We start from the raw sequence: 144,179 nt of genomic DNA, 5'->3' as shown, positions 1-144,179 counted from the left end.
GCTTTGTTGTCATATTTGTGACGTCATGATTGTGACCCTATAAACAGGCAAGGGTTTCAGCATACACATTCCATCTTGTAGCACAGTTAGCTTATTTTCTTTGCTGTCTCTAATGTTAGGATTGTTTTCTTGTTAATAGGCTTCATTTTGTCCCAAATTTTGTTTATCATCTTAATTCCTGATTGCTTGGCTATGTCATGCATTGGGTTGCAGTTATGTGTATTTTACATTTTATTGTTGTTCTTGTAGTACTAGGGTGTTGTACCGTGTTAGCCATTATGGATGTAGTGAGAAGTCAAGCAAAATGACAGCTTTTATTGGCTAACTAAAAAGATTACAATATGCAAGTTTCTGAGGCAACCTGTGACTTCTTCAGGCAAGATGTAATTGCCCCGAAAGCTTGCATATTGCAGTCTTTTTTAGTTAGTTAGCCAATAAAATGTGTTATTTTGCTTGACTTCTTATTGTTGTTGTTTTTTTAATTTAAAAATGTTATTTACGTGCCTATATGTTAATTTTTTTGTTGATTTATCATGTGATATGAAAATAGTGTATCATCCTTTTAAATGTTCATATGTTCCATGGTCTTTATGGGTGGAGCCTCAAAAGGTGGGACCGCCCTGACATCACCATTCCTAGGCCCTACCATTGGCTACGCATGTGAACTAAGAAGGCTCAGGAGCTGGGAGTCATTTGGTACTGTCTGAGTTTCTGTGAGTATTGCTGGATTTTTGGGTATTTTGTGTATTTTTCTCACTTCTTTTCAAGGATTCTGATTATGTGACCGATTATGTGGACTTTGTTGCAGATTGCCTTTTACACAACCCCTTTTTAGGTTCATTTGCACTTTTTAGCTTTGTGCTTTCTTTCCTTTTTTGTAATAAATCTTTAATTTATTAAGATTCTTTGCTGGCCATGTTAATACAAGCTGGGGTTGATGGTTACCCTTCCTCTTATGGGGCTTTCACTGTATTTTGTAATATTTACAGTTATTTTGCCTGCTCCCCATTTTTGGGCCTGTTCCATGTGAAGCCAGATAATAGTAATGTACTAGTGCGACTACATCTGGAGTACTGTGTGCAGTTCTGGTCACCGCATTTGAAGCTATACAGAGGAGAGTAACCAAGTGCATCCCAGGACTTAAGGATATTGCCTACTATGAGAGACTTACAATAACAACATTTATTTATATAGCACATTTTCATACAAAAGATGTAGCTCAAAGTGCTTTACAGGATGAAGAAAGAAAAAAAAGACAAAATATATATTTTTATATTTATATCAATATAAAAATAAAATTAGGTAATAATAATTAACATAGAATAAAAGTAAGGTCCACAAAGAAAACAAAGAAAAAAAAAACTCCAGGGGCCTCATGTATAACGCTGTGTGTAGAATTCACACTATAACATGGCGTACGGACAAAAGAGGAAATGTTCTTACGCACAAAAAAATGCAGATGCATAAATCTGTTCGTATGCCAACTTCCACGTTCTATCACTACATAAATCCCGGTCAGCGTGAAAAGTAACGCACATGCACGCGCCTGCTGTCCCGCCCCAACTCCTCCCAGAATTACGCCTCTTTAAATACGCAAATCAATATAAATAGCCCTTAAGCTCCATCTTCTGTGAAAGGCAATGGCAAAAGCAAGAGGAAAACTAGAAGAATTTCAGTGAATACCAAGTGGAGGCAAAGAAAAGGTACTATTTATTGGTTTAAACCGTGGTATAAACAACAAAAGGAAGTTGATCGAGTGACATAGCGTGTCGGAGAAACTCGAAAGCTCACGTGTACAAAGTTGCACAGTGCCCGAAATAAAAAAGAAGTTGTCAGATATCAAAGTCGCCATGAAAAGGCGAGTCGTAGCCCACCATCTGAGTGTCATATGAAAGCTTATTAGGGTACAGAGAAAAAAAAAAGGGACACAGTGGGGAAAAATCATGAAATGTCAACTTTAATCTCTAAATTTCCACTTTAATTACGTAGTTTATTTTGTCATTAAAGTAGAACATCCATCCATTATCCAACCCGCTACATCCTAACTACAGGGTCACAGGAGCCAATCCCAGCCAACACAGGGCAGGAAACAAACCCCAGACCGGGTGCCAGCCCACCGCTGGGTGTGCACAAACACACACAGCAAGCACACACTGGGGACAATTTAGGATCGCCAATGCACCTAACTTGCATGTCTTTGGACTGCGGGAGGAAACCCACACAGGCATGGGGAGAACATACAAACTCCACGCAGGGAGGACCCGGGAAGTGAACCCGGGTCTCCTAACTGTGAGGCAGCAGAGCTACCCACTGCACTACCGTGCCACCCTAAAGTAGAACTTCGTAAACGTAATCTTAAAATCATTTAATTTACTAGCTTCTCAATCCCATCGTAACTAAAGCACATTAAATGCTTTGTTTTGTATTTGATCTTCTATGTGCTCTATGTGTGTGAATCACTACGTGCTTCTGGGCTTTCTCTTCCTCTGACAGGACACAGAATCCATTACATTCGTGATATTACAGCTCTCTGAATAATTTAAATACTGAGATGTGTACATGATATCATTTTCATGATGATAGGAGTTAAAGCATATTATTAAACATGGGAACATGGTGGCGTTGTGATTGTTCATGTCTCACACAAGATGCTTGCTGTGCTGTGTGCGACCTTCAATGAAATAATTTATTGCAGCAGTACTGTCTCTTTCAAACAAACTAACCTCCAATTCCTGTCCTTACTTTTCCTTCTCCAAATACCCAATCCTCACACAATCAGCTCTGTAATAGACGTTAAGCCATCTGTAAGCTTAGAACACCGATTCTTCAAAACTTTTAAGGAACATCGAAATATCTTCGTAGTACATGTTTAATTATTCTATCCATCTATCCTTCCAGTGTCGTGTCAGCACCAGCAAGAATACAGCGTGAGGCAGGAACAATCCGTGAACGGAACGCCAGCAGCACGCTAGCGCTGCAGCACCGTGTAGTTAAAGTTTTATCTGTATAATATAATAAACATATTTTGCTGCATTTCATCTTAAAAATTATATTGTCATCATATGTAAATACAAGCTTTATAAAGTGGCTCAGGTTGTGCAATATTATAACTGTATCGCAAGTTTACAGTGAGGTAATTGTACTTATAAGTACAAACAGTTCTACAAGGAGCACTTGATGGACTGATTGAGTGCGTTTATAGTTCTTGGAATGAAACTGTTTCTGAACTACGAGATCAGTATAGGAAAGGTTTTGAAGCATTTGTCATATGAGAACAGTTCAATAGACAGCATGGCTGAGGCAGCTTCTGTTTGATACTGTATACTGATAATTCTCTTTCCGATCAGCTGCTGTACAGCTGTGATTCACACTCAGATACAGTGATATAAATACCCCGAGTGGTGCAGTGAGAGTAATATGGAATAAGATGATCCAATGTGGGATCCGAGGTGCAGTGAGAGTAACAAGGCTAAAGCAGTTATGATATTTGGAATAGTTTGACCATTCTGTGGACCATTATATTGTTGCAGGTTAATTACAATCAGATGCATTAAACTAATAAACAATATGCGGTTAATTTCAGTGTATTTATAAAGCCGCATCAGGGATGTGGATCTAAAAAAGAAAGGATAACCACACAGGAACAGTAGCACTGCTTTGACGCTGGGTGCCACCAATCTGCAAAACAGACGCAGAGAACTTGCGTACGGCAGGGTATGAGCTACCGTGGAAATATGCCTTGCTTTACGCCAAGTTTAGGTTTTATACATTGTGATTTGAATGTTGAAACGTTCTTATGCAACATTTTTGTGTGTTCGCACCATTTATACATGAGGCCCCAGATGACTGGAGAGAAAAAAACAAAGTCTGCAGGGGTTCCAAGGCCACGAGACCACTTAGCCCCCCACTAGGCATTCTTTGTAACATCAGTAATCTCAATCAGACCTCATGGTTTTCAGGCTTCACATGGAAGAATTTGATGATGATGGTCATGTGGACCTGTGGGCTTCAATCCATCAATGTAGGGACAGCACGGTGCTTTGATTAGGTGGTGGTGGCACAGATTTCCACCAAAGAAAACCAGAAAAAGAACAGCAGGGAAAGTAGGGGTTAGTACGGATTTCGGAGCCACCAAGATTAATAATGATAATTAACTTAGATAATTAAATCTGTTTAGTCTCAAGCAGAGGGGACCTATTTCAGGTATTTAAAATCCTGAAAGGCATTAATAAAATTGATCAAGCAGAATTCTTTCAATGTAACAGTGAATCGCATACTTGAGGACAGCAGTGGAAATTAAGTGGAAGTGCAGTTAAAACTGAAGCCAGGAAGTTCTTTTTTATGCAAAGACTTGTGGGACTCAGGAACAAACTACCAAGACATGGAGTTGAAACAGAAACTTTTAAGAAGAATCTGGATGAGATACTCCGACAGCTTAGCTATTAGCTAAATAAATGACCCTGAAGGACTGAATGGTCTCCTCTTGTTTGTTTAATTTCTTATGTTCTATGTTCTTATGTTCTGTGTTCTCCTTAGGGGCCTGGCTGAAGTCAGATGAGCCTCTGCTGGGCAGACCACTGAAGACCCTGGCCTGCTTGAGGGGTATCTTTTGGAGGCCTTAGATGGAACTGCCTGTTGTTCCTCATCTGGCTGGGGTTCAAAGTCTTGTGTTGTGTCCTTTTTGTTCTTTGTTGAGTCATATGTTTATGTTACTTTTGTTAATTATCTGCTGCCTGTGTTATGTTTCATGTGTTTTGTGGGTGGTTCCACTAAGAGGTGGGGTCACTTGCCAATCACCGACAGGGACCGACCTCCACCCTATAAATCTGGAAGGTCTCCCATAGTTCCTGGCGGTTCATTTCAATACACTTAGGAGTGGAGAGTTCTTGTGAGTTTTTGTAAATTCAATATGCTTTGTGATTTTCTGGATTTTGTTGACCTTCTGCTCTGTGTTTTGACCTTGCTATTGAAATCTGTTTCAGGATTTGTTTGATTTAAGGTGCCTTTTTGAGGCAGGCAATTCCATTTTGCCTTTGTGCTCCACTGAGTTTCATTGTTAATAGAAAACATTGTGAATAATAAATCTTTTATTTTATATAGATTCTACGAGGCATGTTTTTGCGTCTAGAGTGGGTTTTTGAAGGGATTTCCCTTTGGATTGGGCATTTCTGAAAATGCTTTTGTAACTTGCATACTTTTAACTCTAAGTTCACGACAGTCCTTTTGATCTCCCTCATATTCATTCCTGACTATGATTTTGCCAAAGAAACCATCTGATTACTCACAATAAACCTTAGATACTTTATGTGTCTCATAGATTGCAACGTTCACAGGTTGGATCTTGCCCTGGAAACATTTTGGACAATTTTAAATGAGACAGATGTGCTTGATATATAATTTAGAGTTGAATAATTGTATGCTTTGTACATATGGAGCTCGAGTGAATTCTCTGCATTGCTACCTTCCACTCCTTTTCTGAGATATTGAGTGAGAGATGGATCTTTGAAATGTAGGGACTGTAAAATGGTTTTACATATTGCAGAAATGCTGTCTAGGTCCTCGAGACTGAGCAATATTTTTTCTGGTATAGAGGGAGGTGGGAGGTGAGGAAAATTGGGTAGGTTATGTTTAAGAACGTTTCTAATTTGAAGGTAGTGAAAGAAATGTGTTCCTGGAAAGTTAAATTTGGAATGTAATTGTCTGTAGGATGCAAAGACGTTGTCTATGTACAGATCTCTAAATGATTTAATCCCAAATGTTTTCCAGATATTAAAAACTGCATATGTTTGCAAGGGTGGCTAATGGATTATTTTTATCTCGACCACACCTTTCCAGGTTGATGGATAGGTTGTGATGGACCATTGCCATGGCCGCCACACTCCCTTTATTTGACACCCTGTGATTGCTGGTTATGGGGTAAGGTGAAGGAGCGCATGTATAGCAGGAAAGTTCATGATTTCAATGACCTGAAGGACAGAATACAGACTGTGGTATTATCAATTTCCCGCAAATTGTGTGTCCGGGCTTTAAATGGTACTGTTGATCAGTGGTTTTTGTGTGTTGAACATGATGGTGAACAGGTTGAGACATTCCTGTAAATCATCTTGCACAAATGAAATATGTTTTGTGAATAAATCCTTTCCGCCATTCAAATGTTAACATAATTTTGACTCAGCCTGTATTGTGACGGGTGGCCATGGGTCGCCAGCTGGATGGAAGGACTTGGGGGAGACAGCATCCACAAGGCATTAGCTTCCCCACGACACTAGAGGGAAGTTCCTCTGGGTGGCTGTGGCACAACGGATTCCCATAGGGCACACTGGGAGTTGGAGTCTGGGACAGCCATGTTGAGTTCCATGGGAGCCGCCAGGGGGAGCTGTAGAGCCTTACTTTGGGTTTCCATCACACCTGGAAGTAGTTCCAGTTAATCCTGATGAGCTACCTGGAGCACTCTTAGGTGTAACATAAAAGAAGCCTACTCACTCCATTTGGGGAGCCAGAGTCAGGAGGAAGAGGGACAAAGCTTTCTGTAGGAGGAGTGGAGGCGGAAAGGAGAGAAAGATTGTGCTGTAAACTGTGTTGCTGCATTGTGCTGTGCTTCTGTGGGGAGTAAGGGAAAAGCGCTTCCCCACTTGTAAATAAACATGTGCTGTGCTGGAACTCGTGTTTCCAGCCTGTCTGTGTTGGGGCTGTGTAGTGGTTTCCATGTATATGTATATATATATTGTGGTCCATGGCCGGTCATTTATCCCTGCCAATACCCCCAGGCCACCAGAGGGAGCCCTCCCTGCAACGTGGAGATGCCCCGGGTTCCAGCAGAGGATCATGGACCTTGTAGTTTTTATAAACAGTCCTGCTGGATACCATGGAGACCACCAGGAGTCACTGTAGGGAGGCTTGGGGAGTGCTACGTACCCTATAACCCGGAAGTATGTCCTGGTCACATGAGCAGTAGGAATGACGCGCTTCTGGGATGCTGAAAAGGACTTTGTATCTGACCCGGAAGTGATAGGGAATCTCATGGACTGTATGGTGGATTCACTTCTGGGTCAGGAGATATAAAAGGACGATGGGAAACCCAGACGAGTGAGCTGAGCTGGGAGGCTAAGTGTCTGGGAGAGGAGGATTGTGGATTAATTAATTAAAGTAATGTAGGAGTAGTGTGGATTGGTGGATGCTTGGTAAACATAATTATTATAATAAAAATAATAATTATTGGACTTTTACCTGGTGTTTGGCGTGGTACTTGAGGGTTCAAGGGAGCAATAGCGCCCCCTAATACTACAAAATATATATATACACAAGATATTTTATTTTCATTTCACTTCAGCAATTTGGATTATATTGTTAAATCCATTTCATAAGATCCAAATGAAAATCCATTTTAATTCCAGATTATAATACAACAAAACAAGACAGACACAGAGGGGGATGAATACTTGTAAATGGTGCAAAACTGTGTTTTAGAAATTCAGCATGGTTAAACACAGCCCATGAGATAAAATGACATACTATTGGACAAAGCTGTGATGTAGCAAGCCAATGAAATTGTTACCCAACTCAGTTGAGAAGAAAACATTTTGCCTGGTACAAAACTTCCTGTGTGGTGATAATAGTGTCTTCTCATCAGCCCCAGTGTTCTCCTTTTGCCTGATGGGAATTATAGCCCCCACATAGGTGCTGGTTTTTTGGTTGCCCAAATCCATTACAACCCCACTCCCTGATATACCATACAGCTGGGGTGGATTTAATGAGGAGTGGAGCTCTGGGCTTGAGCTTTTATTTGGATCCCACCTAGCTGTTTTGAAGGGAACCACAGAAAATGAACATGTAATATTAATGCTTAGGAACTGAGTATGCAATGGCAAAGCTTTAAATTCTACTTGATAGCGATCAAAGCACAGGACACCATGCAAAATATTTAAAACAAAAACAATCTCATCGCCTGTCTATTTTTGAGAGAAAGAGAGGGAAAGCAAATATTTAAAAACAATTTCCTAGAAATATATTATTTTCACAAAAAAAAAAAAAAAATGTAAAAAATCAAAAACAGATCAGCAGGTTTGTTCACCCTTGTGTAGACCCCAGTCGCTTTTGTCAAGTTACCAATAAACTTGCCCATTAGAGACACTGCCAGCTCAGGAAATCATAGGAGGTACTTACAGTAACACTGTGTTACCAAATGGCCTTTCCAAACCATAAGTGATTTGTCAAAAACATTCTGCTCAGGTATATAAGGCATAGATCAGCGTTTTTCAACCAGTGTTCCATGGCCCAGTGGTGCTCCTTGAGAGCTACCCAGGTGTGCCATGAAAATACTATTGTAACGCACATGGCTCTGAACCTAAGATGGATAAGCTCTGCTGGTGGTTGAGACCTGTCTGGGGAGGACAGGACTACCTGGAACAGCTGGCATAAAAGCAGCTCTTTAATCGTTATGTTACAGACATGTCTCCAGGCGGCCAGGGTGTGTGATCACCAGAGAGTCAATCAGGACCAGTGGATAGTGGACATATGAGTTGCTCTAATCTCTGAGCTGCTTTTTTACCAGCAGTTGAGTAAGTGTATGAGATATTCAGATGTTCTCATAAGTTTACATACTCTGGCAGAATTTATTGAAATATTGGCTCATACAGAAAGCTTTCCTTTTAATTAGGGAGTGTGCTCAGGCGAAGCAAATTATTACCACATAATTGTGTGTGCCCTTTTTAAATCATAATGAAAAGTGAAATCACCCAAATGGGCCTGATCAAAAGTTCACATGCCCTTGAATGTTGGGGCTGATAATATACAGAAAAGTTCAAATTAAGGATAATTAACTGAGAGCATCCACACCTGTAACCTTTTTTATTGTAATCAGTGTCTATGTGTAAATTGTCACTTTAAATTCATGAAGAGCTGTGCTGACTTTGCTGGATACCAAGCCTTGGAGAAAGCAAAAGAACTGTCAAAGGACCTGCGAGAAAAGGTTGTTATTTGTATAAATCAGTAAAAGGATATAAAAAGATATCCAGAGATCTGAAAATGTCTGTCAGTAGTGTTCAAACTCTGATAAAAAAAGTGGAAAGTTAGGGACTCTATTGTTACCATGTCACGGTCAAGTAGACCAATCAAGATTTCAGCAACAACTGTCAGGATCATTTGTTGAGATGGCAATAAAAATCCACAAGTTACTTCAGCTGAGATATAGGCTTCTCTACAAACTAGTGGTGTAGTTGTTTCAAAAAGCACAATAAGAGGTACTTGAACAAAAATGGGCTGCACAGTCAAGTTGCAAGACCAAAGCCTTTACTGTACCAATGCCACAAAAGAGCCCACTTATAATATGCCAATCAGCATCTAGACAAGCCTGAAAACTTCTGGAACAAAGTCCTTTGGAGTGATGAGACCAAAATTGAACTTTCTAGTCACAACCATAAATGCAAGGCCCATGACAAAAAGTTCACCATCCTTACTATGAAGCATGGAGGTGGATCTCTGATGCTCTGGGGGTGTGTGAGCTACAGCGGCACAGGTGACTTGGTGAAAATGGATGTCAAGATGAATGCAGCACGTTAACAGAAGATATTGGAGGCCAACTTGCATTCATCAGTCTGGAATCTGTGCATGGGACAACATGACAATGATTCAAAACACAAGGCCAAGTTGCCCCTTCATTGGCTACAGGATAAAAAAGCGAAGGTGCTGGAGTGGCCATCACAGTCTCCTCATCTCTGTTTCATTGAGCCACTTTGGGGAGATCTCAAATGTGAAGACAGTCCAAGAATTTATGGGACCTGGAGGCTTTTTGCAAAGACGAATGGGCCTCATCCACAGCTATCACAAAAGACTACATGCCATCATTGATGTTAAAGGGGGTAATAATCAGTATTAAGAACTAAGGGTATGCAAACCTTTGAACAGGGACATCTCATTAATTTCCTTATAACTATGTTTTGTTTAATGGTTGTGCTGTTCTGTGATCTCTTATAGTTTCATTTGGATTCCATTAAAAGTAAGTGAAATGTGTTTTGCCTGCTCAGTCAATCTTTTCTTTTCATCTTAGAAATTCTGCCAGGGTATGTAAACTGTATGTGTGTTTGTGGTTAGTATGATAGTGGTGTGCATTGGGATGATTTTGATTACACAAAGAGTCCCAGTAACATAAAAAAAGCTTTGGAATCACTGATGTAGTCAATCTCTGTCTATCCGTGCCTCAAGAAATGATTTTATTTTCAAACAGAATTTCTCACTACTTTATAAAGTGCCAGGTAACTAAAGTTAGAAACTTAATAAAAAATCTGACACATTTTGCACTCTTGACCTGCTATCCATCAGGCGTTTCCAATAAATGTTTTGTGGATCGGTACATTATCAACTCTGGACTTTTGAATTCTATGCAGTAAGTGCAAAGAAAGCCAGCAACTTGTCACACCTGAAATCAGGCCACATGGACACCTATAAGTTTTGTTTCAGTGTGCGTTGCTGGATCTGTTTTTTTGCACATATGTTGTACTCCATCGAAAACTAAGTGCTGTCACTTACAAACAGATTGAAATTCTGAAATGGATAATGTGTACCTCATAAATCAGTCTTGTGCTTCAGAGATCAGTGAACAGCAGCTTTGAAGCACTCATTCACATTCAGAAGGGCTGTCAAAGTTTAACTTTTGTGCAAAAGCATCACTAGGACTAGATGCTATCATGCAGTCAGTGGCCTCTTTTGAAGAACTGTCACTATCACAACACAACTAATTGCTTTCTTCTTCACGCACATTACACTCTGAGAGCCTGTATTCAGCTCTTCTTTGCTGCCACAAACACGACTCCAACAGCTGCCCTTCTCGGGGACAATGGTGTGCATGCGACTACCAGTAGATGGGTTATATCAGTGATAGTGGTAAAGGGATTAATGAGAACTCATTCAGGAAGCGAAACGGCAGGAATATTTATTTGAAAGACAAAAAACAAATATTTGTATACACCTTAAATTAATTTTGAGGACCCTGTAGCCTGCAGAGCTCTGGGCTACACCCAAGGTAGCCTGTTCAGAAATCCAGCCATGTAAAATTGCAAAAAAGATGCAAAGTTTTATGGAAATCAGTTCAGTCATTTTCCCTGAAACAAACAGATTATGATTTTATTTAAATAAGTGATTTTTTTCTTTATGCTCCTTTATAGTTTTAATACCTAAAACTAGGAAACATGTGAACCGTCAGTTCTCCCAACATTGAGGTTCCAGCTCCAGTATCTCACGTGTACCAACAGGTTGCTGCCCAACATGTGCTTGACAAGCAGCGGACACCAGAACCATCATTCTTCCTCTTCTTATCATGTGATTGGTTTCTGCTGTTTGCCTCACACTCAGCATATGTCTCTGCACCTCTATTTTTTTCTTTCATGTTACCTTCTCGATCAGTTTGCTAATGCAGTTTGCCGTAAAAAAAAGACATGAACTCCCAATAACTTTGTAGGGGTTGCCACTAGCCACATTTTTTTTTTGTTTCACCAATGCTTATCATGTCATAAGCGCTCAATTAAGGCCAAGACCAGCTTCTCAATATTACGTAATTGGCTTCTGCAATGTGTTTCATTGGTCGGCAGATGTCACTGCCCCTCTTTTTCTCTCTGCCATGTCACGCTTTCAGTCAGTTCACCTATACAGTTTCCCAAACCAAAGATGCAAACCCTGATGGCTGCCAGTAGCCACATTTTTTGCTTTTGATTAAAATGAACTTCTCCCTATTACATAATCAGCTCCTGTAATGTGCTTCATGCTCAGCAGATATCGCTGCTCTTCTTTTTCTCTCTGCCATGTCATCTTTGTGTTCAGTTCGCCTATGCAGTTTGCAATGAGGAAGATGCAAACCCTAATAACTTTGCGGAGATTGCCACTAGACACTTTATTTGTTTTTCTAGTAATGTCACGTCATAAGCTTTCGATTAAAACTAGGATCACCTTTGCTCTATTCCATGATCGACTTCCACAATGTTCTTCTTCCCTAGCAGATATCATTGCTCTTTTTTTGCTCTCTGCCTCATCACCTTCTTGATCAGTTCAAAGACACATCACCACACAGTGGTTGCCACTGGCCACATATTTTGCTTCACCAGTGCATATCACGTCATACATCATAAGCTTTTGATTACAACTAAGATCAATTTTTCCTATAACTCAATCAGCTTCTGCAATTTGCTTCCTGCTCAGCAGATATTGCTGCTCTTCTTCTTCTTCAGTCTGTCACATCTCCTTCACAATCAGTTCACCTGTACAATTTGTCATAAAAAAGACGTAAACCCTGGTTATTTTGCAGATGTTGCCACTAGCCACAATTTTTGCTTCACCAGTGTGTATCATGTCAGAAGCTTTCAATTAAGACCCAGAGCAAGGTTTTAGCCCCAGTGGTTTGCAAGAAATCAAGTGACAGATGGACACAACCCTTAGCATTGTATAGTATACTAGCTGTGTAAGCCCATGCTGTAAAAAGCCTGGGGTCGTAGAAACTATTGAAATTGTCAGAAAAAAAATTGAAATGTAGAGATGTCAGGTAATTGAAAGGAACTACTCTGGGTGTCTCTCTCCTAGGAGGATTTGTTTTGCCAACATGCTTGCATCGCTTGTGTATTAGTGACTAAGCGACGGTTTTTCTACTGAGAGTTGGTTTTGCCAATGTGCTCGCCTTGCTTGTGTATCCTCAGAGGTGGAGACCTTACCCCGACTCCACCTCTCACTTCCGGACGGACAGACACACACACACACACACACATTTCCATGCATAGACGTTTGTACATAAGATATATATATGTTACCTTCATATTTTTGTAACATCTGAGGTTTGGCTTTTTTAATTGGTTTATCAGGTATTGGAAACTGAACCCAATTTTAGAAGACTGTCCTAGACTAAATGCCGGCCCACGCTCACTTACATTGATCAAATTTAAAGCTATTAGCAAACAAAAAGCTTGTGTGTCTATGGGATATGCCAGAAAGTGTAAGTCCCCTTATGCCACTTCAGAATCAGCTCAACCCATGTGTCCAAGTCATTCCAGATCTATAAACTAGGGAATGTGAAGCAACTGAGAGTGTATGTGGTTGCAACAGCTGCCCAGGGGTGAAGTCAGCAGCAATGAAAGCTTGGAAAAGACTGAGCCCACTGAGGGTTGGCATGTTGACAATTGGGGCTCTTGAGTATTCTAAAACATATAATAATAATAATAATAATAATAATAATAATAATAATACATTTTATTTATTTGTAGGTGCCTTTCTAAACACTCAAGGACACCAAACAATAGACAAAACACAGATTAGAAACAAAAGTAAAACATTAAAGTTAAAATCAGACAGAGCAATTGTAATCAAAGAGAAAAAGCAGTCTTAAACAAATGAGTTTTAAGTTTAGATTTGAAAAGTTAAAATGATTCAATATTTCTAAGCTCAGATGGTAGTGAGTTCCAAAGCTAAGGAGCAGAACAACTGAATGCTCTGCTCCCCATAGTGGTAAGACGGACGAAGGGTACAGTCAAGTGGATGGAGGAAGAGGATCTAAGGGTACGGAAGGGAATGGCAACATGGAGGAGGTCAGACAGATATGGAGGGCAAGGTTGTGGATAGTCTTAAAAGTTAGCAGGAGAATTTTGAATTGAATTCAGAACTGAACTGGAAGCCAATGAAGCTGCTGCAAAACGGGAGTGATATGGTGAATAGAGGGGGTTCTAGTGATGATGCGGGCAGCTGAATTCTTGACCAGTAGAAGCTTATAAAGAGATTTGCGAGAAAGACCAAAGAAAAGGGAATTGCAATAATCCAGACGAGAAGTGACAAGTTTATGAACTAGGATAGCAGTGGTGTGGGGAGTGAGGGAGTGGCGAATACGATTAATGTTACGCAAGTGGAAATATGCAGACCGGGAGATGTTATTGATGTGGGACTGAAAGGATAAAGTCCTGTCAAGGATGACACCCAGACTCTTAACCTGTGGGGAAGGGGAGACAGAGGAATTATTAATAACAAATGAAAAATGATCAGTTTTGGATAATGTTGATTTTGTACCAATGAGGAGAACCTCAGTTTTGTCACTATTTAATTTAAAAAAATTTGAAGAAAACCAGGATTTGATTTCTGCTATGCAGTCAATAAGTGAGGAGGGTGGAAAGGAAGCAGTAGGTTTGCTAGTGAGATAGAGGTGGGTTTCATCAGCATAACAGTGGAAGCTAATGTTATATTTATGAAAAATATTGCCAAGGGGAAGGAGGAAAATAATGAAAAGTAGGGGCCTCAGGACAGAGCCCTGGGGTACACCTGAAGTAACAACAGTGGGTTGGGATGTGAAAGTTTTAAGCTGAACAAACTGTGTGTGGCCTGAGAGGTAGGATCTGAACCAATCGAGTGGAGTGTGGGTAATGCCAATCGAAGATAATCTATTGAGAAGAGAAGTGTGACAAATAGTGTCAAAGGCTGCACTCAGATCAAGGAGGATGAGAACAGTAATTAAACCAGAATCAGCTGCCATAAGGAGGTCATTTTTATAAGTGCCGTTTCTGTACTGTGGAGGGGACGAAAACCAGACTGGAACTGTTCATACAGGTTATTTTGAGATAAATGAGAATGAAGTTGAATAGCCACTATTTTTTCAAGAATTTTGGAAATGAAGGGTAGATTAGAAATAGGACGAAAATTACTGAAATTAGCCGGATCGGCACCAGGTTATCATGGCCACGTAAAAGATCGAGGCCCTTTAGGATGAGTAGAAGGGCCATCCACCATCAGTAAATGCGGTAATGTGATTGTTATAAGATTTGGATGTGTAATAATAGGCGAAATATCACTGAAACCTTCAGCAGCTCTAAGGTTTAAAATTTTCCAGCTTGCAGACGTCTAATTTAAAAATTAAAAACACTACTCCTGGCCATCATCTGTCCTGACTTCTTAAGTTATATATGCTCTCCAATACAGCTGCATGCCTGTCTGGTGTGCCCAAGTCTGCTCCAACTTAATTGGTCAGGCTCGGCTGATTGTGTCACTTACTGTCAAATGGCTCTGCAACTCTGCACGAGTAGCTCACTCAGCCTGTCAGGTGCTCATCTGCATATCCAGTCAGCTCAGAGCCGTGTCTCCCAAACATGATTTACAGGGCTGCACCAGCTTTAGAGTGATCTCTCTTTAATGCAGGGAAAATTTAATTTTCGTTTTGGATTTAAACACCTTTAAGCCGGATTGAAATTTAATGAAAAAGTTGAGGAAGAGAGCTGAGACGCATGGACAATAGGTGCCAGGAAGGTCCATGACTGCCTCATAAAGCTGGCAAAATGAAGAAGCACCAGCCCAGCTTAACAAGTAGTGAGCAGGCCTCTGTGCATGACCCTACCTGACCGATAACTGAAACTCGTCTTTCACCCACTTCCCAGCTTCCTTTATCTGCCTTTGTCCTTTATTTTTATGTTAATGCCATCCTATGAATTCCCTTAACATGTATTGTTCTTGGTGTTGATGCCAACTGTAAAATCACAAGGCAATGGCAGCTGCCTGTGAACCACAAGACTGCAAATTCTCCCACCCAACCCCTAAATCAGCGAGTCATTTCACGTTCAAATAAAATTTGTATGTTTAGACAAAATGAAGTTTGATTGATTGCTAAAAGATGTGTGTAGGCTCTAAACAGACAATTCAAGTGTAGAGTTGCTGGAAAAATCAATGCTTATTTTAAACAGCATTGTTCTTCATAAATCAAAGCATCAAAAACAATATTATAAAAATAAATAAAATATGTGCACCACCAAAATGGTTCAATGAGCTCAGAATATAGCAACATGAAGCTTTAATTAATCTCTTATTGAGGAACAACGGAGAGTTTGTCAAAATGAAAAATACATCAAATGACAATGCATAACCCTCTATCGTCCCTAAATAATACTATTGGATGTGCTCTGACAACAAGCCCCCAATGAAATTTGCCCCCAAGCTCCAGGTTCAGTAAGGATGACCCATCTTGGGTCTAGATATATTTGAAAAAGTCCTGGGTTAATACAAACAGATGTAGCCACTCCATAAAATGCTGTCTGCCATCCTTAATTGTCCCCTGCCCCGTTGAGTGCTGGACCCACACTGTTCTTGAATGTTTCTCTCTTCCATCTTATCAAGTAGAGTCTCCTTACTGGAATGTCCTTATGTGAACAGGAGGACCACAACTGGAAATGTGCGATTGTGGCACAGCATATCTATTAATCTTGTACCCTAATAAGAGTCCAACCACCTTAGGACACCACCTAGCTGGCTAGCACATTTCTGAAATGTGGTAGCAAACTGCTGTCAAAGTAGAAATTTGGAAAGTCCACAGAGACAATGGCCGAATAAGAAATAGAATTCATGTTGTTGAAGTATGAAGCAGATCAGAAAAGAAAGTTGTGCTGTTTTCAATGTCTCCTCAGTGTTGTAGGTGCAGTTCATTGGAGGTTTGTACCCTGAGAAATCCAAAGTAGTTGACAGTGCCTGCTGTTGCTCAACTCATGCTGTGAAGGAACACCCAAATGGCAGGAGCCCCCACTTCATAGTGGTTTTGGATCAAAAGATTTAGAATATTCCATTGCCTTCTGGTTTCGAAATGAATTTAGGAAGTTTTTAGTATTTACCATAATGCCAGGATGCCATTTTTGTTTCACTATAGATGCCTCCTAAGCAGATTTCCCATGGAATGTACAACTACTTGTTAATGTCATCGGCAGAACAGGTTGAAAAGTTGCACCACTACCCCTTCCCCATCCGAAACTGACAGATCACCTTGGCTAGTTTGAAAATTATAATTCTAATTGTTGTCTGCTGGGTTTAAGAAAATGAGCTTCTGCTTTAGATTCTCGAGTTCTGGTTAGTGGGTCTATTTACAACGACAAGATCGATGTGGTGTTTGGTTTTGACTTTGGTTTGTTTCTGACTCATTCACCTCCAGGTTTTTAACATTAAAATCCTTTATCTCACTGTGAGATAATATAGAGTTCTTGTTTTATCCTTGTAGTCTAAGAGGCATATAGTCTCTGTCGAAAGCCTTACCTTAGGGCCTCATGATGTCTATTCAGTACTTGGCGAAACGTTGTCTGCTGGGTACCCTATTATACTATAATAAGATAAGAAAGGTGTTTGGGCAATAGAAGTTAAAGACTGAAGCATCAACATAGTACAAAGTATGGTCCTACCTCATATTCCAGATCACCACTTCACCTAGGTCAGGCTCCACAGAATAGACCACCTAGACCCAAACTCTAATGGCAGACTTGCAGTATGTCTAGGCTTAAAACTGGGGCAAAGGCTTTTTAAAATTTTAAAATGCTAAATGTCTACAAAAATAAAGGGAGAAAATCCTGTGAAACACCTCTGGTGAAAGGACAAAGAAAATTTTATTTAATATTTAAAGAATTTATTAAAGAATTCAAAAAGAGTAGGGCTTTATGTAAAAGGCAAATCCAAAATTAGCAAACTAATAACAGAACCTTATAATCAAAGCAGGAGTCAAAACCAGTACATCTCCTCAGAATCCCAGCAAGCACCAAGAGCAAGGCAGGAGCAATCCCTGGAGAGGGCACCAGTCCATTGCAGGTTGAACACATATGCACATACACACGCAAACACACACACACACACACACACACACACACACACACACACACACACACACACACACTAGGTCCAGTTTGTCAGTGTTAATCCAACGAACCTGCATGTGTTTGCACTGTGGGAGGAAACTGATGGACACCCATGCAGACACAGAGAGAACATTCAAACTACAAAAAGGGAGAAACTAGGACTGGTGCCCTAGTCTCCTTGTTGCAAGGCAGCAGTGCTACCACTATGCCCCATACACTATCAAGAATTGTAATAAAATCATAAATCACCAACCAAACAATGCCAAAGTTGAAATAAGAACTTCAACTTTTCTTTAAATGCATGCTAGGGCTAGTATTTAATTAGGAGGCCCTGCCTCCTTAGGTCCTACATACAAGACACAAGGAACATAACTAGAAGGACAAGGCAATATAAGTATCATATTATGAATCAGGGGTACTCAATTCCAGTCCTGGAGGTCCATAGTGGCTGCAGGTTTTCATCCCAACAGGTTTCACAATTAGGAGTCAGGCCTAGCAGATAATGATATTTGATATGTAATTATATGGCTTGTTTATGCAAGCATTTTTCCAATACATATCTTAATCACATTGTAGATTTTTGTTTTTTTGTGAACATTACCCATATGTTTTGTGGTCCAGAACAGAGTTGTACCTTCTTGTCTTTTCCTTTTCTCTCATTTATTTCAAAACATTGTATTAACACAGATACTTCATGATCCACACACAAAGGTTTAAATAGAAGAACATTAGCTAGAGGCGGCATGGTGGCACAGTGGTAGTGCTGCTGCCTCGCAGTTAGGAGACCTGGATTCACTTCCCGGTTCCTCCTTGCATGGAGTTTGCATGTTCTCCCCGTGTCTGCGTGGGTTTCCTCCGGGTACTCCGGTTTCCTCCCACAGTCCAAAGACATGCAGGTTAGGTGCATTGGCGATCCTAAATTGTCCCTAGTGTGTGATTGGTGTGTGTGTCCCCCCTGCCTGGGGATTTGTTCCTGCCTTCCATGGGGGATTGGCTCCAGCAGACCCCTGTGACCCTGTATTAGGATATAGATAGGGTTGGATAATGACTGACTGACATTAGCTAGAGAACTGGTGGCTCCTTTGTCATTTGTACCTCAGTATTAACTGATGACTCACACTTAAAACCTAATATAGGCAATTAAAGGATCTGAATGACAATAAATGAGTTAACTAAAACTAAGTCAGAAAAAACACATTGCTTTAGGGTTCTAATAAAAAACTTAAATAAAAAATGTGAAGTCATTGCAAACCTCCAGAAAAGGAGCTGAGTACCCCTGTTATAAATGTTAAAAGTCTTAAGTCATCATTGCAAATGATTTCCAAAATGGAAAATGGTCTTTTATTACTCCTGGCCAGTGGAGGTGCGCCATGTGAACATTGCAGCTCTCTATACTGTAGCATGACTGGTTAGTCTTAAGAGGACAGCTCCTGGTATCATTTATTTTCATTTATATAGCATTTAAATGCATTTAATTTACCCCAATCAGCACACAGATAAATAGTATAGCCTAGTAACATCCTTTACCCCTTTGAGTATTATGTAGAGTCCCAAATAAGTTAGACAAATGAAAGGTTGTGAGTAGATATCTAGTTCAAAGAACTGACTTCTTATATATTGTCATCAGAGAACAAAATCTAAAGTTAAATGTTACATACAATGTCCTTTTCAAACTGAAAAGTGTTGTTACAAATGAAGTAAACGTGTCCTAGTTAAAGAGGCAGGCGAATTCAAGTACATTTTCCCTTACAAAGACAACAAAATATGTGAAAAACAAGAAAACACACATGAGCCAAGAATGAAACTCTTCCTGAGATATAACACTCCTTCACTTTCTCTGTTTGGGCTGCGTTTGTTTAATGTGGCTGAAGAAACTGTTTTGACTCCAAAGAAAGACAGAAAATATTTTTAATGAGGAAGAATCAGGAGAAAACATGCTGAATCCATACTGGGAAATCACACTTTTGATTAACAGAGCCGAAAATTAGATCATAAAGCAGACATCATAAATTTGAACAAAATAAAGTTTTGCTCCCAATCATTCACAGTATCTTAATTTCAGATAAATTGAGAATGTATTCTCGGCATTATATGTACTGAAGGTCACATTGATAATGTCAACTGCACATTCCCAAGGAATTCTGGGTGCAATTCTCATGACAACAAATGGTGCTAACTTTAAAAATGGTGGTGCCCTATTAATGGCATTATGATAAAATTCTGGCTTAACATTGTTAAGTGGATCGTTACATGCCACCCTAATTCTGACAGGCTTAACCGTATTTGCATAGAATTCCAAGTCTGAGTCATATTTGTTGTTAATACTACGAAAGTTAAGTCATACCAGAATTAAGGCCTTATTCTCATTTTCAGCAACACCCAGTGCTGCCACCTTGTGGCTTTCAAGCTGCAATTAAATCCTCCCAGAAAGGTCAAACAGTATTCCTTCAACTGCTGAGCATTTCACATTACTAATTGGTGATTTCTCTTCTTTTTTTGCGTCCTCCACATTCTCACTGATTCCTGTGACTCTCCTCTTTCAGCATGTTCCCCTCATATTCACTTAGAAGAAACCATTTTCTGTGTTCTTACAGTACAAACTACATCTCTCATACTGCTACCTTTTTATTAACATATGGCAGAAACTTCTTTTCCATGCTCAAGGACACCCACAATTGTTGTACCCATGGACCCATTAAATTGTCAGACCTCCTTCAGCCTTTATTAGCCTATCTAGGTCATTATTTCATTTCTTCAATGCTAAGTCAATGCTTTAATGAAACTCACTGCAAACTCACACGAGATAATTACTTTTCTATGGTTAGCTTTTTATTCCTTTTTTCACACTGACATCTTTCGTTCGATTTTATATCCACATTTATTATGTAAAATGTCATGTTCAGTTGTTTGCCATCAATTGCACTCTGTGGAATAAATAAAAATAAATGTACTGTCACTGAGCCGCCATCTCCCGGCGACAGATACTCACATGAGGCATGATCAGGGTGCATCAGAGCTGTCCTCATATTTTAGGAGAAAATTGGCATGAAATATGTGAGTCTGGCTTCTATCTATCTAAGATAGTTACACATGGAACAGGAAAATGTGTCTGTCTTTGTTTAAATAGGGCCTTTTTTGTAGCTTTGCTACCCTTTGAGTCCACTATGTGGTCCTGCAGCTTCTAAGACCTTTAATGTGGAAGTGCCACAGATTCCTTCACGTTGCAAAGATATTTATGATTTTTTTAATGACGACTTAAAATTGGTATCAGTGATTTTGGGAGTGTGCATATCTAGGCCCTATGATGGATTGGAGTTCCAGCCTCGGTCTTGATTCTGCATGTCCTGGCATCTTAAAACCGGTATTTAGAAAATAGATAAATAAGTGAGATAAAAGGCCTTGCAGAGTTATTTTGGAAGTTCTGACATAAGATGCTGTTGCACAATGGCCTTGTTCCCTGAGCCTGCAAAAATGGAAGACTTTGGCTAGTCAGAATATACAGGCTGACAAAGTAAATTCTGAAAGCAAGCTTAGGTATCTTTAGCTTAGTGCAAAACAGAAATACAGCAAAGTATCACAACAGTCTTCACAGTGTCAAAGTTTGTGGGCACCGTGACTCCAAGCCAGTGGTCTCACCAAGGAATATTACACGTGATTGTTTAAAAATCATCCAACATTTTGTAAAACTGCAAAATCACATAGCACGTGCCTGATTCCAATCAGCTTTCAGGATAAATGAGTTGTTACGTGTGAGAAGACCCCCAACTTCAAAATATTGCAGCACATGAGAAAATCACATAGTGTATGCTCTCCCTTAATCCATATATTAGCTAATATCAACCAATCAAATAACAGTTAATTATAGAGGCAGAACAAACTAATGCCACAGCTAGCACCTCTACAATCAAGGGGTTTTTTATGTCCCTCAGGTAATGGCAGCCCTAATAGCTGCAACATCTGAGGACCGTGCCTCCATATTAAGCCCAGTCTGAATTGACTCCACTGCTAATTGAAAATAATTATTAATGAATAGATTAAAAGATGAATTAAACACAAAAAAGCAGATAAAGTAGATCCAGGAGTGAGGCATGGGTGAGATCCTGACACCATTCCTTTTTCTCGTCCTGCTTATTTCTATACTACCTCATGAGTGGCTAATACTGTCAGGAATCATGGGCCCTATATTATTATTATTATTTAGTTGACACCTTTGCTTAAAGAGACTTTTAAAGAAATACAAACAAAATACAATAATTTGACAGTGCAATGGAAATTTCTCCATCCATTGCTGCATCCTACCTTGAGTCCGTGACCTTGAATTGCAGTACAAGGTTTTGACTGACTGACTGATGATATAATTCCCTACACCCTATCCTCACAAAGGTTCACCCACTTCCACACAATTTTCTTAAAATGTGGTCCTGTACAGGATTACAAGGCTACTCTGCCATCTGGTAGGGCCAAATGTGATTCTTGAATGAGACTACACATCTGCGGACATCTCCACCACTGAAAAGGCTCTATCCACAGGGTTTCTTTCTATAAACGTGTGCCCAATTTCCTCCAGTCTGTGTACTTTAATCATTCAGGTTTGTAGTGTCCCATTTGTACTTAGGCATGTAAACTAACTATGGAAGGATGAAAAGAACATAAATCTAAACAAAGGACTTAACACTGAGAAAAAACAGAAAGGTAAAATTGTTGATATCGATTCAAGAGCTCACTAGCATAAGGTAACTGACGCTTAATTACAGACAAATATACAAACACACACATAGACCACTGGAGCTATTTGGCCCCAATCATTTGGGAAGTGCTTTTCTCGGCTAGACAATTACATCAATATATGGCATAACAACAGTAAATACAGTTTAGTTAAGCATCATGGTCTGTGTAAATACTATATGTGAAAACACTCTGGCTATATTCTGGCATGGCATATTTGCATTTCCAACTAGACAGTGTGGTTGATTGCAGGAATGGCAGCTCCAATACTCATAGAAATTTTGGGGCACCACCTCAGTCATTGCTGCTGAGGTAATGTATTCTACTTACTTTGGCAGCAACATTCATGTCGGTGGTGACTCTTTCTATAGAGACAGTAGATGGATTGGGAAAGCATGGGGGAGATCCGATGTGTGCTCCTACTCTGTTCAATGCTTGTATGGACTGGGTGTTGGGCCAGGTCGTGGGGTCCAGCAGCTGTGGGGCAACTGTTGGTGAAGAAAGGTTCACGGATCTTGACTTTGCCGATGATTCTGTAATCTTCGCGAAGTCAGTGAAGGCTCTGATCGGGGTGCTCGAGAGAATGAGCGAGGAGTGTCTGTGCTTGCGAGTGCCCTGGATAAAAACCAAGATCCAGGCCTTTAATGACCTCTTGGGCACAACCATCAGCAGTGTGTCTGTTTGCGGAGAGTGTGTCGACCTTGTAAAGAGGTTTATTTACCTTAGCAGTGACATTCATGTCTCTGGTGACTCTTCCTATGAAGTCAGTAGATGGATTGGGAGAGCATGGGGGGTCATGATGTCGTTGGAAAGGAGTGTGTGGCGCTCCCGATATCTTTGCAAAAAGACAAAGGTCCAAGTCTTTAGAGTCCTGTTGCTTCCTGTTTTGCTATATGGTTGCGAGACATGGACGCTATCCAGTGATCTGGACTCCTTTGGTACTGTGTCTCCTCGGAGCATCCTTGGGTACTGCTGGTTTGACTTGTTGTCGAACGAGCAGTTGCTCACGGAGTTCTGAATGAGGCATCTTCCATACAATGTGAGGGAGCGTCAGTTATGGCACTATGGCCATGTGGCTCGATTCCCCAAGGGTGATCCGGCTTGCAGGATCCTCATTGTTGGGGACACGAGTGGCTGGACCAGGCCAAAGCAATGCCCACATAACACAGATAGCAGATAAATGGTCATTTCTGGAGGGTGGGACTGGACTGCAAGTCTGCCTGAAGGGTTACCAACCAGGATCCCAAGCTGTTTCGACATGTGGTCGGAGCTCCCTAACCTGACCTGACTTGGGTTTGTCCTGTTATTTTGTCCAGAGACAAAGCAAATCAAAGCTAAAACAAAACACCCTTTGGCATATGTCCTATTCTGTGAGATAAATCAGGCAAATGATAAAGTTATGGAGATGGATAGCCAAGTCATATTTGCTAACAGAGCTCTGGCCAGCAGGTCACTCGAGCCATCAATGACGCCTCCTGCCTGGATGCCTGGGATTTTATTGCAGCTGAACTGGAAGGGGCCGGGTCAGTTGCCCTCACTGGGAGGCTTCTCAGCACTGTGGAGAAAGAAAGGGATGACAGTGTTAGCAGCAGCACCCCCCTCAGCAGGTTATTACATACCTCGACTAAGCCTGTGAGGAGATCCTCTGACACACAACATAAGTGACAACAGTAATGTTAACTTACTTTAGTTATTTTTTCAGACATGCAGTCAAAAGGTGGATGCTATGCAGCCTTATCCGTGGTTCTGCAAGACTGGTTTGACTGTCGTTAGGCAGATTTGTTGATTCGGGTGTTTTAAGTAAATGAAATCTGAATGTTGTGTGGTTCTTCATTATCAACTCTCTTAATGGCAGTCCTTTACACCTCCATTTGATGGGGTGTGACAAGCCCTTCACTTCAAATGCGTAATTTGCAATTCATATTTTCACAAAGCAACTACCAATTCTTTCAGCTTTACATCGACTCTTACACAACCCTTATAACTGTAAACAACAGAGAACATGCTCGGCACCTGAAACAATGTAACATTCACTTTGACCACTAGTCCATTGATGTCTTTGAATTCTAATTTATAATCTGATTTTACAGAGTGCTTTTTCTATTGTAATAGGTTATGCTTGATTTTAACACATTCAGTGTTTTCTCTGCACACGCGAAACACATTTATATGTTTATTAAGGGTCTCTTAAGAAGACCTTTCAGCTGTAGACAGCTTATTGTAACCAGTAGCTTCCTCTCTGTCCGACCAGGTTAACAAGAACACCTCTTCTCCTTGGTGTTCAGAATAACCATCCCTACTTTAAGCAGTGTCTTAATGAAATGTTGGATTAGTGTAGAAATGTGCCACTCACTTAGCCCCTAATTGTTCCCACCCACTTTTAAGAAAAACTTACTCATGGTTGTTTCCAGTCGTATCTGCGAGACTACCACCCTGGTGAACCTGTCACAGACTGAGGCCATCCATCATCTATAGAAGGGGTGTGGTACCTGGGAAAGATGCAAGACACATCCAGGGGACTCTAAAAAGTGCCTGAGGATTCCCCAGGAAGAGGAGCTGGAGACTGTTGAAGGGTTCAGAGAAGTCTGATCAGACCCACTGGCCTTGTTAGTGCAGCCATATAGACAACAAGACCATTTTTTATAATCTGGTGCTGTACCAGTCCTGTGAAGATATTGGGGTGCCTGAGATAAAACTTTAGTCATGTATGCTTTGTGGAAGAATATGCCTTGACACAAGGAAAAGGTTTGGGGCAGCCTCACGTATACTTGAAATAAGGATGCAAAAATAGGTAATAAGATGCAAGGTTGTTTACAGATTCAAGTCAAAAACAGAACTGACTAACAGAAAGAAGTTGTCAGGTTTTTAAGGCCGATCAGGGAAAGTGACGTCATTGAGCCCAGAACCTCATTGTGATGTCATCGGGCCTGGAATCAGAAGTGATGTCACTGGGCCCGGAACCGAAAGTGACGTTATCGAGCCTGGACGTGCCATCATCGAGCCTGGAACTGGAAATGGCTTCCGGGCAGAATTTTCCATGTTTGGTCTGCAGGGAAAAAAGAAAAAGGATTATTGCACTCTGCCACCCCCTGGCCTGGCATGGAATTATCTAGTTTTGAGGTCTTTAGCTGTCTCCAATGCACACATATTTGACACCTTTTATATTCATTAATTCCATAAATTCCACCCACCCATCTAAATACCCCCTTCTGCTACCGTCAGCTCCCATTCAATTTTATTTTACCAATGAAAGCTTTCAGATTGTCTGGAAAGCCTCCTTAGCACCCACATCCACCTCTGTTTAGGTTTAACATCTCAGCATTAGAAACATTAGTTAGTTCAATAGGCTGAGGGTGTCTCATACTAGCTTAGCTTTGATAAAGCCCCAAAATTAATTCAACAGGGTAGATTTTGTGTGCCCCCCTATACTCCTTCCTCCTACATTTACAGTATTTCTGTAGTTATGTGGAGTTGCCTTCCCGTCAGTTTGGTGTCAGATTTAAGAAAAAGAGACACAGACCCCTGAAAAATATATTAATGCGAGACATCCTCACCTTGAAACTTCTCTTTTATTATAGAAAAAAGAACAGACATGTCGTCTTTGTTGTCATGGTGTCATCTTTCATCAGTGGCAGAGTTTTGATGGAGTGGAATCAGGAATCCTAAAATGCAAATCAAATGTCCCTGCATTTGTAACGGCACTCGTGTTTGTGTGCACGACTGAAGCAAAGCATAAAAGGAGCTAATCATTCATCGCCACTATGGACTGGCACCCGTTTATTAATGTCATCACTTATTTATTTGATGAAAAAGGATTCTCTATGTGGGCACACTTTCCACAACAGCATAAATACACTCGGCCGCTGCGTCTATAAACCAGGGTCACGTAATAGCTGAGAAAACACAACACGTCTAGTAATCTGAAGCTGTCAGCCGCCAGCAATTATGGCATTTCCTGCAAGAGAGGATAACGCTTCGCTCAGCGGCACCAGCTCTTATCTCCAGAGGATCTCATTATGGAAGTGCCGACCAGGGCGACGGCAAATAAACATCAGTACATAAAAAAGCAGAACCTTATCGGGAAGGGTCATGCAGTGGGCAGGTAAAGGAAATGAGCCGCCTTGTTCAACGGGAGGTCACTCAGGTCACCATGCAGAGACCTATTGGTTAAGGCATTGCACTGTGAGGCACAGGGCTGTGGTTTAATTGCCAGAACTAACATAGTGTGTGACTTGGAGTGAGGGTAACAATTAACAAGGCTTTGGTTTGTTAAGGCTTAATGCAACTATTTTTAAGCCGAATTCTTTTAGCTTTAAGTTTGGAGCTCGATACTTCTCTACAGAACTTATTAGCCAGTTCAGTAAGTCAGTCCATCCATTCTTTTAACCTGAGGCAGGGTTGAGGGGAGACTGGAGCCTATCCCAGCAGTCATAGGGTGCAACAAAGAAACAATCTTTGTACAGGGCACCAGTCCATCACAGGGTGAACACACAATGGCCAGTTTAGCATTTCACCTATCTTGAATGTTTGGACTGTGGGAGGAAACCCATAAAGATACGAGAGAATGTGTAAAGTCCTCATAGGGAGCACTCAGCAGCTGTGGTATCCCTGCACAACTGTGCCACCACCTCTTAATTGAATGACAAATAATCAAATAGCCATTGTCAGCAATATGTCTGTAGTACTAGGGTATTGTACCGTGTTAGCCATTATGAATGTAGAGTTAGCTTATTTTCTGTGCTGTCTCTAATGTTAGGATTGTTTTCTTGTTAATAGGCTTCATTTTGTCCCAAATTTTGTTTATCATCTTAATTCCCGATTGCTTGGTTATGTCATGCATTGGGGTGCAGTTATGTGTATCTAACATTTTATTGTTGTTCTTGTAGTACTAGGGTGTTGTACCGTGTTAGCCATTATGGATGTAGTGAAAAGCCAAGCAAAATGACACCTTTTATTGGCTAACTAAAAAGATTACAATATGCAAGCTTTCGAGGCAACTCATGCCGTGAAGAAGGGGTCTGAGTTGCCTCGAAAGCTTGCATATTGTAATCTTTTTAGTTAGCCAATAAAAGGTGTCATTTTGCTTGGCTTTCCTCAGTAATATGTGAAATGTATATGAAAGGATGCAATAAAAGGAAATATTTATACAGAGTACATATATACACTGCTCAAAAAAAATAAGGGAACACTTAAATCACACATCGGATCTCGATGAATTAAATATTCAAGTGGAAAATCTTAACTGAGTAATACTGTGTAATTTGTTGAGAACAAATTGATGTAACAACAGTCAATGGAAACCAAAATCACCAACCCATTGAGGGCTGGATTCAGCATCACACCGAAAATCAAAGTCAAAAATTGAAATCACAGGCTGATCTCACTTGTGTGAATTTCACCATGGCAACTCATAATGTGACTCAATAGTGTGTGTGTGTGCCCCCCACGTGCCTGTATGCACTCCTGACAACATCTGGGCATGCTCCTTCCAGACCTGGATCAGGGCATCAGTGAGCTCCTGGACAGTCTGTAGCTCTACTTGGTGGTGTCAGATGCACTGATACATAAAGCCCCAGATGTTCTCAATTGGATTCGGGTTTGTGAAACGTGCAGGTCAGTCAATGGCATCAATGCCTGCGTCATCCAGGAACTGCCTACAAACTCTGACCACATAAGATTGGGCATTGCCCTGCATCAGGAGTAACCCACGTCATGCTGCACCAGTGTATTGTTTTGTAAGGTCTCTGATAATTTCATCCTGGTACCTAACAGCAGTCAGGATACAATTGCCTAGCATATGGAGGTCTGTGCGACCTCTCCAAGGATATGCCTCCCCAGACCATCACTGGCCCACTACCAAACTGGTCATGCTGGATGATGTTGCAGGCTGCATAACATTCACCACGGCATCTCCAGACTCTGTCACGTCTGTCACATGTGCTCAGTGTGAATATGCTCTCATCTATGAATTTGGCACCAATCATGGAGCTGCCAATTGTGTGTTCTCTGGCAAATGCCATTTAAGCTGCATGGTGAAGGGCTGTGAACACAGGTCTCACTAGAGGATATTGGGCCTTCATGCCACCCTCAGGGAGTCTGTTTCTGACAGTATGTCGAGAAATATGCACACCAGTAGCCAGCTAGAGGTTGTTTTGTAGGGCTCTGGCAGTGCTCCACCTGTTCTCCATCTCAGAAAGGAGCAGATACCAGTCCTGCTGCTGGGTTGATGCCCTTCCCTATGGCCCTGCCCAGCCCTCCTCGTGTAACAGCCTATCTCCTGGTTTCTCTTCCATACTTTTGAGATTGTGCTGAGAGACACAATAAACCTTCTTGTGAAGGGGCGTATGGATGTGGAGGAGCTGAACTATCTGTGCAATCTGAATCGGCTGCAGGTTCCCTTCATTTTTTTAACAGTGTGTACATATATATTGTAAGAGAAAGAAGACAACAATAATAACGTTTTGGGAAACCAGCCTGGTCACACTGTATAACTGAACCCCTGGAGCAGCAGTAGAATTATAGACAATAGATCACTTCACCTGTCTCTTATATGTACGTACATGACAATATATGTATGAAAGATAAACTGATCACTAAAAGACATAAAGTTAAAGATGACACTTTTCAGCATTTAATGCAAGATTAGTGTGTTATTTTTGTTTTGTACGGTTGTACAATGAAAAAAGAAAGGAGCACCATGCAAATGTTTGGGCACCCCAAAAATCTGAGGGCTAAGATAATGCTTGCCAAGGTCCCAGACATTAGTTAGCTCATTAAGGTTATGGCATGTTCACAGTCATTGTTAAGCAACCACAGGCAATGCAAACTACAAAGCTTTATACATTCTCTGACTTCTCAAACCTTCTCTCAACAACCAGCAGCCATGGGCTCCTCTAAACAGGTGCCTAGCACTCTGAAAAATAAAATTGATGCTCACAAAGCAGGGGAAGGCTACAAGAAGATAGTAAAGCATTTTCAGGCAGTTTCCACATTCGTAATGTTATTAAAAAATTGCAGTTAACAGGAACGGTGGAGGTGAACTTGAGGTCTAGAAGACCAGGAAAACTTTCTGAAAGGATTGCTAAAATATCAAATTAAAATCCTTGCTTGACTGCAAAAAACTTTCAGGAAGATTTAGCAAATTCTGGAGTGGTGGTGCAGCGACACCTGAACAAATATAACCATCATGGTAGAGTCAGCAGAAGAAAACCTTTCCTATGTCCGAGCCACCATATTCATCTCCTGAAGTTAGCAAATGAACATCTAAACAAGCCTGATGAATTTTGGAAACAAGTCCTGTGGACTGATGAAGTCAAAATAGAACTTTTTGGCCACAATGTGCAAAGGTGTGTTTGGAAAAAAAGGGTGTCGAATTCCAGGAAAATAATACATCTCTAAATCTTAAGCACTGGGGTCTTGAGGGGATCGATCATGCTTTAGGTTTGTGTTGCAGCCAGTGGCAAAGGGAACATGTCATTGGTAGATGGAAGAATTGATTGAAATAAATATCAGCAAATTCTGAAAGGAAACATCACACCATCTGTAATAAAGTTGAAGTTAAAAAGAGGACAGTGTCCCAAAATACACCTCAGAATCTACAATGGAATAACTCAAGAGGCCCAAACTGATGGTTTTGCCATGGCCCTCAGAGACCCCCAACCTAAACATCATTAAATATGTGTGGAGAGATCTCAAAAGAGCAGGGCACGGAAGACGGCCCAAGAATCTTGCAGATTTACAACCTTTTGCAAGGATGAATGGGTGAAAATACCCCAAGTAAGAATTGAAAGACTCTAAAGACTCTAAGCAGGCTACAAAGAGTGTTTACAAGCTGAGATACTTGCCAAAGTATCTAAGTACTAAGCACTGATCAGGCCCTTCTCATTTTTTGGTATTTTATACCTGTGAATGATGGAAATAAAAATGTCATCTTGTTTAAAATATTAAAGAAATGTGTCATCTTTAACTTTATGCTTTTTGGTGATCAGTTCATCTTCTGGTCACTTAACTATTCACAGTAACAGACATTTTAAGCAAGGGTGCCCAAACGTTTGCAATTCACTGTATATATATTTCATTGTCTAAATGAAGCACAAAACAAAAATAAAGGTTTGGGGGCACCCTCAGGCAAATCTCATATATTGTAGAACAAAAATAATAAACACACCTGAAGAGGATGCCGGTGGTGCCGGATGAGGTGATGTGATATGCCCACAATATGTAGGCTTCTGGATCTGCAGAGGGAAAGAGAGGGGAGCCGTTATAAAACAGTGCCAATTACAAGTCAGAAAGCCGAAGCTGTCTCCCTGGCACATGTGTGTGACATTTGTTATACAACATTGAATCATAGTGGGTTTAATTTAGCTGATTAGCAGAAGAAGACTCTTTCATGTCAAAGTGAAAATACTGTAGATCTCTGCAAAGTAATCTAAATTAATTACAAATATAAATAGTTTTTTATGATGTTGGCCTTGTGTGGGGGGATAATTGTGCTGCTGCAAAGCAACAAAGTGATGATTTCCTGATGAGATTGTGTGATAGATGAGAATCAGCTCGCTCCTCTCAGTATTGAGGATTCCCTTCATTCTGATCAGATCACCAACTCCATTTTCAGAAATGCTGCTGTGGAAGGAGATCTCCGAGGAAGACAGGAATAGTTCAATCCATCAGTCTTTATTCAGTCACAGATGAGTACATGGATTCCAAGTTTCAACGCAGAAGAGCAAAGTTCCGCTTTTTTAGTCTGCTTTTTATTTTTCTCCCTCCCCCTTTTCCTTACTTATAAAAAAGCATAATATCGTTTACCTATGCATTTCATTTTATATTGCGCAAATCAGCCAACTGTTTCTGTTTTGTGTACGTGTCAGAGGGGCCCCAAAGAAGGAAAGGTCATCTTTTCCGTGTCTAACAGATGCGTTCCTTTAAGGAAGTTACCTTAGCTCAGCTTAATTCACCTTCTCTTACGACAGACGCCTGTATTAAAAACCTTTTGCTATAGGAGAACAGCTTTTAACCCTTCATAGTTTGCAAGAAGTTTTTTCCTTTCACAGGGAAACTGTTGGCTGAAGAAACTCATCCTTGTAGTGCTCTCCAGCTTTTCTCCAGACAAACTGCCTACTGTGTGAGTCAAACATGTAAAATTTTGACTCATCACTCCAGATTATTCAGTACTCCAGTCCTTGTGTTTTTTCTCTGTAAATAAGTTTCTTGACTTCCTCTTCAGAGAAATAGCTCTGGGCAACAATTCTTCCATGAAGATCAATTTTCACAAGACCTCTCTGGACTGTAGAAGGTTATATTTGGAGTCAATGATTTCTGTGAGTTCATAGGTGACAGCAGTGCTGGCCATCTTCTGATTCTGAAGTGACTTCAGTTTGATGTCTCTCAGACCACTGTTTTTTGGACAAAGCTTTGGCTGTTTGCTTGCTTGCACAACACACATTGAAACTCCTGTGTGCTTGGGAGAGTCCTTGATGATGAAGTATGACAGTATTATATCTTATTGCTCTGCTGCCAATGTGTAAGAATTAATGATTTGAAACTGTCACAAACTGTCACATCTAAATCCTTCTCATAAATCCTTCTCATAAGGTGTACTCTTGATTTTCAGACCTCCGATTGTGCATTAAAACCTAATATTTTTACTTCCTACATGTAATACTTTACATTAACTGACATTAAATTTCATCTGACAAAAATCTGCCCAAACCTGTATGCTGCCCAAGTCCCTCTGTAATTATTTAAAAGAATCAAGATTACCTGCCAGTCCACCGAGCCTAGTATCATCTGCCAACATCTGAATATAATATATTCCTATCAATATATTCCCATATATATATATATACATTCCCCCCAGCTCGCTTCGTTTGCCAACCTCCCCAGCCTGTGCTACGCACCAGCCACTATGTGTCTCTGCTGCTCGTGTTGTGAAGAGGGGGGCTGAACGCACCCCAAGGAGATGCGGTCGCTCCTCCGAAACCCCTTCATAAACAGTGATACAACGGGAAACATATACAGGGTTTTTTTTTTACCTCCTCTTTGCTCGATCAGCTGCCGGCTTGCTTCTGCTACTGCCATGCTGCAAGATCTGTATGTTGCGACTGCACTTCGAACATTTAAAAAGCCTGTACAGCAGCTGCCCTACTCTTTGTCTTTTATTTCTGGCCCCAGACATGGTTAAATCTCTTGGCACAAAGTCTTGTCTCGCGGGACGTGAGTTCTTGATATTTTTTAGTTTATAATTTACTAGCAAAATACCCGTGTTTGGCAGCGGCGAAGTACTGACGTAAAATTTTTATTAAGAAGACAATGAAACCTTTTTAAACTGAGGGAAAATATACCAATAATTATTTGTTAAGGATCTCTTTGTATACCAAGTTGTCAGTTCGGCCCTCCAGTCGTAACATGACCAAGCTGTGCGCTGAGCTTACTCTTGAGCATGTAACGTACAGTTGGCCCTGTGAACAGTAATCTTGTTTCAAATCTCACAGCTTGGATTGCTGCTGTTATAATCAGTTTGAGTTTCATGGTTTGTTTCAATTACGACAGTATTTGTAGGACTTGTGTTGAAGAGACATTCGGCATCTGTCAAACGTTGTAAGTATACAACCGGTTTCATTGATAACTTCACATCCAGCTTTTGAGAGTTTAAACATTCATAAACATCAAAGTGTCCACTACTGAAATCGTCACCTGTGAATCTAAGATGTTTAAGAGGCATTGGCGGTTGTCCAAAAGTGTAAAATACTTGGCCATTTCGGTACACTTGAAAGCGACAACCGAACAATTCAGCGGCAGCTATCAACTCACATGCATAGGTGAAGGGCTTAAGCATTTCACTCCTATAGTGCTCCTGTGTAGTATAATTATCTCCTGTACTATCATCAGTCCACACCTTGAACCTGTCCCAGTCATTCAATACATAAGACACAATGTTCTTCTGGATATCAAGAGTGAGCCTGATATGGCTGTGCAATATGTAACAAAGAGAATGGAAAAGGTAGGTGCCATCTCCGGGCATGGAAACCAATCGGTAAGTGACAGTTCTTTGATCGATGGTGATCACCTCGATAGACATGCTAATGGGGGTACGGTTGGAATGATAAAGGAAATGGGTACCTGAACAGTGTAAAGTAAGTCTAAAATACTTAAACAATAACTATAATCGTAATAAATGAACAATAAAACAGCGGAGAAGTCGTGGATTAAATAAAAAGGCTGTAGTTATCAGCAGGGAGACGTGAATCCCGTGGCGAAGCAAGGAAGGGAATGAAGAGACTGGAGTGACGGACGGCCTTATATAGGCAGGCAGCCAACAACGTGGGAGGCGTTGGGATGGGGGACCCAACGCCGCCTCACACGGTGACCGAGCTGCAGGCTATGGACGTATATATGTACGTAAGTAGGATTCAGTTAGCGTTGGGAACCCGCGTACCAAATTTATTGAAGATGGGCCCATAAGTAACAAAGACCATTGAAAAGTTCAATATGGCGGTCGACAGTGGCATCATACCACCGAAATAAGTAAGTACATTGGTTTCAGTTAGCGCAGGGAAGCCGCCTACCAAATTTTGTGAAGATGGGGCCATAAATAAGAAAGTTCAACATGGCGGACGTTGTTCACCGTTATGACCGTTACGCGTAGAATTGCGAAATGAAACCTGCTTAACTTTTGTAAGTAACCTGTAAGGAATGAGCCTGCCAAATTTCAGCCTTCTACCTACACCGGAAGTTGGAGAATTAGTGACGTTGGAAAGTTCAATATGGCGGCCGACAGTGGCATCATACCACCGAAATAAGTACGTACATCGGTTTTGTTTAGTACAGGGAAGCCGCCTACCAAATTTCGTGAAGATGGGGCAATAAATAAGAAAGTTCAACATGGTGGATGTTGTTGACTGTTATCGACCATTATGACCATTACGTGTAGAATTTCGAAATGAAACCTGCTTAACTTTTGTAAGTAAGCTGTAAGGAATAAGCCTGCCAAATTTCAGCCTTCTACCTACACAGGAAGTTGGAGAATTAGTGATGAGTCAGTCAGTCAGTCAGTGAGGGCTTTACCTTTTATTAGTATAGATAAACAAAATAAGAATCTGAAAATCTAACAACATCACATTAAATTTCGATAAATTCTGAAACGAATGATACAAAACATATATATGTAGGTTTTAAAATAAGCCCCGATTTAAAGAGTGACAAAAAAGTGACATAAAAATGTCCCATAAAATCGTTGCACAAAATTGTTGCACTTATAGGCTTAGGATTTTATATATAAAGAGTAGATTAAATATTTGCCCACTATGTTTCCTTCTTCACCCATTTCTGCTTCCGTTGGCCATGATGTCATCAATGATTATTGCCTGTATGATTATTGTCTGGCAATCTGCGCCACCACCACCTGATCAAGGCTCAATGCAGCCCTTACATTGATGGATTGAAGGCCAGATGTCCACATGATCATCATCATCTAATTCTTCCATGTGAAGCCTGAAAACCATGAGGACTGATTGAGATCATTGATGTTAGGTAGAATGCCCAGTGGTTGCTGGGTGGTCTCGTGGCCTCCGAACCCCTGCAGATTTTGTTTTTTTTTTTCTCCAGCCCTCTTTAGATTTGTTTTTGTTTTTTCTGTCCTCCGGGCCATCAGATCTTACTTTATTCTTTGTTATTTAGCATTGTTTTATCTTATTTTTATATTGTTATTGTTTATGAATTTTATTTTTTCATCTTGTAACAATGTATTAGAGCTAGCTAGTCAGGTGTAAGTTCAAGGTGTTTTCCAGGTTGATTGGGGTATCTAGTTAGGGTATCATTGGGTGGCATTCTCAAAGGCTGTTATGACTTGGGTGTAACTGGGCAATGTTGTTCCAAACGGTTTAGCTGACTGCTCTAATTGAGGTCTAACTAGAAGATATTTTCTTAGATGATATGACTGAGGTAATGCTAATGGGTGACGATTCTGTACAGATAAGCTGCCCACACGTTTTGAGGTGTTACTGAATTGGCTTTAACAATACAGTAGATGTCCTCTCTGGACCAGCTTTAAATAGAAGGCCTTTATCAGGCTGCCATGACTCAGATGTAACTGGATGAGCTTTCCCAGTACAGAGGAATCGAGCAATTGGTTGTGTAACTGGAAGGTGTTTTCCATGCTGATACAGCTCAGGTAGATGAGCTCACTAGCTGGAACGTGGTGTTTAGGCTGATATGATTGCAACTGGGTGTTGTTTCCCAGTAAAGCTGAACTGGCCATTATAGTTACAGTGCTGCTGGTAAGCTCTGCTCGGTCTAATATGACTGGCGTGCAACTGGGTGCTATTTGTCAGGACAATTGACCTGCAAATTCTGTTTTAGGTGTAAGTGAGTGAGACCTGGTTGAGCTAATTGAACTGGGCCGTGAACTGTGGATGAAGTGCCAAACCTTCTCTGCCGTCCAGCTGTGCTCTGCTGCACACAATTTTTGTGCACATATTAAAACAAATTAAAAAAAAAAAAAAAAACTTTTCACAGCCTGCTGACACAACGTTGAAGTTGTTTTCTTGCAACTCTGCATGTGCCACTTTAGGACGTGTTGCCCTTTAATGAACCCCGTGGTCAATATACCATCCACCATTGGCTGATCATTACACGGGGCCATTAAAAATACATTTCACTGCATGAGGAGTGCCTGCACCTCATCTATCTTGTGGTCCAGCCAATCTATCAAGAGCGCTGGTGATTAGTTGCCCTGCCTGGTGTAATTATGATGGTAATAAGTCACCATTAAAGTGCAGGTGTCCTCTGTGAGACCTTCAACAGGTTCTCTAGTGTTGGCAGCCCTGTTTTTAACTTTATGTTGTCTTTAAAGCCCAAGCACGCTTCCATCCAATGGCAGTGCAGGTGGCACAGGGCTACTGGGTGAACATCATGTTGCACAGATGATTACATGAAAGGTGAGAAGCTATTCACAATGATGAGAATGTGGAGAGACAGGAGAAGATATTTGAACCCAGGATGGCGGGTGCATGAGGCAGCAGTGTGGCTTACTGCCCCTTTTCATGCTGTAGATGTGGGTGGGGTTAAAAAATCTCAAATTCATGTGGTGTCATCAATACTCCCTAACTATAAGCCTAAGCCTAACCCACCCTCAGTCTCTTTAGAGTTGAGCAATTTTAAAGCTTTCAAATCACAGGACAACTCCAAATGTATAACAAATACCATCCAAAGCACATAACAATTTAAAAATGAGATAATTCATCCTCTGCCAAATGCATGCACACTTTCAGTCCTACTGCAGGCAGGTGGTGTGGCTTAGTGGAGAAGGTGTTGAACTGTCACCCACAGGACTTTGGGTTCAAACACTGAATTATCCCCACGGATTCACTCGTGTTGCATTTTAAATAACTGCATGGAAGATCTGTACTTTTGAAGCTCTTTAGGAAAGGCACTACATATTTGAAGAGTGTTTGTTGGTATGTAAAAATCTTTATTATTGTAAGGGAAGTGAGTTTTGGCTTCCACCTCATGAGATCCACCTGCCTGCAGTGTACTTATGTATTCACCCAAATTCACCCACTTGTTCATTTGACCAAACTGGCACCCTATGAAGAGTATGGGCCCTTACAGAGCATGGGTTCACAGTTTGGATTTCTCTGTGTACTGTTATTTCTTCTAGTGCTGGTAATTTGAAAACTGGCCCAGAATAAGTGAGTGTGGTGTGGGTGAGTGTCAGTGCCCTGAGAGGGTCTGCCTTGTGCCCAACGCTTCCAGAAAAGGCTCCCCCAACCTTATGACACTGAGGCACATTAAGGCGGTTAGAAAATGGATGGATGAGGTTAATTGCTAGATACATCTCTCAGGTATGCTGGGACACATAATCAGTGATGTTTATGAGATCTTTGGGGGTTTAGAGTCTTTGAACATCAAACCTCCTTACTCAGCTTGCATTCCACCAGCAATGTGCTTCTGGGAGTGCCCAGTTTTTCCAAAGTCAATGTTGGCTTTTTCTGCAACTTTAGTGATGGAATGTAGGGTCCCCTGTATTTGCTGCACTGGTGATTCCCAATTCTGTCAGTACTGAGAGCCCTGCAAGCCCCCTATAGCCCACTTCATTTGGCAGACAATGAGCCTGCCAATCTTAGCTTCTTCATTGTTCCCCTTCATCCTGATATTTAGTGACTTTCTTGTTGTGGGTCTTCCCCATTTGCTCTTCCCATGGCACTGTCAGTTCCCACATGGTCTCCTGCTTGGTTGAGTCTGAGAAGATGACTAAGCCTGGGAGGAGAGTAGTTTGTGTGATGTAATCAGGAAATTTGAGTTGTTTCTCAATGCCCACTCTCAACTGCCATTCTGGAACTGAGCAAAGTAGGTTTGGAGTTGTTCATGCTTGTTGATGGGGCTTCTCTCCTGCTGTGAGCAAAAGAATGGTTTTCTTACCAAGGTAATGTTTATTATAATTCATCATTGTAGTGACCACTTCTATGACTGCCTTGAGCACCTGGTCCTGGCGCCAGAGGTAATGCCCTTCTACCATGGCTCTGGGGCAACTGCTGAGGAGATATAGAAGAATTCCTGTCTTGGCACAAACAGGACAGGAGGAAGCTTCACTTTTGCAAGGTATCCTAGACAACTTGTATCAGAAAACTGGCACAATGGGAAGATAAGTAAAAGGATGGATTTGATGGGTTTGGCAATGGACAAATGACTTGATCACATTTCAGTTCCTTCCTAGCTATACTACTTCATCTGTCTAAGACATGCTTTCAGATCCTTTGCTGACTGTACATTGTCCTAATGAGTGTGCCATGTTGTAGACCAGCACCTGTTCAAAGCTGGTGTAAAGGAAAATTAAAACTGTCTGTCTGTTTAGCTAGGACATCCTGGCATTCATGCAAGCTCATTTAAATTAGAAGATGAGCTCATATATAACTTTTAACTTTATATTTTGTTCTCTGATAACAGTTTATACAGACATTTACACGGCTTACAAGAAGTCTGATTTCTTTGAACCAGATATTTACCCCAGCCTTTTAATGATTACTCTTTTGTATGTATATATGTAACTATTTTTAGATCTATTGGATGTGTATGACACATGTAACAAGATTAACCCTATGGATCTATAAACATAAGCAATCATGCACCTATGTTCAGGAGTGGATTCTCTCATTCTGAAGTCCAAAATAGTTGCAGCTGACCTCTGCAACATCAAGAATCATCCCTAGATGGAACAAAATCCCAAAGCTGTGAACACTCAACTATCAACCCACTTATTTTTTAGCAAAGACCGTGGTTATGGAGAACTGGAGCCCCTGCTGCATTAGGCATATGGTAAGAAGAAGCCCTGGATGGGATGCCATTCCAAGTGCTGAGTGATCCATCAATACATTTACTAACGTGGAGAGCAATAGCTTTGAGAATAAGATGGGAACAAGCCCTGGATGGAATGCCCTCCCACTCCATGGCACACACAACTACAGGAGGCAATGCAGAGGCACTACAGTAGTTAATCAAATGACTGAGAGAAGACCAGAGTAGCCAAAGAAACTGCACATGGAGAAAGAGAGAAGGTGCAAATTCTATGAACTATATCTTGAATCCAGGTTGCTGGGGTTGGGAGGCTACTACATTAACTATGCCACGTAAATACCAATAATAAACATATAGTAATGTCATCAAATCTGCTTGCTCCAGTAGAGCCTATCCAGACAGTCTTAGGTGCAAGACATGAACCAATCCTGGATGGGTCCAACAAGGGCCCCACACAATTAACCAATTTACACATCTTTGGGATGTAAGAGATGGAAATAAATCTAAATATAAAAGGCTGATATATTCCTCAAAATATGCAAGCAAGCATAGATATTTTACTTTATTTCTTGAGACTACCATTCCTTTTCCATGTCCTTCTTTTTACTGAAGATTTGATTAGGCTCTCCTCTGTATGCATTGTGCTTCCATTTGAGCTCTCATTGCAGACACAGAACACCACGACTGAGTCCCTGGGGATGTCACACTACACAGATGGGAGGCATCGGTACATGATAATGGTCCACGATTGGAACCCCTGCAGATTATGTATTCTTTTTTTTTTTTGTTGTTTTTTCTGTCCTCCCTGGCCACCGGACCTTAGTTTATGCTTTGTTAATTAGTGTTGTCTAACTTTATTTTTATATTTTTTCTTTTTTCTTTCTTCATCTTGTAAAGCACTTTGAGCTACATCATTTGTATGAAAACGTGCTATATAAATAAATAAATATTGTTGTTATTGTTGTTGTAAGATTTGAATGAAGACGTGGCTAAAAATCTTGGAGAAGTTCTTGATTGTAATTGAAGCTTTACATGGACTGTCATGTTGACTTTGCATTACTTTTATTTTTGGTTTAATTTTTACTTGTTTAATTACTTTGTTTATTATTATTATTATTATTATTATTATTATTATTATTATTATTATTTAGCAGGTGCCTTTATCCAAAGCAGCTTACTAAGCAAATTATAATACATACAAGAATGAAGAGGTAGGCATGAAAGCAACAGAGTACAACATAAAAAAAATGAGCATAAAGGAGTACAGTAGACCTATTGCATAATTATACCTTCAACTAAGCCAAAACAAAAATCCATACCATAAACTCTTTGTCAGAGCAATAGCAGCTATCCTGTAAAACAAAAACTAAGCAGATCCAAAATATTCAATGAAGTGATGTGTCTAGCTCAAGCCTCACTAGGCCATATGTTTCGGGATGTTCACCAAATTAACATTACTTTGGACAAATATCTTTGACTGTCTATGAGACAGTCTTGGTGTCACAATCCCTCCTAATCCACTAATAGCTGTGTTTGGTTGACTTCCAAGTGGGCTTAAAGTGCAGAAGGACAAACAAACTGTACTACCTCATTACTAGCATGTAGACTTATCTGGCTCAACTGGAAGGATTCCACACAACCACTTTTAAGTCAGTGGGTAACTGATGTTGTATACTATTTGAAATTTGAAAAAATCAAATTCTCAGTCATAGGGTCTGTTCAAAGCTTTTTTAAAATATGGCAGGATTTTAGAATAATCTTCTATATCAGGAAAAGGATACTCTTTCATCCTTGCTGTTTCAGAGATTTGCTTTGTTGGCCGGCTCTCCTCTCTTCCTTTCTTTTGGGTGGGGTTTTAATTTTGGTTTTGTTAAGTTTGATTGGATTGTATGGATTGTTATTTGCTTTTAATTCAATTAATAAAAATAATTTAAACAAAGAAAAAAAATGTGTCTTCAAAAGACACCTAAACTCAAGTGAATTGGGTGCAGTACAAACAGATAAAGGGAGATTATTCCACAGCTTTGGAACAAGAATGGAGAAGCATTGTCCAGTCTGGATAAATCTGATAAGAGGAGGAATGGTTATTAGACTGGCAGAAGAAGAACAGAAACTTCTAGAAGGGGTATATGGAGAGACCAAGGACTGGAGATATTGAGGAGCAGAATCATTCAGAGCACTGGAAGACTAGAGTTTTTAACTGGATCCTTGCAACATCAGGAAGCCAGTGGAGAGACTAAAGCAGTGGAGTAGTAGGAGTGAAATGAGGAACAGAGAACACAAGTTGAGCATCTGCATTCTTGAGGAGCTGGAGAGGTCTAATAGCTGCTGAAGGAAGTCTCGCCAGGAGAGGAGTTGCAATAGTCCAGCCAAGAGAGAACCAGTGCCTAAACAAAGGTGTGGCATAATTAGTGAGAAGAGGTTGAATCCTCTGGATATTATGAAGAAATAAATGATAGGACTGGGTCATTGAAGATATACTGTATGTTAGATGAATGAGAGTCATGAGTCCAGAGTCACACCAAGCTTCCTGACCATGACTGATGATGAAAGGGTGACATCTTTGAAGGTGATGGTTAAAAAGAAATCTGGGGAAGGAAATTCAGAGGGCAAATATAAGATAGCTGACTCTGAAAGGTTACGTCTAAGGTGATGATCATTCATCAATATTGAAATGGCAAAGCAACAGCTGGAGATCTGGGCTGAAACCTGTGAGTTATAAGAAGGAAATGAGAGGAATATCTGTGCATTATCAGCATAGAGATGATAGGAAAAGCTGTGAGAAGGAAATGTCATTGCTTAAAGGGCAAAAAAGAGAAAGGGGAGAAGTGGACCCATCACTGACCCTTGAGGCACAGCTTTATAAAGTTTCTGGGGAGAAAAGAAGGAGTTAGGCCAGGAGACACAAAATGAAATGTTCAAGATGTAGGACACAAATCAATCTAAAGCTAAACTGTAAATTACAATTTTAAGCAAGGAGTGGTTAACAGCATCGAAAGCTGAAGAAAGATCAAGGAGGACAGAAAAGAGAGAAGCACTTCGAGCAGATCTGACAGAGCATTAGTGACAGAAAATAGTGCAGTCAGTAAAGGGACTCTACTCAGAGTCCAGATGGAAGCAAAACTATCAGATTAGTAGTTGTTTGTGGGCTATACATTCTAGTGTCTTGGAGGAATGACAGAAGAGAGACAGGATGGTAATTCTTAATGGCAGATGCATTGAGATAGAGTTGCTTAAGAACAGGGATTACATGGGACTTCTTGAAATCAGTGGGGAACATACTAGAGGTCAGTGATGTATTGAAAAGAGAAACATTTATGGGATCAGGAAAGGTCAGATCAGGTTGGGAAGCATGCACTGGTACAGCATGTGGCCGCACCCACCACAGCATGAAATAGCTCGGGACCCTGGTTGGAAACCCCCTAGGCAGACACACACTCCAGTCCCACCCCCCGAAATGACCATCCATCTGCCGCAGCCAGGTGTTAAATGGGCATCCCCTTGGTCTGGACCATGCAACAATGAGGATCCTGCGAGCCACATCATCCTCAGGAAATCACAATTCATGGCTGTGGTACCGCAACTGACACTCCCTCACAATGCAGGTACCGTATATGCTCATGTATAAGTCAAGTCTTGAAACCTGAAAAATCGATCATAAAATCAGACCCTGACTTATACGCCTGTTCAAAAATGTGACACTTAATTTTTTTTTTTTTTTACATCTTCTTGCCTCCTTCAATCTCACGCCAGTTTCTCAGATGGATGGAATTTTGTTGCAGCACCACAGTTACCAATTTCTTTCGCTACTTCAACGACATTTAATTTAAAACCAGCTTCATATCTTTTTCTGATTGAACACTTCATCGTAGATAAGAGATGCTCTTACGATAAAGGTGTATGAGGGTGTGAGATACAATAAACACAAGACAGTGCAAACGTTGCTTTAGAATAGTTCAGGTAATACTGTGTGGTCATGTAGCCACAACAGAGAGAGAGAGAGGTTAGGAGCACACGCTGATGCGGCGCATTGCCACACCCAAACAGAAGGCAGCATGCTCCATGGTTACTCTTTCAGGTGGGCATTAGCATATCATAATCCGCTTTAACCAAAAGCATAAATTTTCCACATTCGACTTATATGACCAACATTATAAAATACCAGAAATTATACTGTAAAATCAAGTCCCGACTTATCCGTAAGAGAACTTATCCGTGAGTATATACGGTAATGTCCTCATTCGAGTAACTCCATGAGCAACTGACACAAAGTCAAACCAGTGGTACCCAAGGATTCTCTGAAGTGACACAGTACTGAAGGACTCCAGTCTTCGTCTCAGGTCACTGGATAGCGTCCATGTCTCGTAACCATATAGTAAGACAGGAAGCACCAGGACTGTAAAGGCTTGGACCTTCGTCATTTTGCAAAGGTATCGGGAGTGCCACACACCCCTTTCCAGAAACCTCATGACCCCCCATGCTCTCCCACTCCATTTACTGAATTTATAAGAACAGTCACCAGAGACATGTATGTCACAGCCGAGGTAAGTAAACCTCTCAACAAAGTCAACATTCTCTCTGCATGGGATCAAGATCAAGAACAGATATTTCTTTTTTAAATTTCTTTAATTGATTTTATTTATTTTTTTATCAATTTATTAAATTGTCATAGCTCATATTCCTGATACCTGATTTCAAAGGACTCACCAAAATTGTACAAATTGCTAAGCTCAACCCTGTTCATGGCAGGTCATTGCCAACTTTAGTTTAACCATATGCAAGTGGAGTCTGTGAGGGACTGCCATCCCATCCCAGACTGGCTCCTGCCTTCTACCCGATACTGCTAGGATATATATACTGTACATGTATGACTGATTTATGAAGAGAGGAAGAAGGGTTCAAGGGTCGGGGCACCTCCTCAGCAAAAAAAAGTGAAGGAATGTAAATAAATGGCTTCTGCTGTGGGTCTGAGGTTACCTGGTATTGGCTAAAGCACTGGAGCTCTGTCTCCTGCAGTTGCAGGTCCGAAAATGAAGGCCACTCCCTGTGACTGGTCAGAAGTCCCAGAAGGGCACCTTTAGTACCTATGGATGGAAAAGAAGAGAAGTTAGAAACAGTGGCCCCTCTTGCCCAGGGGTGGAATCACTTTTTTATATCATAAGTACAGGCCATTCAGCCAAACAGGCTTGTCCACCCTATTCACCTAGATTGTCCAAAATGACATCACATTGAAATTTGAAGGTCCCTAAAGTGCATATTTCCACCACATTATTTTGGTCATGTTTTCCATATCTTTGTGGTTTTTCACGTGAAAAAAATCCCAGCAGGATCAGGAGCAAGGCAGAAACCAGTCTGAAATGGGATGCTAGCCCACATCATATCTCCTTCATCACAAGAACCGTGAAGGTGACCCCTAAGTGCATGTGCCATGACAATGGCTAGAGGTCTAGATAGATTCAAAGACAAGCCTGCAAATCTGAGAAGTATAAAACTTTAAAATAAACAGAGGATGCCAGTAAAGCAGTTAAGTGTGCTTTGTGACCTGGCAGGCGTAAGAACATACAGTAAGAAATTTGACAAACGTCAGGAGACCATTCAGTCCATCAAGTAAATTTGTTTAGCGAATAGCTTCGCTGTCCCAGTAACTCATCTAGGTAACTCCTTTAAAGTTGCCAAGATTTCTACTTCAACTACATGTCTCAGACAGAAGCCAACCAATGCCAAACTCCTCTGAAAAACTTCTCTCCATCAATGATGTAACCAATGTGGAAAATGAACTGAATGCACTGATATCTCTTTCTCCTTTAGAACACGTTGATCTGCTGCAAGAAGTTTGTATTTGTGAGTAAAGACACTTTGGCCTGCACTTTTATATGAGTCACAGCATGTAAACCCTTAAGGAAGTCGATACCTGCTCCTACTATAGGACTCCTAAGCTGTCAACTTGTAACCTCCATGGCTTTTAACATTTCAGCCTGATGATGCTTCCACACCGATCTACTAAAGCTTTTATTTCCTTTCTCATAGTGGATGCTCTTAAAGGCGTTAAACAAAACAAAGTCTGATTGACCAAACGCATCTATATATGTAGGTCCCATTCTACTGTACAAAATGACAGATCATTACCAAGAGATACTCCTCACTCGAATGAGGCATTTTTGGTGTCTGTACATTAAATGGAGATGATTGCAAACCCACCTATTAAACTGCTCATAAAGAAAGGTGCTATATACAATAGAGAGTAAGTGTGCAAGAATGCCCAATATGCTGGCAAAAGCCTGACATAAATTAAGAACAATGCCCAACCTCATTCAAGGTGGAGCTTGGCTCCTTCAGTAGCACAATTTCTTTCTAAAGCACAGAATGATGGTTGTTGTGCCTGTCTCCCCTTTTGTCGTTGGTTTAAGCCTCATGCCAGATGCTGATAGGATTAGCCCTGAACTGGATTAACTACACTGCAAACACATCCCACCACCAAGTGACTTCTCGTGCTTTGGACACACACACTCCCTAGGAGAGACACTATATAAAATTCAACTTGACTGACTGCACAGGTCAGCACGATGCACAAGTTTCATTCTGTTCTGCCAGATTTTCTATATTCACAAAGTGATTCCATCCTGGTTGTATTTGTTCATTTATTTTCAAAAGGTTATCAACATTGATTTGCTACCTACTGAAACACAAGGGCCCCCGCATCATGACTGCTTTATGGTCAAATGGCAAGGCTGGATAACAAGCCTAACAAACAAACTCCAATGAAAAAAAATTAAATTAGCTAAACAATCCCAGCCACCATAAACAATACCACAGTGAGGTGGGATGCACGGCAGAGCGGGAGCCGCTCTCTTTTGCTCGCCATTAAATGATATTTATGGCTCTGCAATTAGCTGCCACTAATTACCTTGGAGTGGGCGTACTAATTGTACGAGTGTTTGAGTTTTTATGCTTATTTTTATTTATTTATTTGTTATTTTGTGGGATGATTAAAAAGACTGTATACCAAAAGCTACAAATGATAAAAGATCATAGATTTGAAGAAAAGGTCGAGATCAGTGAGAAGCAGCATGTGTGACATGGCCATAGAGAGAGGAGAAGCCTAACTGCAGCATAATTGGAAAAAGATTTGATAGAGAATGAATAGGGCTGGAGGAAGAGAAAGAGAGAGAAGGAGTAGGGCGATGGACGAGATGAAGATGGCTGATAGACAGGCAGGTCTATGAGTCGATTATTGACAGGGAAAGCACTCAAAGCAAATACATCCACATCACATACAGTGCATATCCATCCATCCATCCATTATCCAACCCGTTATATCCTAACACAGGGTCACAGGTATTTATTGAGAACAAGTTTAATGTACCAGGGTGGCCAACCAACCCTGCAGAGCTGTCAGTCAGTCATTATCCAACCCACTATATCCTAACACAGGGTCACGGGGGTCTGCTGGAGCCAATCCTAGCCAACACATGGCACAAGGCAGGAACAAATCCGGGCAGGGTGCCAGCCCACCACAGCGCACACACACACACACACCCACACACTAGGGACAATTTAGGATCGCCAATGCACCTAACCTGCATGTCTTTGGACTGTGGGAGGAAACCCATGCAGACACGGGGAGAACATGTAAACTCCACACATGTATGACCCGGGAAGCGAACCCAGGTCTCACAACTGCGAGGCAGCAGGGGTACCCACAGCGCCACCATGCTGCCCTACAGTACATATAGTGCTTTTCAGACAGACAGACAGATTCTTTCCTTTCGTATATTGTCTGTCATATCTATCAGACACAGACAAACAGATGGCCCCCTGAAATATTGACTTTATCCATTGTAATCGTTCATCTGATTCTTAACACAGCCATTCTTGCATACATTAGGTAGATCCTTTCCTGTGGTATAGTACCTTTGTATCTATCCGTTCCAATGTTATATTGTGTCACCTGTAACTTTTTAAGGTATGGAAGGTTTGTAAGTTAATAGTGCTATCATTGAAATGTGTATGGAATATAAGGAACTTCTTACTTAGAGTACATGTGCTAATCAATATGAGACTCATCACCACTTTCAGGTGCCACAGTTATTGAGTATAACAACCTTATCTTCAAACCTGAAAGACACTATCTAAGAGGAAAACATATACTTAAGACAGAAGAGTAAAGCATTAAAAATGCTATATAAAGGCATTTAGAATGAAAAGCCATTATATGCTGTAACACATATGAGTCTGAGGATCACCTTCAGGCCTCACATAAGGGATATGGTATCACCCCAGGATGAGAGGGGGTGCTGTCGCTAACGTTACTATCTATCTGTTCCCTAACAGCCTTGATAAACTGCCCCATGAGGGCAACGGACCCAAAGAAGACTTGTCCCTTCCTGTCCGGCAGGTATGAAGGACAGACGTACCCAGGAAGTGCCCTCTCAAATTGAACCTGACAAGCCACAAGGAAGGTCACAGATGCCTCCCAAGCTTACAAGACGATGGCAATTTGCCAGTCTTTACAGTGCCACCGAGTGCATATTTTGTTTAAAGGTTGACTTTATTTTTGTGGAAAAGAAACAAACATTGCCAGTTTGGCAATCCAACTATCTTCGGTCTCACCTTTCATCATCCATGGACCCGCTACAATACACTACGTAAGAGATAATGGTATACAACCCTGTATCTGCCCATCGGGTATGAAAGGCACTTTATTAAACAGATCCTTTCCAGATAGATAGATAGATAGATAGATAGATAGATAGATAGATAGATAGATAGATAGATAGATAGATAGATTTTATAGAAGCCCTTTAAAAAAAGTAAATAAATAGATAGATAAATAAATAACTATACACACACTATAGTCTGAACACACACCAGAATTACCAAAAAGAAAGAAAACATCTGACTTGTCTGTCACAGTCCCTGTGAGGCCTTATGCAGAGGTATTGCTGTGTTTATAAACGAGCCCCTGTAGTGTTTCTTCACACACCTCTGCTGAGTGATTCACTGGCTACAAGTCCTCAATGTGAGTGTGTCAGAGAGCGGATGTCCAGTGTGGTTCATAATGGCACTCAGTTTTGTTTTATTTCTCTTCTTTGCTAGGACCTTCAGGGAGTCCAGAGTTCATCTGGTGTTGTTCTTGTCTATAGTTGTCTTATAAAATTGTTAAAAAATATATTTACATGATAATTAATAAAAGTACTATATAAACAGAATGATTCTAGGTTCTTTCTACTATTCTATAGTGCCTTTAGATAGGGAAGGTATTATATTCAGTAAGTAACATAAAATATGCTCAAAGAAATACAGATACAAAAGAAAAGGATCTTCTTCTTGTATATTGCCTTTCTTATCTATTATAGTTGAGGCATTCTTGATCTTTTATAGTGTCTTACCTTACTAGATAGGTATTAGTTTATTTCCTCAGGGGGGAAAGTTAGCTTTTTAGACTCATGCAATAATTTATAAAAAGAAGAAAAAAATCTTCTGACTCAACAGCATTATAAGGCATTATAAAGGCTTATTGCTGCAGGTATGAAGGAGCCCCAGGAGCCCTACAGTGTTTGCAGTTTATAACTACATACATAACAAAAGAGGAAATGTCCCCTCCAAAGACACTATATAAAAAGAAAGGATCTATCTTACAAGAGGAATGAATATATCTTAAACAGTGTGTATAGTGCCTTACTTGCATAACTGAAAAAAAAACATATTTCTAACGCCACTGTATAAGAAGAATGATTCCATCTTATGAAGTGTATATAGTGCCTTCAGTATCTGTTGCATAGATTCTTTCCTCTTACATCATCTTTCATACACTATGTTGCCAGATTATTAGGTACACACACACACATGAATTTTATATTTCAATACGTCGTAGATCACGTGAAAGTGGTGTGTATAATATCTCAGGTAGCGCAGCATTTCTGGCAAAACTTAGTGTTCAACTGAGCATCAGAATGAGCAAACTGGATGAACTCTGTGAGTTTATACATGGCATGATAGTTGGCACCAAGTGTTCCGGTTCTAGCATCCCTCATATTGCTCTCATTACAGGCTTTTCACATACAGCTATTTCAAGAATTTACCAAGAATGGTGCAAGAAGCAAAAAATGACAAATTATAGAAAATCATTTGAAATGAAAAAACTTGTAGGCGAGAGGAGTCAATGGAGACCAGCGAGAATCACACAAGCAGACAGGTGACAATCAGGCCAATTACATCCAAACTTAACAGTACAAAGAATGTCACCTGAGAGCACCTCAGTGGGCTACAATGGCCAAAGACCATATCAGGAGCCACAATCAAGAATGTGGATCTACAGCGGGCACAGAAGATTCAAAACGGGATCATTGAGGGGTAGAAAAAAGTTGCTTGGTCAAACGAATCCAGGTTTCCTTTGGTTCATGCTGATAGAAGGATCAGAAAATGGAGCAAGAAACATGAGCATATGGATCCATCCTCTTTGGTCTCAAAAGAACAAGCCAGTGGTGGGAGTGTGATGGTTGAGTGAACGTTAAAGCTCCTGTTGGCCACTGAAGAACATATAAACAGAAAGGTATATTTGGACATCATGTCTGACCAAGTTCATCTCTTCACGGTGTAAGAAAACAAAGAGAACAAAATAAAGGTTTGGGAGGACCCGCCCCGTGTATTGTCAGGATTGCTGTAAGGCAAAATATCTTTTGGTTAGAAAAGAGAGTAGTCTCTTCGAACTGCATCATATGACTGAAGACCAGGAGGGTTTATATGGTGGAGAGGGAGGACGAGGCAAGTTATCAAGGGGAAGTGCACATAATCAGTCTCATGTGGCACTTCAACAATAACTAGACCCTGTGGCTGTCTCCCATGCCCGCGTGTATGCAAACGGCTACGGTTGAACCACACTTTTAGAATTATAATGCACCATGTCTCAAGACATGTATTATAACCGAATGATTTCATGGACATGATATTGAGTCCCTGGATGTTATTCCTACTTGGTATCTTTGTAATGAAAGAGGTGGAAATGGCTGTTTAAAGCAAAGCTATGCAGTCGTCCAGTTTACTTCAACTGGTAAAACACTCCTGAAGAATGCATCTAGCCTGTCCCAATGAATGCATGCTGATCAGAAGAGGTGCAACACACTAATCTGGCAGCTCAATGTATATATGCCTATCTGTCCTCCCAGTGACTATATGAGGGCATGGCTGCCCAGAACTTCAAGGAGAGAACACCAGATAGCACCTTCACACCAGCAAGTGCATCATCAGTGGTACAGCAATAAGAGAGAAGCAGGGCAGGCCTGGCTCTGCTATGATCAATACCTCCGCCATCTGACTCCCCTCTAAAGGCCCCTCCTGTCTGAGGATTAATTGTGGACGCTGATTTGTCAATAATCCACACAACACAGTAATTAATCACAGGCTCTGCTGGGTAAAGCTGTCCATTTACCTGCACCTGGTCAGAGATGAAGAGCGCAGGCAGGGGCAGGGAGGCAGACTGGCTTGCTGTCTCTTGTAGAGTCCCCCTGGGAGGATACCATGTGGTCAGCAGGCCGGGGCACCTTGGTGCCACCCCTTCCAACTATGTGGGCTTATCTAGATAGATAGATAGATAGATAGATAGATAGATAGATAGATAGATAGATAGATAGATAGATAGATAGATAGATAGATAGATAGATAGATAGATAGATAGATAGATAGATACTTTATTAATCCCAAGGGGAAATTCACATACTCCAGCAGAAGCATACTGATAAAGAACAATATTAAATTAAAGAGTGATAACAATGAAGGGATAACAGACAGAAGATAACTTTGTATCTAGGCTCCTGAGGAGCTTACACCATTGCAGGCAGTCCCCTCAGCCCTGGCCAGTTTTTCTTTTCTGTTTCAGGCCTTAAATCTGAGCAGTACATTCTAATGGAAACTGGACAATAGCTACCCCATGGGCATTACTTTAGTCAAACGGCGGACAGGTAGTCAGCCCCAGGGAGAAACCCACTCTTGATATTCCTGCCACTTCCATACTGCTGCAGACTGACATGCTAAATGCCCAGATGGGAAACTGGGCAAGTACAGTGCACTGCCATTATGAATGTTTCTACATAGACATTTATGTGCCTGTTAGAAATCCGCACAATATGAGGAACCAAAAAAGTTCAGGGCTGGATATCTGTCTAATTGCTGGACTGGTAAGCATATCCCTCAGAACCTTGGCATTCCTTGAACTGTATATTTAATTTATGTATTATTACTCAGTATTAGCTTTAACAGAGATCATTACAGAACATTAAAGAAAAGTCTATTCATACAACACAGCAGCCACTTATGTGTTTTACGTATACTGTACATACCGCGGATTCAGAAAGCATTCAGGCCCTTCACTTTCTGCACACTTTATTTTGTTATAGATTTCATTTTGGATGAACAATTTTGCCATTGTTGCCCATCAACCTACATTCATTAACAAATAATGACAGAGTGAAAAAGGGTTTTCAGAAAGGTTTGCAAATTTATTAAAACTTGAGTCTCTCATTTACTTTTCCCAAGTATTTAGTTCCATTGTTGCGGCATTTAGATTGTACTCAGGTGCATCACTTTGGTTTTAATGCTCCTTGAGGTGTGTCAAGAACTTGACTGAAATCCACCATGGCAAACTGAACATATTGCACATCATTTAGAAAGGCACGCACCCGTGAATAGAAGGTCCCACATTTCACACTGCATGCCTGGACAAAAACCAAGAAGGAAGGTCCAAGGAACTCTCTGTAGACCTCCGTAATTAAATTGTAGTGAGGCGCAGATCAGTGCAAAGGGGATAGAACCATTTCTAAAAGAACACAGTGGCTTTAATAATTATGAAATAGAAGATGTTTGAAACCACCAGGGCTCCTCTTAAAGTTGGCTCTCTGGCCAAATTGATTAACCAGACAAGAAGGGCCTTGGTCAGAGAGGTGACCAATGTTACAATGTTATTTTACCATATTACCCAATGGTCTGTCTAACAGAGCTTCAGAGAACTGCTGAGATGGAAGAGCCTGTAGGAACAATGATCACCTCAACAGCAGACCATCAATTAGGTGTTTATGGTCAAGTGGCTAGATGGAAGTCATTCTTACCAAAAATCATTTAAACAACACTGAAAGCACGAGGCCAAAAATCTCTGGTGTGATGAGACACAAATTACAGTAAATTATTTTCGCAGAATTCCAAACACTATGTTTGAGAAACACCAGGCACTGCTCATCACTTGCCTAATGTCGTCTTTGTGGTGAAGTATGGTAGTGGTAACAGCATGCTATGGTAGTGCTTCTCAGTGGCAGGAACAGAAAGACTGGTCAGAACTGAGGGAAGGATGAATACAGCCAAACCACTGAGCAAAACCTGCTCCAGAGTGCATGTGACCTCAGATTGGAGCGATGATTCACCTTTCAACACAGCATTGACCTGAAGCATACAGCCATGACAACACTGAAGGGGCTGTGGGACAAGTCTCTGAGTGTTCTTCAGGGTCCCAGAATTAAAATCCTTAGAACATGTGTAGAGGGACCACAAGATGGAGGTTTACAGACACTTCCCATCCAATCTTAAGGAGCTTGAGAGAATCTGCCAGGAAGAATGGCATAAACTGCCCTAATCTATGTATGCAAAGCTTGGAGAGATATAGCCAAGATGACTCAAAGCTGTTTATTGCTGCCAAAAAGACTTCCACAAAGTACTGAATTAAGAGTCTGAATACTTATATAAATGTGAGATTTCTGTTTTTAATTTTTAATCATCTTGCAAACTATTCTGAAAACGTGTTTTCACTCTGCTAATATGGATTATTGAAAGCAGATTGATGGGGAAAAAATGGCAAATTTGTCAATTTAAAAGTAATGCTACAGGACAATAAATATATTGGGCGGCACGGTGGCCCACCCGCTTCCCGGGTCCTCCCTGCGTGGAGTTTGCATGTTCTCCCTGTGTCTGTGTGGGTTTCCTCCGGGCACTCCGGTTTCCTCCCACAGTCCAAAGACATGCAGGTTAGGTGGATTGGCGATTCTAAATTGGCCCTAGTGTGTGCTTGGTGTGTGGGTGTGTTTGTGTGTGTCCTGCGGTGGGTTGGCACCCTACCCGGGATTGGTTCCTGCCTTGTGTATATATGAGGAATGTTCAAAAAGTTTCTACACTTTGTTTAACTCTTAAGAATTTCAAAAACAAATTACATCACTTTTCTCTATAGTCACCTTTATTTGTGATGCAATTTTCCTAGCATTGTACCAACTTTTTAATGCCAAATTACTACTCCTCACCGTCTCCAACGAATATACAAAACTGTGGAAATGTTTTGAACATCCCTTGTATGTATGTATGCATAAATGAATGTATGTGTGGCTGAGTTAGTTTGTTTTATTGTGAACATTCTCAAAACTTTTTTATATATACTGAACTTGTTTTGTTTTATATATATTGTAAATTTTATTTATTTTTGAATGTAATCATTGTATCTGTTGTATATAGTTCCTATTTGTCTGTTGTAGCGGGGGTCACTTTAATTGATGCATCACCCACGGACGCGCATGTAGCGTACAGCAGACTCCTGGCAAAAGCTGGATGACGCTTTTGCAGGTAAGCAGGCTTCTCAACGCTCTCCGTCTCTTGTATAAGTTGATAAGTTTTAAATAAGTGTTTTCTGTATGAACAGCTGTAAGTCGAGGACACAGCGCGGAGTCCGCAAAGCGATTTCTAGGTCCACCTAACAAAACAAAACAAAAAAAAAAAAATCAATGTGTTTATAACTTAAATAAAAAAATGTAAAGGACACCTCGATGACGGCACCGGACATGCAAACCCAACTCCCTGTAGGCAGTTGCGGCAGCCGCATCAGCGTGAATGTGGAAAAGAAGCAGAAAACGTCACAGGCTCTGAAAACTATAATGAGCATCGATGAACTTTTATTTATTTCAACTTTGCATCCTGGAATTAACCTTCCACATAAGATGAAAACCACGGGTATTTTATTTAATGGAAAAATATGGCAACTTCCTATTGAGTAAATTGAACTACAGGTACTTATATACTTAAGTAATTTCAATTTGTATGTTGTCGATGTGCTTACGTAATAAAATTCTGACATATATTTCAATTTATTTAAACCAAGTTGCCCTAATTTACTGTAAAACTAATATGTAAATCTTACATAATCTTCACCTGGTATTACACAAAGAAAATACATCTTTGAATTTAGTTAATTCTTTATGTTAGGTTTTTCCACCTTAATAAATTAAATACTATTTAAATGTAATATGTCGTGATGGAACTTAGCCACACACACAGATGAGCCATCTCCAATGACTCTCGTCGAGAATAAGTTAAACCTGTGCAGATATAACGGGTGTTGTTAATATTCAAATAGCCACCTATGCTGTGTCTGCACAAACAGTTACGAATATGGGAGACTCTTTTAGTTTACTTTGAGGATAGCCGCTTTTGTGTAATCTCAATACAGAATTAATTATACTGTTCCATAAGAAGAAAAGAAAAATGTGCATGTCTGATGTAGGATGGGCAACAAATTTGCCAGTGTGTTCTAAAAAAAATATTAAAAATGAGCTTCCACAACCACGCAGAACTCACGGCATTCGTAAAAGACAAATTACTGAAAGTCCTCGATCTTATAATTGAATTTCTTGGACCATAATGCAGGAAAATGGGCGGATTTTATGCAAATATAGGGTGGGCACGTACATAAATCGTGTTGAAGTTAAAACAACTTAATTCAATTGTGTATAGTGAAAACGGACATGTTTTGAATATTAAAACAATATTTTGAGTACGATTCATTTAAAATAGGGGAGTAAAAACAATAGTCCTCGAAGGTGATTACGCTTCTGTTAAATGAAAATCATTTAAGGGTTTTGTTTCAACATCATCTACTTATGTGAATGGGACATCTAAGGATATTATGTCAACGTAAGTGGAAAAAGCAACGTAAATATGATTAAATTGGATTACATTAGATAAATAAAGTGATCAACCCCGTTAGTTTTATTTATTTATTTATATGCGTGTATAGCACATTTTACAGCGATCCTTCCTACCAAGGTGGTCTAAGGAGACCGTTAAAGTTGACCCAGACTACACCTCGGAGCCAAGCTGTATTCACTGTATAACTGCTCAAATTAAGACGAAGTTCCCAGTAAGTGTCTGGCCGTCTTGTCAGAAGTGCTGCCACTAAAAGACTGGACTTGTGCAAGTTCAGGACATGTTTAGCAGCAGCTCGGTCGATGACGTCCATAATAAAAGTGACACCTTCGCTGTACGTCTCCTTATGAAAAAAAACTTCACATGTAAATGGCAGGAGTACCAAAGTATTCAACCGATACCTCATAGCGCCCTGTTGGGAGTGACGAGACGTGTACTTCGCGGTAGGAGGTGTAGGACCCTCAACATCACTAGTCGTCTGATAAGCGTCATTCATCAGCAGAAGGCAGTAACTTTAAGAGTGTCGCTGCCGGCTGACGTTTCGAGCAAAACTGCGGGAGTCGCGGATCAAAGTGTACACTAAATGAGACATTTATTATGAAGCAAGTAAAAAGAGGTTCATTAAACCAGCGAAAAAATCAACATTGTAACGTGTTTAATTGTGTTTTATAAAAAAAATCAACATGATTACAATTTCATCCTGTAACTCAAGGGATCTTTGCAAGCAGCGCACGCGCTGGCCGAAATCTCTAGCGTTAGAGATTTGTAAATAACAAAAGTGACGCAAGGTGGCGACAATGCGTCGTGGATCACATCAAAAACCTAAGAAGATGAAGCGCAGCTCGGTGACTGAACTTGAATGTGTGAATCGTAGTGCCATTCTGGGATGTTTAAGTGAAGGCGGCGACTGAATAAAGACACCTCGCGTGTATTGTCACATTATTACAACGTGCACCGCTGAGGAGCGCTGGTCTGTCACAGTTGCAAATCAAGTTTGTGAATTGCCTGGATTTACTGATTATTTATAACGATGTGGGCTAATCTGCAGATAAACTACAATAAACAGATTAACGCCATCTCTTTATACCACATTTTTTTTATGTCAGTATTGAAAACATCATTTAAAGCTTCACAAGTCCAGCCTGACAGCACCTCCTTTAGGAGTTGTAACATCCACCAAAGAACTCCTGTACCTGCTGAAATGACTTGCACGGTGGTCTTTCCTCATTCTCCTTACAAAACGGTTTGAGCTCATTGTTATTTCTGGGACTCCTTGCATTAACAGCTCTCTTCTGATCTGGCCACAACATTTCAACTGCCAGGTCTGGACTCTGATTTGGCTTGTATTTCCTTCTGTTTAAACTGTTCTGTTGCTGACGTACTCCTGGATTTTGTGTTCATTGTCAGCCACTGTGGATTTAAGCCTCAGAGGACAGACTGCCAGTTTGCCTTCTTCTGTAAAACTCCTTGGTACAATTTTGATTTCAGTGTTCCCTCCATGATAGCAAGCTGTCCAAGCAGCCCTAAATCTTCATGTCCCCTCCAGCATGCTTCATGGCTGTTGTGATAGTGTGTTGTTTAGTGTGCAGTGATTTTTTTTTACTTTCAAACACAGCATTGTACCAAAAGGTGTAGCTTTAGCCCCATCTGTCCACAGACCATTGTCCTAGAGGCTGTGTGAATACTGAGGTGGTCTTCTGCAAATATGAGGTGTGCAGTAATGCTTTTTTGGAGAGCAGTGATTTGCTTCATGACGTCCGTCCTTGAACATTGTTCCTCTTCAGCGTTTTTCTTATAGTAGACACATGCACAGAGACTTGGGAAAGTGCAATTGATTTCTGCAGGTCCTCTACTCTTATCTCAAGGTTCTTTGTCACCACCTTCAGCACTGCAATTTGCACTGTTTGCAGTACATTCACTGCCGGGAAGTGTAGAAACAGTTAAACAACAAATTGGGTACATTTCCTCCATTTGTCGATAGTTTGCTATGGATTGATGACCACCCAGGCATTTCAAATTTCTTCTGTAGCCCTCTCCAGCTTTATGCATTGTGAAAACCTGGGCGTGTACAGCCGCCCTAACCCGACACAAGTCTCAGTCCAGCACACATGTTTATTTTATACATGGCGAAGTACTTTCTTCATTCACCACAACTGCACAATGCCCACAGCACTAAATACAGCACGCGTCCAGTCATTTGCCTCCAGTCCTCCTCACAGGCTTTGTCCGTTTTCCTCCCGACTCTGGCCATTGAGTAGAGGCGACTGGCCCCTTTTATAGGACGTCCAATGACGTTCTTCCGGCAGTGTATGGGGGAAGTGCTGCCAAACAGAGCTCAGTAAACTTCCAGGTGGCCCTTGGTGGTGGCCATGGGCTCCGGCAGGGTTGAGTTTCTATGCTCCAAACCTGTGACCCTGCTGTAAGCCAAGGGGGCTGCCCTCTATCAGTCCGGGGGAGAAACAGTCCTTTCATTGTCGTGGCATCACGGTCAGGTAAGGGTCCCGTCCGTCCGCCACAGCATCTAAAGCAGGGGTCTCCAACACGTTGCTTGCGAGCTACCGGTAGCCCTTTCCAAGTAGCTCGCCAAAGGGTTAATGAATCCTACATAAATTTGAAAACTTGATTAGTCACATTAGGGGTGGGCGATCTTTCCAAAAAATCATATCACGATCCTTTTAATACAAAATCACGACCAAAATCTGAATTGCAATCTATCTTTTCAATGTGGCATACACTTAAGAGAATTCCGGACTCAAACTCATTAAGACCTGACATTGATCCCTGACAATAATGAGACAATAATCTCAATTCATTATTTTATGTTTTATAAACTGCTCAAAAAAATTAAAGGAACACTTTGAAAACACATCAGATCTCAATGGGAAAAAGAAATCCTCCTGGATATCTATACTGATATAGACTGGGTAATGTGTTAGGAACGAAAGGATGCCACATCGTTTGATGGAAATGAAAATGATCAACCTACAGAGCCCTGAATTCAAAGACACCCCAAAAATCAGAGTGAAAAAATTATGTGGCAGGCTAGTCCATTTTGACAAAATTTAATTGCAGCAACTCAAAATTGTACGCAGCACTTTGTATGGCCCCTGTGTTCTTGTATACATGCCTGACAACATTGGTGCATGCTTCTAATGAGATGACAGATGGTGTTGTGGGGGATCTTCTCCCAGATCTGGACCAGGGCATCACTGAGCTCCTGGACAGTCTGAGGTGCAACCTGGTGGCATTGGATGGACCAAAACATAATGTCCCAGAGGTGTTCTATTGGATTTAGGTCAGGAAAGTGTGGTGGCCAGTCAATGGTATCAATTCCTTCATCCTCCAGGAACTGCCTGCATACTCTCACCACATGAGGCCAGGAATTGTCGTGCACCAGGAGCCACTGTACCAGCATAGGGTCTGACAATGGGTCCAAGGATTTCATCCTGATACCTAATGGCAGCCAAGGTGCCTTTGTCAAGCCTGTAGCGGTCTGTGTGACCCTCCATGGATATGCCTCCCCAGACAATCATTAACCCACCACCAAACTGCTCATGCTGAATGATGTTACAGGCAGCATAATGTTCTCCATGGCTTCTCCAGACCCTTTCACTTCTGTCACGTGCTCAGGGTGAACCTGCTCTCATCTGTAAAAAGCACAGGGCACCAGTGGTGCATCTGCCAATTCTGGTATTCTATGGCAAATGCCAATCGAGCTGCATGCTGCTGGGCAGTGAGCTCAGGGCCCATTAGAGGACATGGGGCCCTTGGGTCACCCTCATGAAGTCTTTCTGGTTGTTTGGTCAGAGACATTCACACCAGTGGCCTGCTGGAGGTCATTTTGTAGGGCTCTGGCAGTGCTCATCCTGTTCCTCCTTGCCCAAAGGAGCAGATACTGGTCCTGCTGATGGGTTATGGACCTTCTATGGCCCTCTCCAGCTCTCCTAGAGTAACTGCTTGTCTCCTAGAATCTCCTCCATGCCCTTGAGACTGTGCAGGGAGACACAGCAAACCTTCTGGCAATGACACGTATTGATGTGCCATCCTGGAGAGGTTGGACTACCTGTGCAACCTCTGTAGGGTCCAGGTATCGCCTCATGCTACCAGTAGTGACACTGACTGTAGCCAAATGCAAAACTAGTGAAGAAACAGTCAGAAAAGATGAGGAGGGAGAAATGTCAGTGGCCTCCACCTGTTAAACCATTCCTGTTTTGGGGGTCATCTCATTGTTGCCCCTCTAGTGCATCTGTTGTTAATTTCATTAACACCACAGCAGCTGAAACTGATTAACAACCCCCTCTGCTACTTAACTGACCAGATTAATATCCCATAACGTTTATTGACTTTATGCTATTCTCTGATTAAAAAGTGTTCCTTTAATTCTTTTGAGCAGTATATTTGTCATTAATTTAGACTATTTTGTGTGGAGATGTGTTCACTTTAACATTAAAAAGTATTTTCAGTTAATCAGTGCCAAAAAGCCAAATTAAATTCATTGGGATTCAATGTTGCATAACAAGAAAATGTGAAAACTCCCATAGGTGGTGAATAAGCACGATTTTGATATTTAATATTTGCAAATACATATTAATTACACTGTGTATAATTGCATATATATGTTGTATGCGTGGTACTGTATACACTTTGTTTATTTTGTAATGTATTTGATCAATTGTTCCGAAGAGCTTTGCAAGTATAAATTTCACCGTGTGGAGTACGTGTGATGATAAGCCTGACTATACACTTTAATGAGAGCTTTACTTAGGAAAAGCCATACACTGACCACAAGCACCTTTATGCAGCTAAGGGTTGAGGATGTCAAGGCCTTCCCCCACCATAATCTATCATCTTTGGGGGGGAGCAAAAGCTTTAGATTTGTCAAAAATTTCAATCTCCAGTTTTCAACAGATCTCGACATTTTAGGGTCTCCTGATACCGAAAACATTGATATCTTGATGAGGTGTGTGTGTCTGTGCATCACAGTTTCTTGGTGACGGTTTACAGATAAGACGTGCTGACAGAAAAATAGAAAACCCGAAACTTATGCCTGTTATGAGATGATGATGTACTGATTAGTTTTTGAGTCAAATAGTTCAAGAGAAAGAGGAACTATAAAATACTGTAATTGGCCACCGCTTCGGTCCTCCCTGTGGAGTTTGCATGTTCTCCTGTGTCTTGTGGGTTTCCTCCGGGCACTGGTTCCTCCCACAGTCCAAAAAACATGCAGGTTAGGTGGATTGGGGATTCTAAATTGGCCCTAGTGTGTGCTTGGGTGTGGGTGTGTTTGTGTGTGTCCTGCGGGGGGTTGGCACCCTGCCCGGGATTGGTTCCTGCCTTGTGTATATATGAGGAATGTTCAAAAGTTTCTACATTTGTTTAACTCTTAAGAATTTCAAAAACAAATTACATCACTTTTCTCTATAGTCACCTTTATTTGTGATGCAATTTTCCTAGCATTGTACCAACTTTTTAATGCCAAATTACTACTCCTCACCGTCTCCAACGAATATACAAAACTGTGGAAATGTTTTGAAAATCCCTTGATGTATGTGTGTATGTTGTGAGTTGGTTTGTTTTATTGTGAACATTCTCAAACTTTTTTTATATATACTGAACTTCTTTGTTTTATATATATTGTAAATTTTATTTATTTTTGAATGTAATCATTGTATCTGTTGTATATAGTTTCCCATTTGTCTGTTGTAGCGGGGGTCACTTTAATTGATGCATCACCCACGGACGGGATGTAGCGTACAGCAGACTCCGGCAAAAGCTGGATGACGCTTTGCAGGTAGATAACTTCTCAACGCTCTCGTCTCTTGTATAAGTTGATAAGTTTTAAATAAGTGTTTTCTGTATGAAACTGAATGGAACCATCACGCCATGTGGTTGTCGATGTCTTTAAGGTTCTGTTGACCTTTTTGGGCGGCAGAAATGGGTTTTAAAAATGTTTGGTTTGGCGGAGATTCAACCTCAGTATTTGTTTGGCTTGCTACAGGACATCAGAGCGCCTGACGTTGCATGTGCTGACTGTGCCCTTTACGCGTCTTGTGGTATGTTGCAACGTTAATTATTGTTCTTCATTATTTTGTTTTATTCAATTGTTAAATTTTGTATTTATTGTATTTGTGTATACATGTTTAATTAAAAAGAAAAAAAAGCTGGATGACGCTTTTGCAGGGACCGAGAGCGCCTGACGCTGCATGTGCTGACTGTGCCCCTTTACTGCTTGTCGTGGAAAAAGCTGGATGACGCTTTTTCAGAAAAAGCTGGATGACGCTTTTGCAGAAAAAGCTGGATGACGCTTTTAGAATAAACGCAGGGGAATTCGGGGTTTTCTGTGTCTGTCTTCTTCCAAATCACCAGCAACCATTCTAAAGCCGCTACATAAAACTGGTGCCGTGACCCCGGGTCCACTGATCAGCTATGCCGATCGCCGAGGTCAAGTGTTCTCGTGACATCGTGGGATATCAAGTTGGTGGAAGTGTGGATCTTTTGTAGGCTGCTGAGATGGTTTTGGTGTTTTGCATACGCAACTGTGGTTAATATAAGTTCATGTTAAGAGTTAGTGACATAAGTTGAAATATTTAATGTAAACTGCTTTATAGTTCTTGCTCACTGTTATTGTAACTGTTTTGTTCCTGTGTGAGATATGGCAGGCGAAGTCAACATACCTTTAATATTTCTACACAACTTCTAGGCAGGGGAGGGGTTTGTTTAATATAGATGGGAGCAGTGGGACCTCGTGTTTAAACCCATGATTTAAATGAACCATTTGAATCAGAAAGTGTAAATGACATACCTGCCCCTGAACCTCAATTCCCACTCGTTTCAAATGACAACACTGTACAACAATTCGTGTGTTAATTGGTGAGTTGGGAGCCAGATAGGTGAATCCATAGCCAGCTGTTTGCTGGCTAGTCACACCCCTTCACTCCAAGTCAGCCTCCACCAGCTGAGAGCTGAGGTTGAACCACCTGACACAACCCTAAACTTGTCCAAAGTGAGCTAGTAGTGAGGCCAGATATTAAAGAGCCCCATGTATCGTGGGGGATGGTGCAGAAAAGATACTCCATTCAGGAGTGATTGAGCTGATGGAGGTGTACCTGCATAAAAAAGGCCTTCCAAGTCATGAACAGGGGGATGAGGTCCTGAACCACCTCCTTGGTAAGGCAAAAGTATAGTCAAAGTGGGACTGAAAAGCAACCCCTCACCTGGTGTTACTGTTAACCCTGAGACAATCTATTCATATTGAGACGTATTTAGTGAGAGCCCTGCTTCATGTCTACCACTGGCCGATTTTTATGCCACCCAACCAATAGCAACAGAAAAGCCAATAGATTCGGGTCAGGTTGAACACAGCTGCTGAAGTGGCTAATAGGCATGGACGTCAGGGTAGTAAATTAGAGAATATGGATGGAAATAGCCATGATGTTTATCCAAACTGTCCTGACGTAGTCTCGCATGTGTTTTCAAGTTAAGCCTACAAAAGTGGTCAATTACAGAGTACAAGAGGCTATAGATGAGCATCAGCAGAATGCCCAGCTAAAAGATCAGGTGCAGAAGACAAGTCACATTATACAAGTGGCCACTACCGAAAAGTAGCAGTGTGCAGAACCGAGTTGCATGTGCTCATGTGAACACAGCCAGGTGCAGCCCGCCTAATCCAACCAAGTCAAGGGGGGCAGTCATTTCAGAGCCAATGCTCTGGAGCTGGTTAAGATGCTGGAGAGAGTGTTGGGCGCACCAGTCAGCCTGTTCATGCTACAGCCAGACCACAGGCTTCAACCCCAGACGTTTTCCCCCCATGCCAAGTCTGCGGGGCGCCTCTCACTCAACACGAACACATTGTAGCGGGACAGGGGATGTCAACCCGTCTAGAAATAGGGCATCAGGAGAGACTGCCCCAAAGCCATTATTGCACAAAAGCGTTAGCTCATCTGATCAGGGGAAACTAAGTTGCACACTCAGGAGGGGACAGTGTGAGTAAAAATGTTGAAGCCCTCAACCTTGATGAAGATGTGCAGTTTGTGTATACAAAGTGCCTGAAATCTGCCCCACCTGGGAGTACTGTACTGTTTCAGAACATGATTAGACTTGATAAAGCTGACAGTCTGTTTTTTACCAGTGCACAGGTGGGTGATAAAGTCTCATTACAAGCTTGCTTTCGACACGGGTCTATGGCTTGCACCATTAATGAGGGGCTAGCAGGTGCTAAAGAATCTGGATTGGCACTGGAGATTGACAATATCCAGACTGATGTTGTGCTCATTGGCTGTGGTGGAGTTGGAGGGTTTGGCCCAAGTGCATTTACAACTTAAGATGGAGGTGTATGGATGTGCATTCAGTGTGCCCGCCCTGGTTGTCCCTGGGCAAAAGACCAGCTTATCCTGGGCAAAATGTTATAAAGCAACTCTAAAGTGGTTCAAGCAGTCTCCTCAGTTCTGGATGTTGTAAACAAACCTGAGTCCGCTAAAGCACCTGAAATAGTGCAGTTTCTTAATATGCTGTCTGGCATTAGCAGGTGGAGAGGTGAGACAATCCCAGAGGCTATTGGAACCGCCAGGTTGGCGAGGGAGTGACTCTTCTCCTAAACAAAAACCTGGTTTAGCCAAATTACCTGCAGCCTCACCTCTTTCTGAGGGCAGTGCCATTTTGATTGAACCATCTAGGGACAAACTCACAAGAAAAGCATCATTGTCTGCAGGTGGTTTTGCTCCATGAGTGGGGATAAGTGGGTCCCAATAAAATTTTGAACACCTCTGACAAACCAATCATCTTAAAGCGCAAAAACCAAGGTTCAAATTGTCACCCTGCATTGCTGTTGAAGATTTGGATGTGACCACTGGACAGACACCAGCAGAGGAGCTTGAGCTGCAGAGTCAGGCGCTGGTGATGAAGTGGCCAACAAGCAAGGTGACCCTCCTTGTCCCAGTTTTCACGATAGCCTACATAAGGTTGGGGTTGGAAGATCTGGATATTGACTCCTGTGAGGTGTCCACCACTGAAATCTCAGTTGCTGCAGCTAGTGCAAAAGTATGAGGATGTGTTCTCAAAGAGTAAAAACTTGACTGTGGGATGGCTAAAGACTTTGTTCACCACATCCATCGTCTGATGATCGACCTTCGACTTCCATTCGCGTGTCCCACCAGGGCAATATCATAAAACTCCGGCAAGTGCTCACAGAGATGGAAGAGCGAGGGTCATCAAAATCTAACGTGAGTGGGCCTCCCCACTAGTGCTTGTTTGGAAGAAGAATGGTGATCTCAGGATATGTGTGGATTATCGCTGGCTGAACACGCCCCAATCAAGGACGCACATCCCTTGCCACACCAGTCTGACTGTCTTGCAGCTCTAGGAGGGAGCGCCATCTTTAGTGCCCTGGACCTACCTCTGGCTTTTATAACATCCAAGGCAGAGGAACACAAAAACTTACAGCTTACCACACCTATGGGGCTGATGAATTTTAAAAGGCCCCCCGCAGGCCCCTGTAATAGCCCTGCAAGCTTCATGCGCCTCATGATGGGTATTTTGGTGACCAGAACTTCCTGACGATGCTCTGTTACTTGGATGATGTACTGGGATGCACCCAATGAAGCTGAAGCCCTAGAGGCTGGAGATGGTCTTCAGCAGGCTCCATGCTCATGGACTGAACCGGCCCCAAAAAATGCCAGCTACTCAGAAGAACTGTGAGGTTCTTGGGGCATATCGTGGATGAAAGTGGTGTCTCAACTGGCCTGACAAGGTCAAGCTATCCTGCTATGACAGAGGCTGACCTTATGATGGAGGATGGCTTAGCCATCACAGAAGAAGATCGGTCATTCTTGGGCATGGTCATGTACTATCAGCAGTTCATCCCAAAATTGTTCCAGTATAGCCAAGCCCTTGTTCGCCTGACTGCTGCACCTAAGGGGAGGAAAGGGAATGACGAGGTGCTGCTTCGTTCAGGAAACTACACCAGTGACTGGAGGCAGGAGCAGCGTGACTCATTTGAACAGTTAAAATCTACTCTCTTGGACTCTGTTGTCCTCGACACCCTGATTTTAGTCGACATTATCTTGTCCACTGATGCCTCGCAGGATGGATTAGGGGCTGTGCTATCTCAGGTCCCAAAAGGGTGAAATAAACACGCCCATTGCCTTTGCCAGTAAGGCTCTCACCCGTGCTCAGAGCAACTATCCAGCGCCGCCTAGAGTTTTTGGCACTGAAATGGTCTGTTTGTGATAATTAGCCATTGGCTAAAGGGACACAACTTCACCGTCTGGGCAGACAACAATCCGTTTAAACCCACATCCTCCACAAAGCCCAAACTGATGCATGCGAGCAGCGATGGGTAAAAACTGTCCCCATACAACCGACATCAATACATCTCTGTAGTAAAAACATTGTTGCAGACGCCTAAGCAGGCAGCCCTTTGTCCAAATCGGTTTTTCCAGAGGCTCATTAAAGAGCCGTAAAAGCACTGTTAGAGGATCGGAGCAGGTTAGAGAGGGCATGGCCCCGGAGGCATTAGGGGTCAGTGCTAACAACCAGAGTATCAGTGCTCATTCCACCGAGGTTAGACATTGCTCTATGACAAAGGGGGGAAGGGCTGGGTCCTTTTAGGTCTAGGTGGGGGCCAAGGGCCAAGAGGAGGGAGAAATGTCAGTGGCCTCCACCTGTTAAACCATTCCTGTTTTGGGGGTCATCTCATTGTTGCCCCTCTAGTGCATCTGTTGTTAATTTCATTAACACCACAGCAGCTGAAACTGATTAACAACCCCCTCTGCTACTTAACTGACCAGATTAATATCCCATAACGTTTATTGACTTTATGCTATTCTCTGATTAAAAAGTGTTCCTTTAATTCTTTTGAGCAGTATATTTGTCATTAATTTAGACTATTTTGTGTGGAGATGTGTTCACTTTAACATTAAAAAGTATTTTCAGTTAATCAGTGCCAAAAAGCCAAATTAAATTCATTGGGATTCAATGTTGCATAACAAGAAAATGTGAAAACTCCCATAGGTGGTGAATAAGCACGATTTTGATATTTAATATTTGCAAATACATATTAATTACACTGTGTATAATTGCATATATATGTTGTATGCGTGGTACTGTATACACTTTGTTTATTTTGTAATGTATTTGATCAATTGTTCCGAAGAGCTTTGCAAGTATAAATTTCACCGTGTGGAGTACGTGTGATGATAAGCCTGACTATACACTTTAATGAGAGCTTTACTTAGGAAAAGCCATACACTGACCACAAGCACCTTTATGCAGCTAAGGGTTGAGGATGTCAAGGCCTTCCCCCACCATAATCTATCATCTTTGGGGGGGAGCAAAAGCTTTAGATTTGTCAAAAATTTCAATCTCCAGTTTTCAACAGATCTCGACATTTTAGGGTCTCCTGATACCGAAAACATTGATATCTTGATGAGGTGTGTGTGTCTGTGCATCACAGTTTCTTGGTGACGGTTTACAGATAAGACGTGCTGACAGAAAAATAGAAAACCCGAAACTTATGCCTGTTATGAGATGATGATGTACTGATTAGTTTTTGAGTCAAATAGTTCAAGAGAAAGAGGAACTATAAAATACTGTAATTCTGCAATTAATTATGAATTCTTCTTGTCAATTGCTATCATATATTGACGTATTTTATGATCCAAAAGATCAGCATCATAGCGGTAAATAAATGCTGAAATGCGATAGAATAGTTTGGATAAGTTAGAACCTAGGGCGTAAAGCCTACTGACGCTCACATCTGAATTTTTTTTTTTTAGTTCTGTAACATCTTAAGTTTTTAATTCTTGGCATGTTGACATTTATATTTAACAAACCAAACCTCCAAGTATGACCACAGCGCATCCCTGAAATAGCTAAGAATTCACTGAAACAATGAATTTCCAACCACATGCATTGATTTTGTTTTTCCTCATGAAAACTCTTGCAAACAGATTAAAGACACAGGCCCCTTTGGTATTTGTACTTATCTTTGGAATTTGAAGCAGGAGTTCTTCTTGAGATTCTGCACTGTCAACACCAGCAAAGGTGCCTGGAGGTTGGGGGGTGCCATTTAAATACGAACGTCAAAAGGAGAATCTTAAACAGATCCAGAGTTAAGTGGAAGCTGCACTGCTAAATTATAAACTGACATCTTGTCATATTTCAGCCAGTAGAAGATACTAAAATGAGCTTTGTTTTGACATTATGCAGAATTTTGTTCATATTATCTTCGTAATGAAAGCGCATTTTGTGTAAAACAAGTATATGAATTAAAAAAAAAGTATTTTTTGACCCATGTTTTTATAATCCAAAGACTTTGGGTCATCAACGTGTGAAGAACACTCCAATCCCATCTACTCACCCAAACTAGATTCTGTATAAAATTGTTAACCAGTTCTTTAAATATTTAAATTAATTAATTAATTACACTGTAGATGGTGCTTTTCTAACTGCTCAATGCTCTTTACCTACAGTAAGTAGTAGGGAGCCACTTTAGCCACCACCAATGTGTGCCATTCATCAGGTTGATGTGACACCAGCCATTATGCGCCAGTACGTTCTCCACACGTTAGCCATTAGATGGTGAAGGGGTGAGAGATAGTTAGCCAGTAAGAGACACGGGATGATTAGGGGGCCAGAATGATTAGGCTGTGGTGGGCCAGGACATCGGGGGACACTCTTCTCTTTTTGAAAGATGCCCAGGGATCATTTATGACCACAGAGAGTCAGCACCTGAGTTTTAAATCTCATCTGAAGGACTGCATTATTTTTACAGCGTAGTGTCCCATCAATGCATTGGGGCAATGGGATCCACACACCTCCTCCTTGAACCGTCACCTTATCGTGGTGGAGGGGTTTGCGTGTCCCAATGATCCTAGGAGCTATGTTGTCCGGTGCTTTATGCCCCTGGTAGGGCCACCCAAGGCAAACTGGTCCTGGGTGAGGGATGAGACAAAGAGCGGTTCAATAAACCTCCAATGAAAAATAAAAACTGTGGACGACGTTTTCCCTTGCTCGGACGCGGGTCACCGGGGCCCCCCTCTGGAGTCAGGCCTGGAGGTGGGGCTCGATGGCGCCTGGTGGCGGGCCTGCACCCATGGGGCTCGGCCGGGCACAGCCAGAGGTAACGTGGGTCCTCCTCCCCATGGGCTCACCACCTATGGGAGGGGCCAAGGAGGTTGGGTGCAATGTGAGTTGGGTGGTGGCCGAAGGCGGGGACCTTGGCGGTCTGATCCTCGGCTACAGAAACTGGCTCTTGGGACGTGGAATGTCACCTCTCTGAAGGGGAAGGAGCCTGAGCTAGTCGCAGGTCGAGAGGTTCGGCTAGATATAGTCGGACTCACCTCGACGCACAGCTTGGACTCTGGAACCAATCTCCTTGAGAGGGGCTGGACTCTCTACCACTCTGGAGTTGCCCGGGGAGAGGCGCCGAGCAGGTGTGGGCATACTTATTGCCCCTCGACTCGGAGCCTGTGCATTGGGGTTTACCCGGTGGGCGAGAGGGTGGCCTCCTCCGCCTTCCGGGTGGGGAAGGGTCCTGACTGTTGTTTGTGCGTACCTTCTGGGGATTCCCTCGTTTTGCTGGGAGACTTCAATGCTCACGTGGGCAATGACAGTGAGACCTGGAAGGGTGTGATTGGGAGGAATGGCCCCCCCGATCTGAACCCAAGCGGTGTTTTGTTATTGGACTTCTGTGCTCGCCACGGATTGTCCATAACGAACACCATGTTCAAGCATAAGGGTGTTCATATGTGCACTTGGCACCAGGACACCCTAGGCCTCAGGTCGATGATCGACTTTGTGGTGGTCGCCGGACTTGCGGCCATATGTCTTGGACACTCGGGTGAAGAGAGGGGCTTCGATGGTGGGGGAAGATGCCGGTCAGACCTGGTAGGCCCAAACGTGTTGTGAGGGTCTGCTGGGAACGGCTGGCAGAGTCCCCTGTCAGAAGTAGCTTCAACTCCCACCTCCGCAGAACTTCAACCACGCCCCGAGGGAGGTGGGGACATTGAGTCGAATGGGCCATGTTCCGTGCCTCTATTGTTGAGGCGGCTGACCGGAGCTGTGGCCGCAAGGTGGTCGGTGCCTGTCGTGGCGGCAATCCCCAACCCGTTGGTGGACACCGCGTGAGGGATGCCGTCAAGCTGAAGAAGGAGTCCTATAGGACTTTTTGTCCTGTGGGTCTCTGGAGGCAGCTGATAGGTACCGCAGGCCAAGCGGAACGCGGCCGGTTGTTGCTGAGGCAAAACTCGGGCATGGGAGGAGTTTGAGAGGCCATGGAGAACGACTTTGGACGGCTTCGAGGAGATTCTGGTCCACCGTCCGCGTCTCAGGAGGGGAAGCAGTGCAGTGTCAACACCGTATATAGTGGGGATGGTGCGCTGCTGACCTCACTTCGGGCGTTGGGTCGGTGGGAGGAGTACTTCAAGACCTCCTCAATCCCACTAACATGCCTTCCACGAGGAAGCAGAGCCTGGGGACTCTGAGGTGGGCTCTCCCATCTCTGGGACTGAAGTCACCGAGGTGGTCAAAAACTCCTTGGTGGCAGGGCCCGGGGTGGATGAGATACCGAGTTCCTTAAGGCTCTGGATGTTGTAGGACTGTCTTGGTTGACACGCCTCTGCAACATCGCATGGACATCGGGACAGTGCCTCTGGATTGGCAGACCGGGGGGGTGGTCTCCCTCTTTAAAACGGGGGACCGGAGGGTGTGTTCCAACTATAGAGGGATCACACTCCTCAGCCTCCCTGGAAAAGTCTATTCGGGGTTCTGGAGAGGAGGGTCCGCCGGATAGTGAACCTCGGATTCAGGAGGAACAGTGTGGTTTTAGCCCTGGTCGCTGAACAGTGGACCAGCTCTTCACCCTTAGCAGAGTCCTGGAGGGTGCATGGGAGTTTGCCCGACCGGTCTACATGTGTTTTGTGGACTTGGAAAAGGCATTCGACCGTGTCCCTCGGGAATCCTGTGGGGGTGCTCCGGGAGTATGGGGTACCGGACCCCTGATAAGAGCTGTTCGGTCTCTGTACAACCGTGTCAGAGCTTGGTCCGCATTGCCGCAGTAAGTCGAGCCCGCTTCCAGTGAGAGTTGGACTCCGCCAGGGCTGCCCTTTGTCACCGATTCTGTTCATAACTTTTATGGACAGAATTTCTAGGCGCAGCCAGGGTGTTGAAGGGGTCCGTTTGGTGGACTCAGGATTGGGTCACTGCTTTTGCAGATGATGTTGTCCTGTTTGCTTCATCAGGCCGTGATCTTCAGCTCTCTGGATCGGTTCGCAGCTGAGTGTGAAGCGGCTGGGATGAGAATCAGCACCTCCAAATCCGAGAGCATGGTCCTCAGCCGGAAAAGGGTGGAGTGCCCTCTCAGGGTTGGGGGAGAGATCCTGCCCCAAGTGGAGGAGTTCAAGTATCTCGGGGTCTTGTTCACGAGTGAGGGAAGAGTGGAGCGTGAGATCGACAGGCGGATCGGTGCGGCATCCGCAGTGATGCGGGCTCTGCATCGGTCTGTCGTGGTGAAAAAGGAGCTGAGCCGTAAGGCAAAGCTCTCAATTTACCAGTCGATCTACCTTCCTACCCTCACCTATGGTCATGAGCTATGGGTAGTGACCAAAGAACGAGATCGCGAATACAAGCGGCTGAAATGAGTTTCCTCCGCAGGGTGTCTGGGCTTTCCCTTAAAGATAGGGTGAGAAGCTCAGTCATCCGGGAGGGGTTTAGAGTAGAGCCGCTGCTCCTCCGCATCGAGAGGAGTTAGATGAGGTGGCTCGGGCATCTGATCAGGATGCCTCCTGGACGCCTCCCTGGTGAAGTGTTCCGGGCACGTCCAACCGGGAGGAGGCCCCGGGGAAGACCCAGGACACGCTGGAGGGACTATGTCTCCCGGCTGGCCTGGGAACGCCTTTGGGATTCTCCCGAAGAGCTGGAAGAAGTGGCGGGGAGAGTGAAGTCTGGGCCTCTCTGCTTAAGCTTCTGCCCCCGCGACCCGTCCTCGGATAAGCGGAAGAGAATGGATGGATGGATGGATCCACACACAGACTGCATGGTAGCATCACCTACACCTCTTCCAGCAGCCATTAATGTGCAAAATGTTTAAGATAAAGGTGCCCACTGCCACGTTTTGAGGAGCTGAACTGCAGTCCATTACTGCAACATTTTTGGGTGCGGAGCCTTTTTTTACAGTTTTGCAGTGTATGGCACCTTTCTTGATGGGCACTCAGAGCACTTAGGTTAATAAAAGTAAAAGAGTAACTGCCAAATAAAAAAGCGTAACATTTATATGCATATAAGCAAACATATAAAAACTACAGTGCTAGACTAATAAAATGCTTTGCAATGACTTGTTTCAAAGGTGAGAAATTAAAATAGTTTAGTAAATTGACTTCAGATTCAGCAATAGTCTGTAGGTGAAGTTAAGCCAACACAATATGGCCAGTTTGTGATGATCATGAGGAGGAAAATAAAAAAAGAAATCAGTCGGGGACTTTGTTGAGGTCAGTGCTCAGAAGACTTCAGCATTCAATTACTTGAGAGCAGAAAGGGGTCGGATAAGAGTCACTTATGATAGTTGCCAAAATTTGAGTAAATAAGTAATTAATTTTTTACAGTATAGATATCTAGTGACCGATCCTAAATCCCAAGGCCAATGAACAGAACTCTAGCAAACACACAAGTTCAAAGTTTGGTGGCCCATTGCCAGAGGGCTCAACATTAGATCCCCAGTTCATTTTTTCCATGCATTTTTAAAATGTTCTGTATCATGTGACCATTACATTATTTTTTAAATCCAGTTCACATTCCTACACGTGGGCATTATGCAAACAACAGAAACAAACCTTGGATGGGATGCCAGTCCAACACAGGGCCCAGTCTCAACGGGCCATTTGAGAGTTGTGTCTGCTAAAATGAATGCACAGTTATACACAATATGGCCAACAGTATGTGGACACCCCTCCAAATTACTGAGTTACTCCCATTGTTAACAGGTCCATCCTGCCTGAAGAAGGGTCCCTCAGTTGTCTCGAAGGCTTGCACATTGTAACCGGTTAGGTTAGCCAATAAAAGGTGTCATTTTGCTTGACTTTGCATTAGGTCTATAAACTGAAATACATCGCCACGCAATCTCCATCAACAAACACTGGCAGCAGAATGGTGCGATTAACGTAGGCCTTAGCGGTAACATTTGTGGTGCATCATGTAACGCACATGTCTCTGCTGCAAGCCATTTGGTATTGGATTTGTAAAAGCAGTGTTAATGTTTGATGTGCCATCTTTTGGAATGGCAAAGACATAGCAACTGGATGAACACACAGACAGACACTTACAGTTGTGCTTGAAAGTTTGTGAAGCCTTTAGAATTTTCTATATTTCTGTATAAATATGGCCTAAAACATCATCAGATTTTCACTCAAGTCCTAAAAGTAGATAAAGAGAAATCAGTTAAACAAATGAGACAAAAATATTATACTTGGTCATTTATTTATTGAGGAAAATGATCGAATATTACATATTTGTGAGTGGCAAAAGTATGTGAACCTCTAGGATTAGCAGTTAGTTTGAAGGTGAAATTTGAGTCCGGTGTTTTCAATCAATGGGATGACAATCAGGTGTGAGTGGGCACCCTGTGTTATTTAAAGAACATGGATCTATCAAAGTCTGCTCTTCATAACACATGTTTGTGGAAGTGTATCATGGCACAAACAAAGGAGATCTCTGAGGACCTCAAAAAAGAGTTGTTGATGCTCATCAGGCTGGAAAAGGTTACAAAACCATCTCAAAAGAGTTTGGACTCCACCAATCCACAGTCAGACAGATTGTGTACAAAAGAAGGAAATTCAAAACCATTGTTACCCTCCCCAGGAGTGGTCGACCAACAAAGATCACTCCAAGAGCAAGGCGTGTAATGGTTGGCAAGGTCACAAAGGACCCCAGGGTAACTTCTAAGCAACTGAAGGCCTCTCTCACATTGGCTAATGTTCATGTTCATCAGTCCACCATCAGGAGAACACTGAACAACAATGGTGTGCATGGAAGGGTTGCAAGGAGAAAGCCACTGCTCTCCAAAAAAAACATTGCTGCTCATCTGCAGTTTGCTAAATCTCACGTGGACAAACCAGAAGGACATTGGAAGAATGTTTTGTGGATGGATGAGACCAAAATAGAACTTTTTGGTTTAAATGAAAAGTGTTATGTTTGGAGAAAGGAAAACACTGCATTCCAGCATAAGAACCTTATCTCATCTGTGAAACATTGTGGTGGTAGTATAATGGTTTGGGCCTGTTTTGCTGCATCTGGGCCAGGACGGCTTGCCTTCATTGATGGAACAATGAATTCTGAATTATATCAGAGAATTCTAAAGGAAAATGTCAGGACATCTGTCCATGAACTGAATCTCAAGAGAAGGTGGGTCATGCAGCAAGACAACGACCCTAAGCACACAAGTCGTTCTACCAAAGAATGGTTAAAGAAGAATAAAGTTAATGTTTTGGAATAGCCAAGTCAAAGTCCTGACTTTAATCCAATCTAAATGTTGTGGAAGGACCTGAAGTGAGCAGTTAATGTGAGGAAACCCACCAGCATCCTAGAGTTGAATCTGTTCTGTACGGAGGAATGGCCTAAAATTCTTCCAAGCCGGTGTGCAGGAATGATCAAAAGTTACCGGAAACGTTTAGTTGCAGTTATTGCTGCAAAGGGGGGTCACACCAGATACTGAAAGCAAAGGTTCACATACTTTTGCCACTCACAAATATGTAATATTCCATCATTTTCCTTAATAAATAAATGACCAAGTATAATATTTTTGTCCCGTTTGTTTAACTGGTTTCTCTTTATCTACTTTTAGGACTTGAGTGAAAATCTGATGATGTTTTAGGTCATATTTATTTAGAAATATAGAAAATTCTAAAGGGTTCACAAACTTTCAAGCACAACTGTATCCTTTGTGACAGATGGCTGGGGCCCATGCCTGGCTGGGACGCCCCTGAAACATATGTACCAGGGGAGCAGGGATGGGAAGCCCAGTATCTCCCCCTGAACGCTAGAGAGCAGCCTCCCTGGGTTACAGTGGTGCCTCGGACTCCCCCAGGGCTTCATGGGGGTTGGAGTTCTGTGCAGCCCTGTTGGGTTCCACAGGCGCCGCCATGGGGTGCTGCAGCAGGAGCTGCTTATCCCTTTTGGGCACTGGTTTCACCACACCTGGAAGTGCAGCTGGATGTCAACAATCAAGCACCTGGAGCACTTCTGGGTACCTAATAAAAAGAGGCAGTGACCACCACTCAGGAGCCAGAGTCGGGTGGAGGAGGACAAGGTTGCCTGGGAGGAGTGGTGGTAGAAGAGAGGCGTGTTTTGAGTTTGTGCTTGGGACTGTGTTGTGGCTGGGGACACATGCCTCCGTGGAAGGTCGTGCCCTCCAGCTGAAGTATAGTTCAGGGTGGCCAAAATAAATATTTGTTTTATTTTACACATGCTAATTAACTCCGTGTGAATCTGAGCAACGTCAATCCTGGAGGGCTGCAGTCGCTTCAGGTTTTTTCTGACACAGAATGATGACACACTTACTGCTCAAGTGGTTCATTTTAGTTATCTCACTTGTTAAGATTTTGAACTTTTCATTATTTTAGGCTTAAACAGCTTTATTCATTCTTTAACTGCTCCTTATTAGCAATAAGATGCAAGTGACAAAGGAACCAGCATTTCTTCATCTAGCGTGTCTCCATTTCCACCGTGTGTGTTCATCATTCACTATTTAGTTTAATTAAGTACTCAGAAGGAATCTGAAGAAAAAAGAAGATCTGAAAATGACTCCTCCATTTTAGGCTTCAAATCACTTGGATAACACATGTATCATTAGGAAGGAAATAAATATACTGTATATGATTTAAAAATGAACTGACATGGTAGAGTTAAAACACTAACAAGCTATGAAAGTTACATTTATATTTCTTTGCTTGGCTGACACTTTTATGCAAAGCAACTTACAAATGAGGAAACATAATCGAGTAACATTAGGTTACGGCATGTTTGTTCAGCAAGTGTAATAGGACGGGTAACACAAGTTGATTGAGATGTAATAACTCATACATTTACAATTATAGATTTCAATCATTATAATTAAATAAGATCTGTTAGTGGTGAAGTCTGGCTTCTAATTAAGCAAACTGGGTTGAAACAAAGGGCAGCACAGTGGTGCAGTGGTAGAGCTGCTGCCTCGCAGTAAGGAGACCTGGGTTCACTTCCCGGGAGTTTGCATGTTCTCTGCGTGGGTTTCCTCTGGTTTCCTTCCACAGTCTAAATACATGCAGGTTAGGTACATTGGCAATCCTAAATTGTCCCTAGTGTGTGTGTGTGCCCTGTGGTGGGTTGGCACCCTGCCTGTGATTTGTTCCTCCCTTGTGCCATGTGTTGGCTGGGATTGGCTCCTGTGACCCTGTACTTATGATATAGCGGGTTGGATAATGACTGACTGACAGCCATTACAGCTCTGCAGGGCTGACGTTGGCCACCCCTGGTACATTAAACTGGCTCTCAATAAACACTTGATCTGTTCCTTATGCTAATATTTATTAATGCTAAGTTTTTGTACTTACTACCTACTAACTCAAAAGGTGTGTACATTTAACGAGAGATATACCGTAAATATCTATGTAGCTGTTGTTAATGTTGTTTAAAATAGTGGACTTGATGTGTTTTCTTTAATGTCCTGTAATGCTTTAGGCAAATCACTCCCACAATTCCATGCACGATCTGCAATATTGCTGTGTGCATCATCAGGAAACGCCTAACAGCGTAGCGACTGAAGCACTCAACGCTTAACCATTAAAGGAATAAAGATTCCTGTGCTGATCGCTGGCAGCTGGCGGTCTTCTAGAACAGACATTCTGCCCACGTCGGAAAAGCACAAGATTAATTAACGCCTGTCGTGATCCAAGCACTCGGCACGACTTCACATTTGCTTCTGAGCAGCATGTGCAATCCGGACCCGAGAAAGTCCTAGAAAAGGCAAACTGTGACAAAACATTCCTTCAGGTTTGGAGGCCTATTAAAAAAAGAAGAAAAGAACAGAATGGAGCTAAAACCTTCACAGGCTGCAGTTTGTGCAACATGAACAAGGAGGCGAACAGCCAGTGCTGTCTTGGCAGGATTTTCAATGTAATTAGTTGCACAAATTAAGACTGAACAAAGGTGTGGTTGAGCATTAGCTGAGCAGAAAGCACTTTGGCGGTTAATCAGTTATCTTGCTGTTCTCTCTGCTGACTCTTAAACAGTAAAGCAGGCTGCGCTTTGGGATATGTTGGCTTTGTTTTACAAGACTCCCACCAGGTCAGACGAACAGCAGTGGAAAACAGGTCAGCCACAATAAAAAATCTCCATCCCCATTACACATAAAGTGGGCTCAGTAAGCACTGAGACCCCTGCACTTTCTACACCTTTTCTTTTTTAGATACACTTGCCATTGTTACCCACCCACTACAATTTACAGATTGTTTCAGAATCAGAAAAACTTTCTGAATCCCAAAGGAAATTACAAATGTACAGACAGATAAAGGCACAAGTAAGACGAAGCACAAATATAAAAAACAAGCATGTAAATTAAAACAGAATATAAATATCAAAATAAGCTACAATAAATCCTCGTTCACTGTGCTCTACAGCAGGGGTCCTCAGTCCCAGTCCTGGAGGGCCGCAGTGGCTACAGGTTTTTTGTTCTAACCTGGTTTCTTAATTAGAAAGCAATTCTTGCCAATAATTGAATTTCATGGCTTGTTAGTGCTTTAACTCTGCAATGTCAGGTAATTCTCAGATCCTGGATGTTCTTCCCTTTTCTAAGGATATCATCCAAAATGGACGAGTAATTCTCAGTCCTTCACTTTTTTCTCTTCACTTTCCTTCCAAGTATTTAATTAAACCCAACAGTGCAGATAAATACACACAGGCGTAAATGGAAACAAGCTAAATGGAGAAATGCTGCTCTTTTTTGTCATTTGCATGTTATTGCTAATTAGGAGCGATTAAAAACTGAGACTACAGCTGTTTAAGACTAAAATAAGCAATCAGGGTTCAAAATCGTAACGAGCGAGACCACTCAAGTGAAGCAGAAGAGTTACTTGAGCAGTAAGTGCTTCTTATTAAGCAACTGGGTTGGAGAAAAAACCTGTAGCCACTGCGGCCCTCCAGGACCGTGACTGAGGACCCCTGCTCTACAGGTACGCAGTGAATTAAACATAACAGATACTGTACGTCTGAGTCTCTTACAATCCCCAGTTTACCAAGCAGTAAAGTATTTCTGCTCCATTTCTGCAACTCGTCGTATTCTGAGATCAGCAAATCCCTCGTACGCAGGTTGCAGTCGATCAAGAATGCTGTTGGTAGGGACAACAAAGTTTGATTCTGTGTCTCCAATTGTAGCCTCTTTACACTGGCTGTCTGTTAGTTTCAGAATTGATTTTAAAATTTTGCTGCTGGTTTTTAAATCAATACATGGGTATGCTCCTGCCTATTTATCTCATTTGTGTGTTAAACACCAGAGAGCTCAGATCTACTCATCAGTCCCTCGTATTAAATGTAAAACTAAGAGCGCCAGGGCTTTTACAGTTGCTGCCCCCCATCTGTGGAATTCTTTTCCTAATTACATTAAGGAGTCACCTTCAACTGAACTGTTTAAAACTAGACTGAAGACGCATTTCTATTCTTTAGCTTTCTATGACACGGTTGGTCCCTTCCTCTTTGTTTCAAATTACTGCTGGTTTGCATTGTGTTTTATTGTATTTTATTCTATTTACTGTATGTTTATTGTATATTTTATTTTTTAAATCAGCTGTTTAAAGCTGATCCTCCAGCTATGACGTTGGATATCTCTGGATCTATGGTTCTTGAGGCTGATCCTCCAGTTAGCTGTGAACCACCCAGTCTCACTGAGATTGCACAGTCAGTGAACCAGCTGAGGTTAGGGAAGGCTGCAGGGATCTGTTGTATCCGGGGTGAACTTCTCCAGACTGGTGGTAAGGCTGTCTTCCTGGCATTGAAAGCAATCTTTGCTTCCATTTGGAAGATGGGCATCATCCCAACTGACTGGAAAACGGGATTTGTTGTCCGTATCTGGAAAGGGAAGGGTGATCGCCTGGATCACAGCAACTACAGGGGGATAACACCGCTCTTGGTGCTAGGGTTGTCCTCAACAGGAACCATGATCACTTGCTCACATGCAAGAAACCAGAGCAGTTTGGTTTTATGCCTAAGAAGTCTACCATCGACCGCATCCTGGCACTGAGGGTTATCATAGAATCACAGAATCAGCAGAGTTTTTTGTAGCCTTTGTCAATTTTCATAAAGCGTTCGACTCAGTTGATCAAAGTGCCCTGTGGGACATCCTGAGGGTTCACGGAATCCCCTCGAGGTTGCTGGATATCATGACTGGCCTGTACACTGGTACTGTAAGTGCTGTACAGAGTGGAGGCAGAACCTCTGTGTTTTTCCCAGTTGATTCTGGGGTTCGTCAGGGGTCTGTTTTTGGTCCTACTCTGTGGGTCGTGGGGTCCAATGGCTGTAGGGCATCTGTTGGTGAAGAGAGATTCACGGATCTTGACTTTGCCCAGGGTGCTGTGACCTTTGCAGAGTCTGATTGGGGCTCTTGAGAGGCTGAGCGAGGAGTCTGGGCTTGCGAGTGTCCTGGATAAAAACCAAGATCCAGTTCTTCAACGACCTCTTGGGCACAGCCATCAGCAGTGTGTCTGTCTGCGAAGAGAGTGTCAACCACATTGAGAGGTTTACTTACCTCGGCCTTGACATTCATGTCTCTAGTGACTAATCCTATGAAGGCAGTAGAGGGATTGGGAGAGCATGGGGAGGTCATGGGGTCGCTGGAAAGGGGTGTGTGGCGCTCCCAATATCTATGTAAAAGGACGAAGGTCCAAGTCTTTAGAGTCCTGGTGCTTTCTGTTTTGTTATATGATTGTGAGACATGGACGCTGTCCAGTGACCTGAGTAGCGCTGGTTTGATTTTGTGTTGAATGACCCGGTTGCTCATGGAGTCCTGAATGAGGCAAATTACCTGCTTTGTGAGGAAGCATCACTTACGGTACTACGGCCATGTGGCACGTTTCCCTGAGGGTGATTTGGCTTGCAGGATCTTCATTGTTGAGGACCTGAGTGGCTGGACCAGGCCAAGCAGATGCCTACATAACACCTGGCTAGGGCAGACAGAGGGTCATTTCCGGAGGCAGGGACTGGACTGAAGGGTTGCCAACCAGGATCCTGAGCTGTTTCATTGCGTGGTGGATGCAGCAAAGTGCTGTATCAGTGCATGCTCCTCAACCTGACCTGACCTGTATATTTTATTGTAAAGCACTTTGGTAACAGCATTACTGATGTTGTTTAAAATGTGCTGCTATAAATAAATTGACATTTATAATATTGCATGTAAGAGAATTATTGCACATTCTGAAAACCCAAAAAAGGTTTTTTTTTTCAAATGAGAACAAAAGATAAGTTACTGCACGTCTAACTAGTTGAAAGATATTCTGGGAGATCCATTAAAGAAGAGGGAGCTGCTTATTGTGTGGATGAGTGACCGGAAGAGGAGTTATAGAATTTGTAGTGACTCTACTCCGTTGGGCCCTTAACCTACAATTGCTTCGTCATGGGCATGATGTTAATCTGCATCCAGCCCTGTAATCAGGTCCTCCAGCTTACAGGGAATACTTAGGCGTTGTCACTCCAGCCACCGTAAAAAAACTCACATTGTTCCAGTGCGGTGCTGAGGTGTCACCTGCTGCACTCGGGTACCAATCCAGGTGGTTCATCATGGGGTAGGGACGGCAAAGTGCTGTCAGCGCAAGCTCCCAAACTATTACTCTCTCTCAGTGCAGCACTTTGTGCCAGTCAGTCTACTTCTGAAAATGCTCCTCTGTCCGATCACAACATGATGGAGTGCATGATTAGCATTTTTTAATATCAGACTTAAAACCTATGTGCTAAAAATCACGGGGTGATCTTGGACTCAGGTTTTAAATTTGACAAACAGAAAAAATACTCTTTACCACAGCATTGATCTATCTCAGGGCGATCAATAAGGTCATTTAATGACCCACAAAAGCTCATTCATGCTTTTGTCATGTCTTGTTTGGATTATTGTAATGCCCTGCATGTCAGGTATCCCCTACGACACTAGCTCGGCTGCAAATGGTTCAGAATGCAGCTGCTAGAGTTTTGATCAGCAGCAAACAAATGGATCACATTGCTCGGCTGTTGGCCTCTCTTCATTGGCTCCGTGTGAGTTAGAAAGTGAATTTTAAGATTTTGGTGTTCGCTTTTAAAGCCCTGCATGGGTCAGCTCCTTCGTACTCCGCTGATCTTCTTGTTTCACATTCCTCAGATCAGCTATTGCTTATTGTCCCACGCACACGGCTGAAGCGGACGGTGGCTGGTCCTAAATCATGGAACAGTCTACCCATCCTAATAAGGTCGGCTCCCACGCTTCATAGTTTGAGGTTTCTGCTAAACAAAAAACACTTTTATTCACTTGCTTTTTAGTTTAGGAGTTTGAGTGTTTAAATCTTTCTATTGATATTGTGTTCATCTTATGTATGCATTTTATTTTACAAAATTGTACACAATCTATTTATGTTTGTGTTATGGTATATGTGTGTTCATGTATGTATACTAATTTCTTTTTAATAATTGCTTATCTGGCTTTTATTTCTTTATTCTATTTAAAGCACTTTGGTCAGCTTCTAGTTGTTTTAAATGTGTTATATAAATAAATACAACTAACCTAAACTAGACTGAAGTCTAGCCACCATTCTCTGATCTGCCACGGTTTCCAAGCTGTCCAGTTTCTCTCCTATGACAGAGACAGCCTACTGAATCAGTTTGTTAAGCCTGGAAGAAAGGTTTGCAAATTTATTAAAAATCCACAATTGAAATATCTTATTCAAATAAGCATTCAGACCCCTAACTCAGTACTTTGTAGAAGCCCCTTTGGCAGCAATCACAGCTTTAAATCTTAGTGGGGAGTCTCTATGAGATTTGCACGTCTACATTTGTGCAGTTAATTTCATTCCTCCTGGAAGAAACTCTCAAGCTCTGTTAGACTGGACGAGAAGCTAATTTATTAAAAGGTGGAAAACTGAAACCTCTCACTCATATCTTCATTTGCTGTGGCACTCCAAATGGTAGTCAAGTCAGGTGCATCCAGTTTGCTTTAATGATGCTCAAGATGTGTCCAGAACTTGACTGGGGTCCACCTGTGGTCAAGTGAATTGACTTCATTTAGAAAGTCACACATTTTTCTATACAAGGTCCCAAAATTCACACTGCATGTCAGAACTAAAAAAAAAATGAGCAGATGAAGCCCTGTGAAACTTCTTCTTGTATGTGCTGGAAAGGACCAGAAGGTTCAAAAATTGTGGGCTACTGAAATCAAAGCAGCCATGAGCACCAAAACATTAAAAGCCCAAGAACACTTTGTGTGTTCCTTTTGATCTTTTGACAATCATGGTGTCATTTAACAACAACAACATTTATTTATATAGCACATTTTCATACAAACAGTAGCTCAAAGTGCTTTACATATTAAAGAATAGAAAAATGAAAGACATAATTATAAAACAAAATAAATCAACATTAACATCGAATAAGAGTAAGGTTCAATGGCCAGGGGGGACAGAAAAAACAAAAAAAACTCCAGACGGCTGGAGAAAAAATAAAATCTGTAGGGATTCCAGACCATGAGACCGCCCAGTCCCCTCTGGGCATTCTACCTAACATAAATGAAACAGTCCTCTTTGGATTTAGGGTTCTCACGGAAGGGCTTGATGATGATGATGGTCACGTAGACTTCTTCCTTTTAATCCATCCATCATTGTTGGAGCATCATGAAGCTTTGAGTAGGTGGAGGTGGCGCAGGCCACCACCACAAAGAAACCGGAAAAAGAAACAGAAAAGAGAGTAGGGGTCAGTACCGATTTTAGAGCCACCATGAATAGTTGTTATGATGAATTGAACATACAGAGTATCAGGATTAAGTTAAATTACGATTAAAATGAAGTTATAAAAAGGCCATGTTAAAGTAATTAAATTAAATTTAGACCTAAAGATGTAAATTTGCTAGCGTTATTAATAATGTACTTATAGCACCACACCACTGCTCACCTGTGCCAAGTACCGATGGCTTCTCCCACATCACAAGGCTCTTTTAGGTAGCTCATTGTCCTTAGGATTACTAGTTGGAATTATTCCGAGATGTTGGCAAGGTTGCCGCTTTTATCAGATCCCTTGCAGCTGCCCCTATGAAATGCCAACTAATACAGCTGGCGACTTCTGCCCAGGTTGATGCAGCCTTACAGTGCCATTACCATAGTGATGTAAACAACATAAATGTACCGGCAGACAGAGCCAGCGAGCACCAGCGAGACGCTACATTATAAGCCAATGCAGACTCATAATTATGGGACAGCTTTTTTTTTTGTGTGTGTAAAAGATTAATATTTTTTCGATTTGAACATTTCCCTAAGGGGAAAAAAGAATTATAATCAGTATTGTCAGATAACAGGTTTCACACTTCTAGACTCCCAATTTAGTTTACTATCTTCGGTCTATAAGACATGAGCAGTAGTTTTGCATTCCCTTTCATCACACATGGGACAGCAGAAAGCTTCAAATCAGTCTGAGTGCTGCTGGTGCTTCAGTGACGGATGTTTATGGCAGTCACAAGGTTTTAAAGCTACAGCACAAGCTGCTTCAAAGCGGTGAGCTTCATTAAACCGATCCAAGCATTGGAGCCTCGTTGTCAAACACCCCATCCCTATAAAAATCAAGCAATGAAGTCCAACGTCCTCCCTTATGAAATTATGGGGAGGCGTAGATCTGAGCAAGGGTCTAACAGCATTTCTAAAACTCCAAGTGTTCCCAAGATCAGAGATGCCTTAATAATTGTGAGCCTAAACCCCCAGGATTCTTCCTGGAATTGGATGACCCAGCCAAACTGAGTAACATGGCCAACACGCATCTTGGTCAGGGAGGTGGCCAAGAACTCAATGGCCACTCTACCAGAGCTTCAGAAGTTTACTGCTCAGATGGGAGAACCTGTCAGGGCAACCATCTCAGCAGCACTAGATGTCTAGATGGAAGCCACTCTTGAGTAAAAGGCACATGACAGTTTAAAGGGCTCTAGAGTGGAGAAGCTTTTTCCTCAGGATTTTACAAAAAAGAGACAAAAATGCAACTCAACAGAATTTAAAATACTATGTCTGTTGAAGACCAGGCACTGCTAGTCACACCCGCCTAAAATCATTCATACAGTGAAGCATAAGGGGTGTCACACAGTGGGAATGCTTCTAAAGGACATGGAGACCGGGCCGAATTAAAGATGAATGCAGCCAAATACAGAGAGGTCCTTGAATTCCTGCGCCAGAGTGCACACAAAGAACAGACTGTCAACTTGACAGCATGACACCAACCCAAAGAATACGTCTAAGGAAAATACTGGAGTGATTTTGGTGCCAGTCCTAGAGTGTCCTTGAATGGCCCAGCCAAAGTCCAATCTTAAACCCCACCAAACTGCAAAGGGACCTGAAGATGGCAGATGCTTCATATCCAAACCAACAGCTTGAGAGGATCTGCCCGGAATAACGTGATAAATCAGCCAAATAAATGTGTGCAAAGCTTGTACAGACTCGCCCATGAAGACTGTCAAAAGGGGCTTCTACAAAGTACTGCATTAAGGGTCTGAATACTTCTATGAATGGGAAAGTTCAGCTTTTGATTTTTAATAAAATTTACAAACCTTTTTGAAAGCATGTCTTCACTTTGTTATTATGGGTTATTGAGTGTAGAGTAATAGGTAAAAATGGCAACGGTGTCCATTTAAAGTTAAACAACAACAAGTGTGCACCAGTTGTAGGATCTGAATACTTTGTGAATCCACTGTATCCAAATGAATATATTTTTTGTAATTCTGGCCTTGCCTTCAACTGAACTGCACACCTACAGCACATCTGTAGGAAGGCTAGAATCGAATACTCAAAGAGCCTTTTTAAAATAAACCCTTTTAAATAAAAAAAAGAAAAAACAAAGGCAAGTTATTTTAAAGTAAAATTACAACCAAGGGGCAGTTCCCAATGAGTAACATCACAACACCACATACATTCAATCAAATGAAACCATGAAATCAAAATTTAAATAAGACACAACACCATTTTCATTTAAAGACTTTTTTGGAAAAAAGTTTATTTAGACATTAAGGACAAGTTTATGAACATTATCAGTCACAACACATTTTTGCTTCAATAGCTGCGCTTTCACGTTGCTAGCTGTTACATGCTCACTTGCAAACAATCCATTTGAAGGAACTGCTTGCAAGAGCAAAACCAGCAAACAACTGACTTGGTCTCGTGTTTGACTCACCTTCCTAGGTTAGCATTAGGATTTGGTAAAGCAAACGGACTGGATACAACTGCATTGGTCAGGAGGAGGTGAGCAAAACACTCAAGTCCATAAAATCGGTGTATTCCAATGAGAGAAAGAGTGTTGAGTGAATGAGCACCAACGACAAATATGGAAGGAACAGGCCTTCAAAAGTACTGCCAGTCGACTATTTAAAAACTACGCTGCTTCATTAGTAAACTCTGAAGCCGTCCACTTTATAAAAAAAAAATAAAACAATACGTACATTTAATTAGGTTAATACAATTTAGGCTCGGATTGACAGAATAAACTGTGCTATAGTTTATTATAAATATTGCACTTAACTGATTTTTTTCCTTTATATGAAAGACTCTAAAGTGTAAACTAATTTGGTCTGACATAGTTGAAGTTTCAGAAGACTAAACTCTGAATTTTGCTTCAAATATATACAACATATCTGAAAATTAGATGGTCAGCAACGCTTAGAGCAAGTCAGATTGGTGAGGAATCAAACTTATAAAAATTTCATTTTAAAATCATTAGACACAATATTCTATAAAAGATCAGTACATTCCAAAATCTTTCAGGAAATTAAAAAGCAACTTGCCCTATAACAAACTACACATACACTTGTTAATAAAACCTTTAAAAATTCTAAATATTAAAAGTTTATGCACAGTAAGAAATATTTAATTTCCTGAATGTTTTTTTTTTTTTTTTACTTTGTCAGACTTGTGCCCGCTAACACACACAAAGTACAAGGAGTACACATAGGAAACTTTCTGAAATGTATTTTTTCAACCAAAACATCTAAAAAACAAAATCATACAGATGCACATAAAGTAACAAACCATAAAAATGTTAATAATCGGACAAATAAAAACTTAAAACATCTACACATAAATTTCAGTGGAGATATACTTATTTGTTAAAAAATAAAGAGCTTAGAGCAGATCTGCAACTATACAGGATTTCAAATACACTGTAATAATACGACGAGTGGCTGGTACACCATCAACAACTCCAGAAAAGTTCATTTGCAATGCTGGAATTAAAAATTATGATTATGGAATGGAGAAATCTAAACATTTGTTTATGGAATTCTGAAACCCCACACCTAAAAGAACACTTCTCAAGAAGATTCAAGTGAAATTTATTCAGGAGCAAATAAGCAAAACTGGTTTAAGGGTTAGATAAGCGACACAAAACATTTAGGAAGCTGCATCACATACTTGAAACCTCAACGATGAAAACCAAATAAAGGTCAACACGAAAGCTGAAATATTTGAAAAGGAGCAGACAACACTGACAAGGCCTAAATCAAATCTCTCAGACTAACACACACAAAAAACATTCCATTAGTTAACACTTCGCAAATTAAGCTCATGAGACAAGAAAGGCAGACAAGGGAACAAATACGAAAAGACCTTTATACTGGGCAAAGCATTTCAGGGGTGCAGTAAAGTTTAAGTAGTAATCTGCCTTATAAAATATTTCTGCAACAGCACTATGCCAAAGAAAAATTCACATGCTATGTAGTATAGCGGGGACACACGAGGCCACTCTACACCAGCAAAACTGAAATTTACCTTCAAGCACATTTCATACAAAAGAAACATCGTGACTGTTGACCCCCAAAGGCACGGCTATAAGAGAAACCTACAGGTCATTAAATTTACAGGTACTGTCCAAGCAAGTAGGTCTATTAGACATGGCATAGCTCACCTGAATAGAAAGGCAACGGGATGCTTTGACTCGATTAAAAGGCACAACCACTAAAAACAGCCCTAGGTATTGCAGTTCCTATAAACTGATAATTTGTTTCTTTAAGAACAAAACCAAGTCACTAACCCACCAGACGTACACTGCTTAAAAATATAGTCCCTGAAAAGGAGAGAATAAAAAGCTCATTCCGCAGCTACAGCTAGAATCTTTAGCTCAGACACTCCCAACCCTTCATTTTCCTTCTCCAATCGCTGGCTTGGTATAAAGTAGAAATCAATAAAATAAACAATCTAAGGTAATATAAAAAAGGTCATGATGAAATACTGAAGACTGCATTTACTAATCAGTTTTCACAATCGTCAGCGGATGCTACACTCTTCATGTTGTTGGCTTCAGATTCATTGACTAAACTGTCAACATTGGTTTCTTCTTCCTTGGGTTCTTGCCTGGCTTTTGCCTCTTCAGCCTTTGACTCTTTGTCCAGCAGTCTATAATGTATGGCCATTCCAATAAATAAAAGAACGCTGGCAATTATCATGACGATCCCACAGGCGTAGTAGGTGTACATGTAGTCATCATAGATGACTTCAAATTTACCTAGAGTGGGCAAACAAGGAAAAGGCAAAATTACATTTCTGTTCTGTAGGATGAGAGTTTTATAAAGTATTCAGAGTAACATTTTTAACATAATGAGATATATTGGGAAAACCACCAATGAAGAGACACAAGATTGAATTTTTTTTAGAACTTGGAAACATTTCCAGTTACTTCTGAGTATTTTAAAAAACAATACAGTAAATAAAGGAATGAAGGTAAGAGCAAAATTATATTCTGGAGTGAGATTAATCCACAGTTCAAAAATTCTGCTACCAAAGAATTAAGCACTCAGTAAAGTTAAATTAAATAACAATTGTATTCTAAATCTCGCTTTTACTTTGGAGTAGATACAAATTCAAGATCAATTCTTTCAAGTCAGTTCTTTTAAATATTAACATTGTGGAATTTCTGATCAATGAAATGAGGTCTCCTGTTTTTATAGCTTGGTATTCATATCTTAGTGTTTGCTTTACAAGAGCAAAATGTGTATTAGAACCCAGTAAAGGAAATTTTACTGAGAACAAAGGCTGATTTCTTAACACACACTCCCTGATGATATAATAAGGTTTTAAGGCTCATAACCACCACCTTCAGTCCAAAACCCACACCTTCATTTAGTAACCTGATTAACAGCAGAGGTCTAGAAAAAGCAAGATAAAGACCTATACTTCAAAAACTTTAGTCTTAAGTTAAGGTAAACTAGACAGGATACTGCATACTATAGGACACTGAAATTGGGCTGTTCCTAGACACTTACACTTTTGAAAATGGAGACATGGTAGGCAAAAACAGCACATTACTAAGCATGCTATTGTTTATTCCCACATTATCTTTAATTGTTTTTAGACTGTTTTTATAAAAAAAAAAAAAAAATCAAAAACCTCCAAACATACAAACATTTAAATGTTTTATATTACCACCTGTAGATGCTCTAAGGAAAGGATTGGCAACCTGACTGAAATGGAGAGTGATGTCTTACACCTAGTGGGGAGGCCATAAACGAAGAACAGCTTAGATGGAGTTGTAACCCATAACCCACTCAGAGGGGACTGGGCGGTCTCATGGTCTGGAATCCCGACAGATTTATATTTTTTTCTCCAGCCGTCTGGAGTTTTTTTGTGTTTATTCTGTCCACCCTGGCCATCGGACCTTACTCTTATTCCAGGTTAATTAATGTTGACTTATTTTATTTTCTTACTGTATCTTTTATACTTCTGTTCTTGATTATGTAAAGCACTTTGAGCTACATTTTATTTGTATGAAAATGTGCTATATAAATAAATGTTGTTGTTGTTGTTGTTGTTGTTGTAACCCGGCCAGGATGGACACAATTTCTAATATGCAGGAAGAAAAACTAATGGAAGGACTTTTGGAGTCTGTGTGCCTGGGACCATTCATCCCCCAGTACTAAAGGTGGCAGTGCTCCTCTTGGTTGGTCCCAGTTTGGACACTTGCACAGTTGCCTGCGACCTGGAGTTCAGAAGGGCTGCCCTGTATAGGTCCTTGGGTGCTGCTGGGAGAGGACCTCCCTCTTTTGTCAAGCTTCCACGTGAAATGGAAGTGCTTCTGCCACGCAAAGCTATGGCACCTTAAGTACTCCTGGGTCTAACATAAATGAGGCCAAACCACCTCAGTCTGGGAAAAGGAGTCCGGTTGGAGGTAGGCAGCACTCAATGAGCAGGAATATGAGAAAAATAGGTAGAAAAAAAATTGTCTTTGACTGTGTATTATATGTATTGTGGAGGAAAGAATCTGTGAAGGCACAGTTTTGTAAAATAAAACACCTTCATTTTGAAAGGAAAGAACAGTCTGTCGGCTGTTCTCTCTGGGGTTTGGGGGCTCATTGGCACCTGCTAGAAGTCACACAACATATCCCTGAAGTATACATACTGCTGATGCCATAAATTTCCCTATTAAAATATTACAGCAATCAAAAATAAAGTGTGCTGCTTTTTAAGAAATAGCTGGGATTTTATAAAAAGTGCTCATCTGTGCCCAACCCTTCTCCTTCACTTTAAAAAGGTAAAAGGTAGATGAGGCATACTTAAACTGCTGAGGAAACTAGACGCCACTGTCACCACCCAATAATTTCTCCATAGCTAAGCAAGCACAAAGACATACTACAATTTGCATACAAGTATTAACAGACAACCTGCAATGTGTGCGACAGTCAAAGTTATAATTAGTTTACCCAACACTTATTCCAAATGGAATGGTACAATACAGGAATAGTTACATTTCTGTTAATAAGTTTGGTTACAGTTTTACAATTGCTCACAATTACAGGGGTCTTTCTTTACTTGGAATGATTTACTGTTAAAACTGTATAACATGAAACAGATCAGCAACAGAACAAATATTTCTGAACATATACACAAAAACAGGTTTTTGCATGAAAGAATAATGGATATAATTGTATAGGAGATGTAAACTATGATGGAGAAGAATTTAGCAGTATTTGGGGGCCAATCAGTATAGGAAATGTTGGTGCAACTGTTGTGTTTGGGGAAAGTGATGCATTTTTGTTTTATTTCCAAACCTTTTGTTTTGTGATAAGACTGTCAGATTATATGTCAGTATATGAACTTAGTTCAAATGTATTTTGAAAAAGGCAAAAACAGGCGTTCAAATGCAAAACAACAGTTAATTGTTTTACCTCACACTAATTTCTGCATCATATTACTCCACATATTCTGTAATGCCATATTTTACAGTTTCCTTTTTACACATCACTTGCAGGATTCATTCTGACTATGCCTATTCATATTTCTTTTGAACAGTTAAAATTTACCGTCATTAGTTATAACAGACAGGCTGCTGTTTGTTGAAAGCATGCATACCTTCACAAGGCATTTTGGGATATCTGTCCACCCCATTATCGGCTCTTGGATCTAAAGTTTTGCCATTGGAGATTTTTAAATTCCTCTCTGCTGGCTTGAAAGTATCTTCTGCTACTGATTTGACTACAGTGCACTTTTAAACCTGAGACCTGGTTATTACTGCTTTATATTACTGTATATTATATTCAGCATATATTACACCAAGACATAGCTAGATTCCTTTTGCATTAAAGACAATGGATACATAACTGCCTTATTTATGACTTTCTTAATTTAATGGCTTAAAATTATTTTAAAGAGCCTTTAAGTTTTTCCTGTAATGAAGGAAAAATGAATAAAAGTTTCTGTATCTTATTCACTGACTGACTGCCCCTGCTCATTGCACTTAGCTGGCAACCTCACACTGCAAAGTATCACGATGCATCCCAGAAATGTAATCATTCCTTCATGAATGACTGCTTTTAATGTTGGAGCAAAAAGATTGTCTGTCTGTGTGCAATACAGGTTCAAAAGATTGTTGCAAATGTACCCCATTCAGATTTCTCTTTGAGGACATTACTTTGTTTAGGACTATTTGTGTTGCATGTGTGATGACGTTTACCTCACGTATGGTCCTAACGTATGTAGCAGCCCGAATGTTTAACCTACATTAAAAACCATTAAAATATACACTTATTTCAGATATGAATATTCAAATTTTCATTTTTGGTACATTTGACAGTGACGTTAGCAAGCTGACTCTGCATAATGATATTCAGAAACCGTCTGGTCTGAGGTAGACTTTGTAAACAAGAGTATTTTCATATTTACTGGAGATTTGGAAATGGTTTCTCTTCACTTACCTAACAAAGGTGGCCCCAGAAGTACAGGTGCACATTCCACAATTGTGACCAAGCCAACTGCACTTGAGAACCTCTGAGCTCCAACAAGATCCATAAGAGTTTCAAACAAGACAGAACTGAGCCAACCAAAGGCAAACCCCAGAAAAATGGAGTAAAAAACAAAGCCCATATAATTAGTAGACTGTGGAGCAAAGAGATGGCAAACGCCATTATACAGTATGGAAACAGCAAAGAAATATTGTATTCTGGGCCGCACCCACTTTGTATTTGCCACCAGACCCATTGAAGGTCTAGCAACCATGTCCACAAAAGCCAGAATGGATAACAAAAAAGCAGCTGGTTCTTTTTCAATGCCTTTCTTCTTTGCATAGCTACTGAGGAATATCAGTGGAGAGAAGAGGCCAAAAAACATAATCACATTAGCTAGTAGATAGAGTAAAAAGCCTCTGTGCGTAAAAAGAGTAAGATCAATAAAACTGTTTATCTTCTGAAAAAATGTAAGCTTTTCTTTTGGCTTTCCGTCCAATAGATCTCCAGTTTCTCCAAGTTCAGCTTTTCCAGTTTCTTTGACTACATCTTTTGGTGGCATTTTTGCAGGTTTAGGGCCAATGGGCCTCATCAGAGATCCAGCTACACAACAGTTAAGCAGTAAGGCACCAAGGATACGGAAACTGCTCTTCCAGCCATAGTAATCAAAAAACCAGCGATTAAGGGGTGCCAAAGTGGAAAGAAAGACTGGACTTCCGGCCATGGCAATTCCATTAGCAATGGGACGCTTTTTGAAAAAGTACTTGCCAATCATTGTCAAGGCAGGATTCAAGTTGAATGCCAATCCTAAACCTGAAGAATGTAAAAAACACATTGATGTTTAACCTTTAAATTGTACATATATTTCAAAAAATAAAAATCAACATTTACTAAAGTATCAAACTGAAATATAAATTGATAACTACTAATTTATAAATGCTCAGCTTTTATTTAAAACTCAATTTGGGGAACATAATAGACACATGTAAACTTGATAAAAAAGCAAGAATGATCAGTAGATGAACAGACTGAGAACAGCAATTGTACATAAGTTTGAAATACACGCTATCCTAAATGTCAACATATACTAGACAATCTGTTTTTTACTGAAATGTTGAATTCTTTTAAATTAATAAATCACTATAATTTCATTAAAGCTGTTATGTTACTTGTCCTTACCGAAGAAGGATTTACGAATAATGGAAAACAAATGAAACCTAGTATTAAGATTTTTCACCAACCTCAAAAGAAAAAACATTCTATTCATTTCAGAACTGAAAATGAATGACTAAATGATAAATGCCCTGACGTTTAACTAATTAACCACTAGCCCAAAGCACAGTGATTCAATATCCAGGCATTAAGTTTCTTTCACTTGTAATACTTTTATTTAAAATAGTATTCATTATAGGAAAGCAAAACAAGGCACAGGAAAGAAAATCAGAGTGGCTGAAAAATTATTTCTGTGCTCAGGTTATATCCAAGAAGTGAGACTGCTGAAGAGTTCTTAGATTGGACGCAATTATTTAAATTAGCTCTGAGTAAGCATTCGGGAACGTAGCTCCTGTAATACAAACGTCTTTGGAATTAATTTTTAAATGAGAATTTAAAATGTTTCAGGTGCATTATTTGTGACTGTGCACAGTTCACATCACACTTTGTTTTGCAAAGCATTGGAATTTAATGAGGTAGCTATTCATGTTTTACTAGTTTAATAAACACTGCCATTTTATGGGTTTGAAATGTCAACGGATGGGTGTTCCTTTTCCAAAAGTTAAAGCAGAGATAGACACAATATTAATGGACATTAATAACTGTTAGTTATTGGATGGAGAGAATATGTGATATGATTAATCAGCACTGTATTATAAACTGCACAAAAACAAGTCAATAAAATGGAGAACTGCTGACTTAGATCTGGAACTAAAAAAAAAAAAAAAAGAATCATTTTGAGATCTCCATAATATTGTTTCTAGTAACTAATTTAACTGAAGCTACAAACATTTAAGGATTGAAAGATATGGTTCTAGATTTTAGTTTTGTATAGCTGTTAAGAATTTGCATTCCTGGTTTAAAAGTTTGACCAACCTTACCCTACTATATGGAAATCAAGCATTTCACTTTATTGTACTATCCTAACCATATTCTCTGATTATCTAGTTTTAGTGCAGGTGGTTTCCAACAACAAGGCAATACAGGTTGAGTATCCCTAATCAGAAATGGGATCAAAACTATTCCGTATATTTTTGGATTTTAGAAAATTTGCATGTACATAAGGAGATATCTTGGAGACACATTTGAACAGGTAGGGAAATTCAGTCAAACCAACTAAAATGACGATACACACAATTCATCTCACTCAAAAAAGGATTCATTTGATTTACAGACTATTTTAGTTCTCTTTAAAGAAGATCAATGCTACGTATTTGCGCTGAAGATCTGAAACCTGCATATGCAACTTTCCACAAAGCATTCAGTTTTATGAATCTGACTATGGGTGTGGAATTTCTCTGGTGGTATTTTTATTTATCTTTTTAAATGAGTGTCACAGGGCACTTTTGAACAGCTGGGTAAGTCTTATTTCACATCCACACAGCAAACAAACTGCTGTAGCACTTCATGGGAGACTGTCAAGGACAATTGACTGAGTGATGGTGCATTAAGGCTGAATAAATGTCCTAGCTTTGTGGTGCTTAATGAGGAACAACTGCCCCCAACGCACCCATTCCCAGCCCTACATTTTGTATTGTAGCTTCATGGTGGTCAGTACTTCACAGGGGACCAGAAGCCCCTTATCAGAATCAATCCGTTTGGAATCTTCATAAACGTTGCTCACATCTGCTTAGCAGTTTTAATATTTAAAAAAAAAAAATTTTTAAATTAGAGTTTAGGATTTTGAAGCATTTCAGATTAGGGATACTCAACATGTATAAGGCTATAAGTTAGAAAGTTCTGAAATAATGTACAACTAATGCAAATGTAAAACTGCTGTTAAATGATTTTTAGAAACATTCTCACAACAAATATTTAAGTAAAAGCTACATTCAGAAATGCATTAAGAGCACTAACCCAAATGTTTGTTATAGTACAGTATTTATGTATGAAGGAGTCTTTGCATTTAAACATCTTACCTCCAACAACGCCAATCCAAAAGTAAAGGGCTTGTACAGAGTTGCAAAATGAAGCTGCCACTAACCCTGAACCAGACAGGCAGCCACCAACAATCATTACAGGACGACTTCCAAACTTGTTCACCAAGATACTGCTGACTGGACCTTGGAGAGAGAGAAAAATCAGAAAATATTGATTTCAAGAAAACACAGGAGCAAGATTAAGTTAAGAGATAGAGATAGATAGATACTTTATTACCTCTATTTAACGAATATCCCCAAGAACAGCCATTTAGAGCTGGACAAATTATAGGTTTTTGACTTTCAGTGCTACCCTTCATTAGGTATTGCATCAATTATTATGGCAAGGCAAATGTGGAATGAATTATGATGAACTAAACCTTATTTAACTTCTTTGGTTTGTTGCCACCACATAATCAACTTTATATATTCTTATTTACTCATGGAAGATTTTTTTTTTTTTTTTAAAACCAAAGAGTACAATTAAGCATTTCAGCAAACAAATTATTTTGATTAGTTGGTCACGTGTGTTGTACAGTCAAAACATTCATGTCAAGAATGACAAGTGGTGTTTCTCAAACAAATGAGCTCACTCCAAAGAAAGGCTGTATTGTTAAGTTGGTTGTCTGGAATTGGTTTAGATTCTTAAGACTGTTGAACAAACTCATGTAAAATGCAAATTTGCAAAAAGACAATAGCAGTTAAAAGTGGCAGCACATCCAGTTTATTTCAACACTTAAAACAGAAACAGATTAATGGAACCAGATAGAGAAAGCACAAGTCAAAGGTAAAGCATGTCCATAACCAAGAGACCCAAAGTATTTTTTGTTCTGTTCTAGCATGGACCACACAAGGCACACCCCCTGTTATATCCCGTTGAGAATCATTATCACTTTAGGAGTAGAGTGTGCCTTGTCAGGAGCCAAGGAAAGAATATGCTGGACCTGTCCAAGATGTCTACTTATTCTGGTGGCTAGGTACGAGATGAGAATGAGCAGCTGGTCTATAATGGGCTATCAGAATGTACTTGGTGGAAGCGACTCTATAGGCAACTTACTCCAGAGGCACGTAGATATACTAGAGGAAAGATGTGAACTGATGGGCTCTGCAATCTAAACTGGGTGTTTTTTGTGATTGGGGTTAGCATTAGGTTACCTGTGGTATGTAAAAATGGTCGGTGTGTGGGTTTGATGAGAAGATCTAAGGAAACATCCCTATAAGCGACGGGAAGACACAGAGAACCAACAAGCAGGCTAGAAAAATGTTTGCACAGAAAGATGTTTCCTTATTTTGCACCTTTTCTCACAGACAAAAATATTTATTATTATTTCTAGGAAAGATGGTTGTATTTTCTGTTTGCAAAATGTGGATTTTCCTTATCTTGCTCCCCCCACCCCAAACAATACTTGAAAATTACTTACATGTTGAAATATTTAAAATCACTCCTGAATTGTACATTAATTAAAAAAAAAATACAAACAAGAAAACTGAGGTTTTATTTTTGTCATATCATCCAGCCCTAATTCTTAGTGTTGCACAGATCAGTTGAAAGTTAAATGCAAAGTCACTCTCTATTTCAAAATACAAACATTTTGGTAATGCAAAAATAATGTACATAGACATGACACAGAAGGATCAAATGAACCACACACTCTACTTCTAACTATATGCAGAACCGAGCTTAAAACAGAGAAGGGGTGGGGGAGATGCATGGTGCTTCAAGCAGTATTTGTTCATGCTGTGTCACAGGCACAGATTTTTTTCCACCCTCATATCAATGGGCATTTTCAGTGAGAAAACAAGGCTATATATGAATAGACCAAATATGAATTGCAAGATTATTATCAGCAGGTCCCTAAGGAGTACATCTGCAAGCTATCCAATGTTTAGATAGATAGAAGGTTTGGCCATCAAAGCATGCTTGACATATGATTCATGCTAACCTACCATTTGTATGTTATTTTTGCTATTGCTTTATTGTTTTTCTCACAATTGTAAAACTTCTGAAAATGTTCACTTGAGATTCAGCAATAAACATAAGTGTAAACATTTGCCATTGATTCCATATAATATTGACCTGCAATCATTAAACATAAATTCTACAAACTGAATGCACAGGGTGTATTATAAATTTCTAAACATTCCTCAGGCTAACAGAAATATTTTAATTCTCTTAACTGTCTTCATGAAATGCCCATTGGTGTAAAGGATTTGAAGCTGCATTTGGAAACATTAACACAATCTAAACTACAGCACTCTATGAAACATGACAAAAGCATTACACCTCCCAATAACTAAAAGTTCAAAAAGCATTCTCTACATGTGCAACTTAAGAGTAACACATGATGTTCATATACCCATGTGTCAACAGAAGAAAAGCAAATATTTTCAGATATTTTTCATTTAATAAGAAAATACTATACGTATCTACACAACAGTAAAATTTATATAGCACATTTTTATTCATATATATATATATATATATATAAAAATAAATTAAAAAAATATAAAAAATATATTATAAATAATATAATAAAATATATATTTAAAAAATATATATATACACACACACATACACACACTGTAGTTTCTTCAAAATAGCCACCCTTTGCTCTGATTACTGCTTTGCACACTCTTGGCATTCTCTCGATGAGCTTCAACAGGTAGTCACCTGAAATGGTTTTCACTTCACAGGTGTGCCTTATCAGGGTTATTTAGTGGAATTTCTTGCTTTATCAATGGGGTTGGGACCAGCAGTTGTGTTGTGCAGAAGTCAGGTTAGTTGGACGATCATTTATTTTTCAACAGGACAATGACCACAAACACACCTCCAGGCTGTGTAACGGCTATTTGACCAAGAAGGAGAGTGATGGAGTGCTGTAAATGGTCATGAAAATAAAGAAAACACATTGAATGAGGAGGTGTGTCCAAACTTTTGGCCTGTACTATATATGAATGTGTAGATACACGGAAACTGACAATGTGATTTAATTTGTGAGCTAATTTTCTGAAATATTTTACTTCAAGATAGAGGGCAGATCAAATCTTGTTTTTCTGTTGTGAAAACATGCTTAGCAATGAATAACAGATTGTTGTGAATATAGAGAAATTTAAATTGGATTTTTTGTGAGATGCTACCTTGATGCATGCAGAGTTCATTACACAAATATAAAAACATTTTTAAGTGTAATGATCAATAGGTTTAATAAACCTTTTAGTAGTACTCTGATTTAACTACCTAACATAGTTTATCTGGAGGTGCCTTTCTTGGTCTGCCTTTCTCTATCCGTAAATCATTTTTATAGTGCTTTCTTTATACTGTGATGGTTCTTTTTATCTTTAGCTAAATAAGAAGTGTGTGAGTCATTCTGGAGTGTATTTATTGCTTGTCATAATGTGATATTTATTTAGGAAGCTTCTATAAAAAGCCAAATTTCTACCTGGGGACAAATAGACTGCTGTCCATCTATAATTCAAACATAATTAATACGTTTTAAGTAAAGCAATGCAGACTGATCTAAACTCAAAACACAGATACACAAAATTACATAGAATTTAACTAATACACGCCCATACAAAAAAGTTTTAACTAGTGCAAATTTTTTTTTTTTTTGAAGCATGACTGAAAAACTACTCATGTACATAGCAGTAATGATAGGCACCTCAAGTTAATTCAGTTTGTAATAAGCGATTCTGTTTGCAGTAGGTGTGTGAGCCTGATGCCAAGAATTCAGACAAAAGAGGGAAATGATCAAGAATTAAATGAGGCAGCACCATACAGTTTAAATTAAACAGCAAAGAATATTAGAACAATCTTGACGAAAATATGCCATTCAGCCTGTAAGAGCCAATCTTAGAAATTTACAGTTTTGAGTTAAACTCATATCGATGTTTGCTTAATTTGAATAGAATATTAATGTCTTTCATAGTCATAGCTTATGGTATAGTCTTTTCCCCCTATAGGTAACAAGAGATAGAACCTTCTTACTATAACTGAATAACAGTGTGATAATAAGCTCAGTTTGTTTGGAACAAGTCCCAGTAAAGAGGGACTTGAAAGACCCATTTTAAGCTTAGAAATGGGATAAGCATACAGTTTTCTGACCGTCTTGAAATGGTTCAGAAATGTTAAGTAAATAGTAACGATTTGAGATGTAACAAAATTAAGCTTAGAATTGAACTTTTCTTACATTAATTTTTCCTTTTTTGCTATTTCAATTTTCCCTTTTTGTGTGTAAACTGTTTTACTTTAAAACTTAACTAAACTTCAAAAATCGAAGATATTTTGTCTGTGGAATCATTTTTGCGCGTCAGACTTTTGTTGAATCCCATTTTTTGAGCTGAAGCTGCAGTACTTTGGTAATTTTTGAAAAACGCAGCTACACAGCCCAACAAACCTCACGTGTTCTATCCACTTAATTCTTCTAAACTAACAACAAGTCTAGTTTTGAAACCCCTAAAGTCCTACTGTCTACCAAACTATTTGGTAGCTTACTCCACAAGTCTATGGTTCTCTGTGTAAAATAAAATATTTCCTAATGCTGGTGCAAAATTTACCCTCATCTTTCCAACCATGTCCCCATGATTTTGATTAACTCATTTTAAACAATCTCGATTTACTGTACTAATTCCCCCCATGATTTGAAACACTTCAATCATGTCTCCTGTTAATTTCCTTTTTCTTCAGCTGAAAAGGCTCAGCCCTTTTAACCTTTCCTCCTAATTCATCCCTGGAATTAGCCTAGTCACTTTTCATCTCAGATCACTCTCTACAATTCCTCTGTAAAAGGTGGCATGAAAAGGCTGTTCCACCGTAAAAGGTCATGGCAAGCTGATTCCCTTCAGTTTTTGCAGAAAATAAAGGTGTTGTGCTTTCTTGACAAAAGAGGTGGTATTGATTATCCAGGAGATGTCATCAGAAATACACAAATCAAAAAACGTGTTGCTATTGATGCTCTCCACAGCAGAGCCATCGAAGAGCAGTAAGGAAGAGTCAGCCAATGTTCTCCTGAAATCAACAAGTATCTCTTTAGTCTTATCGACATTTAGAGACAGATTTTCACTACACTACCACACTAGATGTTCAACATCCTCTCTGTAGGATGTGTCATCACCATTACTGATGAGGCCTACTATGGTTGTATTATCTGCAAACTTGATGACACTGGACTCACACTTGGCAGTGAAGTCATGGAGGAGCAGTACAAACAACAGTGGGCTCAGTATGCAGTCTTGGGGGGGCTATGCCTGTGCGCAGTCTAATGGTGTTTGGTGTTAAACTACCAATGCACACCGACTATAGCCTCTCTATTAAAAAGGTCAAGAAAACAATTACACAGTGGAGTGTCAATGCCCAGCAGAGAGGGTTTCCTTATCAACTACTGGGGATTGATCTTGTTGAATGTCAAGTTGAAATCAACAAACGGTATTCTCACATACATATCCCTGGTGTTCAGGTGAGACAGTACAGCATGCAAGGTACAGGAGATGGTGTAATCAGTGGAGAGGGTTGGATGGTAAGCAAACTGCAGTGGGTACAGTGAAGTAGGGAGGATGGAGCTGATGCATGTTTTTAGCAACCCCTCAAAAGTACTTCATCACAACAGGAGTCTGTGCTACAGGGTGGTAGTTAAGACACGTCAACGTTGACTTCTTCGGTGCTGGAGTAATGGTCTTTTTAAAGCTTGTGGGGACCGCCTTGAAACATTTGTAGAGGTTAAGCATGTAAGGGAGGCAAGTATCAGTGCTGTTGGTCTGTGATGAGATTTTAGAATCCATTAAGACCCAGATGCCCTACCACCTGCACCTAGGATCTTTCGAGTCACAAATTGTTGTTAATCTTCTGTGCATACTGACATTTAGCTTTCCTGATGGACTTGAAAAGTTCACCAGAGCATGAACCTTAACCATTAGCCATTGTTTCTGGTTGGTGCATATAATCATGGTTTTTTTTCAATAGTGACATATTCACTTTTCTATGTACACAGTGTCAGTTTATTCTTCTAAGTTCCTGGTCATAGGTGCCTGCCACCAAGAAACATATTCCAGTCTGTACATTCAAAGCAGTCCTGCGATGCCAAGTTGCCTCCTTCGGGCCAAAATCTGATGGTTCTTTTTACTGGCCTGGATTGTTTCAGCAGTGACAAGTATGCTGGGAGCAGCATAGCACAGAGGTTACCTGAGAATAAAATGGGGTCAGGGAACAGCCTTGTGAGAACCTTTATTTCCCCCAAAAAACATCAAGGTCCAGTATATCTCCCCTTGTGGTAGAGTTCTCGGGCTGGAAAAAACTTTACTGCTACTGTTTTTAAGTTGGTATGGTAGAAATTGAAATTTCAGCAATAATAATAAAGCTGTTGAATGGGCAGATTGCTGCTCTTTGCCGACATCATGAATTTCTTTTAGCACCTCATTTGCATTCGTGCTGGAAGGGATATACATTGCCACAACAATAAAGGCAGTGAATTTTCTCAGCAGGTAAAATGGCTGACATTTCACCCTAAAATCATGACTGCCATAGCATCAACACACAAAACAGTGTTTACATAAACACAGAGTCCCCAGTCACAAGTCTTACCAGAGGTAATAATGTCTTTTGTAGTTGAATATCTGAGTTAGGGACGTTACTCTTCAACCATCTTTCCAAGAAAATAAAAACAAATTCCTCATTCCAGACTGGGTGTTGGAGTCTCAGATGGTCTATTTTATTTTTCATAGAGCATATGTTGGCCAAATGTTGGATGGAATTACTGGAAGGCTAGGCATAGCCTTCAGCAGACTCCTGACCATTTGCCATTCTTCCACTACTTCTTGCACTGCACGTGGTGCCTTCTCTGGCAGCTACGTATCTCCATGTTGGGACTTTGCCCATGTAGTATGTATCCTCTCGGTTACCAATGTAGAAATTGTTGGGTTATATATAATATATATTTTTTTTTTCCTTCTTTCTTTAGGAATTCCCTTATTTACAACCCTTTCCAAACCATCTCTTGTTAGAGTTTGAGCTATTATACAAGGAGATTGATTACACAGATGTAAAGAAAAAGATGTTTTTTTGCTGAAGCTGTCACTGTCAATAAGGAATGCAAGCTCCAATTGAATGAACTGTTCAGTTTTGTGACTCAGAAGACTTTTTGCATTTGAATTATTTGTGCCTGTACACATTTTAATAATTTCACATAGATGTAACTATATTTATGAGATCAATATATATCCACTGAAGCAAGAATGATTACTTAAGCACTGTGAAATACTAGTTTCAAAATGAAAATTAAAACCATTCCACATATTGCGGAAAATAAACAAACAAATAAAATGAGTGTGGAGTGGAACACAGAACACTATTAATCACCACTTTTTTTTGGCACTGTAAACTTTGACTAGTACTAGTAATGTCAGCAAATTCTGTCAGCAAACACAGTTTTTACCATACTAGCTGCTGAAGTGACAAGCATATAGCAGAAACCATAGCAAGAGCATCAAACCTTACCTCCAGCATACATTACAGCCAGCATGATGGAAGAGATCCAGGACACCTCGCTACTTGTTGCACCGAAGATCACTTCAATCTCCTTAAAGAAGACTGTGATGGATTTAGGGAAGGCATAGGAGAATCCAATGGAGATAAAAGCACCCAAGACCACAAACCAGCCCCATCCACCTTCTGGAGGAGTATATCCTACAGGACCCCCAACTGCTGGCGGCATCTTGGATTATACTGGTTGCAAATGACAATATGCCCACTGTAAAAACAAAAGCACACAAATATATGGGTTTACCAAAACTGCTGCCACAAAGGTAACATGACAGCCTCTAATCTGCATAGTCAACCAATCTGATAGAAAACTAATGCTACCCATGTATAATTTTGCACAAAGGTAGCTTAACATAGGATACATTTGGTTTTCACCATCATCTAACAATGCATCCAATATTCTTATCGAAGGCTTGAACAGTTAATTTGGAAATTGTGTAAAAGAATAATCAAATATCAAGTCTCTTCTAAACCTTTTTTTTTGCTCAATGATGCAAAGTTCTTTAAGACAAGTAAAATGAGAACTCCAACATCTTGATCACTGAGCTGACAGCAAATAAAATTGCTAAAAAGAGAAACACACACTAGACAAAAGATGCAATGTCCATATTTTTAATTTTTTCTGCATTTACTGGATGATCCGAAGAGCAGCCAAAGCATGCACAAGCCCACACAAAGAAATACTCCAAAAATAAGTTATTGAAACTATAACTACATGCTCATTTATTCTATGAGTTGATGCAAAGAGAGAGACTTTATGATTGGACACTATCAGAACCAAATGGCACAAAAGTGGTATTAGCATTGCAAGATATAACTTGTTTTTAAGGAAACTTGCATGGGGACAGAATACCTTCCTTAATTGCCATAAATAAGATGTGAATTGCCTTGAAGTCATGACACCCTTTAAGTGCATCTTACCAACGATTTCCAGGTTCCTCACGTTCAGTGTTGTGAATTTTCCCAAGCAAAGGACATATGCGAGCAGCCCAATTTTTTTTCATTCAAGCCCAAATAAACTAAATCATGTACTGTAATAAACATTAATTTTTGGACAGTCGCACCCATGAGTTAACTTTCTCTACTCGAGAATGACAGCTTGATGTTTGCAAACACCTAACGCCTAGAGATCTACTAGACCCTATTGCAGTGGAAATTATTTTATTATTAATACTTCGGGTAAAATATTTAAATCACAATTTAACAACTACACTTCCATTATTGCCTGTAGATGAACGTAAAAGGTGCTTTATGGGAACATTTTAGGTTTTTACTGCCTCACTTTTCATTGATCACTTGGAATGGGGTTAGGCAAAAAAAAAAAATGCAAATCAATGTCTGCAATATACACAAAATAATTTCAAAACACTAAGACTTTGAGGTCTTAAGATCACCTTTCATATAAATACGTTTCCATTTGTTGTGAACTAATGAATCAGTCAGTAATCTGAACAGACATCTTTTCACACATTCAGCATGTGGCATTTTAAGCCTAAAATTTGTTTTATCCAGTCAGAAACAAAGATAAGACTATCATGGATTACATAATTTTTTACATGTTCATTTACAAATTCTATTCATTAATATTTTGTATTCAGCAATAAAAAGTTAATATCCAAAAAGAAACTAAATTATTTGTACAGTACATGAATCAGGAAACACCAAGATTGAAATATTCAGAATAATTTACAACAGCTCTGTGCAGCTGCTTTTCAAACAAATCTCTCCACATGCAATTCATCCATATAGTAATTTGTTGCATTTCTAACATTTTCTGAAGGGAACTGTTTGCATTTGATACATTCAGGAAATCTTGAGTGTTTAATAAAACATTCTCAAACCTGTTTTGTAGTGTTGAGAACCTATTCCAACAGTATGGACCTCAAGACAGGAAACTACAATACACAGGATGGCAGTTCACTGTAGCACCCTCTTACGCAATTCAGTTGCTTATTTCTGTGTATCACTCTTCATGTAGTACAGGCTTACTGCCAAAAGTGTCACAAGAGGAAAATTAAGGCACTATGGTGAATGTACAAACTGCACATTAACAATGATCTGTTGCAAATTTCTAACCTAGGTTGCTGGATCTTTAAGAGGGCAGAGCTACTTACTACTAACACACTCTAATTCATAACTTTATCAAAAGTGGTCACAGCCTTACCAACCATTATTTAAAATACTTGTAACAATAATCTATAGCTTTGTTTTCAAGTTCAGAGATATTTGCTATTACTTGCACTTTTCACCTCCTTAAGGACGCATGATTTCCCTGATGCAGAAACATGGAGTTGACACAAAAACAGATTTCAGATAAACAGACATGAAAAGGAACTTGGAGATTTGAAATAGACTACAAATTTTAACATTCTAAATAATCTTTTGTGTTATTATCAGAATTTGTTCGATTTGTTGTTCTTTTAGCAAACAACACTGTTTCTAGAAATCTTGCTGCTGTGCCTTTGTATACGTACTGTATGTATACTTCATGGCAAGTGAGTAAAGACACATGGATTAGCTAGCTCTGTGGGATTGACAGGGGAAAAGTCAAAGTGACTAGCATCGCGTATGTCAATGATGATTAAGAAACAAAAAAATACAACAATGACAACTAAAAAGCTCAGCAATACCCTAGTCATTTTCTGAATTGGAACAAAAGCTTTTCTGGCACAGGTCTATTCTGCGCCTTAATGAAGGTCTCTCTCTCTCTTATACGAAAGGTATGAGACTGTGATTTTCAAGGGTTACCAAGATGTTGACATTTGCCCCTATAGATTAAGCAGTAGGAATGGTACAGGTGCCCATATTTCAAGAGAAGTCAATTTTGGGATTTCTTAGCAATCCAAAAAACTGTGGTCATTCACGAAATTAACCACCGCAAAATGGAATCTACTTCTCAAAAGAAATAAAATTAGCATTGTTAAAGTACTTTTTGTTTTAACAAGTTAATAGAAATTAACTATGCTTATTTATTTAGTAGAGAGGCAAACTAATCATTTATTACTCGGTAATCATCTACAATAATCAAAAATTACCTTGGTGAAAGGGAGATGGCACATATGGAATTTGACAGAAGTGTGAGCATATCAAATTCTAGTTTATGCTTTTACTGCAGTATGCAAGTAAACAATTTCCAAAATTAGAATGTTTTTAGTCTGAAGACATGCATGCTTGATAGCATTAGTCATGAAACCATCTCAGAAAAAATTCTGTGGGACTACAACTCCTGTTAGTCAAGAGAGGAATAGAAGACTAGGGGTGTTAAAGGTGACAAAAATGTTCAAATTTGCACAGAGTTTCCACTGAAAACCCTTCTCATTTAAAGTTTTATATTTACATTAGAAAATGACCTGCATTCAGAGGTACAAATGCACAGGGTGTATACAATGATAAAACATATTACCGATCAACAGGACTTATGGCAAAGGCTTTCACTAATCAATTAACTTGAGCCAGTGAACCACATTCCACCTATAGGCATTTCTACCAGTTGCACAGAAAATGTTCAGCTTAGCAGAGAAGACTTGAAGAACCCATTTAACCACAGGTAATAAGAACCAACAACAACTGACTTTTGGAAGGCAACCACCACCAAGATGTCCATCACAGAAATGCAAGCTAACAAATAAAAGTGGCAACAATACACAGATAACCTTTTGTACCAGATATAACGTATAAGAGACAAGTTTTTCAAGAAGCTCTCTGTTGCATTAAAGAAATGGGGACTTGCAGGCAAAGAGGTTTTGGGTGGGGCTGCAATGATGTCGACTACAAAAAGTTATTACCGTGTCATCAACAGAACCTTCAATAGAGGCTCCAGTCACAAAGAACCACATTGGTTTTTGTAACTGCAATGCACTAAATGAACGTCTGGGGGCAGTATCATTTGTTACTGTTTTTCAAGACTGCACACAGTCCTTACCAACGAAGAACGACGTCTGAGGAGAAGGAGAATGTAGAGAAAAATAAATGTGGTTGCAATGGCGAGTCAGATAGAGGAGGGGGAAGGAGATGAAAAAAATTTGTGACAGAAACTTTCTAAAGTGTTGGAGCACTTCACCAAAAAAGAAAAAAGCTGAATGCAGATTATGCAAAGCGGAGCTTTATTTTCATGGCAGCACCACCGCGATGCACGAGCATCTGAAACACAAGCATCCTGGAGCTGCGATGCCGCGGTCTCTTGAGAGGTAAGTTTTAGCGTGTAAAGTTAGTATCACGTGTTAACATTGATGTTTGTACTGTAATGTACAGTATATATCAAGGTTTCGACAATGATAGTTATCCCTTAAACCGACACATACTTGGGATTAATGCACCCCTGGATGCCAAATACAGTGGTACCTCGGTATACATCCTTAATCCGTTCCAGATCCTTTGACTTATACCAAATAGGACGTATACCAAACAAATTTTTCCCATAAGAAATAAAGGGAAAATGATTAATCCATTCCTATGAAAAAAATCCTATTGTTATTGGCATATTATACATCGAAGGGGTTGTATAAAATAATTTAAACACTGCTTAATACTAAAATACATAAATACGAAAGCAATTAGATGAAATACATGAAAATTTCACCTCACTTTACTTTTTAATAACGTCGTTTTTCGCAATCTTAGATACCGTTGTGCTTGGCATATGGTATGCAGCAGCCATGTCCCGGATACATATGCCACCTTCATACTTTTCAACAACCAATTCAAATTTAAGCTAAAAAACACAAAATCACGTGGAAATTCACATAAAAGAGTTATAGCGTGGGTTATTCACTGAATTCTAGCAACTGGCGTACTGACGCTCATGGGCAGTTGTGGCTTTGTCTCGAGAGAGGTAAACAAGGGTAGCGCACCGTGTTCTAGCACGTGAGTCGTATTCCAAACAAAGGTTTTATACCAAGCAAAATTTTTCATGTCCAAACAGGACGTATACCAAGTTTGACTTATTCCAAAGCGGACGTATACCAAGGTAACCACTGTACTGTTTAACTGCACTTTTTAAGTAAACGTCACAATTCACAAAGAAAATGTGAATTTTTAATGGAACACTTTTTTCATGCAAAGAGCATCGCAATTACTGCAACACTGATCATTTTACACACTGCAAATGAACTATAAAAATTATAAAAAAAAAATGACTGCAACAATCTATTATATGTTCAAGGTGCAACTGAAGCCATTGATGAAATTAAGTAAATCACCAAACCAACTGCACGCAAAAACACAGAGATAAATGCTGAGGATTACAGGCTCGTCTAGTGCAGCGGCTCAATCTCAGAGACAGTGAGGTTGCAGGGGCTGACAGTGGTCATGAGCTGGCTGCTCAACGAATATACGCAGGGACTGATCAGGTCTGGCATGATGCCAAATTGCTCTGTGAAGCCAATATAGCCAGTTGCAGGGTTCAATGAATGTACATCTCCAAATATATTCACCCCCTGCGTGCTGGCAAATTGCACTGAGACACGACTACAGACGGTTGCAGCATTCAATGAATATACATCGCCGAATATACTCTGCTCCGGCATCCTGGCAAATTGCACTTAGAAACAACTTAAGCCGGTTGCGGAGTTCCATGAATGTGCATCGGTGAATATGCTCAGCTTCGGCGTGCTTCCAAATTGCACTGGAAACCGACTCTTGCCAGTGAATAGGAGTAGCTGAGCCGTCCTAGTTTTTTTTTCTTATTTTTTTAATAATATATGAGTTCATATGAATAGTAAACCATCTCTAACTTTAGGTAACTTGTGTTTTGGAGTATATCAGTAAGTAGTTTGGTACATATTTTAGTCCTTTCTTTTTTTATTTTGGCCTAATATAGTACACGATGTGATAAACTACAACACTTTTCCTTTATAGTGTGATGATTAAAATATCTTTGTCTGCAAAATCATTCTTGTGTATTCCTGCTACCTCTACTCCCTCTGAGGATCTCTTCTCAGCGGCTGGGAACATTGTCTCAAAGAAGAGAGGCAGCCTCACACCTGAGCATGTCGAAATGTTCACGTTCCTGCATTGCAATCAGGAATATATGAACTGAATTAATTTTATAAACTGTACATTGTTTTATTTTATTTGTATTGAAGCTTTAAACAAACTTTTGAACTTTAAGACATGCCAGTGGCCAGTTTTGGTTAAGTTAAACCCACTTTTTTTGATTAAAGACTATGTGCACTTTAGTTTGTATTGTTTAATGTATTTCTTTTTTATTGTGATGGTCACACTAATATAAAACATTGATTATTTTTAAATTCATATGTTTCACTGGTTGTTATTTTAATTTGAATATTATTAATTTTAATCGTGTTAATGCAGAGACATCAGGGTGACATTCACAGGTGGACAGATGTGAGCAGATGAGGTAAGACATGCACTAGAGCCCAGAACAGGATGTGCAACCACTGGTCGCAGGATTCAAAATAGTCGGGCATGAAATAATTGTGACTAATCGGGGAAAAAAAAATTAAATCGACTCCCAAAATAATCATTAGTTGCAGCCCTAGTTATGAGTGTCCACTAAACATTGCCCAGTATTTCAGCCAATGCCATAAGCCGGTTCTCACTATCAGAGTTTGCTAATAAATTGCAAGTTGTATTCAAGGTTAGATTTAAAAACCAATCTTGAGCATGGCGAGAGGCCACCAGGGAGTGATTGTTCTTGGATACCAAGGCAAGGGTTAGTTATACTTTTCACATATACTCTTATGCACTTCTACAAGAGGACACTGATGATCACACTTATTTAGAGCGATGTCCACATGCCTGCATGTTCCTGTATCCATGTTGATGATGGTGCATATGCTGAACACTCACATGATCAAACTATGTAGAAACCATTTAAAAGGACAATTGTTTGCTTGGCATGTACTTGTAGGATCCTGCATTTCTTGGCTGTTGAAGTAAGTGGAAAACCTGACATTTTAACAATCCGTATAAATGACCTACTCTCAAGCACATCAATTACCTGTGTAATGAGACAGTCTGACAGTTTCCCTTAATACTTAATATGCACAACCGAGAAATTTACTCTTACAATATTTTCTGTTGTATTAAGTTCCCCTTTTTGTAAAGATTAAAAAATTGAAGTCAACTATTGTTTATGAAAAGTGATCAATCATTTCTGTCCCTATTATCAACAAATCAGCAACATTCAACTGTTTTGAATATTCTTCACTTTAAAAGAAATGTTTTATGATTTTTTTATTTGTATTGTCATGAAACATTTTAAGAATCTTTTTAATAAATATGGTTCCTTTGCAACCCAAACCATGTCCACAAACAGTTGTGGCTCCAACGGAAACTATTCAAAATGTTGAAATTTGATAATAAAAGGAGAGAGTGTTTTTTTCCCAGTAGTTCTTATAGTTTACTTGATTATGAGAGTAGCTAAGGTGTTTGAAAGCATTGTATGTGAATGTTGAACTTGGCTTTAGAAAGTAATTTCAGCTCCAAAAATTCCTATTCATCTATCTTTTGTAAAAAGCCAAATTTCCCCTTGGGGATGAATAAAATTCTATTTACCCATCTATCCAAAATGTTTGTGCTGGATTTGTCACAAGCAAGTGCTTCATGCTTTGTAGACTTGCAGATTGCACTGCAAGTATTAAAAAATAATAATAATAAAAAAAAAAGAGGAATAAATAGTAATGTAGCAAAGCATGGTGCCAGTGCATGTTGCTTGTAAGGATTTAAGCTTCTTTTCGTTACTGCTTTTATGGCTCACTGTTCTGACAGGATCAGGATGAATATTGGTTGGTTGACAAGACAGAGACAAGCTGGGAATAGCAAGTGAAGTAAAAGAGCAGATAAGAGACAGGCAGATCGAAGGAGGGTTTGTTGTATTTGTACAGGGTGCCGCTTATATCCTAGCATTCAAAATAAAAAGCCAATCAGCATTTATGGACTCAACCAGAAAAGCAGAATCATTACAGTAATCAAGTCAGGATCGGCACAATCCATTTTTTCCCCTTTACAGATGAAGCAATATTTTAATAAAGGAGGCCTGAATATTTTAAAATACACCTAGTGCTGGGCGGTATACCAGTTCATACTGAAAAATTTTGTTATGATATGGATTTTTCTTATACTGCAACACCGGTTTAAATTGTGTAAACAACGTTCGGAACGTGGCGCAGTGGGAAACTGTTTAAGGGGCACCTTTTTCACTGCTACACTGCTAAACACAAACAATGGAGTACATGTGTTAGTGGAGGTGGTCCGCAGGGGTCTTTTTCACTGCTAAACAGGTATGCAACGGAGCACATGCGGTAGTGGAGGTATTGCACAGTGAAAATGGACAGAGAACATTCGGAAACTGAAGCTGTAGCAGACGATATAGTTCAACATGATGACACAGAAGAACTTTTGCTGGAAAAAGGAGTCACGTCTGTTGTCTGGAGATGCTTTGGATTTAAAAAGGTCAATATCGTTTTCATGATGAAATGCATCATGAATGGACCATTATGTTCAAATGTGTGAATACTGTTTCTATACTACTGGATAATACTGCAAGCCAAGTTGTACTTGTTTTATTTTTTTTAATACTGTGTAATGGTGTGACGACGTTGACTTTATTCTTGACATTTCCAATTTTATCTCGACGCTTATGATGAGAACAAAGTCGTCGTGTTGACTTTCTCGCCATTTGTCGAAATTAAAGTCGACATGTTGACTTTATTCTCGTAATTTGTCATTAAAGTAGAACATCGTAAACTAAACTTCACCTTAAAATGAATATTTAATTTACTAGATTTTCTCAAACCCCGTCATAAGTTATGTAACACATTAAATGCTTTGTGTTAAGTGTTCCCCGAGCCATGTTAATCGCTATGTGCTTCTTAAACTGACTTCCTCTTGCATTAAGAGGAGGCTCAGGCAGCACACAGAATACATTAATTTCATGATATTCCTGCTCCCTGAACATTGAGAATGCCAAGATAAGTACTTGATATAATTTTCATGATGAAATGCATTAAAGCAGGTATTAATCATGTGGGGACACGGTGGCGTGGAGGTTGCACTGCTGCCTCGCAGCAAAGGGGTCCCAGGTGTTCTGTTCCCTGCTTTGAATTTGCATATTTTTCTGGTGGGTTTACTCGGCATCCTTCAGTTTCCTTTCTAAGTCATGTAGGATGTGGGGTTTTGTTATACTATATTGACCCTGCTAGTGTGTATGTGTTGCTCGTATTCATCCTGCAATGTGCTGGCGCCTCGTTCAGGATTTGCTCCTGCCTCGCACACCTGCTTGCTGGGATGTGCACAATCCTGAAGATTTTTTTCAAGTTCTGAACACTCCGTGGTCTAAGTTTATAACTAGTTTTAATTTCATAAAGACGTTTATCGTGTGGTGATTGGTTATGTGGAGGAAGAGAAAGAAAGGATAAGAACTGGGGGTTTGGTACGTCAAATAAAGACAGCATGCATGCAATAAAGAAATCCCACTGAGAGGAACGTCCACTGAATTCTGTGTTCGTGTCTCCGACCACCAGATCACAAACCCAACATTTACACAATATTTAAGTTAAACTAGTGCAATACCCATTCGTACATCCAGTTTTTGAAGCCTTGTCACACCTGCCATAATGTTCTCTACACTGAACGTATACCTGGGGACGCCTTACTGCAAGTGAGCAGCACTACCGCCTCACTACCGTGCATGTTTAATACATGCTTGAATGCATTTCGTCATGAAAATGATATCAAGTATTCATCTTAGAATTCTAAATTTTCAGACAGCAGGAATATTATGAAGTGAATGTATTCTGTGCGGCAATCCCTGCTTGCGCCTCCTTTAAGTGCGGAGGAAGTCAGTTTAAGAAGCGCACAGCAATTAAAAACTGGGTTGGGGAACACAACACAAAGCATTTAATGTGCTACATTAACTTATGACGGGGTTTCAGAAAATCTAGGAAATTAAACACTGATTTTAGGATGAAGTTTAGTTTATGACATTCTACTTTAATGACAAAATAAACTAGGAGAATAAAGTGGAAATGTCGACTTTAATCTCGACATAAGGGCTATACCACAAATAGCATTATAAATGCAAGTTTCAGTTTTTTATGTATATAGCTTAGCTTAAAGCAAGGTCCATATTAATGCAATTTGCCTTAATGATGGTTCAGTTGGTAAAGATGTCTCACCAAGTTGCACTTGTTTTATTTTATTTTTATTTGGTAAATACTGTGTAATGCTCCTGGGCTTGAAGTCTTGAAGTAATAGTATTACTGGAAGTTGCACTATTATTTATTTTATTGTTATTATTTATTAGTTAAAGATTATGCAGTTTAATGACGGTAATGTTTAAAAAGTCACTTTAATGTGTCAGTGGACAGAGATTAACATTAATAGAAATTGTAGTTGGTTTACAAAAAATATTCACTATTTACTCCTTTTCTAAGACATGTTTAGTGCAATACAACTTTTGAAAAGCACCTCTGAATATTTTACTAAGTCTAAATGCCTCTTTGGATAGTCGAAAATTTGCTGTCAAAATTTTTGCTTAAGTTGTTTGCAAAATTTGTTCCTTCTCTTCATTAGTGCCACCCCCTTGAAAACTATCACTTTATGGGGCCATGCAAACTTTACTTATTAATACTTGTGTGCACATTAAAATGTTTTTTTGTACAATGCTCATGACAGTGGAATATGTTATTCTTAGTCTTCTGCAGTAATTGCAGTGGAAAATGTGGTTAACATGCATGGGAAAAAAAAACTACCGTCAAATACCGTGAAACCGGTATAATTTTGAAAAATACTATGATATAGAATTTTGGCCATACCACCCAGCACTAAATACACCTCATTATTTAAGGCACAATGTGTCAAACCAGCAGCCATGTAAGATGGACACTAATTGTAAGACACAAGTTGGCTGACATATTAACAAGGCTATTTAAGGTGGGGATTTTAATGTGCTGGAATAAAAGGAAAATCAGAATTATGACAGTTTTCATTTTGCTTTGAAGAAGGTCTTAACATCAAACATCTCAGGTGTGAGTACCTGAAGTGCAAAAGGTACTTTTAGAGCACTGGAGAAGGGTTTAGAAAATCTGTTCAGAGTACATCTGCACATCTAAGAACAGAACAGTGTGACAGGGAGGAACAAAAAGTGGGATGAAGGGGTGGTGGCTGTATGTTTTACTAATGAAGATAACAAGCTAACCATTCAAAAGTATGAAAAGACTGATCATGGATGTGATCAGCCTTTACCTTTAAGATTATTCTCATTATGCAATAAATCAATTCCTTTCCAAGTTCTCATTTATATAGTTTAATGTATTACTGTGTTTTAAAGGATACTTATTGCTTGATGGGGACTTGTGTTGCATTTCTCCTTTCACACTGTAATACTGATAGTGATTTTATGCTAGTATTGGTCATATTCTGTTTATTTTTCATTTACTAATTATTATTAGGTACTACTCTTCAGTATACAGGGTGGTCCAGATCCAATTATGCAGATCCAGATCGTCTGGATGACTGATTTATGTGGGGATGATTCCAGTTCGGTGCGAAAATGATTCTTGAGGTTGTCAGTTCACCCGCTTCTCGATGGTCCAGAATTTTTCAGGTGATTTTCTATGTAATAAACTTAAGAAGTTATAGCGTAATGAAAATTGCATAATTAGATCTGGACCACCCTATACACAAATGTTACAGTAGGTTTATGAAAATTGAACAGTAGCGAGTCACAGACACTCCAGCACCATCAGACGTTAAAAATTCAAAACGGATTCCATTTTTACTCCACTTGTATTGGAATCTGCTGCGTTTAAGACGGAGGCTCGTGGAGGCTCTAACTTTTAAATTCCATTACAAAGCGCAGTTAAAACAAATGTTTAATGCAGTCTGTTGTCACAAGTAATTGCAATCTGTTATCACTGTTATTTTTGAATATGCTTCTGTTACAAAAAATATTTAACAAACAAAATTGAGATAACTGACTCTTGAAGGATGAAGTATGTCAATTTATTTTAGTTACTTCATCCTTCATATCAGATGACTTACCGTAGTTGCCAAATACACCCAAATGTTATGCCATGTGTATATTTTTAAACTTGTTCGTAGATCGTTTTTACATTTGCAGCCTTTGCTCTTTAACCCCGTGGCCTCCACATTCATTTCACATCACTTACAGTAGCTTTCTTTACTTTTTTTTTTTTGCAGCCTTCACTGTTCTTCCCTATAATCCAACACCAAACTTTACCACAAATAATTTTTTTTCCATTAAAACAAACAACTTAACTTGCAAAGCACCCAAGCCACCTTCTTCACTCTACTATTTACTGCTGGTCTCTTGCATGAGCCGCATGCCTGTAGAGGATTCTCTTCCTCCAAGCGAGCCCTGATAGCCCACTGACTGCCTGTTACAAACATCCTACTAATTCTTCTCCCCATCATAGCCTAGCCACTGTTGCAGGGTAAGGCAGCATGGTGGATAGCTCAGGCGTTTTCTTCTCCTGGCCCCAGACAAAGCCCACTCTACTCCTAATTTAATCATGAGGTTTAACAGTACATATAACAGCACGCCCAGTATGGTTGATGCTGAAGACGAGCGAAGAATGCGGAGGTACTGGGGCAGCTGTAAGTTGGGGCAGGCCTTAACTTTATCTTGTGCTCTCACACCGGTCCCGTTCAGTTGTTTCTTTTAAGAAATTAAATAAACTAGATATGCGGCCACTTTCAACTTCGTGCCTCTCTTTATATTTTGCATTAATATTGTAATACTCCGTCCCAGAAGCAATGAACAAAACCACACAGAGTCCGCTGTGCAGAAATCAAATAGGTTTATTGCTACCAGCAAAAACATTCAAAGAAACAATAACGCAATCTGTAACTATTTACAAGCCTCTGTTACCGTTATGGGAGACACCGTCACTTTTTCCTTTTTTTTCTGCTTTACTTTCTCGTATATGAAGTATAGGGAAAGTAATCGTCCAAAAATTCCATCTCAAGATTGACATATAATCGATAGATTTTGAGTATGCTTTCACTTAGGTTAACCAAATTTTGCATACAAGTATTAGGTACAAAATGTAGATTTATATCAAATTGTGGTTTATTTCTGTTAACCAGAAGTGGTACTTTACCTTTTATTCATGCAGCTGCAGAGTTCGATTTATTCAGCTTTACTTTTAATAAAAATTGTTCAATTTATTAATTTGATTTGTTGTTGGTTCTTTAATGTACATAATATAAAAATATAATCATTCTTTTGCAGTTTACTCCTCAAATAGCCATTCCCATATACAAGTATACGAGAAAGTCTAGGGGAGACCACACTCCCGCTTTTAAATTTTAAAGGCATTTTCAGCCTCCTGTGTCAGTATCATGGCAGTCTGCAGGAGCTTTACGTGTCACTATACCACAGACTTCATTCAGTTTTAGAATGGCAGACACGTTTGCTGTCCTGCATACAGCCTAGCTTGTAGAACTAGCACTACCCAAACTAAAGTGTGCCAGTTCCCTTTGGCTCTCCATTTTACTCCCCAATCCCCACTCCCTGGCATCTCTGTTGCTGCTTTGCAATGAGCGCGAACTGATGCAACTCTTTTATAAACCCCTGCTGCTCTGAGCACCCTTGTCAGAAAACAGCTCTTCTGGCAGCTCCAGTTCAAGGAGATTTTTGGCCAGATAGCCACAGTATGTTTTGACTTTGCACACATGACCTGCTGATTAAACTAAGCTGTTGGCTCAATTGTTTAATTGTACTATTTGCTTAAAAATGTATAACCTTTTTACATATGACTATCATTTTAAAACTTTAGTTTGAATTAAACAATTTAAATCTGTAAAATTGCACCACCCTATACAATTGTATATGTGTGTGTTAATTATGGGTGCATACTGCGATGTTTCCATAAGATACATGTAACTTGCACAGAAACCATTAACATGCAGTTTTCACAGATATTTCTTAAGCTTTTACATCTAGGATGATAGAATACCAAAAAAAAAAAAACTGAAATACAATAGTGCAGGGTTAGGAGCATCATAAAACAGATTAAATTATAAGTACATCAAGCCTTAATTGTTAACCTTCTTTGGAAATTTTGTCCACATTTAATAGTATTCTGTAATGTTCAATGTGTACAGAGATTAAAAAGGATTAACATCTACTAAATAGAAAGTTTATTACAAAAAAGGTTGCAATTTCGATTAATTCTGGTAAATCTTTAATCAAACACACAAAAACTACCTTTTAAATGCCCTTATCAATAGAAAAATGCTTTAAATTATTCCTTATAACAGCAATGCTACTTTGTGTGTTATTCCTTGCTTGACACAGTCATCCACTTTGAATTCATCACATTGTTTTGTGAATTGGTTTGCAAGGTGAAGTTATAATATCTATATAAAAATTAGGGAAAATTATCAAATAGAATTTTACTTGAAAAAACTTTATGTAACATGCCCTTTCCAAGGACTGTAGAAAATTTAAAAGCACATAACTAGGCTGCACAAAGACAGTCAAACTTGTAAGACCAGATCTCTAGAGTATTTAATTCGGTTAAATGAGCACTATGACTGAAATACAGCTTTTTACCATTTTAAGTATAACAGTAGTGTAAGCACATCCATTCAAAGTTGTTCTGGATAGTAATCAACTTTAAAAGATCCATGCAGGTATTTCCCAAAGTTACTAAGAGTACCAACCTTTTTGTCATTAACGTGACAATGACACACTGGAATCACAGACAAAATACATCCATAATCACTTAAAATGGTCCCAATGAGTGAAATGTTGTAGGCACCGTCTGGTCCCAGTAACAGATGTAAAACAAAATCCTAGACTGGCACTTGCAGTGAAGTGCTTTAAATAGCTTCAATATGACCACACAGTAGCTTGTGTGAAAATAATGCCTTTGACGTAAACCATCTGATGTTGTAACAGTGAAACAGGGAACAACGTGTTTGCTAGAAAAGGTTACTAGGTAATGTGACGCAATCAGTACTCCACAGGCTTTTCATTTGGAATGTTTTCAATGAAATGACATTTGGGAGGGACAGTTTTCACAGTGGATAAAAACATTCTAATTTTATCTATTTCTTCTACCTCAATGATAATTTTAATTCCATTCTGAAAAAAAATACCAGCAGACAAATTTTAAGTTATTAGGATTCAACAGGCAACATGCGGTTCTCCATTTAGAAAAACACTAAAAGTAGACAGAGCCTTATCACAGACTCAGGAATTTGAAGGTGAGAAATAAGGCCAGGCTACAGACTCTAGTTACATAGATGTTAATATACAATAGTGAATCTGCAAAGGGAATAGTTTGCTCCAATTAACTTCCATAGAATACAGGGAATACCACTACATCAAAATGAATTCACTATCACATTCCTGCAGTCATCATAGAACTTTCCTAGTCTTATGACATGGATTTTTACATTGAAACAGAAAAAAAAAAAGTTCATAAGGTAGACTGTTAAGATTGAAAGGATGCACCAGATCAAAAATTATTAGGTAAAAATTTCAGATGTGAGAGTCAGTAGGCTTTTACCCAACTATTCTAACACATTTCAGTAATTATTTAGCACTAGTAACGGCGCACTGCAAAATAACATGCAATGAATACACTGGACTTGAGTATTCATAGTTTTCATACTCTTTCATTAGGTTTAGCATTCGTTTGCTCAGAGGTTGATGAACTTGCTGCTACCTGAGCAGCTCTCCTTTTATCCACCTTAGCGGTCCACTTCTCTTTTCACATTAAAACTGATTAAGTCAGTTTTTGTGTTGCAATTACTTAGTATGTTTTCTTTAATTTTTCACTTAAGCCTTCAATCTGCCTCAAGAATGATTTAAGATATGAAGAGGTAGAGGAAGTGACGGCGAAAGTGGTAGGGATGAGAACACTGCAGAGAGCTGATTCTACAATAAAATAAAAATAAAAAGAGGAATAACCTTGGAGGTCAATCATCACCCTTAAAGCGGATAGCAGATGCCATGTAGCATATGTGTACCAAATTTCAGGTTAAGTCCTCTGAATGGCTGAAGAAAAACAAAATGAAGACTTTGGAGTGGCCTAGTCAAAGTTCTGACCTGAATCCAATTGAGATGCTATGGCATGACCTTAAAAAGGCGGTTCATGCTAGAAAACCCTCAAATAAAGCTGAATTACAACAATTCTGCAAAGATGAGTGGGCCAAAATTCCTCCAGAGCGCTGTAAAAGACTCATTGCAAGTTATCGCAAATGCTTGATTGCAGTTATTGCTGCTAAGGGTGGCCCCTTATTAGGTTATTAGGTTCAGGGGGCAATTACTTTTTCACACAGGGCCAATGTAGGTTTGGATTTTTTTTTCTCCCTAAATAATAATAACCATCATTTAAAAACTGCATTTTGTGTTTACTTGTGTTATATTTGACTAATGGTTAAATGTGTTTGATGATCAGAAACATTTTGTGTGACAAACATGCAAAAGAATAAGAAATCAGGAAGGGGGCAAATAGTTTTTCACACCACTGTATATACTGGTTCAAATATTCCCACAAAGGCACCTCTAATACTTAGCGTAACTGCTACATGCTTTAAAGATTATTATATGTTTACATGTCCATAGAAATACTTTGGGGGGACCCACACACACCCCCCACTGGCGAGTATAAACCATGCCTACAGATAGATGTCACAGAAGACCAATACTTTGTTTGCATTGGTTAAGCTTATACAAACAAGCTGTATAATGACACAAACAGTACATTACAGCCAAACAGACACCAATCAATCAATTTAGCAAAACATAGAATTGGACATATTCATCAAATTACTACACAGGACCCTTTAAGTTAAGACATTAATTAAGTTCACACCTATCAAGTTTGGCCAAGTAGAACTATTTATGATATATTGGTATTTCTGGTCCTGACTGACAATTTACCAGATGGAAGGAGACTGAATAGTGAGTGGAAGAGGTGTGACAAGTAATTTCAAATCTAAAGGGTTTACATTGCAGTCTGAAAAATGCAGTGGGAATAAGGCAATATATTATTTTAGAAGTGTTTTGAATCACTCTCAATCTGAAACCAAGTAAACTGAAAGTCTCCCAATGACCACATAAAAGTACTAACAGTAACATTATGTGGAATTAGACTTCAAATTGGATAACCAGAGAATGTTTAAATGTACAGTGTTTACAAATGAAAGCTTTTCACTCAACCTCAAAGCAAGACTGCGTTTCAAAGCATTCATAATGCACTCCACAATCAAAGAAGAATGTCAATTGGAGAGACAGTCATTGACATTTCACCTAATAAGAGTTTAAACAAAAAGCAGACAAGGTAATGAAGCTACAGCAGTTAACCAGAGAGGTAAACCCTTTGACCTCAACTTCATAAACCCCTGGAAATATTTGTCTGTTTTGGTAAAATGAACAACCTTTGCTGCTCATTAACTTAACCACTAATACTTTGTACTCTAATAAATTTGAATCATTTACTGTTTTGAGTTAAGGGGTATAGAATTACAACAATTACAAGAAAATGTTTATGTGCAACACATAAAAAGACAACTGATAAGAACACTGACAGCGATGCTACATAATATTTACTACATTTGAAAAATAATGAAAACATTGCTATATGAAAATAATCTAAATTATCCATACCTGTTGCTTAGCAAAGCTTGTGTCAAAGTACTGTACCTGTTTTTACTCAAGACACACACCACAAACTGATGTCTAAGCAAATATACATATATAAATATTACTACAAGTTTACATGCTCCACAGTTTGAAGTCTAGCAACACCATGGTTTCCATGGAAGTAATAGGTGATAATGTGAACACAATATACATTAGGGCATTAAATTCAGATTGTCTGTACATTTTCTTTTTTCAGGTCTAAATATATAAACTGCTCAAAAAAAATAAAACACATTGAAAACAAATCTCAATGGGGAAAAAAATCATTCTGGATATCCATACTGATATGGACTGGGCAATGTGGTAGGAAGGAAAGGATGCCATATCGTTTGATGGAAATGAAAATTATCAACCTACAGATGGCTGAATTCAAAGACACCCTGAAAATCAAAATGAAAAAAATGTGATGGGCTAGTCCATTTTGCCGAAATTTCATTGCAGCCACTCAAAAATAAAAATCCTACTCAGTAGTTTGTATGGCCCCCACGTGCTTGTATGCATGCCTCACAATGTAGGGTCAGGGGGGTCGAATGCTCCCAATGAGATGATGAATGGAGTTCTGGGGGATCTCCACACAGATCTGTACCAAGGCATCACTGAGCTCCTGAACAGTCGGAGGCTCAACCTGACGGCGTTGGATGTCCCAGAGGTGTTCTATTGGATTTAGGTCAGGCAAGCGCGGGGGCCAGTCAATGGTGTCATTTCCTTCATCCTCCAGGAACTGTCTGCATTCTCTCGCCAAATGAGGCTGGGCATTGTCAGGCACCAGGAGGAACCCACTGCACCAACATAGAGTCTGGCAATGGGTCCAAAGATTTCAATCAAAAATCCTAAAGGCAGTCAAGGTGCCGTTTTCTAGCCTGTAGAGGTCTGTGCATCCTTCCATGGATATGCCTCCCCAGACCATCATTGAGCCACCACCAAACTGGTCATGCTCAACGATGTTACAGGCAGCATAACATTCTTCATGGCTTCTCCAGACCCTTTCACGTCTGTCACATGTACTCAGGGTGAAACTGCTCTCATCTGTGAGAAGCACATGGCGCCAGTGGTGAACCTGCCAAATCTGGTATTTTATGGCAAATGCCAATCGAGCTCCATGGTGACGGGCAGTGAGCACAGGGCCCACTGGAGGACGTTGGGCCCTCGGGCCATCCTCATGAAATTAGAAATTCACACCAGTGGCCTGCTGGAGGTCATTTTGTAGGGCTCCATCCTCCTTGTCCAAAGTAGCAGATACCAGTACTGCTGACGGGTTAATGACCTTCTATGGCCCTGTCCAACTCTCCTAGAGTAACTGCCTGTCTCCTGGAATCTCCTCCATGCCCTTGAGACTGTGCTGGGAGACACAGCAAATCTTCTGGTAATGGCACATATTGATGTGCCATCCTGGAGAAGTTGGACTACCCAGGCAACTTCTGTAGAGTCCAAGTATCGCCTCCTGCTACCAATATTGACACTGACCATAAACAAATGCAAAGCTAGTGAAAAAACAGTCAGAAAAGAGGAGGAGGGAAAAATGTCGGTGGCCTCCAACTGTTAAACCATTCCTGTTTTGGGGTCATCTCATTGTTGTCCCTCTAATGCACCTGTTGTTAATTTCATTAATACCAAAGCAGATGAAACTGATTAACAAAACCCTCCACTACTTAACTGACCAAATCAATAGCCCCAGAAGTTTAATTGACTTGATGCTATACTCTGATTAAAAAAAGTGTTCCTTTAATTGTTTGAGCAGTATATATGAAATAACATTCCTAAGCACTGAATAACACAGCATAAATCATTAAATAAGCAGATATTCTTGAACTCTCATGCTCCAGGCTTGTAATTCTACCTCATCATTGTCTGGTCAGGGTCATTGTTGGCGACACATTGAGCAGTCCTGACAATGCATCCCCAATACAACCAACCTCCTTCTGCACTTCTTGGCAATATCCAGATACGTACTATCGGGATAGCTGAGAGAAGACAAGAAACCCTTCACATGAATCTTATTTCAGACACTTTTATATGCAATCAGAATTTTCAATCACTCTTCAGTCACTTTTCTGAGAAGACCAGCACCACAGGTTTGCTTCAATGCACATATTTGACAGTTCAAATTAATTTTTCAAACAATCTAAATATGTTATATGAGTTGGTACAAATCTTTGTCCTGAATTTTGCCAGCATGTGCAATATTAATAAACAAATTCAATATTTAACCTAACAGAGCACAGTTTAAACCAACAGCATCCTGGCTGCTGTGTTACTTTCAGTATAGGATGTCTGCAAATTCTCAATCTAATAACGGCTAATAAAAATAAAAGATCACAGCTGATGCTTTGAGCACAATTATCACTAAATTACCTTTATGCAGAAACCCATGAACATAAGAGAGAAACAAGGACTAGGTGGAGGGGCTTTGATGCAAAGCAGTTTCACAATTTCAGAATGTTTAGGGGGATATGATTACTTAAGGTGTTTACCTGCAAGAATATCTGGGGAAAAGTAACCACTAAGGCCATTCCCATCAGGAAAAAAAGTAGGCTGTAATGGATAGAAATATGCACCCAAAATGCTTATTACATCTGCCATTTGGCTTTCTTTCCAATGACATGCTGTGTTACTCCAACTTAGAGTAATTTTCAATGCAGAAATACAATGAAGGTCTCAAAAAAGGCAATGTAAAATTAGTTGGAAAGTGTAAATTTCCTAATTCCGACTCAAGCACTTAAACAGGTTATATTCAAGATGTATGAATCTGTATCAGATTTAGTAAAACATACAATGTTTTGTGCACACAATATGAATTGGTCTTATTCTGTGTACGTTTTCCCCTGTTCACAGTTCTCTAAAAAAGTTCAGACCAGTGTGAATGGTGGAGAGTGGGGGAAAGAAATCAGAAGTGAATGGTGTGTGTGTGTGAATGGAGCCAATGTTTCCTCTCAGCAAGTCAAAGTCATAACAAGGTGAGTCTCTCATTCAGTGGAATAAACTATGATTTTTACTGCAGTAAGTCAGGGACTTTTAAGCATCTTCACATCCTTCTTCATTGCCTCTCCCTCTAGGAAGCTCTAGCACTGAAAAGGAAAGACAGCACAGCTAATCAAATGACTTTGTTTTAAACAAATGCTGTGTGTAGAGGGCAAGTCTGACTGCATTCAATATTTTTCAAAATTCAGCCGGTGTTTTGGTTCCTTTTCCAACTGAGAAGTAACTACCTTCCATATTCCAAGAGTCAGTTTTCATTGACAAAAACATAATGCAAAGAACACGACAAGCAGCGCTTCTCTTATGAACCGGTTGTCTCCAAAGTCAGGTGTCTAATTGGTCTGGATATGAAAAATCGGATATCAAAACAAACAAAATATAAATTGCAAAGTTTGGATATGTTTTCAATTTTAACTGCTTTAATATTTTTGGAATTTATTTCAGCACTTAGAAACAGAAGACTGGAACCAGTGCAAGAAACCAAGGGACAAGGATAAAGCCTGTCCCAAACCCAAAGCTTCAGAGTATTCTTCATAGACAGCATGATTACATTAAGATCAGAGTGTGCCATTTCTGGGAATGGAAAAACAATAAGCTGGAGCTGTCCATCACGCCTTCTTACACTGCAATGTTGACTAGACTACAGTGTAGGAGAAAAACAAGCAGGCTGTCTGAAAAAGGCATATCAGAGAAGAGACTCCTCTATACGCAGGTCACTCTGGATAACTGTAATCATAGCCGGAAGAGCATAAGGTGGTATAGGGAATCACCTAGGGTCCAAAACATCCCAGGGAAGACCTGTATTGACTGCATTCGAGGTCCAATTTCTGTACACCACTTGAGTGTTGAACAATAAAAGTGGTGGGAGGTTTTTGATGGGCACACTCTTGTAAAGTGACATTTTGTAGGTAGCTTATCTGTTCATCATGGGACACAAGGTGGGCATTAACTTCCAACTGTGACACCTGATTGACAGCTAGATGCACTGAGAGAAGATGCTGCAATAAAATATAAAGCACACACAGATATATTATGACTCTGGTCTTGCTATCCTATCTGCAGTTAATTATTATTGTATTAGGTAACCAAAAGAACGGATGTTTCTACATCACAGAATATTCCATGAGAAAAGCAGCATCTCGATTCACACAAAAGAGAATTGATCTGCAAATTATTTAACTAAATAATCAATTGGAAATAGACTTGTCACAAGCAAGCAATGAAACAAGGTCAAGACTTAAACTTCTTTCTCATTAAAAAGTAAATACAAAATAATAATAATAAAAAAATGTTCTCCAGCTACCATATGTGAAGTCTGTTGCATTTTCCCTAGCAGCAGACTGTTCACATTCACAGTTTGAGGAATATGATCATTGTTTGCTTCAAGAGAAAGGCACTTGAGAAACAGCATATAGAGCATGTTGAGACTGGCACTAGCACCAACACCAGCTGCCTTGGCAAAACTATTCAAAATGAGCTAATTAATTCAATAAGTGAGAAGATATTTGAGTAACATCAAGCAGCTCAAATATTACTCCGTTAATTTGGATTGTATGCCTGCTGTTAGCCATGAGGAGCAACAAGACAGAGTTCATCTTCATTTTTTAGAGCATTGACTCTGTTAGTGGAGTGTGCACCATAGTACTCCCGAGTTGCCTGGAGGTGGTTTGGAGCAGGTGCACAAACAAGTTTTCCTCAACCTTTCTTGTGACATAACTCAATTACATGCATCTTCATGGATTTATGGGGGTTTGAGTTCCCCCCAATTAAATCTAGCATGATTGCCAGATTGTTCACTACCTGTATATATTATTAAAGGATAAAGAAAAAAGTATTCCTGGAAATTAAAAATCCAGTAATTGAAAGTGCAGAGCCAAATTTAAAATTTATTGTATCAGCAAATATTGTAACGAGATGTTCACATACCAGGCATATAATTAACCAATTCTAAGGTATATAAAAAAAAAAAAACCACACACACACACACAAAAAGACACAAGTTGTACAAAAACTTTTTTGGCAAAAGAAAAAAAAAAACAAAAAAAAAAACACTTCTTTAGAAAAACATTAGCACAGTAACTACTTTAAGACCTTTGTAGGGTAAGGTACAGCTGAAAAGACTTTACTGTTTTCTATTAAGAATGATTAACATGCAAACATGTTAATACCCACTTTGTCAATTAGCACAGTACAGCAACTCCAGTAATCCAATCCCAACTTGTGAGCTGCCAATTCAAAGCCTGATCATATTTTCACAGGGCTGAATAACCTAATAAGAAGCAAGCTCAAACTCTGTTCTACGTTATGTGGCATTGTGTATTGTATTCATATACAGTATTTAGAAAATAGGCGAGATGCAGTGGTTAGAACCATTTCTTCACAAATTAAGAATAGCAGGTTCTGGTTTTGAACAGCAAAAGAAGAAGTTTAAGGCGATTACAAACTCTAAATACAGGCCCATTATAGTTAAGCAGGGCCCTAAATGATTCCTCCGATACACTGGCACTTGGTCCAGAATTGGCAGACTCTATATCTTATGCTACCATGGTAGTTTCCTGATCTCAGTGGCTCTGTAGTGGAAAAGGTAAAAACTGACTATTTAGAAGACATGTGCGTTTTAAAAAATCTTTATACTTGACTGCAAAGCCATATATAGTTTTGCTCCATTTACCTTCTCAGTTAAATGGTCATAGAATTTTTAGTTCAAAGCGACACCTACATCCTGGCTCTTAAATAAAGCATCAATATGCATTACTTTTATACTCAAAGCTTATTTAGTATTACAATAGGCAGAATATTTTTTAATTAAATAGGCAAATGAATACATTGTGAAATGATAAATTAAAAAAATGCAAGCATAACAAAACAGGTCGCAAAAATACTATTTTTGTTGCTTATCTATGACTGTACTAACATTATTTCTTCTATTTGTTTATTTAAGTGACATTGCGTACAGCATGAAATATGCCTTAAAATAAAAACTGTCATTTTCACCAAGCAAAGTTGAAAGGATGGGCTCTAGAGATTACTCTTTTATTATTGAACATTCCATTATCCAACCCGCTATATCCTAACATTCATTGGTAAAGTGACTACAGACCTTCAACAATCAATTGACACATGTATAACAGACTGAGATGTTGCTGAATATAGTCCTTCTAGTATTATAAAATAGCCACATTGCACAGTAACTCTTTTTCTGTGTGTTTTAGTTGCCTTTGTAATACTGTAGTTCGTAGCTCCTAGTGATATGCATCTCAGAATTACTCAAGCAATCACTAAAGACTGGTTTATACTTGACACAGATGCCGGTTGTGAGGGCTGCACTGCTAATAGGATGCCAGACATGGAGACACACTGGGTTTTCTCTACATGCCATGCACTGAATTTTTTAGTCAGATTCATGGAAGGAAAATACAATCAACACTAGACAAATGTCTTTAATTTTTAACATTTTTTTTTTTTTTTTTTTAAATCATGAACACTCTGCCTTCTTTTCCTCTTAAAGCCAGTAGTAGCAGCTGTCACTCTTCTTCCATCGAGTCACATCGAGTGCAGGCATCTTCATTGAACCAATTATGTAAACAATTCACATCCTCTGGAGCATTATCGTTAGGTATGTGACATGGACCAGACACTGTCACCTACTAACTATGAGAGTATCCGAAAGTGAGTTGAACAGGCTGCTGCAGGTGCAAATGCATTATAGTCACCGAGAACACAAGCGTTTTGAGTTGTGGTATTGTATTTTCTATATACAGTATACACATACATTCATTAAGTCACCTCTTATTAATGGATGAAATTACATTTTTCATTTCAAGGCATATTTCATGCTGCATGCAGTGTCAAATATTATAAATATATTCTGTGACAGTTATACGCTCATATTTTGCTATTTCACATTTTACAATATATTTTGTTTTTGTTCAAAATATTTCTCCATAATTTAAAAAAAAAAAAAAAGACTTGGAAAATAAATAGTATAAACAGATCCTGGAAAAGCAAGAATTCAAAATATCACTAAAATGTAAACGAACTTTGACTTCTACAACAGGGAAAAAAAAAAAAAAAACAACATCAGTTATCATAGCTGACAGAGGAGACTGTTACATACTCATCTGGCAAAAACAAGTTAGACAAATATTCACAAAGGCTCAAAGTCTCAAAAATTCACAATCCACACAGCAAGCAGAAAGATGGGAGCAGGCAATTACAAGGACAATTATGCTCCAAGATAGAGGTCTTCAACATGGGAATGAGACTGGAAACAACCACTTAACATCCAATGAAAAAGCCTCTAGGAACTATATATCCAAAATTCAGCAGTAAAACAAAAAATCATTTTAAATCAAATGATCAGGATGAGCTTTTCCAATATTTTACCACAATTCTCTTTTACTTGCTGCATACTATGTAATGTAGATAACTTCTTTAATTTTACAATTAGAAATTATATTCAAAAATTACAGCATAAAAAAAATGAACTGTTCACTTTCCTTCATTTTACATATATTAAAATGTACAGATTAAATTGCACTAAGTATTAGTGGATACTTAGTGGATCTCTATTTTAAACTTATCAACCTCTGATTCATACTTCGATCAATTTTGCTATTCATTATTCAATGGACCTTTAAATAAAAATTAAAAAATAAATAAATAAATAAATAAAAAAAAAGTAGCACACTAACTTGCATTCTTTAAATAAGTACTACAATGATTGCTTTAGAGTGGATGGCATGGGGCTTTGGGTTTGCTAGGTACCCCATATTAACTTATCCTGATAATAGAGTCACAAGAAGATATGTTTTGTAATATTAAGGACTCCTTCAAATTATTTGTAAAATTTTTACTTCTATCGCTTTCAGACCTCAATCCCGTAACAAAACGGTTCAGAAGAAAATTAAACTACATATCCCTCCATCTTATTCCAGCCGCTCAATATAATGCTTTACCCTCTTGATAGCATGAGGGCATACAATGTGCATAGTCTTAGTGTAGGTGGTTCCCCCATAAAGTCTTAATCACATTGAAGCTATAATTCCCGCAAAGCACTGAACAATTTGATTATTATTTGTCCCCTGTGAAGTATTGGTCGCATCAAAGCCTACGCATGTGACTCATTAGTGATTCAGTAACTAGGGACCAGTTGTCTCATGTGTGGCGAGAAATGGTCTACCATTTTGTTTGAGGTTTGTCTACACATGGTGCTTGTGTTGAGTGCACATGCAATCTCAAGGGCCATAGGACCAAACTCTGAACTTTCCGCTATCCTCCAAGCAGCACCATTATTTTTTAGCTCCAACTCCCCTTTTTAACAGAAGCAGCCAGCCAGCTGTTAAGTTTGATTTTTACAGAGTACTGGAAGGGTGGTGCTTAATGGGTAATTTAAACTTTATACTCAGAAAAAAAAATCCAACTGATGTCACTAAAGAAAAGCTCACATATGTTATGCGCCAGGGCGGCACGGTGGCACAGTGGTAGCGCTGCTGCCTCGCAGTTAGGAGACTCGGGTTCGCTTCCCGGGTCCTCCCTGCGTGGAGTTTGCATGTTCTCCCCGTGTCTGTGTGGGTTTCCACCGGGTGCTCCGGTTTCCTCCCACAATCCAAAGACATGCAGGTTAGGTGGATTGGTGATTCTAAATTGGCCCTATTGTGTGCTTGGTGTGTGGGTGTGTTTGTGTGTGTCCTGCGGTGGGTTGGCACCCTGCCCAGGATTGGTTCCTGCCTTGTGCCCTGTGTTGGCTGGGATTGGCTCCAGCAGGCCCCCGTGACCCTGTGTTCGGATTCAGAGGGTTAGAAAATGGATGGATGTTATGAGCCTGTTTTTCACTTTCGAAAAAACAAGCCTTCAGCCTGACTGCTCAAACATCTGAAATGTAAAACTTTTTTTTTGTTCACTGCCCTTTCGGAGACCTGCTTTAACCTTCCTGTGGCTCATCAGTCACAGTTTTACATTGATACAAACAGGGGCTCAGAACCTTTGCATTTTATAAATGAACAAAAAGAATGTACTAAATATTGAAATGCATACTCACTATGGGGTTCATTTCTGTTTAGCAGATGCTTAGATTTCAGCTACAGACTTCCAGTTTCAGACTCCAATGACTTCTGCAGCGGTGGAGGGATGAAGTGGAGAGTCATGGCAGAGGGCCCTTACATGCATACAAGTTTATCCTAAAAACCACTCTTTTAGCCCTGTGGACCCAATGAACAGTTTGAGAGAACCCTGGAAGAGACAAAGATGGGTGTGCCACCGGAGGTCTGCATCTAGATCCCTTGATACTTTTATCATCTATATTTCTCTCCCTGGTAAAAACCACTCATGATTGATAACGATTAGTTAGCCACACTTTCATCATTTGACACTGTGCCACTGCCTGTTATAAAGCTTCCTGTACTTCTCTATCCTGTTCAACTTCCACCACGTTTCTTTTCCTCTATCTCTTGCTTTCTTCATTAAAATATCTTTCCACCTCTTTCTTGGCCTCCTTGCTTTTCTCTTTCCTACGGGAAACCATCTCTCTACTTTTCTTGCAGTCCTCGAGTCGTCTATGCACCATCTCAGAGCCCAATCACCCAAAACAGCAAGTTCAAAAGGTCAGATGTCAATAGCTGTGAAAATGAATAATAATTTCATTACATTTACAGTATATAGCACTTTCTCACTACTCAAAGTGCTACCACATATTTGCATAGAAAATCCCATTAAATTGTTTTCCTGTGCAGAAGAAAATTAAGAACAAAAAATTTCTCACATTTACCATATGCATAAATTAATTGAATAGCTCACTAAAAGATGTTTGAATAATTCTGAAGACAATAGGCAGTTTAATCCAACAAATCTTAGCACCCCTAATAATTTCTCCAAAATACTGAGAAAACATTTTTGACGGTTCCCAAAACACCATTATCTCTTATCACAGCAATTGGCAAGTTACTTCATACATCTATGGCTTCTCTGTGTGAAGGAAGTCCTACAACCCGTTTCCATATTTTTGTGTTGAAAAGCTAAAAATCTTAGCTAAATGTCTCTATAATTTTGAACATTTTAGTCATGTCCTTTAGTCAAGCCTCAGGAGCTACTGTCCAAAAAGAAGAAACTGAGAAACAGAACTACATTTTACTTATTTGGTCGACACCTTTATCCAAGGAGTCCTGCAAAAATTATGGTACATTTGGTAAATTTTTTTTTTCGCTTTTTCCAAATGGAGCACAGGCAGGTCAAGTGACTTGCTCAGGGTCACACATTGTCAGTAGCAGGATTTGAACCCACAGCCTCAGGGTTTTAAGTCCTAAGCCTTAACCACCACACTACACTGCCAGCCACTAACTAATAAACAATGCATCTAAACAGTTAAAATGGCAGTCTTTAAAATGACTCCAGCCATTTCCAATTAAAGGTCAGCTACCCACCTCCAGAATGAATATTTGAGTTAATTGGTTTATGTTCAAAGGTTAGAGTGTCTGTACCAGGAAGAAAAGTTTATCCCAAAGCCAGGAACTCCAACTGTATTTTATTCAAAGACTAGTTGTACCTCGTGGCTTTGCCCACATAGTAATGAAACAGGACAAACTTTAAAAATCAAAAGACGGGAAAAATTAGCTCTTAACAGGAAAGCATTCCCCGCGCTGGGGAAAAAGTACATGGCCATGATATCTCTGGCAATCAGCAGCTACCCTCTAAAACACATGGAGGTCTGATCTCTCTCTCAAAAACCTCAAATGTTACTCCTTAACAATCTGTTGATGATAATGGCTGTTGAACAAACAAGTATCGCTAGCTAAGCAGAGGCAAGGTGCATTCCAACATGTGAGACATAGACTTACTCTAACAGAGACTGGCAAGTGAATGAGGAAGGCCCTGCCCCCCTGCTCTCAGCCCACAGCCACTCTGTTGGATTTGCATAAATACAAATTGGTACCGCAAGCAAACTATGTTACTTTGCACGATGAGAGAAGTCGCAAAATCATTCGGAAAGTTCAAGCAAATTATAGAAAACAACCAGATCTAAAACAGTTAATTCTCTTGTGGGAAGCAAACAGAACTACAAAGCAGACAGACATACAGACAACATGCCTGGACCACAAAATTTTTAAAATCGTTTCTTAGCGAGCACCTATGGACCAAGGGTAACCTACATTCCAAATTTCAAGTCCAATTTCATGAGGAGTGAGTCAGTAGTTCACCCCATTCTCCCGTCATGTGTGTATCATGTGTTTTTAAAAACTCTGATCCATAGACCCTCATTGCCTGCTAATGGTTACCTCTTAATAAGAGACTTTAAGGAACAAAACCTAACATTAAAAAAGCTTTAAACATTGTGTTTCATCTATATTTGTGTGCTCACACAGCACATATATACACTGGGAAAAACAAAATCATTATTTTAAGTGATTTTTATGAGCTGAACAGAAAAATGGCAATCTGCCAAAATTGATGCTCTGTGCAAGAGAGGACAGAGCCAACTATACATCCTTAGAAGGCTGGCGTCCTTCAACATCCGCAATAAGATGCTGCAGATGTTCTATCAGACGGTTGTGGCGAGCGCCCTCTTCTACGCGGTGGTGTGCTGGGGAGGCAGCATAAAGAAGAGGGATACCTCACACCTGGACAAAATGGTGAGGAAGGCAGGCTTTATTGTAGGCACAGAGCTGGACAGTTTGGCATCCATGGCAGAGCGACGGGCGCTGAGCAATCTCCTGTCAATCATGGAGAATAAACTGAACAGTATCATCTCTTAGACAAAGGAGCAGCTTCAGCGAAACACTGCTGTCACTATCCTGCTCTACTGACAGACTGAGAAGATCGTTCCCTTCCCCACACTATGTGACTCTTCAATTCCACCCGTGGATAAATGTTAACACTACACAAGATTATAGACCGTTATACCCGCACTGCACTTTTATTGCTCTTTAATATTGTTTTTTATCAGTAAGCTGCTGCTGGAGTATGTGAATTCCCCCTTGGAGATTAATAAAGTATCTATCTTTATCACATAACTTTTCACAAAACACATTTTTAGATATCAATTAGTTTTATTTTTCTCCTCACTACAATTAAAGATCAGTAACAAGAATTTATTTCCAAATAATAAAATCTATGTTTAAAGTTTTAAAGATCTTGCGAAAATTAACCACAATAAGCACCGTTTGTTGATATGTGGGGCCCTGAAATTTGTGTATCATACTATGTCAGCAGTAAGCAAGTCAGGTTGGGAAGCATGCACTGCAACTCAGGATCCCGGTTTGAAACCCCCCAGGCAGACACGTGGTCCAGTCCCACCCACCGGAAATGACCCTCTATCTGCCCCAGCCAGGTGTTACGTGGGCAACCCCTTGGCCTGGTCCAGCCACTCGGGTCCCCAACAATGAGGATCTTATGAGCTGGATCACCCTCGGGGAAACGCGCCATATGGCCCTAGTGCCGTAACAGATGCTCCCTCACAATGCAGGTAATGTGCCTCATTCGGGACTCCATGAGCAACCATTAATTCGACACAAAGTCAAACCAACGGTACCAAAGGATTTTCTGGAGAGTCACAGTACCAAAGGAGTCCAGTCTTCATCTCAGGTGACTGGATAGCGTCCATGTCTCGCAACTATATAGCAAGACAGGAAGCACCAGGACCCTAAAGACTTGGACCTTCATCTTTTTGCATTGATATCGGGAGTGCCACACACCCCTGTCCAGCAACCCCATGACCCCCACATGCTCTCCCAATCTGTCTACTGACTTCATAGGAAGAGTCACTAGAGACATGAATATCACTGCCAAGGTAAGTAAACCTCTCGACAAGGTTGACACTCTCTCCGCAAACAGACACACTGCTGATGGCTGTGCCCAAGAGGTTATTAAAGGCCTGGACCTTGGTTTTTATCTAGGACACTCGCAAGCCCAGACACTCGGACTCCTCACTCAGTCTCTCAAGTGCCCTGATCTGAGCCTCCATTGACTCTGCGAAGATCACAGCATAGTCAGTAAAGTCAAGATCCTTGAATCTTTCTTCACCAACAGATGCCCCACAGCCACTGGACCCCACGACCTTGCCTAACACCCAGTCCATACAAGCATTAAACAGAAGAGTAGCAAGAACACACCCCTGACGAACCCCAGAATCAGCTAGGAAAAACGCAGAGGTCCTGCCTCCACTCTGCACATAACTTACAGTACCAGTGTACAGGCCGGCCATGATATCCAGCAACCTCGAGTGGATCCCTTGAACCTTCAGGATGTCCCATAGGGAAGCTCGATCAACTGAGTTGAACGCTTTGCGAAAATCAACAAAGGCTGCAAAGAAAGTCTGCCGATATTCTCATTTGCTCTCCATGACAACCCTCAGTGCCAGAATGCAGTCGATGCTAGACTTCTTGGGCGTAAAACTAGATTTGATCACTTGCTCACCTACCAGCGGCCGGAGCAGTAATGGGATACAAAATTCCCAAGTCTTCTCTGTGAGTAGTACAGCACAACCAAGAATTTACATTGGCTTCAGAAGTAATGGAGAGGTAGGTAGATAGTCAAAAAAAAAATAAACACAAATTGGTGCTAAAAATATCATCCAAACTAGCTTGGCAGTTCCAGATAATGTGTTGCTTCTACTGCTTCATATTATGCTTGGTTTAATGAAGAAGTTCATCAAACCTTATCAAAAGAAGGCACCTTTTTAAGTATTTGCGCCAAAATTTTCTGAGATGGTCTCCAACGAAGTTGAAGGCATTTTTGCCAGACATATTAATAAACTGCTTTCTGATACAAAATTTAAAGGAGTGATGAACAACCTGGAATGAGAGGGTTGCTTTAGTTATAGGTAACAAAATCAATATTATAAAGAAATTTTGAAAAAGTTTAAACATATTGTATTGCAATATGAGTCTCAAAGTTAATTTTGGGAATTCAAATTAAGTATGATCTGATGGTGGACTACTGCTAGATGCTTCATAAGGATGCACCACAAAAAGTGTAAAAATACAATTTTTTTGTACTGAAATGTTATATTATGTAAACATTCAATTGTTTTATCGTGTTCATAAAGTAGAAAGGAAATAAAAAAACTCCCAACAATTAAAACATGATTTCTGAAAATATGCAGCCTACACTTGTCAAATCTGTTTAACTATTATATAAAAAAAGTCCTTTATTTGCCATGGAAACTTTGTATGTAGATTTAAAAAAAGACTTCCAACTAGTAAATAACTAATAGCTAACCACTGGGAGCAAGAAAAAAAAAAGGTTATGCCTTTTAGAAAGAAAAAAAAAAGCAATTGAACGTGTGTACCTTTGACATTATGCAGTTTTTTTTAAAACAATAAAAGCTACAATCTCTACACTAATCCTGTAACAAGCTCACATATCAAGTGATAATTTTAAACATACCTTCAATCCCTAGAGTTGAAAAGATGTATTGCTTTTCTTTTCAAGGATAATGTGACCAATTCTTATCTGGAGTGGAATAGATAAGCAGCATCTGGGAGTTCTGAATGTTTTGTTAATGCAACAAGGGCTTGAGCACCACTTGCAGCAGTTTCAATTTCCTATATATTTAGTATAACATTCAAAAAAAGTTACAATAAAATGATCTTATATAAAATCGGACTGAATGCAGCCCAAGGAGCTTTACAAAAAAACCTGAACATTTACCCAAGAAACTCTTAAAATAAATAAATAAGCCTCCCTTATTTCCTAGGTTCTCAAGGTAACATACTCTTCACTATTTAGTACCAAAGAGCAGCCATAACTAAGATATTCTTACAAGTATAACTTTACAATATTCAATTTACCAATGATATGTGCTGGGTAAATATGCATATTAAATGCTCAAAATCCAGTAAGAATACCAGTATTGAATCTGTCGAATTTCTGTAGTTATAATGCACACATCTGCTAACTTAAGTGCAGAAAAAAAAACTAAGTGTTTATACAGGTCTGTTTTCTTCAGAATACTTTTGTGCAGAATTCTTTTTTTTTGTAAAGCACACAATTAGTAAAGCAGAGGAGTTTCTTTTCAACTTGACATTATGCAAAAAAATCCCTCTTTCCAATAAAACTTAACTATTTATTTCTTTGTCTTTGTAAATTAACAGCAAGTTACAAAAAGACCAAAAAACATGCCTGAATGCAAACCTTGGAGGTTCTAAGTTATTATACCTGTATGATGTATAAATGTGTGACTAAATTGAAACCAAAAAGCAAATGAGTACTGAGATCTAGAAAAATATCAGACAACTTACCAAGTCCTTGACAGATATCTATATCTATATACACTAGTTGTAGTCTCATTTTTCATACGTTCTACTTTTCAAATATTTATTCAAGAACATTAAAAGGACATTTGTGGGTGGTATTTGGCTAATCCTGCAGCATTCACACAGTAGCCCACCAATTGTCACTTTATTACAGACACACAAACCCCATATCCCAAGCAGTTTATTCAGCTTAATCACCTGGCAAATGTTCTACTCAAATGACGTTTAAATATCTGCAAATTTTGGCAAAAACCTTCATATTCGCAAATGGATTTGAAAGCAGTTTTGTCAACATATTTAAAGGATTTCTTCTAAGGTTAGGATCTTAGTGTAGGGGAACTAGGAGTTTATTTTTACTTTTAATCCTTAACTATTTATTCTTAAAGTAACCTGCACTTTTTGGTATTTCTTTGTTTAAAAAAAAAAAAAAAACTGATATACTCCTATTAAGCTTCATTCCTATAATTCACCAGTTATACACCCATGACCGATTTAAATTTTAAAGAAGTAGTATTAACAATAAACAAATTTCATAAACAAACAATTCTCCAAATTCCATTTCCTTTTAAACATGCTGTATGTAATAGACACCCTACTGCAAATACAAACTAACATGTACACACCAATGGCATTAACATTAAACCAAGTCTATAATACCTTATAATAATAAAAAAAAATCCTCTAGGACAGCAGTCAAGACTGATATTAGCAATGTACATAATACCAAAAACAAGCAGGGTAACAAAACAGAACTATCCATATGAAAGAAAAAAATAATCCAAACTTGCTATAATCTAAAATATTTGAGGAAATTACCATACTTAAAAAATAACTCCTATGTATCCTGTGTAGAGTTACAGATGCATATTTTATTTAAACTTCTGTATAAATGTAACTGTTGCTTACCACTTCTTTGGAGAGTCTCACCAAGTCTGCAGCACAACTATTATCAGAAAAGTAACAGTTCTTTAAAGAGCAAGTGTGGAAGAAGATAAGGTATTTACTAATATAATCTATACAACACTTCTAAGATCATGCCTGCCCCCAAAACACTCTTCTTACTGACGTGCAATCACATGATCCGATAGGACTTAAATCCTTAGCTTTTCATGCTTCTAAATATAGGAACCATGCAAGCTCACAGTTTACTTCTTTGTAGACAAAAGCTTTTTAAAAGTGTTTTTATTTATATAATTATTTTGAAACTCCGGAAAGGTGCACACAATTAACACTGTATACCTTAGTGGATTAGAAATAGGGGAAAAATGTAACTATAAACTAGTACACTGGAAGATCTCGTCATGATAGCATCAGTTTAAATTGCCATTTACAAATTGATTGTCATTATTGTGACATATCAGTAAATACAGTTCAGCAGTAGCCAGAGGCATTATGCCATTTTATATAAAATTATGCAGTTACATGTTCAATGATTGTAAACCATACAGCCTTCAGATTATGAATAGTTATTTATTCTTATTAGACAGAGTGTGATTACTTTCTACAAGATATTTAGAGCACTAGGATAAGCAAGTGTAAGAAATGGATGGATCAAGTTACTTATGCGAAAGCCTTTAGAGTGGCTTAATAGTTTTCATAAATTATGTTACTTTAGTTTTCTTAAAGTTTAATCTTAAATAAATTACTACCACTTAAAATAAGACATGCATCCTCAATAAACCTACTGCTGTAAGACATTAATTCTAATACCTTTGTGCTTTTATATGAAGTAGCCCTGGGAAATCTAAATTGCAGTAATTACTGCCAAAAAAAAATTAAGACTGTCGCAGGCACAAAATAACTAAGTAAAACAGGTTTCACATTACAGAGAGCAACTGACTGGTTGCTTTATGAGGGAAAAATCAATGTTTGATATAAATTTCTCATTCAGAGAACTTGACAATACTTTGGCAAAAACTTTCTGGGAAGCAAAAAAAAAAGTTGCAAAGTCATTTAATCCAAAAAAAAAAAAATCTTCCAATGTTTACACTTACTTGTTCACTCAAACCACTCCCAAATATTACCAAACTATGGTATATTAATGAAACCTATGTTATTAAAAATGCCTATTACACAATATCAATATGTTAAAAAAAAAGTTAATCAAATTCAATAATTTTAAAAAAAGATTCCTGTAAACCTGACTTTGACAAGGTATGGGAATAAAGGATTTGGAGTAATACTAATGAAACAAAGCCTTACTCAGACCACTGCATGAGTAAAACATCTTAAAGAAGTTCCATTTTTAAAATGGTAGAAGAATCATCTTTAAGTAAGTAATAATATTTCAGGTACATGGAAGACTATGCAAGAACACTAGACTGCTGTTCAATATATCTTAAACAAAACATACCACTCCAATGTAACTGTTCTTCTGAACAACGTGCTATCGACCCATGTAGTCTGAAGACAGATTAAAGCACTTCTCAAAGATGATCAATGAAGGTTAATCATATGTTCTCTTTCAAGACCATCTGGCATGATCCTTCTCCCAAGGGGAGAGGAAAAAAAATAATAACTTTTGCTCAGTTTTCATCTCAAGATGAAGTGCTGCTTCTCTTTCCATACCTTCATCCTTACATTTCAAATCAAGTGGCTTTACTGTCAATTCATCTGTAGACAGTATTACAATACAATGAAATAACGTTCCCCAGGACTGGAGGGAGGGATGGGTGGGAGTGGTCCTCCACAATGCTGTAGGCTTTGCACATGCAGCACTTATTACCACTGCCATATAGCGGTGTTCAGATCATGCTCTACTGTACGTGCAATTTGCAGGACTTATTCAAGGTTATCGTGAGTTGTCCTTTCTAAAATGAAAATGCTGCCATTTCAATTTAGGCAGTTCATGGCCAACATACTTTCCTCAGCACTGTGTCGAGCATAGTTTATGTACATTTTAACCTTGTACAGCTGTGTTTCAGTAGATGACTATTCCAGTGGGGTTTTCAATTATCTGACACCGGTTGTTATGCCAAGTGTTGTAAAATCACAAAAACAGCCTTAGTTAACAGAGAAATATTACAGAAGTACAGCTGTAAGACTTTCCCTGTCCCCTTTTTGTCCTTCACCTTTTTCAATGGGGTGATGTTTCATACTTTATGCCAAGGAATAAAGAGTAAAAATTACTTGCAATAAATTATGTAGGTCACCCTCCCAATGCATTCACTTGAGAACATTTGGGACCATTACTCCATCCACAGTAAATAAGCTGAACTGTGTGGTTACACCTGGTGCATTTTTACAATGGAGTTGGAAAGAAGGAAACTTTATACGAGATCATGGAGGTGTTTCTAAAAAAAAAGGTCAAAGATTGCATGGGGTGAATATTTAATTAAACCCCCACCAAAAACACACACAACAATATATATTATTGATCCAAACATCAAAAGTGATTACACTGTGAAGGGGCAACTACTGTAATTGCCATAGCTCCAACATTAAACTTGCTGATGACATTACTATCATAAAACCGATCTCCAACATTTGAAAAGACAGCTTCCAGAAAAGAGGTTTGCGTGCTGCCAGAGTGGTGTCAGGACAATAATCTTCTTTAATGTTAGAAAAAAACAAATGGACTTCAAGAAATAGGAGGAAGACCTCAATTTTCTTTCTATCACAGTGGAGGGTGTGAAGAGATTCAGCACAACAGATCTCTGCTATATGGCTCATCAACAGCTTTATTTCATCAGAAATCAGAGAAAAGTTGTTAATCATCCATCTTTGCTCAGCAACCTTCTACATATGCAAACTGGAGTCCATGCTCACTAGAGGTGTAAAACCCTGGTATGATACCTGGCCAACTCTGAACCACAACGCACCACAGAAGGTAGTGAATTTCAGCAAGCAAGATTAATGATGCATATCTTTCTTCTACTCGGCACATGACACACTAATCAGATTTCTCTCTCACTTCCATTCTTACAAATGACATAGAACCATTAGCACTTCTACTACAGTTATCAGTTCATCAATGCATATCGATTGAAAAATTCTGAAACTGTAGCAATACTCAATTTCAATGGTATCAGTACTACCCATATGAGATGCACTTTCCTGCTCACTTGTTCTTTTGAGATGGAGTTCAAACAGACTACCATATAAACACATGTCACTTACTGCATGAAACAGCAGCCCCACCTTCTTTCACTACCATTTGTTTTGGTTTTAAAAAAAATTAGCTTTTGACTGGAAGAAACAAATATACAATATGGTTGTACTAGCCAAAAATTGAGATTCAAATGTCATATTGATAATGGAGTATATTGTACTGTATACTCAAACATGGCTAATATTCCAAGTGCTACATATAAATTTGAACTAAACGCTTTTTCATATTCCTCATATACATTTTTTGTGATCATTATGTCTGCAAAGTGCTCATGAACAACTGCTTATAACTCATGAAAATTGCAGTGTTCAAATGAAAGTAACACTTAAAAACACAACCACTTAACACATACTCACAAAAAGGATTGTCTGCATGTATAAATGGACACAAAAAAGAAAGCAGAATGGGGTGTTATGAAGAAGTCCAAGGTGATGGATGAAATTCAGTACCCATTTTGATTTAGTACAGGCACATTAAAGGAATAATCACCTCTTTTCTTTTGGTGGTGGTGTACCTTTGCTTTTCATTTTCCTTTTTTAACACGTGCCATGCTAAATGCCACCAAGCACACCAGTAAAGTACACGCATAGCAACTTTGTGTAATTTTTAATCATGGACTCTGAAATCAATTTACAAATGTAGCACTATTTTCATTTCAGCAAAGCGATCTCTCTTTTAAACCTGAATGCAAACTTTGTTAAAAGGGTGTTGAAAATTGCCATTTTTTAGAAAGTGTTCAGGTCTCTCGCATACACTTGACATACACACACTGTATATAAAATACATACATATACATACACACATACAGTGGATTTAGAAAGTATTAAACTTCTTCACTTTCTGTACACTTTGAAGTACCAGAGATAAATAAAGAAAACAGGATGCCTCTGACCACAATTTGGAGTGCTACAGCAAACAGTCTGAAAACTTACATAAAATGAGACTTCAGTTTTTGATATTTATTAAATTTGCAAACCTTTCCAGAAACATGCGTTCACATTGTCATTATGGGATACTGAGTGGACAAAAACAGCAAATTTTTCCCAATAAAATAAAGCTTAAATTCACACCACAGTGTGCAGAAAGTGAAGGGGTCTGAATACTTACTGATTCCACTACATACCAACATATAACACCATGACATATCACAATATGTACATACGCAATCATACTCTACATATACACATACATACACTCACACTTATCAATGCAATTATCTAATTAGCCAATCATGAGGAAGCAATGCAAAGTATAAAATCATCTAAATACAGGCCATGAGCAGTAACGCTCACATTAATCACCAGAAGGGGGAAAAAATGTGAACTCAGCAATTTCCACAGCAGCATGATTGTTGGTGCCAAAAGGGCTGGTTTGAGTATTTCTGCAACTGTTGATCCTGTGAGATTTTCAGGCACAACAGTCTCTAGTAATTTCACTCAGAATTGTGCTAAAAACAAAAAAAAACATCTAGTGGGCAGCAGTTCAGCAGATGGAAATACCTTGTTAATGAATGAGGTCAGAGAAGAAGGGCCAGACTGGCCAAAGGTTACTTCAGATAAACACTCTGACTGTGGTGAACAGAAAAGCATCTCTGAATGGACAACACATCAATGCTTGAGACAGATGGGCTACAACAGCAGAAGATTGTGTCAGCCAAGAAAAGAAAGCCGAGGCTGCAGCAGGTGCACCAAAACTAGATGTATGTAGACAGAAATATGTAGCCTGGTCCTGGATTTCTGCTGTAGTACAACAATGTTAGGTCAGAATTTGGTGCCAAAAGCATGAATCCATGCACTGAACCCATCTTGTTTCAACAGTCCTTGCTGGTAGACTTTGTCTAACGGTGTGGGAAATGTTTTTGTGGCGCACACACTGGGCCTATTAATACTAATCAATCAATGCTTGATTTCCACTGCCTATTTCTATTGGAGTTTTGTTGCTGACCATATGCATTCCATCAAGACCCCAATTTACCCTTCTTCTAATGCCTACCTCCAGCATAAAACACGGATTCCATTAACATGACAATGAGTTCAGTGTTCTTCAGTATCATTCTCTGCCACTGGATATGAATCCAACATATTCCAATGTTCCAACCTTCCAACCTTTGAGATGTGGAAGAACAGGAGAGTCTAGCATAAATGTGCATCTGCCAAATTTGCAATCAACATGTACCAGAATTACAAAGGAATGTTTACACAATTTTGTGGAATCCATGCCATGAAAAACTGACTGTTTTGAAAGCAAAAGGAGACTTCCCACTTTAGTACAGTACAATGTTCCTAATAAATTTGCTCTGCGAGTGTACACACACAAATTCTTATACAGTATAGACATAAAATAGAGCAGTATTGAATACACACATATACACACAGACGGACATCTGCCTAGTTGCTAATAAAGCTTAGTTTTCAGTTAAATTCAGGACTTGACATTTGTGTTGCCAGTTGGAGTTTAAATGAAACATTTGACAACCCATTACTCAGTACTATATTAAGAAGACTATTTAATACTTTAATGTTAATTCTAAGAAACATAAAAAGCATTGGGCATAAAAACTCAGTTTTTCCATCTTATGGAAAAAAATGATAGAAGACCAAGGATTGAAACAGCTAGGTATCTGAAGCTGATGCACCCCCAAGATTTATATTCTCTTTTCAGCTCTGAAGTGGACAACAGCCAAAACATCTGATCGGGTACACCGCAAATTATGTTACTCAGTTGAAAAATGATTTCTTCTGTTTGCTTTAGTGCAATTTATTTATTCTGTCTACACGAGGTTAACTAATGGAGGAACACAATTCATCCCATCCCAACTTTGACTAAATTAACCAAGTGACTGGCCACAGTGAGCAATGCTGTCAACTCTGCATTGATTTATATGCAACAAAGAACCTTTGACTATATAACCCCTACGTAAATCATCAGCAAAACAAGTGAACGGGTAACTAAAATCCAATAATCTATACCAAGAAAATAAATAACCAGACACAGGTCAATGGGACCAGAAGAGACAAACCCTCCTCCAATTACCTGGTAGACATTTATTTTACTTTGATAATCAAAGCTCACGTGCACCAAATTGTCAGGTTTTCTTACGACTGCTTGAATCGTAAGATTTACTCTAGATTTACTAGCTTCTCATTAAATAAGATGCATCTTTTGAACTGTTTTTCCAATATGGTCACGTATACCCGTATCGTCTGAAATAAAACATGTTATGGAAGTTTGTCCTAAAGGTATTTCTTAAAATTACTAATAAAGTTTAGGTGCCCACTTTAAATTAAAATATAAAAAAATGCATCTCATAAAAAATAAACTAAAAGTCAAAACCTTTCCAATTTAAGAGATTCGGACACAAATCGCATGAGGCGTGATATAATATAACAGAAAACACAGAAAGGGCACAGCCACAACAGCAGGATGTCAGCTTCGGTACAGTACTTTATTTCGACCGGTAAAAATGTGGGCGGAATATTGGATGTTGTCACAAAGAAGTCATTCATCTTTAGAAACAATCTTCGCAACTGTGATTTTTAAACTAGATTCTTTTTTAAATGCTGTACTGTGGGGAAAAAACGTATATTTTCTAGTGACTAATACCATCTAAGATGCAGAGACTGAATCACCGGAAACAACTCAAAGTTTACGCGAAATAATAAAGAATCATTTATCAGCAGGCGTCTTCCAGGTATAAGCGCCACGCCAGCGTTTTAGGCCGATTCGTGTCTCTAAAAACTTTTAAGATATCTGTCCAGGTCAAACACGGCAATTTTATTTTGAATCCTCATTTCCGTGCTATTCCACACTCAAGACACGTGTTTCTGCCTTAAATTGCTGTAGCTGACACTTTCAATCCAACAGTCAAACAAGTTTTTTTTTTTTCTTTTTAAACTTAAACACAGCACTAAACACTAGAGCCAACTTCGCAGTTGCTTCTTTCACTACGATGCCTGCCCTTACCCTTCCAGATTCACAATGTAGAGCACGTCACAAGTTTCCCAAACGGATATAAAAATACTAACTACTCACGGTAAACTCAGTAACTTTCTTTCTTCTTTTCTGTTTCAACTTCAGTTAACTTATATAACAAACAACATAGATTTGCCTTCAAGAAGGTGTAATTAGTTTATTCTTACCCTTCAAACGACCGGTTAACCTCCTCACTCCACCCGGCCCGACCGTCAGCCTGATGACTTAAAAAGTTAGTTGTGAGGAAGCCACGCTGTAGAGAGCTGTAACTACTTTGACGCATGCGCACAGAGATAGCCTACGAGGCTTAAATAACCTTTTTGTCTATCAGATTGCCATATACACACACACATATATATATATATATACATATTATATATACACATATATACACGCACATATACATATATATATACATAAATACACACACACATATATATACATATACACACACATACATACATATATACATACACACACACAATAGCTGAAATTAGTGAGAGTTAAGCGTGTACCAAGATTATCTGGCACCCGGCCAAAGATTGCAGCACAACGCTGTAAGGAGCGGTTAAGTTTCGACCCTGAACAGATGTGAAAACGAAAGAACGCATTTAACACTACGTATGCAGATTTAAGACATTCCTCCTGTAAGAGATGAATGAGACAAGTAAATCACGTTTCAGTCAACCCCTCAGGCAAACCGGGATTACAATACGTTAAACCCGTTGAACGATTACAAGTGAAACAAAAAACAAAATTTACATTTTTAAAGGGTGGGGAGATTTTAGCAAACAAACAGATGTAAAACATAGCAGAGGTTAAGACACCATGATCTTTTTCTTTGTGTAAGTTGTTACACCCCTGCTGTGTAAAAAGACTGATAATGGCAAATGAGTTCATGGCGGGAGTGGCTGGCAACGTGATGACGTATAGAATTCTGCAAAGAGAAAAAAAAAGTCTCAGAGCTCAAGAGTGCCATTGCAAAAAAGTGAAAAATGATAATGAATGCCATATGCACTTGGCCATACGATTCGATTTCCAGCTGCCATGCCTTCGGCGTTGAGTCTGTCCAATCTCGTCAGTCTATATGTTGATTATTCTCAAAACCCAACCTCACAAGTGAGGGCAAGGTGTGTGGGCCGTTACTCCACACTCCTACCATCCTGAACTGGAAATATTGCGATCCGACAATGGATGGGTTGGGAGATCCAGAAAATGACATTTGCTGTGCACTGTGAATTAATATGCTTTGTATTTGAATTAATTTAAATATTAGATGTGACTTTGCTGTGGCTGTATTTTATTTTAAAATTTGTGCGTGTACTCAAGACTCAGTAAAGAGTGCTGAATAAGAATAAACTGAAGAACTGTTAAATGTTCCATAAAGGAAGTTAAAGGAAGTATATTTCAAGCATAAGAAAGAGTCGACCAATGAATTGTGCTGCAAATTTATTTTATATATATATTTATAATTATATTTTATATTTTATTTTATATATTTAAAATATATATATATTATATTAAATATAAAAGTATATATATATATATATATACAGTGTCATCCATAAACATCTACGAAGGGGAGGTGCCCACTTGATGACCCCTCCCTGGAATCCCACTACTGTATGACCAGAATGAGGATCTTCTTATTTAAGGGATTGAAACATGTCTTCCGATGTTCTTGGACTATTTCTAATCGTTCTCTCTGTCTCTCCTCCTGGCTGTTTTAGTCCCTTAGTGAGGGGTCAGCCATATGGGTTCTTCTTTTCTATTTGGTTCTGTCCTCTAGAGTGTAAATCATAGTTCCTTCATATCTTATTGTACCATGTCCCTCCACCTCTTTTTCTACTCTCCACCAGTTTGACGTCCAAAAGCTTCTGCTACTAATAATCGTTTAATGCAGGCAGTGTCCTCTCTCTGCTGCACTTGTCCATACCATCTCAAACATGTTTCCTTCAGTTTATCTCTAATGCCTTATATTCCAACTGTACAACAAATGTCCTCATTCCTTTTTTGGTTTTTCAATGTTACTCCAATTATCCAGTGCAACATTCTCATCTCGGTTCTTTCTAGAAGTTCCTCTTCTTTCCTTCTCAGTACCCATTCCTCTGCCCTATACATTAGCACTGGTCTTATCATGGTCTTGTACACCTTCCCTTTAATACTGACTAGCACCTTCTTATCACATATCATGCCAGACAGTTGTTTCCACTTCTGCCAGGCTATTTTAATTCTGTGCTTAACATCCTTCTCACATTCTCTTTTGCCATTTACTAGTGAAGCTGTCAATTTCCTTCAGTACATTTTGTCTTATATCTGTAATTCTCAGGACTTTGTCCATCCTGGAGCACACCATAGTCTCAGTTTTCTAGACGTTGATCTTGTGTCTTTTACTTTCCAAGATATTTTGCCATACATTAAACCTGGATTGTAGGTTGGCAGGTGAATCCTCAGCCACAATCAAATCTTCTGCATACAGCACATCCATTGGCAATTCTCTTCTGGAGACCTCACCGACAGCATCCATCACAATTATAAACAGTAGCGAGCTGAGGCAAGAACCTTG

General features: G+C 39.7%; 1 protein-coding gene across 5 annotated transcripts; it reads right to left on the bottom strand.

Moving 5' to 3' along the window:
• Positions 1-83,760: 83,760 nt before the first annotated feature.
• LOC120525191 (monocarboxylate transporter 1-like) lies at positions 83,761-141,875 on the bottom strand. 5 transcript variants are annotated; one of them, XM_039747294.1, is made up of 5 exons: positions 141,781-141,875; positions 100,615-100,867; positions 93,126-93,269; positions 89,968-90,807; positions 83,761-86,285 (listed from the first exon to the last, which is right to left on the bottom strand). In XM_039747294.1, the coding sequence occupies exons 2-5, from the start codon at positions 100,829-100,831 to the stop codon at positions 86,032-86,034; spliced, it is 1,455 nt and encodes a 484-aa protein (XP_039603228.1). In that variant the 5' UTR covers positions 100,832-100,867; positions 141,781-141,875; the 3' UTR covers positions 83,761-86,031. The 5 variants fall into 5 exon arrangements, with proteins under 5 accessions (XP_039603228.1, XP_039603231.1, XP_039603230.1 ...); XM_039747297.1 differs by lacking the exon at positions 141,781-141,875 and adding an exon at positions 134,437-134,455; XM_039747296.1 differs by lacking the exon at positions 141,781-141,875 and adding an exon at positions 132,662-132,680.
• Between the last annotated feature and the right edge of the window lie 2,304 nt (positions 141,876-144,179).

The sequence above is a fragment of the Polypterus senegalus genome, chromosome 3 (assembly GCF_016835505.1).
Source record: "Polypterus senegalus isolate Bchr_013 chromosome 3, ASM1683550v1, whole genome shotgun sequence".
NCBI classification, from domain to species: Eukaryota; Metazoa; Chordata; class Cladistia; order Polypteriformes; family Polypteridae; genus Polypterus; species Polypterus senegalus.
This window is presented reverse-complemented; position numbering and strand designations above follow the sequence as displayed.

Coding starts and splice junctions, on each gene's coding strand:
- LOC120525191 (XM_039747294.1), bottom strand. CDS start 100,831: ATGCCGCCAGCAGTTGGGGGTCCTGTAGGATATACTCCTCCAGAAGGT. Junction 93,270..100,614: donor GGCTGTAATGTATGCTGGAG/GTAAGGTTTGAT, acceptor TCTCTCTCCAAG/GTCCAGTCAGCAGTATCTTG. Junction 90,808..93,125: donor TTGGATTGGCGTTGTTGGAG/GTAAGATGTTTA, acceptor TACATTCTTCAG/GTTTAGGATTGGCATTCAAC.